At 39.6% G+C, this 142,413-nt stretch overlaps 6 protein-coding genes and 1 long non-coding RNA gene across 11 annotated transcripts; 5 read left to right on the forward strand and 2 right to left on the reverse strand.

Annotated features, from left to right (window-relative positions):
- Window positions 1-1,829: 1,829 nt before the first annotated feature.
- On the reverse strand, window positions 1,830-10,240 carry SLC7A13 (solute carrier family 7 member 13). Its single transcript, XM_032121966.1, has 4 exons — window positions 8,013-10,240; window positions 5,436-5,567; window positions 3,452-3,816; window positions 1,830-2,720 (listed from the first exon to the last, which is right to left on the reverse strand). Exons 1-4 carry the CDS (start codon window positions 8,731-8,733, stop codon window positions 2,475-2,477), a joined length of 1,464 nt encoding a protein of 487 aa, XP_031977857.1. The 5' UTR covers window positions 8,734-10,240; the 3' UTR covers window positions 1,830-2,474.
- A 1,032-nt stretch (window positions 10,241-11,272) lies between these two features.
- On the forward strand, window positions 11,273-30,519 carry LRRCC1 (leucine rich repeat and coiled-coil centrosomal protein 1). Of its 3 annotated transcripts, XM_032128537.1 has the most exons (19): window positions 11,273-11,537; window positions 11,622-11,827; window positions 12,190-12,255; window positions 13,012-13,179; window positions 15,021-15,190; window positions 15,291-15,500; window positions 16,317-16,519; window positions 17,213-17,372; window positions 17,706-17,854; window positions 19,001-19,205; window positions 21,587-21,726; window positions 23,017-23,218; window positions 24,316-24,501; window positions 25,686-25,860; window positions 26,581-26,744; window positions 27,582-27,790; window positions 27,982-28,119; window positions 29,481-29,616; window positions 30,231-30,519. In XM_032128537.1, the coding sequence occupies exons 1-19, from the start codon at window positions 11,461-11,463 to the stop codon at window positions 30,360-30,362; spliced, it is 3,096 nt and encodes a 1,031-aa protein (XP_031984428.1). In that variant the 5' UTR covers window positions 11,273-11,460; the 3' UTR covers window positions 30,363-30,519. The 3 variants fall into 3 exon arrangements, with proteins under 3 accessions (XP_031984428.1, XP_031984437.1, XP_031984444.1); XM_032128546.1 differs by lacking the exon at window positions 29,481-29,616; XM_032128553.1 differs by lacking the exons at window positions 11,273-11,537; window positions 11,622-11,827; window positions 12,190-12,255; ... (1 more) ...; window positions 15,021-15,190; window positions 15,291-15,500 and adding an exon at window positions 15,514-15,925.
- A 3,282-nt stretch (window positions 30,520-33,801) lies between these two features.
- Window positions 33,802-48,727, forward strand: E2F5 (E2F transcription factor 5). Of its 2 annotated transcripts, none has more exons than XM_032128562.1 (9): window positions 33,802-34,018; window positions 40,090-40,199; window positions 40,886-41,047; window positions 42,237-42,280; window positions 44,072-44,136; window positions 45,059-45,326; window positions 46,049-46,249; window positions 46,678-46,722; window positions 47,991-48,727. In XM_032128562.1, the coding sequence occupies exons 1-9, from the start codon at window positions 33,893-33,895 to the stop codon at window positions 48,098-48,100; spliced, it is 1,131 nt and encodes a 376-aa protein (XP_031984453.1). In that variant the 5' UTR covers window positions 33,802-33,892; the 3' UTR covers window positions 48,101-48,727. The 2 variants fall into 2 exon arrangements, with proteins under 2 accessions (XP_031984453.1, XP_031984457.1); XM_032128566.1 differs by lacking the exon at window positions 33,802-34,018 and adding an exon at window positions 34,157-34,531.
- RBIS (ribosomal biogenesis factor) lies at window positions 48,681-53,997 on the reverse strand. The gene is made up of 3 exons (XM_032128579.1): window positions 53,849-53,997; window positions 50,306-50,422; window positions 48,681-48,848 (listed from the first exon to the last, which is right to left on the reverse strand). The coding sequence occupies exons 1-3, from the start codon at window positions 53,966-53,968 to the stop codon at window positions 48,780-48,782; spliced, it is 306 nt and encodes a 101-aa protein (XP_031984470.1). The 5' UTR covers window positions 53,969-53,997; the 3' UTR covers window positions 48,681-48,779.
- An 803-nt stretch (window positions 53,998-54,800) lies between these two features.
- LOC116453309 (carbonic anhydrase 13-like) lies at window positions 54,801-76,191 on the forward strand. 2 transcript variants are annotated; one of them, XM_032128592.1, is made up of 8 exons: window positions 54,801-54,924; window positions 61,938-62,135; window positions 63,830-63,865; window positions 65,851-65,969; window positions 69,734-69,829; window positions 70,923-70,985; window positions 71,848-72,003; window positions 74,119-76,191. In XM_032128592.1, the coding sequence occupies exons 1-8, from the start codon at window positions 54,894-54,896 to the stop codon at window positions 74,230-74,232; spliced, it is 813 nt and encodes a 270-aa protein (XP_031984483.1). In that variant the 5' UTR covers window positions 54,801-54,893; the 3' UTR covers window positions 74,233-76,191. The 2 variants fall into 2 exon arrangements, with proteins under 2 accessions (XP_031984483.1, XP_031984491.1); XM_032128600.1 differs by lacking the exon at window positions 63,830-63,865 and having other exon boundaries at window positions 54,811-54,924.
- Window positions 76,192-89,539: 13,348 nt separating this feature from the next.
- LOC116453318 lies at window positions 89,540-94,196 on the forward strand. Its single transcript, XR_004243753.1, has 3 exons — window positions 89,540-89,881; window positions 92,698-92,792; window positions 94,073-94,196. It is a non-coding gene; the product is annotated as an uncharacterized LOC116453318 (long non-coding RNA).
- A 19,339-nt stretch (window positions 94,197-113,535) lies between these two features.
- Window positions 113,536-127,110, forward strand: LOC116453331 (carbonic anhydrase 3-like). Its single transcript, XM_032128627.1, has 7 exons — window positions 113,536-113,801; window positions 113,881-114,078; window positions 117,410-117,528; window positions 119,448-119,540; window positions 121,163-121,228; window positions 123,512-123,667; window positions 124,858-127,110. Exons 1-7 carry the CDS (start codon window positions 113,765-113,767, stop codon window positions 124,975-124,977), a joined length of 789 nt encoding a protein of 262 aa, XP_031984518.1. The 5' UTR covers window positions 113,536-113,764; the 3' UTR covers window positions 124,978-127,110.
- The last annotated feature ends 15,303 nt before the right edge of the window (window positions 127,111-142,413 follow it).

Below are 142,413 nucleotides of genomic sequence, written 5' to 3' on the forward strand. Positions count from 1 at the left end.
GAAAATTATAGTGAATTATTTGGCACCATCCATTCTATCCCATAAATGAGGTAAGGGTATATAGAAATAACACTCTGATCTGATAAAGCAAGGCCATTGAGAGGTGCCTTTGCAGAGGGGCTTAAGTTTGCACAGACATTTTTAATTCTGAGCTATTCTAAATCATCTCATCTTGTACATGCCAGCTTATGTGCCATTTCCTAGATTTTTGTTAAAATAAAAACTATCTACTTCACATTCCAGAAAAATATATAAATGCAGTTTATTTCATATTACATTTCACTGGGACTTTTGAGTTCCTTGACTTGTTGAAACTGCTACACCTCTATATTTGAAGTTTGTATCCTTAACGAATACATGCTCCAATTACCCAAACATACCCTGACATATATAATCAGTAGGTACCCAACTCATTATGGAATTAAACAGAGAATTGACACACTGACAAGAAATTACATGGAAATAACACACCCAATTGAGCAACTTCGCCCTGATGCTTGCTTTTCCTTATCATCTGGTCTACAACACAGTATTATTGTTATATACACTTTTTTTCCTTATGACTTCCACTTTTCTTTTACATATTTAAATAGGTTTAAATAAATTACTTGCTCAAGCTCAGTTGCAAATCTGTGGCACTGCCACGCCTGCATGTACAAATCACTGATGGATGCTTTGGTCACAGTAAAATCCTTTCTTCCTTTTACAATTCAGTTCTTAAAATACTACTCCTCTACAATGTTGATGAGTTTTGTGATTTTTCAATTTAAATAGCAAGAGAAATGTTTTTCCAATAGCACTATGAAGTGAAATTAAACATTGATTCCTTTCTTGCTTTCAGCTGGATCCAGTCTTCAGCTCAGCTGTATACACTGCACTCCTCCCTTGTATGAACTTTTTTTCATACAGCATTTTAAAAGGTACAAATTTTTCTTCAAATTTTCATTCTGTGTGCATTATCATCTTGAGAAAAGCCACTTTCTACATGTATTTGTTTTCATCTGGGGGCTCATTCCAGTGCAAAGTCAAATCCGTTTAAACCTTCAGTTGATTCCTGGCTTTACTGATGGGCACCCTAGACTTTGGGTAGCTATGAATAATTCTTCCTCTATCATTCTGATCTCTAAAATTTTTATATATCATTGAATCGAATATTGTAGAAAGATTTTTTTCATTCAACTGTGTTATAATATAATGCCCTGTAAGACAGTTTCACCAATATAACATCCATCAAACCAGAGATCACAGGGGAAGAGCCATGTTAGGCTGGGGCCATCTACTGGTTGTGTTGCTGAGCTTTCTTTGACAGATTTGGAAAATCACTTTATATTTGTAATTCCATTTAATTATAAAAAAAGAAGCATATCTTAATAGATTAATCACCTACATACATGATGTTTCTTATGTACTGGTAATTTGTTTTTAAGATTAAATATTCTGTGAATTTAATATGGCCCAAACATCAGAAGAAAAAAAATTAATTTATCTTGCTTTCATAAACAAAATAAAAATGGATGGAAGGAGGCCTGAAAAAGCTCTTACTTCTCAATAACACCGAAAAGAAATCAAGGAGTAAAGTAATATTAATGCTAAGATGTAAACAATTTAGTAAAGGAATCCACATCTCTTTAGTTTTTATTTCTGTAATGAAAGAGATAAATAATTCTTATTGCCTTACTTGATGCTTTGTAAGATTTCACCTTGAATTTGTATGTGTTGTTCTAAAATAGCTGAGATGTGCCATATACAGTTTTCTTAAGATATAAAAAGATCTCAGTCACTTTCATGATATTCTTCAAAGGTTTTTATTAAAAAGAAATTCATGCCAAAAAAGGTAGCATATGAAAAGAAATGTAAAGCCTTTAAAACCAGCAGATCTAATCAATGAGCTACTGCAAACTAAGAATAATCCAGACAATTTAGTTCAAAGTCCAAAAGTGCATTTCTATAATGATGCTATTTAGTGTGTATTTATTCACTTATTGTAGGATAATATTGATAACTATTTGTGCTGTGATTGAGTCTTATATCTATTATTACAAGACTATACACAACTTTTAACTGTGTTCTCAGGAGCAAGAAAGAACATTTTACAGATTTTGCAAGTTTAAGAGAGATCCTTTGCACCTATTAAATTAGTATATGTATACATTTATGTATTTATACAAACAGACACAAAAACACATACATATTAACTTTTATGCTAATGCCATGGTTTAGTTGATGAGGAGGTGTTAGGTCATAGGTTGGACTTGATGGTATCAAAGGTCTTTTCCAACCTAGTTCATTATGTGATTCTGTGCCTATACATACATGTATGTGCAAGTTTGCAATATATGTGTATACACCTATATATGTATATGCATGCATGCACACCTATGTATAACATCAACAGCTAAGTTGTACTGTTTACAGTCTCAGTTAAACAAAATCTGCTGTTGGCTCTTAGTTGTACTGGGATTAAATATCTGCCATTACTCACATTTGCCCTTAGCAGATTCATCAGCAGGACAGACTTCTAACAGGAGCTGTAAGTGGCAAGTAATTTTATCAAGAAATGCAAAATGCAATTTAAAATGTATAAAAGGCAGATAAACAATAACACTTCCCAGCATAAACAGGAAAGCGTAAACATATTGCAGGTTTGGAGACCAGACTATGGGAGCTAGAACTAGGAAGAAAGACATTGCCACCATCACAAATGGAACAGGTAAAAACACCTATAAGAGAAAGAAAAAAAGTGGTTTAGGAAATAAATGAACCAACTGTGATTTTATGCTTCATTCATAAGAGTAACAATGTGTTCTTTTCCCCAGTAGAATACCATTTTTCACGCTGCTATAAATTCACCCAGGACAAGAGTCATCTGACTCAAATTGCCTGTGAGGAATCTTTTTTAAAATATTTGTTTAGGCTCCTTCTATTGTCAAGGGGGAGAGATAGGCAGTACTGGAAATCCATTTGTTCACATATGATATTGTGGATTCCTATAGGACACTCAGGGCTGGGTGCCTAGAAGCCTTCACAACAAGCATATACTTCTAAGCCAGCTTTCTGACTGCTAGAGTAAGAGGAAATTCAACCTATCCTTAATGCCTCTGATTGTGTCAGGAAAAGTGAGAGCAGATCAAAGCTTAATTGTGAATGGCAATGGGTCCTATACTGTTCTTCTTCCTGCTCCACCCTGGTATGGTACCACCTTGTTTGAAAGTCTCCCCCATTCTGCAAAGAACCATCTCCTGTTTTCAACTGCAAGTTCTCTGGTGCAGAGACCATCTGTTTGTTTCTCTTCTTTTTATAGTGAAACAAAATTTTCAAATAAGGCTCTAAGCATTATTATTTGTATTTTTGTGACTATCCACTTTGAATCTGCACTTCTTCTGTAACTTTTGCATGCTACCCATGACTCAAAAAAATCTATAAAAATATTTTGTAACTTAGACCCATTTACTTTGTATGGTCGATGTAGATGAGGTTCCCGGTATCGAAGTACAATCAGGCTTGCACAAGTCAGTCCAATCATAAGCCAGGCAGAAAATCCAAAGTAATTTGTTAATGTAATAAGGTCAGAGGGGATGATAAAAATGGATGCAATGGTGGTTGAAAAAATCATGGCTGGTGCTGGAGTACAGGAGTGGACATTAAGCATGGATATTAAAACAGGTAAATGTCCTGACTGACTTCCAGCATAACTTAATCGACCGAGTGTGAACATGCTGCTGTTGAGGGCACCAAATATTGAGACAGCAACAGAGAGAGGAATGATCCAGGCAACAGAGGGGATCACTCGATCAGCCCAAGTGACTGCCACAGCAACTGCAAGAAAGCAAAGAATTAGTGTACTACAAGTACCATGTTCTGAATAACCGACAGACTCAACAGGAACAAAACTTAAAATACAAGAAACACCTATTATTTACCAGAAATGCCTGCTTTTTTGTTGCAGTAGCCAAACACAAATCCAATCCTAAGGGTATTTAATTCAGGAACTAAGCATGACAGCAAGAAGGAGTGCTGCCTGCCAGAGCAAGTCAGGGAAACCTGCTGGGGCCAATACCACAGTCATGGACTTCCCAGCAGGAGTGAGCTGCATCTCACATCCTGCATCACAAACACACACGTGGGCAAGGAAAGAAAATTAACTCCTTGGTCCCTGGCGTGACCACAGTGGTGACACGATCTGTTGTTACAGGAAACTGCCAACAGGAGCACATCTACGTTCAGAGATGGGTCGACAAATGTGCTATTAATGAGATTTTGCTTTGGGTGGAACTGGGAAATGTGAAAGATTGTTTCTGAACAAGAGATATTCAATACTGCTAGGATATTAGCTATAGCTGATATTGTTGCGAGGACAATATTTAGTGGGTCTATAACCAAATGCCATGAGGAACACACATCTTGCAGCACAGGAAGTTATTAGAGATGGGGAAAACAGTGCCCCCCTCCTCAAAAAAAAAAAAAAAGTGAAGGAACATGAACAAGCAATGTTTAAAAGAGTGCTATAATTTTAGGGCTATCTTCTCAGCTGGATAAACACAGTTCCCCTGGTATGCATGGAGCTGGTCATGCCAGCTGGCAGCTGCTATTCATGGATAGTCTGGTATTTGCTGCCTCCTTCATTGTAGCATGCAAATGATCCATCTCTCCCAGCAGATGGCCTGACACTGGCTAAGCTATAATATGAGGTTACTGAGTGACAGCTACACTGTTCCCATTTATATTAGTGAGCTTTTTCCATAGGAAAAAAAACAATTGATCCATCCAAATGAGGTATGGATTCTGTCACACCTGTAGGCAAGGTCTGACAGCTCAGTCTCATTACAGTGGAATTTAAAATGTGCTGCTTGGACAATCAAGGAGAAATACAGTTCCCCTTGGAGCTTTCATGGGCAGCTTATTGGTACAGGATCTGAGACAGAGTTTACATACACTGGCCTTTTGTATAGGCTCTTCTAAGGAATCACAATATTTATCATGAATAATACACACCCAAAATGGCTACATTTTTGTGTCCATAGTCTTTTCTATACTCCTGAACATGTTAGACTTGTCCACCTACTAAAGAGTAATGGCTTTAGCCTGAGACTCCATGAGGTAGGGAAAGAAGGAGGAGTGAAGATTTAAACTACAGGAAAACAAAGGTCATCTCTGTACTTGGGACCTGACATTCACCTTATTTTCCAGGTTTTTATACAGTTCTGATTTCTTTTACAGACAGTGTAGGGAAAAGCCAACAATTTCAACAATCTGCCAGCATTCAGTCCAACTTGTGTCATAGAGTAAAATTAAGGAAGAATTCTCTGTTAAAAAAAAAAATGAACCCAAATTTCTGGACTGTGAAGTTACGTGAGCAGAAGTAACCCAGGATACTGACATCAGATGGATATGCTAATGTCCACTCCTTTTTAATTAAAAAAATATTAAATACATACCTGAGGAGACAATTTCCTTAGGTGTGAGGACAGTCAAATATGAGATGTTCACCAGTAAATAAAAAACAATTACTGCAGGAACAGCAGTCATCACAGTTAAGGGGATATTTCTGCTGGGGCTTTTCATCTCCTCTGAAAAGTACAATTTAAAACAACAAATGAAGCAAACAATGTAGCTTCTGCAAAAGTTTTTCAGTGGTGAAGCTGTGCAGAGTTTGATAAGACTGATACCAAAGTCCTGTCCCAATCTCTAATCATGGCTGCTAAATTCTCTGCTTGTGAAGCCCTACACTGGTTCTCAAATAGGTTAATATCAGAAAACCTTAAAAAAATTATTTTTATTTATCTATTTTTTAACTGTTTGGAAGGAGGGCTGGATGAACAGCTGATTGATTAAAAAAGATTACAAGAGGAGTGATAATTTCCCTTTTATTTGATTAAGCACGTATCTGACTTACATTAGAAAACTGATTTGGTAGGAAATTTTCAAGTAGCCTTACTTGAAAATCATTAGCTTAAAAATGAAACTCCAAAGTCACATTATGTATTCTTACATCACTTCATGAGTCCTGATCTGTAACTTACTGAGCATATTTGCCTATTCCTACTCAAAACCTTTCTCTTTGCTATTATATCAAAAAATACAGAAAAAGTAACAGAAAAGACTGAAGGTATAGACATAAGAGCAATAATGCAGTGGCTTTAAAAGGGGGCAATTTCCAGATGGATTCTGATGATTATTGTCTTTTCCAGTGCAAAGACGGTGAAGGAAAATTGTTTAGTGCTAAGCCTGATAGCTTAGAATTACTCTTACCAAACAAGAAAAAAACCCCAAATTTTGCAAGTGAACAACTCAGGCACTGGCACACATTCCTGAGCCTGTCATAGTCCCAGCAAAAAATGGAGCTGGTTTCCAGAACCCTAATTTCAATCACCCTCATCTCAATCAAAAAGGTTCTTTTTCATCTCTTTCACTCCTTTGTCTTGTTCCCTCCCCATTTCCCACTTCCCTCAGCATTTACAGACAATTTCCTGAGTATTACCAGCAAATAACTAACAAGAGAGAAGTGAAAAGTCAAATGTACATCTTATTTAAACTCTTTTTAGGAGACAGAAATCCATTTTCTCCTTCACATTTGATTTCTGTCTTCTGCTCAGGACATCAGCCTTGAGCCATGATCCCTGTGCTGGCTGTAGTGCACAGAGACAGGACTGAAGGACCACAACACTGGAATTCAGATACTATCAGAGAATTTGGGATTTATTTCAAATGTAAGAAATATACTTAGTAATTTTGAGCTCAGAAGAGGATAATCACCAAATTTGCCAATTTAAATTTATCTTTCCATTCATTTTGTTCCTTGCTGCAGTCTTGCCATCCAGCTGGCACCTGATCTATCAGCTGAAGCTCACAGAAATGAAGTAATTGTTGAAGAATAGGAAACTCAGTTTTGTTCAGAACTGTTGCATAGGTTACATCTGTCTAAACAGCTGTGCTGCCCAGTGTATGGCATTTATTAGTACTGCTAACTGATCAGAAAATAAATCAGTATTTTACCATAAGTCTTGTACTTTCTCAGGCTTACAAAGCAAAGAGCTCACCTTTGAGGAAAACCATACTTTCTTGATTTATATTACTTTTTTTTAAATTACAGCCTATTTTTAAAGCTGGAGTACCTGGATTATAAAGATAATAGTCAGTTTTTTAAACATTAACCAAATTTTCACACTGTCTTCACCACTGAACTTTGTGTTATGCATTTAACACATTCAGTTTATTTAATATTTTACATGATCGAGGTCAATGGATGTGAATGGTTAAAAATATAACAGCAATATCCATTTGCTTACAATGTAATTCGATTAATCTGATGATACTATAAAACACCAATAATTTAACTAACATCATGAACACCATCTCTGTAGCTTTCATGAAAAAATGCTCATGTATTACTGCCACATCATCAGATACAGAATAGGGTGAGTGAATAGATATGCAAAAACCTTTTGAATGTCGGAGAACAAGTTCTATGAAAAATTTTATATGACCTTCCTTGGATCTCTCTTCACCTTTTGTTAGACTTCAAAAGTCTGTTTTCCCAAGAAAATACATCCCATAAAATTACTACATTCTAAGAAAATTCAAAATTAATCTGTCCATGTACAAACCAGCTGCATAACCTCAGATTAAGGCACAGATATTTAAATAGAAATTATCTATGCACACATAGTTTGGCATGGATAACTCAGTACTTTCCTAAAAATACAGTGAATGGACACTGAGAAAGACAAAATGCAAATTTTTAAGGTGTGAAAAATTCTTTTTATGCATATTTTAAATTAACTATTTTGATTCTTTTGAACGCCCCTGGAAATGTCAGCTTGATTCTGCACAAAAAGCAGGAATCTTCCCTAGAGAGGAACAACGCCTCTTGTACCAGCCCCAACAAACACAAGACCCATGTAAAACATGAAGGACCCTGTGGTCTTGAAGCAGAGACAAGTTCTCCCAAAACAAGCTGAGGAACACAAGAATGAGAGCAGCAGAACTAAACCTAAAGAAGAGCAGCAGAATACCTGCCATGTAATTGAGGGACCACCAGCCTCCATATGCGTACAGTCCCTGGAAGAAGGCTTCGGCAACCTGTGAGGTGTTGGGGATCTCTGAGCCGAACATGTCCTCAAACCTGGCCAGACTCTCCTTTTGCCTGGCAACAAGGAAAACTATGCCACTGACAGCAATCACAGACAAGGCCATCATCTTCAGCAGAGTGAAAATTGTCTGCACCCACGCAGCCATTTTGACACTGAGGCCATTCAAAATCCCCAGGGACCAGAGAACGGCCAAGGCCAAGCATTTCTTCAGCACATCTGGTGCAGGGCAAATGCCATAGAAGGGCTGGGTGGCGTATTCAGCAAACAGCAAGGCTCGAGCAGCATTTGATGCTGGCTTGGTAAACGTTGATGTCCAGATAAACACGAAGGCGGGTAGGGATCCAAGGCCTCTTTTAATATGGCTGTATTCTCCTCCGGAGAAGGGCAGAGCGGTCCCCAGCTCCGCATAGCAGAGGGCACCCATCAGAGAAACCAGCCCAGATGCAGTCCAGATCGTTAGTGCAATGCCAACATTGAGTAAGGAATGTTTTAACACCCCTGTGGGAGACACGAAGATCCCTGCTCCAACAATTGATCCTACAATAAAACTTACCCCGTCAAAATAACCTATATTTCTTTTGAGTTGCATCTTGGCTTTTTCTTTTCTTTGCACATCTTTAGGGTCGTTTTCTCCTTTTTCCATTTTTTCTGGGTTTTTTTTCACAGCAGATTTCACTTTGTTGTTAGCAGTCTGTCATGGCCCTACTTTCTAGTGAAATGTTATGGGAAGCTTGGCTTAATCATTCAGAAAAGAGAGCATACTTTGGGTTTTGATGTCTCCTGTGTGAAGATGATTAACCAAATACTTCAAGAAACACTGGCAAATCATGTACTTGTTGGTTTAATATGTACTTCAGAAATTATTAAGGTCTGCAGATATTTTTAAAGAAAACAGCATAAAAAATAATGCATAGCAAATGCTCATTTCTCAGATGATTTTCATCAAGAGATTTCAATTTGTTTTATGTACATCTTCAGAAACAACCACAAGAGGTGAGTAAACGTGACTTCTACATCATCCCTAGGGAAAGAGGAAGGCTATGGCAGCATGAGGAAAGAAATCAACCTTCCTTATATTATTGACAGTGACATGGACATTAGATGAACAGCGTGGCCACTATTTTTCCACTGCCCATAAATAAAATGGACAGTGAAAATCACTAATCACCAGTATGTTTTGCCAAAACCTCATCAGTCACTGGGTATACTGGACCTTGTTTATACTTCACTCATTAAACACAGCCCTAGAAAGAAAATTACCAGTTTTATTCCAAGTTTTTTCCTGAACACTCATTGTTAGAATAGTACTCAAGCACATCCTAAGATGGCATTAATCTTCAGAAATTGCTATGAGGGAAAGAAGCTGTATCATAATTTTCATTGTCTGCGCAGGGGCTTTGGAACAGAAAGATGAAGGATGGAAGCTCCCAACATTGTGGCATGTGTCTTTTAAGGTGTGGCCACTGATTTTTCTACATATTTATCAATCTGTGATATATTTGATACATCTCTTCAATCAGATGTGGAGACATCATAAACCCATGACTTTTGTACAAAATAAATGCATTTATTATTTCTAAAAGATGCAGAGAAAAATGGGCAGAAAGAAGAAAACTAACTGAAAAGAAGCTCAGCATGGACCCTAAGGGTTGTGTAGGTGCCCAAACCCATAACTGCAAAGTTCTTACTTTTTGTCAGTCAAGTTGCAGAACCAGTTTTGTCCTGCAGGTCAAAGCTCAGCAGTGCAGTGAACAAAATTCACGCTTTTACAGGGGCCAACTTGAAAGACACAGTGGTTCACACCAGTCCTGAACAGCAGGATTTTCACTCAAATACAAAATAAGTTCATCTGAAAAGTTAGTTTACATAATATGTCATCATGTAAAAAACCTTCGGCTAAAATAGGCATGCACAGACTGTTCTTTTGTTTCAATGACTTAGCTAAACTGGGTTTCCTTCACCACGCAAAAGCTTTGCAGCATGGTCAGCGACAGAATTTACAGCTCCAGAGCAGCTTATAACTATAGGAAAATTCTTCCATCTTCTCCAAATCTCTGCAGTACTCACTAACTACTTTCGCCTTACAGACTACAAAAATTGTAGTTCTACAAGTTCTACTAAAACTTGCATGCATTTTAAATTGCATTTATTCATTTCATAAACTATACTATGTATTTAAGTATGCATTTAACATGCATAGATAATAATTCATAATAATTCAAATATTAATTCTCTAGTATTCATGACTGGGAAATTAAGCATAACATATATTTTAAATGCTTAAAATGCTTAATTTCCTGTTTTATTTCAGTGTGTTTTCTGAGTATCCTTCTCTGTGAATGCGCACATATTTTTTGATACCCAGCAATCTTCCAACTCTTTGTGTGTTCTGCCATGTACAGCTGGATTTGGATCACTATTTTAAAACAAATCGATGTTACACTAAATGGCATCTTTGAGTACAGATGCAACTGACTTTTTTCACTGATCATCCTAAAGGACGATTTCTAGTACAACAAAGGCATTTACAGAATCTCCCAAGCAGCAGATTAATAAGGAATTTTTTTACTTCTGACAAAGCTGCCTGATCTCAGAAAACCTCACTGAGGTAACAAGCCCTTGGTGGCTGGGCACGGGAACGGGCTCCCCAGGGAGGCAGTCACAGTTCCAGCCTGACTGAGTTGCACATTGCTCTCAGGCACATGCTGTGACTCTTGGGGGTGGTCATCGATGATCCCTGTGTGTTCCTTCCAACTCAGGCTATTCTGTGATTCTGTGAAACTCTTAATACCGTCTGAGCTCTAAAAAACAACAAATCCCCCCAACACGCCCCCGACAAAAATTCAAAGCAGTCCGGTCTGTAGACCCAGCCCCTTCCTGGGCCGATGGGTAAGAAGCGGCAGGAAGCGGCAGGGAGCGGCAGGGAGCCCAGCGGAGGCAGGGGCCGTCCCCACGCTGGCCCGCGCTGCGCGGGGCTCCGGCAGCGCCGCCTCCCCGCGGCCGCGCCCGCCCGCGGCGGGAGCGGGAAGCGGCGGGAGCGGAGCGCGGCGGCGCGGCCGTGAGGCGTTTGTGTCCCGGCCGTGAGGCGTTTGTGTCCCCGCCGTGAGGCGTTTGTGTCCCGGCCGTGAGGTGTTTGTGTCCCGGCCGTGAGGCGTTTGTGTCCCGGCCGTGAGGTGTTTGTGTCCCCGCCGTGAGGCGTTTGTGTCCCGGCCGTGAGGCGTTTGTGTCCCGGCCGTGAGGCGTTTGTGTCCCGGCCGTGAGGTGTTTGTGTCCCCGCCGTGAGGCGTTTGTGTCCCGGCCGTGAGGCGTTTGTGTCCCGGCCGTGAGGCTGGGAGCGCTGCCGGGGGAGGCGAGGGAGGTTTGAAGCGAGATGCGGCCGGCGCGGGGTCCCGGCGGGATGGCGGGGATCCCCGGCGAGCTCAGCCTCATGGATAAGGGCGTTAAGAGGTGAGTGCCGACGGGCCGGGGCTGAGGGCAGGCCGCGGCGAGGGGCGGAGCTGCCCGGCTGACGGTGGGCTCCTCTCTCCGCAGCCTGCGGGACGTGTCCCTGAACTCGGACCTGCACACGCTCAACGCCCACTGCAACCTCATCGCCAGGATCCAAGGGCTCGACCACCTCCGGAATTTGCAGCACTTGGATCTGTCATCAAACCAGATCCGCCGCATCGAGGGGCTCAGTTCCCTGGCTAACCTGCGCACCCTGAGCTTGTCCTGTAACCTGCTAACCAAAGTGGAGGGTCTGCAATGTTGTTTATTTTTGTCCATTTAGCAAGTTACAAAGGTTTTCTAAGAGTCGTCCTAAAGTTTACTTCTGGAATGTTTGCATATAATTAAGGTTATACTAAGTTAGTATGGATTAGTATGCTAACTATTTTATAAAGTAGATTTTAAGATGCATATATAGAGTCTTTGTAAGCCTTATCATAGCAGAATGCCTTAACTTAGAAGGAAAACCTGATTTTTATATTATGATTATGGTTTAATGTCATAATTCGTAGTTATGATCTTTAAAGGTTCATTTTTCAAGCTTTGAATTTGATGAAAGCAGAGCATTCTTCTGCAAATCATACTGTTTCTGTTTTTTCCTCATTTTGTTTAGGACTGGAAAAACTCTTTAATTTAACTATGCTGAACTTGTCATACAATCACATACACGATCTCTCTGGTAAGTGACTTTGCCATGTGCTGTGCAATATAAAGCATTTGCCTCACTTTAATTTTGAAAAACTCGACCGAGTGTATTTTGAGAAGTTTCTAGCACTTCAAGTGCCAATTCACTGAATAATTCTAATAAAGATGGCAATTGCTGCTCCTCTCAGCTTTCAAGTTTCTAACACCAAAGATTGTTCTGAACTGGAATTTATTCTTTGTTTGGTGAGGCCAAGCTTGTTCCGAAAGGAGTACAACAAACATTTCAAACTTACTTCCAAAATATTCCTGTCTTTCAGTTTTATAGAACAAAAATGCAACTTTACGTATGATATGGAAGTTCTCTTCTATATCTCTTTGTTGAAATGGTCAGTTATTGCTTGTAAGATTTTATGCTACAAAATCAAGAGAACTTGTAATGGAAAATTAAAATAACATTTGTAACAATTTTGTTAATGAGCTGAGTTATAAAATGAAACTTAAAGGAAAATGTTTATTTTTATATGCTTTTTAGCAGTCAGAGATTAATCTGTTTCTTTAAAGTTAGTTCACATAGCTAGCTTAACTGTTGTACTTTGTGGTAGAGTAGCATAAGTAATTAACATATGTAGTCAAGGATATGGAGCAAGTGTTGTTCTCTCATTTCCAGTTATGATCTATTATTTACTGGATATTTTTCAACAAGATGCTATTTGTTCTAAACCCCATAGTCTAGGACTGTAGCAGAAAACATTACTTTGTGGTTGTTTGGGTTTTTCTCTGAAATTTACAGGATTTCGATCCCTTCATGGAACCAGGCATAAGATTAGCCACATTGACCTTCACAGCAACTGTGTAAGCAATATTAATCACTTACTTCAGTGTGCAAAGGGGCTGCGCTGTTTGACAATCCTCACACTGGAAAAAAATGGAAAAGCCAATCCAGTGTGTCATACAGCAGGTATGGATCTTATCTTACGTAGATATTTTGTGCTCATTAGGTCAGTAATTTCCCTTAAGCTGTGAGCCATTTTCTGAAGCTTGCAAATTCATTCATAAACTGGCCAGCCTGCAGAAATCTAAATTCTGTCAAAATTAATTCGTTTTCCATTTAAAAAAATCTTTTTTTTTCCCCATGGCATATTCTCAAAATTGTAACTTGTATGCTTTGATAAGGCTCAACATTTTCACTTGTGAGTCCAGAGGAGGGCCACCAAGATGTTTAGAGGGATGGACTTTTGTGAGAAAAGGCTGAGAGAATTGGGATTGTTCAGCCTGGAGAAGAGAAAGCTTCAGGGTGACCTAATTGTGTCTTCGCAGTACCTGAGAGGAGTCTACAAGAGTCCTGTCCTAGTGTCCTAGTGACAGGACAAGGAGGAATGGCTTCAAACTGGAATAGATTTAGATTAGATATTAGGAAAAAATTCTTTACTGTGAAGTGTGATGAGGTACTGGAACAGGTTGTCCAGAGCGGTTGTGGATGCCCCATCCCTGGAAGTTTTCAAAGCCAGGTTGGATGGAGCTCTGAGCCACATGGCCTGAAGGAAGGAGTATTAATATTATAAGCTGGATAGGTGGAGAATTCAAAGAATGTACGAAGAGTTATTGAACTGTATAGATAGAGGGCAGGCACAGGAAGTAGATAGTCTGCTACTGATAGAGAACACAAAAGAAAGATCAGTAGCACTGTTAGCTTTTCCTTCTTTTCCCCCTGCTTTGGTTAGCAGTGACAGACTCTAGGAACCTCTGCAGTAATTAGCATTTTCATCCCAATAGGTGGCAGGTGTTTCACTAGGCAGCATGGAGACAAGTTGGAGAACGCATGTGGATACATCACTTTCAGTTGCATTGTTTAGAGCTTCTGGTTTGGGGGTAGGTTTTTCAGGCCGCTAAAATGTTGCGCTCTAAGTTCAAACAAGTTAAATTGTAGCATCCTATATTGGTGTCGATTTGTGTGTAAGAAGGGAAAATCTCTTACAGGAAGGTAGAAATGGAGGATTGATACTTTTGGGAGAGCTCAAAGATAATTTCATTATGAAGAGTAGGACAGTAGGAATTACAACAATACAGAATAGCAACCGTATCGTGAGCATACAGCTGATGTAGGTGTAATATACGTACAGTTAGAAAAGAAACATCAGAGGTACCTGCGGAAAACCAAATAAGGTTCTAAATAATCTTGTCAGGCACACCCATCATGTTTTACAAATACATTCAGGCACAACAGAAACAGTAAGAGCACTATTGAAGTTATCTGATTAACTTAGAAAATGCCACTAGTTTTCTTCTGCAAGTATTTACATACCTCTTCAAATCTTTGTCTTTTGTGGCACTTTCAAAACCACAGTGTTCAGCAGCCCAAATTCCAGTAATTTAAAAATGTTAACTTCAGTGCTTTACAGTTTCATAATGCCTGACTTCATTCACTGAGAGAGGATGAAGTTGTCTAAGCCCTTTTGGAATTTGTTTTTCCGTTACATTCATTTGCCCTTCCATTTGGTACAACTGTTTGGGTGCAGTAGGCTGATGTTGAAAGGTTGTCTGTGCAATTGCAGTGTGCTGATGGGGGTTGGGAAATCCTTGTGTAGATCAGGACTAGGCAGGCAGCTTCCCAGTTGATTAAATTTGTAGTGGTGTCTGTTGAAAGCCTTGGGTGGGGAAAGGTGAGACAATTGTAGATAACTCACTCCTTTTTTTCTTACATTAAAAATGCAGTGAATCATTTAAGATGATGAGGTACCTAATATACTAGACATCTCCTTAGGAGCTTGATTTCAACTTAAATGTGGTCTTTTTCTCAAGGTTATAGGGAAGCTGTTCTTCAGTCATTGCCCCAGCTAACAGCTCTAGATGGAAGAAATATTTCTGGTGAACCAGTGGACCTGGCAGGAGAAAACTGTTCAGATTTGCAGTGTTTAGAAGATATTATGGATTCTTTGGTTTCATCTGGGTGCCCTTCATCCAGAGATCAGGTGCCATAGTTTGTGTGTACTGATTTTAAAAATGACACGTTCTATTTTCATATTGCATGCCCCATATTAATGCTACAAGGGTTGTCTTTTCTTCTGATAGAACCATGTCCCCTTACCACTGGCAACACCTCACATCGACCAGGCACTGGCTCAGTTTCGGCAGCGTACAAGGATACCAGTGCAAGGTGCCACCAGCTCCTCCACAGAGCTGGTCTCATCTTCTGAACCGGAGAAGACTGAGCTTGATAAAATACACAGTGAGATAAGGATTAAAAAAATAGAAGATCAGATTTTACAGATACTGCAAAAGGTGATTTTTTTTTTTTCTGTGATTGCACAGCAAGTTTTGTTTGTAAGATAAGGTGTGCCTTTCTGATAATGAAACATTTGCTGAACCAGAGTAGAGAATTTCTACTGGTATGTATGGACTGACTGTGCTAATGTGTTCTTAATAATTTTGAGAAGCTGGGAATAAAATAAAACAAGTCTTTAAAACTGAAGATTGTACTTTGAATCATGACAACTTTCATACAGTATAAAAACCATAGTGTATGGGACTAGCAGATCTATTTGATCATGATATATTAGAAAATTCTTTTTATGTTTTTTATTTTACCCTGAAGCTGTCAATATCGTAGCTGAACCAGAGTAAAACATGAAATGCACCAGAGTACCTGGACAGTTGGTGAAAATTAATTTCGCCAATAGGTCTACTTGGTCTGACATGTTTGTCAGGTAATATAGTTTGTTTTATTAACATAGGTAGCTTAAGTTTGTTGGGTTTGCTTTGTGGTAGGGTTTGCATGGCTTTTTTGGCTTTAAGTGCTGTATTTGTTTTACATTTTTCACCAACTTTTTATGCCCAAGGATTTTACCAAACTTCAGGTATTTCAAAAGGAAACAACTATATGTTCTCAAGCATCCTGGGTTTACTTTAGCTTTAAAACAGCAAAATATTTTAGCAGGGAGGGAAGGGATTGTAAAAGTAAAAAATTGGAAGCAATTATTTAGTTTTTATCAAAATTATTTTGTGTGAACTTTTTTAAAAATAGCTCCTGAATAAGTGTTAGAAATTAGCCAATCAGAAATTGTAACATTTCTATCTAGAACTTTGTTCTCTTCTTAGGTATCTGGTAGTTCAAGACAGGAAGCTGCTCCAAGTGCTCTCAAAGCTAAGAGAGACACAGATCCAACTTCTGAGAGTGAAAATGAGAGTGGAAAAGAGAACAACAGAAAGGTCATGAAAGGAAGCAAGATCCCCACTTACCGTAAAACTACCTTATCCATGAAATGTCATGCAAGTCATCTAAAGAAGAAAGTAGCTGACAGGTATCCCAATGTTTACCATATAAAGCCAAAATGAACTAAACTGAATATTGTCAGCATGAGCAAAGTTTTAGCTTGAAACATTTCGCTGAAAGTGGTAAGTTGAGTAAATCAGTTCAGTTAAAAATGCCCTGAAAATGAGTAGCTACTGAGGCTTCATTCAGTCATTTCTCCTTATGAGCACAGTTTCTGTCTTGATGTGAGAAGGAAATAAAACTGAAGATTCCAGAACAAATATTTCCAAATTACAACAGCTTGTATTTCCATCTTTATTTTAAATTGTGGTTACAAAAGAATTCTCCACAGATGGAACTGAGTAATTAAAAAATAAAAATAAAACATACATGGTGTCAGAACAATGGTCAAGAATATGTATCCTTCATGAAGCTGAGTATGCCATAGTGATTTGTTTGATTTATATAGTAAATACCAGAAGTGATGAGTAGAAGACAATACAAATTGGAATATATTAGTTCAGTAAGCCACTGCAGCTCTACAGCTACTCTACTCTTCTAAAATTATTTCATGTCTATGTGATCATGAATGTTTGAATTTAGCTGTTGCCGCTATGGTCTGATTGCAAATTATTTTCTAAATGATTTGAACTCTCTAGTATTCAGCTGCTGCACAGAACTGTAATTTTTTTTCATTTAAAAGCATCTGAATCCACTGTTACTGTTTAAACTCTGCATATAGGGAAGAGAAGAAGAGTTCCTCAAAGTGTCCATGCTCCAATAAGAAAGACTCTCATTTTAAAGTAGTGGGAAGAAAAGCTGAAATACTAACTGGAAGGCAGAGCAATATGGAAAAAGTAGAAGAATGTAATTCAAATCGCATAGAGGAATCAACATACCGAGTAAGTTTTGCATCATTTCAAGTTAAATAAAAGTATATCTTCACCTGAAGCCAAACATATGTCTCCTGGTCAAACTAAAACTGGAGGTGACAAAAATAATTGCATGTAGATAGTGTCAAAAGTAGTAGAGTTCTTGCAGCGTCAACTGGGAGAGGATGTATTTTTTTTCACTTTTATGGGAGTTTTTGGCCTGGTCTCTTGCACTTTCTTCTGTCATCCATGAATTCCAGAGAGACAAAAAATTCCTGTTCTACAATTATAAATATTGTTTGTTATTTTTGGATATGCTTGAATATTTCCTAGTAAGTTGATGCTTATCACATTTTTGCTAAGGCACTGATTCAAGAACTGGATCAGGAAAAAGAAAGGAGGTGGAAAGCAGAGCAAGCAGAGAAGAAATTATTAGAGCATGTCAGTGAGCTACAGAAGCATGCAAAAGAAGAAAAGAATATTCAGAGTATGGCTGTGTACAATACAGACAGGTAGGGAAACAATGCTGTAGTCTAAGAGTTTGTTATGGGTTTTTTTTTAGTTTCCAATAATTCATTTTGTAGGCTTAAAAAACAAGAACAGCTTTAAGCAATATACTTGGAAAATAAGGCATCAAGAAGTAGTGCTAGAATTTCTCTCAGTATTAACTAGTGACATTCCTTTCTGCAGCTTGCTTCTGGTTCTTGTAGAACAGGATCAGTGAGCCACTTTCCTACAGTTCTAGCTGTTACTTTCCAAACAATCTGTATCATAACTGTACCTTCAGTTCAAGCTCTAGTAGCTGTCCCATGTCATACTTCTGCCTTCTGTTTCCCAGTCTCCCTTTCCACATATACCTAGAGTGTTCTTTGTTTTTTTCTGCACAGCATATTAGAAAAAAAATGTTTCTAGCAGGCCAGAGTCAGCCCATAGGCTATGTGCTGTGCAGGGCAGGCCTAGTAAATCTTCAGAGAGATGGTTGTCCCCGTCCTTGTCTGTTCTGAGCAGCAGCCTTGTCTTCAAAAGATCTTCCTATTTTTGGAGATGTCTGCTCCATTTGTCTTTTTTTAACTGCATTGTATTTATCAAAACCACATTTTCTTTCTTTTAGGAAAAACCAAGCCACGTGCTTCCTGAGTTACCATCCGTGACTGACTGAATATTTCCCCTTTTCCCCTTCTTGTTTTAGGTTCACCTCCCACTTCTATTTTATACCCATCTACATTTATACCATCTTCTATAAGAGGCTTATTATGTTTCTCTTCTGTTGGGATAGATCTTATATAAAAATTGATAAAATATTTAGGATATTTTAGAGTTTCTGAAGATAATTATTAAATTACAAATGGATAGTGTATGTTCGAAATTGATGTAAAGCAAAGTCATAGTGGAATGTCATTTCCTAAAAGATGTATCTATGAGGTTGTCTCCACCTCAGGTTTTTTAAATTGAAGCTCCATAGAGTAATGCTACACATGACTTAAGTAATAGTTTACATCTTTTTAAACACTTTTACGTGACAGTGCTGTAAATAGTAAAATGCAGTAAAAACCAAGATATGTTGCTACAACAGTTACTAATGCCTTTTTCTCAATGTATTTGGCATCAAACTTACAGGTAAAATGTTTGTAATACAACTGCATTGCATTTATTCTCAGGTTAAAGGAATTGATATTGAAAGAGAGAGATGCCAAAGCAAGACTCGAAGCAGATGTCCAACAGTTGAAAGGTGAAACTGAAAGACTTACTAATGAACTAAATCAGGCAAGAAATAAAGAAGCAGAACATCAGAAGGCCATGCAAGCTTTAGAAGAAACACTGTCCAAGATGGAGACGCAGAGATTGCAGCAGCGAGCAATAGAGGTAAATATTTTTCATGAGTAAGTTATACAGTGGCAACAGGGTGGCTACCATAGTCCTGAATACAAAGAAACACTGCATTTTACCAGCATTGAGTCTTGAGTTTTGCACAATAAAACCTGGGGCTTTTTTTCTACATAGTAGTAATTAATAACAGGTATCCATTTTAATTGTCAGTTAATGTATTTTATAAATAGAAGTATGTCATGTGATGTGGTCTTAAGATACAGGAGAACAAATCCTAGGTACATAATACTGAGAGTTGATATTTTCTGAAAACAGAGTGTTACAAAGACAAGTTTTTTAAAATATTGCTAAAATCAGTAGAGATCTTACTGCTGGGATGGAAATCTGAGGGTTGTTTGTTCTGCTGATCTAAAGAATTAGATGCTTTTAATTGCAACCAGAACAAAACAGTGATTGCTGAGAACTTCAAAGATTCTGGTTAGTTTGTGTGATGTTTTGTTTTTGTTTGTTTGGGATTTTTTTGTTTTGTTTTTACAGCTAGAGAAGATAATGATGCTTTTGTAGTCAGGGCTCTTTGTTGAGGATACAAATATATAAGATCAAGATGCTGGACCAGATACTGCCACTATTTCTTTCTGAAAAATTAATTGCTGGATTTTCAGTGTCCTCCAATGTCTATTCCTTTTGTTTGTTTATATTCCTATGTTAGTCCATTCCTGTCTCACTGAACTTAAAAAAATTGACTCTTACCACATCCATGAAAAGTCAATAAACTGATAGTGTGGTGCTCTGGGAAGTGATGTTGTTCAGGTTCCCTGGAAGGAATGAGAATCAGGGAGTGTGCTGACAGACAAACTGCAAAGCACCATTCAAGACACTCTCTACTTTAGGCTCCTGTTCGGGCACTTGAGTGGCTCTTCCATTTCTTCCTTAGCAGCAGATACCCTGGAGCTGTTAGAGAATCTAGAAGTGACCTTCGGTTTAGATCAGGTATCTGCCTGTCAGTTTGAAATGTACTAAATTTAGTGATTTAGAGAACAGAAGAGTGGGATTTGTGTGTGTGTGTTTTTTTCTATCCTATAAGGATGGATACACCTTATTGATGTATGAGGTTTTTATTTTGCCTTTAATAAGTTTGTAGAAATAAGTCATCTCTTTTGGTGGTAGTAGCATTGTTTTTATCAACTGCAAAACTTTATTAAGGGAAAGTCTTTGTTCCTGTCTTTAAGATCCTGTAGCAAATACTCTGTAATAATTATGTTTCAAAGAATAATCATGATGCTCTAGAAACTAAATAGTATTTTTGAATGTTCAGATTTAATATACATTTGGCCTATTTTATCAATTCCAAGATTAAGAAATTCTAGAATATTTCATAGAGCTTTCTCACCTACATCCTGGCAATTACCTTCAGTGGTAAATTACTCCATGTAGCCACTGTTTAAGTCAGCTTCAGTCAGCATTACTAGATGACCTCTTGAAGGGGGATTCAAGATGAGTAAGTTTACTATGCATCTAAATGTGTACCCTGTTTTCAGGTAGTCTTTAAATTTGCATGCGTTCTTGCTTGGCATTTTTTAAGTGCTTCAATTTAGGAGAGAATTGCTTCTGTTCTTCCACAAAACAAAGGAATACAGTGGGGTGTGTCTAAAAGTTACTCATTAAACTATTCATGAAAAGGCTTACCATGTAGAACATGAGAACTTAGCCTTCTGAAGTGTCCTGATTCTGAACTACCATTTAATGAGTAATCAAAATCTTTTTCATAACTTTTTTCTCATCTTTTTTCTTCATGTTGAATCAGAAAAGAGTTTTGTATTTAAAAGGCTTAAGTCTATAAAATGGAATTACTCATAAAAGCTTGCATCGAATAGAAAAAGTGGAGTATGCCATCTGGTGTTTATACTGATTGTACATTTTTTGTAAAATCATTAGAAAGCAGCTCTGTTCAGCAACTCTAAACTGTACAAATCAGAAAGATGGAGATTTTTACAAAAGTGGAGTGTTAAAAAAAGAAATTTCTGTTGAAAACATCTAAAAATGTTTTGTTTGAAACTAATACAAGTATGACAATATGAGAGTTTCTAATTGAGGAAATCATTCTGTCAATGCACTTCTGCTTCTGCAGGACACCTTTAAGTTCTTTACAAATTAAGTAAATGCCCTTGGTTCTTTATTAAGGTCACTTTTTGTGTTGTAGTAAGTTAAGTTAAGACTTTTTTTTAAACATCTTGTCTTAAATTTCTTCAAGTGTTACAATATATATTAAGAAAAAACCAAAATAAAACCAAAACCAAACAAAAAAGCTCAAATAAACTCGTAGAAAGCACCTGTTCCTTTGCATTCTAGTATAAGACATGAAGACTGGATTACAGATTTAAGAAAATCTTGTTCTTGTCTTTATGAATTCCACACAGATGAAACAGGTGCAAGAAGCAGAGCTTAAAGCATCAGCAAATGAAAGAGAAGTACAGTTACTGCGAATATCCGTCCGACAACAGAAGGAGAAGGTAAAACAACTACATGAGCTTCTTGTATTAAGAGAGCAAGAGCGAAGGTATGGGGTCATTATTTTCTTTTCACAAGTTAATAGAGATGCTTGTGTTGCAAACATGTTTTGCTTAAATGTGTTCTAAAGTACTGGTGTGGTTTTGTTTGGGTTTGTTTTGTTTGGGGTTTTTTTGATTAGTGGGAGAGATGGTCTTTGTGAAAATGTAGATGTACTCCCACACATTTTCTTGCTCATTTAAAAATATCTTGTAGATTCCTGACTCATGAGTTCATGTAGGCAACTTCCAGCCTTTCACGTGAATGGTTCTTGTCTTATTATATGGGTGAATTCTTTATTTTAAGTACTCGATCTGTAATCCAGGAATTATCAGATAAAAATAAAATTGTATGTGAATTACTGTCTGAAGAGCTGCATATGCTACAGTAACACAGTGTTCCAAAAAACCAGTAAGCTTCTGCAGTATCTTGCTTGTGGGTGGAGGGTGAGTTACTTGCCTGGCTGTTCTCCTCTTTGAAAATTTCCCTTTTTTTGGCAAATACTTGAGGCTAAGTTCTGTGGTGTTCAGCTAATACAATCAAATATGTGTACAAACTAAAGCAAGAAGCACCGTGTGGTATAGTAATATATAACAAAGGTTATTAATAAAATAAGCTGGTTACATTTGCTGAATTTAACAAGGGAAAATGTATTCAGATACCAAGAAAATTGCAGGTTTAGATGGGAAGAATCTGATAGCTGTGTTTTGAGAACTTCCAATAATTACCTCATAAAGCTCCAAAAGATGTAATGTGAAGGACAGTGGATATTTTATTTTATATTGTTTTGATTTTAAGTAGATGAACAGAGTAGTGTTAAAGTACAGGGTAGATTTGCTTCATCATTGTCCTTTAGGTCCCTCTTGCTGCTGCTGCTTTTCAGGTTTTGGGTCTGAGTGAATAGCACCAGTTGTTGGGTGCGGGTGAAGGGAATGACTGACTGCAGAAGAGGGTGTCTGGCTGTACACGGCTTTTCTCTGATTCCAGTGTCACTTCCAGATGTTTGCTAACAGCAAAGCAAACAAGTGCTAACTAACAGGAAAAGCACAATTGAACAATTTCTACAAACGTTTGAATTAAAAAGTAAGGATATTCCTTTGGGTGTTTTAACAGTAGTCAACAGAATTTTCCTCATGCCAGGGCCATTGTCATAGAAGACTGAAAACTGTCTGTGCGATGAAGGAATTTATCCCATTTATTATGTAGTTCATTATCCTTGTTCAGTAAGGCCAAGGAAATGAATTAAAGCAGCTTTGTGAGATCCTGCAGTTCATGTCTCAAGTATGCTTGACAATTTCAGGAAAGAACTTGAAACCCGAGTTGCTTTAAACGGACCTGAATTTCAAGACGCTTTGTCAAAAGTAATGGCTAAAGAGGAGCAGAGGCATGAGCAGCATGTTAGAGAATTTCAGGAGAAAATTGACATGTCAAACCAGAAGTACAGAGAGTTAGAAGATGAATTTCGTTTAGCTTTAACAATCGAAGCAAAAAAGTTTGAAGAGGTAAGACTGAGGGAACATTTCATCTCCCACTAGGTGGGGTTGTAGTTCTCTTAAGTATGCTGGGTTTGGGAGGATATTTTGGGTGTGGTTTTTGGTGTTTTGCTGGGTTGGTTTTTTATCCCTATGGTCTTTGCTCTAAGGATTCATGCAAAAATACTGGTAGAAAGATTTGAAATACCAGTGATTAGAACAATGACAGCAAATGCCAAGTCAACACTCAAAAACCCCAGCATTTTTGTTTATATGTAGAACATAATCAAAAGAAATTTTAAAAACACCTTCTGTCTGATGTTATTAATTTCTTTTAAAATATGTTGACCTTCTATTAGAATATATTCAATTACAAGTTTTACTCTTTTTTGGTTTGTGTTTTGATAAGGTTATAGTTAAACACATATACAAGTGTATTTAATAATATAGTTCCATATTGTGTAAATTTTCCAAATTGAATTTTGGATATACATTTTGAAACTCAAATTCGACACTTGCTTGCTTACTAAATTCCTTAGAGAATTTATTTCTGTGGCTAGTATGTACATTTTTTTATATGTTAAATAAAATATTAAATGCTTCACCTTAAGCTTGGTTTTCTTCGTTTTAAATCAGTTTTAAATAGATGGGAAAAGAGGGGAAAGAAAAGACAGGGGGTTTACCCTTCAAGTCTTTCTGTTGCAAGAAAAAAAGGTTTGAATGAACTTTGTTCTTCTTTTGAGATTTTAATGTCAATTTTAACAATGAGATTAAATCAAGGTATTGTTTCCAGTTACCAAGTATGGTTTTTCTGCTCTGCTTCCTATCCACCCATGGATTTTTTTTCTCTGTGTGTGGGTTTTGTTTGTTTGGGGTTTTTTTGTTATGTTTTGTTGGGTTTGGGTTTTTTCTACAAATATGTAGCTGGGTAGAATATGTAGCTGTTTTTCAAGTAGAAGTTTCACCAACAAACCAGGAGAAAACCAGTTTCAAATACTCACTAATTTCATAGACCACTGATGAATTTCTGTGTCTTCACTTAAAATTCAAATGTCACTTGTGTTTATATATGCACACTTTTTTTTGAAATGTTAGCATTTTTTAAGTCATGTCTTATAAAATTTTAGGTAAAACACGGTTTTGAAAAAGTTTCTGCTGACCTAATTGAACACAAACAAGCCCTCTTTGAGTTGGAACAAAGGGAAAAAGACATGGCAAGTCTGATCCAAGACCTGACAAATATAGTGGAGGAACAGAAAGGAAAAATTGCAGACTTAACAAAATCAAATGAAGAAGCTACAGCAAACCTAAAGGTATTTGTTTCAAAACATTTCAACTACATGTTATTTTTTTGTAATGTTTCATCTATAAAAGTTAACGATTCCGTACAAGCTTGATAAACTAAACAACACAGGTTTCCTGTTGCACCAAAACCCAGTACTGCATGTCAGCCTTTATTCTTGCATCTTGCACTTCTATTTCTCACAAACACCGCTCCCCATATAGAAAAATCTAGATTCATTCTTGTCGTCAAAAGTGCACTCTTTGCCCTTCGAGCAGTAGCAGTTTATATATAATCAGCTGGTCAATCAAAACTACGTTAATATTCCTGACCCCTTGTAAATTCAAGGAAATAGAACATGCTTCTGCATTGGTCATTGTACATGAAGTAGAAATGTAATTGAACAAATAATGCAGTGTAATTGTTAGGAGCTTAGTATCTCCTACTTGTATAATACTAGCAGTATTATTCATTATCTACTAATTGTCAAATTTTAATCTTAAACACTGTGGGCACAGTTGCTTTGTGGTAACATATTCTAGTACTATCCTATTATCCTTAATTAATTCTTAAAAATCTTAAGAACATAACTTCTAAATGGTCGTGTGATCTAGTCCAGCTTTGTGCTAAAAGTTGGGTGCAGTACAACCTCTGCACAGCTGTTTCTAATCTCCCCTCTACATGTTGCTGTTAGGGTGTCCAAACATTATGTTGTTGTACAGAATAGGATTCTGCCAGTCAGTGGTGCTTCTAAGAACAAAATTGGAAAATACCTACATTAAATAGCTGTAATCAGTAAAACAAAAAGTAGCTTGGATAACTGAAAATAAATACTTATCATTGGAAGTGAAAGTTCATCCCAGCTTCTGTCTCCTTCTGATTCAGTTTTTAATATCTTTACTTTCTCTTTTGCTTTTCTTGACTTCTGCATTTGTAATTCTAAATGGGTTTTTATAATGACATTGAGAATTTATAGTGGCTATTTAGAAACCAGCTTTACTGGTTTTTGGAATTGTATGTCTATTTGAAGCAAACATATGTGTTTCACAACTGGAACAAGATGCAGATAGAACCATGAATGCAAGTAGAATATTTCTCAGTGAACTTAATCTGCTGTATATAAGTATTACTTTCCTAATCCATTAGTACTGATTTGAAATTTTGAATGTTGTTTTAAATGATCTTACTGTCTTTTCCCAATGTTTGTTCATATAGTGTCGAACTGAAGAACTTGAAACTCTGATTGAGGAGGACAAACAAAAGGCTGTTCAAGTTGAACTTCTAAAAAAGGAAAATGGAAAACTTATTTCCCAGCTGACAGCCCAGGAATCTGTGATTGATGGACTAAAAATGGAAAGAAAAATATGGGGGCAGGAGTTGGCAGAACAGGGTAAAATAGCAGGTTATTTTTCTTTTGCAGAAGAAATGGTGGTGTTCAATATCTTATGTTTCAAATAAACACTCCAATATAGTTGTAATCATGACAGGGCCCTTGGCTGCCTTCCTGATCTTATCCAGTTGTAAAGATGATGTGCAAAAATAGGTGTTCTGTGGCACACAGGCTGGTATAGGATCTGTAACAGCATTTGTGGGAGTCAGCTGCGAATACAATATATCTGTTTCCTGAAAATGTGAAAATACCATAATGTTGAACAAAGAACTTTTAAACATGAAACTAGAAAAACAAGGATTTGTAAATAATGTTATGTATTACTTCTCATCTAGCAGGGAAGTCTAATATGAAAATTTCAGTATATATCTTAAAAGAGTGTTAAATGCTGGGAGGAAAAAAAAAAGTTTGGGCATTTTTTAATTTCATGTGACTCAGCACCACCTTGTGGTCCTTTGGGGTCTGTAAGATTTGCTGTCAACTATTTTTCAGAGAAGTTTTCAAAAAGGATAAAACACAGACCTTCAGTTCTGCATTTCCTCTTAAGTGTTATCTACCTACAGATAAAATCCCTACAGTGTTTCCATTGGACAAAATAGTCAGTACTTTGGTTTGTAAGGTTCTTACCTTTTCCTCCCCCAGCCCCATCTCCCAACATTCTACATCTTGAAATCATCTATAACATGAGTTGCTGTAATGTGAAAATCCTGTTTTGTGTAGGAGCTCATCTTGCACAAGATCGGGGGAAACTGGAGGCAAAAATTGAAGTTTTAACAAATGAGATTGACACGTTAAAAAAGCAAAAGGAACAGGACAGTGATACCATAAAAATTAAAAACAAAATAATGGATGATCAGACAGAAACAATTAGGAGACTAAAAGAAGTAAGTGCCATATCTGACAATTTGTGTGCTTAATTTTCACTGCAAGTCTTAATTTTAGCTGTCACAAAGCCCGTGATGAAAGCTGGGTCTGCACTCGTAGTTTACCAACTCACAGATCACAATCAGGCTGTCAGTGGCAATTCATTTCACTGAGAGCAGAAGAGGGCTTTTTATTAAATTGATGCACAGTGATGGTACTTTGAATCTCCCACTGAACCATATTTATGTACAGACTTTCTTCTCTTTGCTTTGCTTCAATTTATTCTTGATAATGGTTTTGAGAGAGGTGAAAGTAGGATAGCATAATTCTTCCTGAGTGTTTAAAAGAAAAGGAAAAACATTTATTTTACAACATAAATATTTTTTCTTTATTTTGTTCTTGTAAAACAGTGTTTTGGCAGCAGAGGTACTATGTTTTGTCCCAGAATTCCATTTGTCTCATTTAGAGACTTAAGACTAGCTTATTAATCAAAATTTTGTAGCATGTTATGTCAAAGTTAGATGCATTACTCATTGTTACAGATTGTGAGCTCAGTGACTTACGTATAAGTTGTTTATTCAACTCTTATGTAGAATAAGAGTTCAAAATAACTTTTTTCTTCACTTGCTTTCAACTTCAGATTTGTGTTTTGATGACTTTGCTTTTTATTCTGACTTCTTTCAGATGAAGATTAAGTAACTGACTAAGTAACTGACTATCACTTTCTAAGTGTTCTTCATACATTCAGAAGAGTAAACTTTCACGTTCTTCTCTGCTTTATTCCATCGTAGACTAAACAAATACTCTTAAGGAGTAACAATAAAGTTTATGTGTTCTAAAATACTTGTCTTCTAAAGGGCTTACAAGAAAAAGAGAAACAAGTCAGAAAACAGCATGAAGAAAATCGGGAAGCTCAGAAATTGCTTCAAGTGCAGTTGGATGAAAAAGCTGCTGAATGTGAAAAGCTAATAGAAAAATTAGAAAGGCAAAATGAAAGAAAAGACGAATTAAAGCAACTGCTAGAAGAAAAAGAAATAGAACTTGATGACATTAAGAATGCACACAGGTAATACAAATCACAATAATTCTTTGGGATCATTGTGTGCAACACAGCTCTGAAGTTATTCTATGTTCAGAGAGTACTCGCTTGCTATTAAAACTCACAGAAATGAGGAAAGATGGAAGCATGAAAAACTTTTCTGCCCTCCTAAGAAGTGGTGTTTGCATTAATTGTAAATATGTGCATTTTATTTTCAGTGCACTGAAAAAGAGGTGGCAAGGTAAAGGAGAGCTGTTAAGCCAGCTGGAGGTACAGGTTAAACAAATGAAGGAGAACTTCGATTTCAAAGAGAAGAAGTTGATTGAAGAGAGAAATAAAAGCCTTCAAAGTCAAAGGTGAACACTTTATTAGTTTATTTTGTGACTACTCAGTTACTGTAGAGTTGCACTATTAATAACTGCAGAAATGCTCAATTATGTGGTGAAAGAATGCGTTAATGCCTTTTTAACTACTTGGTGAGCCCAGTTACAAACTGGGCCTAGAAGGAATTCCTGCTGTAGAGGTGACTTACTTCATGGAACTGGCATTCAGTTACAGCATTCGTTGTCTGAACTTCTTAATTTCCATTTTCTTTGAAAATAACCTCATACAATTGGCCTTGTCCCATCAATCCAATCAGTCCCAATCCTTTCTGTAGAGTCTTCCTGCCCTCCTGCAGATCAACACTCCTGCCCACCTTGGTGTCTGTTAATCACTGTTTGAGTCTGTGACAAACAGACTGTTTCTAAATTACCTGTCATTCTTTTCCCATAAAAATAGCAAGATTTTTAATATTTTCTTATTCCTCTTGTACTGTCAATTTCTTTGATCAGTTAATAGTTAAATATGAGATGATACAGAAACAAGTAGTCATAACCTGGAAAATTATTTCATATGCTTCTGGAATGATGGAGAAGTTTGTTAGACTGATGCCTGTGATAAGTTTAGATTCTTACTGTAATTTTTACTTTATTCTTTGGCCCACTTCTCATGGTTTTCTTCCTTCCTCCCAACTACTCTTGAGAAAATACCAGATAGTTAATAAGACTGCATAAAAAGAAAAAAAACAGAACTACAACAAATCGACAGCAAACAACACTAACAAAAAAGCCAAACAAAACCAACCACCTCAAATAGTCAATAGTACTGGGGTTTGGAAGTGTTAGAAGAACAACAGTGAAACTAAAATTTTTGATCTAAATAATTCTGGTTTGTTTCAGAATTTTGTTGTAAATTTATTGTATAAATTTGCATTGCTTTTTGTTCCTACATACTTAAGAATTATCTCTTAAAAGCAGAATGTGCTTGGAGTTAAAGAAAATGCTTCTTTATGGTGAAGGAGGCACTTTTCTATTTCTGTGAGACAGAGGCTCACAGGCCATTCACAGGATCACGCAGTTCATTCCCTTCTTGGGAACCAAAAGCATAAGGAAATGTTTGAAAACAGGTGGAGCTCTTATCCATGTTGACAGTAGCAAGCCCTAATCTTCATATCCTTTGCTAGCGATTAAATGCCTCTCCGAAGAGAATGCCCAGAGTCCTAAACACAGTGCATAAAGCTAGAACATGTACTTGAGAAAACAGGACACCTTCTGATGCCAATATGCAATTGTCTTCATGCTTATGTTATTAAAACCTTATCAAAGGCAGAGTTGGACAAAGCAAAACACTTCAGCTGTTTGCGGGAGTGTGATTTTTTTTTTAATCGTTTTTTTAGGATTGCTGTGGAAAAGCTTCATAAAATGGATAATGCTTTCAGAAAACAGCTTGAGTCAGTGTTGGCAGCACATCAGGAAGAACTCTTGCACCTGGCAAATGAAAAGGAAAAACAAATTGAAGCAGCAAATGAAAAAGTAATTTTAGTACTCAATTTTATATTTATTATATTTGCATTTTTATTCTACAGCTGCTACAAGAGTGGTGCTTGGAAGTCTCCTGTTTCAATCTATCAGGCTGACTCTGGATGGAAACAGTCCTGGTTTAGTACTCAATCTTTGCATAGCAAGAAAATCTCTAGACTTGTTGCCATCATGAAGTTTTGAATTCAAGCAAAGTAAAGCTCCATGCTATGTAGCCACTACGAATCACTAGCTAAACATTTCCTTATCTATACAGGCAAGGGTAATGATGACTGTGCCAGATAATCCATTTAACTCACTTATGCCAACCTTAACAGTTACTGTTTCTGTTGCCTACTGCATTCTTCCTTAACATGACAACTGGTGCACTTTTTTCCATAATAACTTTCTGGGTCGATACAGTACTTGCTATCTCCGAGCAGATCAATACATTCTTTTAAAGAAAGATGTTGCTACTGCATCCAGTAGCAAGAGTAGTGCATAGCATATTCAAACAGAAGCATGTAAGTCTTGCATTACTTATCAGTGTTAAAAATTGCCAAGATTATATGGGTTTAGGTGTATTAAGAAAAGCAAGAATTCTGTTTCTTCTCTGTGTGCTCTTTCAGGTTTACTCTGTTGAAGAAGAAATGCGGGAGCTTCTGCAAGAAATGGCAAACAATAAAAAAGCCATGGAAAATAAAATACGACGACTTACACATGCACTGAATGATATTCAACAAGACTTTGAAGATCATTAATATTTATACTAAAAATGGATATTACACAAGCAGTTTCATACACTGCAATGCACTTTGCCTTGTTTTCTAGACAACTAAGTCTGTTGTATATTTTGATAATTCAGGGAGTAGACATAAATGTTTTGACATTATTTTCATAATAAATAGTTACTTCTAATGTTTGGTTATTTTTAACTGCTGTCAAAACGGGTCACAACATGTATAGATGAAAAGCATCATATAAAATTAGGAATTGGCATGTTTAATAAGAGAAAAGGAAGTTGGAAAGTTCTAACCCAAGAGCTTGAAGCTTTGCTTCAGTGAGGTAAAGATTCTTAAAATGAGAAAACCAAGAATGTTGACTCACAGAAGGGCTTGGGTTGGAAGGGCCTTAAAGATCATCCAGTTCCAAACCCCCTGCCATGGGCAGGGACACCTTCCACTAGACCAGGTTGCTCAGAGCCCCATCCAACCTGACCTTGAGTACTTCCAGAGATGGGGCATCCACAACTTTCTGGGCAATCTATTCCAGTGCCTCACCACCTTCACAGTAAGGAATTTTTTCCTATTATCTAATTTAAACCTACTCTCAGTTTAAAACCATTCTCCCTTGTCCTGTCATAACATGCCCTTGTAAATAAACTCTCTCCATCTTTCTTGTACCTGAAAACATGTTTACTCTGCCACTGTTGGAGAATGTACAACTACTGCAACTTAGAGTGGCTTTTTTGGCAGCATAGTTTGGTTTTCTCCACAGCAATAGGCTTCCTACCAGGCTTTTGAAATGAAGGAGATAATAACCTAAGAGCTTCTTATGGAAGCAAAACATAAGCCTTATGTTAATATATTGTTACATTTATTTCTTGGTGGAGGCCTTACCATCTCCACTGTATTTGGGCATTTACTTCATGTGCTTGTTCTCCGAGGATCCTAAACTGTTACTGAACTACCCCCCATCCTCCGAAGCGTTTCATGCTGCACTAATAAAGGGAACCGTGAGTAGTAAAATCATGGAGGTACACGCTGCTACACCAGGTGGAGCTATTTCCTCCCTCCTTTCACCTCGCAGTAGCTGGAGCAGAGTCCTGTTGCTCCAGTGACGGTAGCAGCCCCTAAGCCAACTTTACCATCATTTGTTCGGAACCCAGGCTTTAGCACATTAGCACAGTGTAACTGATTGTGCATTTTTGTGCCCAGCAGCCCCATAACAGTACTTAGTGCTGGTAAAAAGCCCTGGCCTTTGGGTAACTGAGGTGCTGCATTTGTTAACAATTTGTTAATGAAAGCTTGTTATGTAAACCAGAGCTTGATACCAGCTGCCTCTTGTTATGAGGTGCAGCTAAAGCGTGGCCTGTAAAAGGCCTTGAAAACGTGGGCACGACTTGAAAGTATAGGCCATGGCAGCGAAAACAACTTCCTGATGATCAGTAACTTGTCTTTGACAAAGCACAACCTTGAGAGCTAGCAGCGCACCCTTTGTTTTAAGAATGGAAGTAGCAACAGCAAAGCAAAATAAAAAAAAGGCTGCCCAACAACTGAATGAGACGCCTGGAACAGCCTGGGGAGCAACCCCCACTGTGGGGAGGCGTGTAGGGCTGGGAATTGTCTAGAGATTGCATGGTCTTATAAAAGGGTAAAATTCCAAATTTGTGGAGGGGACAGAAAGCAGACACCTGCTTCAGCTCTGACTCCCTGCATCAAGAGTTCCTGCACCTGACTCATGAAAACACCAGGAATGAGCCATCAGCACTAACGGGGAGGCGTCTGCACTGTGGTACTCCCAGCTAAGGTAGGATAGAGCTGTTAAGGACTGTTTGCTTGGAATCTGTCCCATTTGTTTGTAATATGTAAAAATTAAGAAATAGTGGTAATGGTTAGCAAGGTGTAAGGACAAACTTTTAACTCAGTTCTCCAAAGGCAGAAGAAAATTATTTCTTGTGCTACAGTATGTGAGGAAATGCTCACCTGGAAAGCTGTTCTATAGTATTTTTACAGATATCATTGGTGCAGAAAGGTTGCACCACTTCAGAGTGCTTTTCTGTCATGTTGATCGAGTGTTTCCTGGGGCACTTCTTTTTTCTTTACTTACTCTTTGACCAAGCTGCGCTTTGGGTGAAGTAATTGAATACCTGGAATGCACCAGGAAGTTAAAAGAACTTATTCTTGCCCTGATTCAATTTTTTAATATCTCCTCTGAGTTTTAACTCCAGAATTTTTGTTCTGAAACTCATTGTCTGATTTCATCATAGGGAGTTGTTAACGTTTTTAACATAAATTCTTTCTGTTCCTTGCTCTTGGCTCAGGAATTTCATATTACAGTACTTGGGAACGTTCATGTGTTAGCAGTGCTAGGAACATTTGTTTTTCTTGCAGATAACTCTGTCTTTGGCATTGCTTCCCTCTTTATGCTTACATGGCTTCCTTAGAGCTTTTTAATAAGTGTTTAAACGATTTTTACCTTCAAAATGGTGAAATAATAAAGATGTGGTGCAGGTGAAAGCTGTACCAAATTTACGTATTCACAAGGATAAATTTCAACCCAGCATGACTGAAAGATAAAACTTAATAAAATAAATAAAATACACTTAATTAAATAAAAATATAAACAAAATGTGAATGCTGACCTTGTCAGATGCAACACATGCTCTCGTGCATCAATCATGACAATTTAAAATCAATTCCATTTTTAGTCTTTGTTTTCATTTCCTGACTAGAGAATTATCTGTTTCAATCAATACTGAGAACGGAATGAGGAAATTGCTGTGTTACTTGAGACCAGGAGGACTGTGATTCCAGGTCCAGAGAGAGCATGTTAGCATGCACATGTTGCCCTGAACATGGGATTGCACGTGCAGGTACAGCTCCTGTGTGCCACGGCACACCCAGGGTACAGCGCTCCACTGCCGTGTGTGATGGCTACCTGAGGGTCTGCTCTTCCTTAAGTGCATCCCCTGAATTCTTATCCAGTATGGACTTTAAAGCTTCTCTGCTTTTATCCGATGGTAACTAGGGAACGAGGTGTACCTGAATTAAGGCCAAGTATATTTGGACACAAGGGGAAGGGACTGGGTAAGCATTCAAAATTCCCTGTGCCCCTGGCCAGATCATCAACGTGTCCTGTGCCTGGCCTGGCAAGGTAGAACATCGTTTAAAATTAATCTGAGTGCTTTTATATCAAATGCAAACGGTGAAATGAGCGACAAGGAGCCATCGAGGCGGAGACAGCCAGGCTCGCGGGACGTATCTCGCCGACTCCAGGCCTGCGCTACCCGTCCTGGGGGCCCTGAGCGAAAGCCGGGAGCGGCCCGCGCCAGCCAAGCGCAGTCCGTCTCCCGCAGGCCGCGGGGCCGCCCGCCCTGCCCCGGTCGGAGGGGCCGGGCCCGTCCCCCGCCCGCGGCCGCAGCCCCGCGGCCGACCCGCGCCGGTGTCCCGGCAACGGCGGCGGCGTCACTTCCTGCGGGCCGCCCCTCCCGCCGCCGCGCGCCGGGGGCCGGGGCCGCGCTCCCGCTCGGGCCGTTGCGGCGGTCGCGACACGTGGCCCCGCCGGCGGCATGGCCGCGGCGGCCGAGGCGGCGGGCGGCGGCAGCAGCCGCCACGAGAAGAGCCTGGGGCTGCTGACCACCAAGTTCGTGTCGCTGCTGCAGGAGGCCAAGGACGGCGTGCTGGACCTCAAAGCGGTGCGAGGGCGGGGGGGCGGCCGGCGGCACCGCCGGGCCCGGCCGGGCGCAGGGCCCGCCGCGCTGCAGGGAGGCCGGCGCAGCCCGGGGGCCGGGCAGGGCCGCCCGTTCCCTCCCTCCCTCCCTCCTTCCTTCCGTCCGTCCTTCCCTACCGCCCGCCCGGCGTGGCGGGGCCTCCCCCGGTCGCTGACGGGCTGTGGGTACCCGGTGATGGCTGACAGCCGTCGCGGTCGGCTCAAATACGCGTTTCGGCTTTTATTAAGGGGCATAATTAATGGGTTCCGTGCGTTAAATTTAACTTATTGAGAGTGGTCTTGTTTATTATGCCCTGTTGTGGGCTTCTCAGTACAAGAAAAACAAGGAGCTACTGGAGAGGGTCCAGCAGAGGGCTACAGAGATGGTGAGGGGTCTGGAGCATCTCTTACGAGGAGAGACTGCGAGAGCTGGGCCTGTTTAGTCCAGAGAAGAAAAGACTGGGAGCAGGTCTCATCGGTGTTTATAAATATCTTATAGGTGCGTGCCAAGAGGATGGTGCCAGACTTTGGTGGTGCACAGTGACAGGACGAGGAGCAATGGCCATAAACTAAAGTACAAGAAGTTTCACCTCAAGATGAGGAAGAACTTCTCTACGTTAAGGGAGGCAGAGCACTGGAACAGGCTGCCCAGGGGGGTCGTGGAGTCTTCTTCTCTGGAGACATTCAAAACCCACCTGCATGAGTTCCTGTGCACCTGTTTTAGGTGACCCTGCCTTGGCAGGGGTTGGACTAAATGATCTCTAGAGGTCCATTCCAGCCCTGATAATTCCGTGTATTTTTTTTACTGCCCTATGTTTCTCCCTGCACTGACTCAGTGTGTGGACTGCTGTTTAAACCTTGCCCACCCCCCTCGATGTCCTTTTAGCAAGAGAAAACGATGTTGAAAAACAGACCATTGCCACCTTATACTTTCTGTTATGTGTGAATGAAAGAAGCTGAATTGGTGTATGAGTGACAAATCATTGTCACCCAGCTCTGCAGCCAGCCCACTGCCTCCAGGGTGTGAGGGCATTGGGCAGCAGCAGCTGGAGCATCTCCAGTGATGCCCTGGGACCAGCCTACCTTGGCGTGGCCCTCATGCCAGGGGGTCACTGTGTTGCAGGAGGGATCCTTGGCACTGTGTCCTGCCAGTTCCCTGGAGCATGCTGCTGCTCTGGCCCAGGTTGTCAGGTGTGCAATGCATTGAGGCAAAGGTATGTTAACCTGACTGGTTAAGGTTGTCAGTGAATGGCTGCGGTGTTCAGCAAAGTGCAGCAAGAGGCTGGCTTGGTGCTTTGGTTAAAGTACTTTCTGGAAAATTGACTTATTTTTTAATTACTCTTAGTAGGCCCCAGGAGGTGAATGGTGTTCTCGGAGCTTTTTTTGTGCATCCCTGTTCAGACTGGATGCACTTCAGTGATATTACTGTGGCTACTGAAACTTCAGGGTGAATAGGGAAGGACACTGATAGGTTTTATATTCCTCATTTGGTTATGCTGTGGTCTGGACAAGTTGATGAGCTCCTTATTATTAATTGCCTCTTTCTCTAGCAAAACAGAACGATGACGTTCAGATCTTTGGGATTGTTGTGCAGCTTCCTTTATTGTCTGTCATGTCCTGAGAGATGTTCCAGGTCAATCTGAGAAGCAAAACATACTCAGTTTGCAAGACATCAGGCCCAAAAGCTTGGCTTAATGTGCCAAAGAAGATTGACTTGAACAATAAAGTTGGGCTGCGTAGTGGGATGGAACAATGCTTCTTCTCTTTAGTGAGAAAGGTACCTACTCAGAAGGAATGAAAGGTTGATAGCCACGGAAAAATTAAGTAGGCACTGCAACCAATCACAGACGTTTGTGCTCGAGACCTATTGGAGACTGGTGTAAGAATTACAGGTTAGAGTTTGTTGAAAGTAAATACTAATTGCAGTGCCTAAATTGTTGGTACTTTCATAAACAGTGAGTCAGAACATACATTTCTGTGACTGGTTTTCTCATATATAAGCCATATATCTAAGGAAAAATGAAGACCAGTTTGTGTGTTTGTGTTCTGTCAGTGTGCTCAGCAAACTGAAGAACAGGACAGTCTTGAAATGGAACAGAGTATTCCAAGAAATGATTCATGCAGTGAACACCTTTAAGTGTCTCTCTGCTGGCTGGTATTGACCATCTGACGTTGTGCTGCTGATCAGTATTTCTTTAGCAAAACCAGCACTAGGAAGAAAATAAAATTTGGAAACAGGTGGACTTCCAGCTTTGCAATTTAGCAATTGAGAAGGAAAATCTGTTTTATGGGACATTTTCTGGTGATCTTTAATACATCTATAATTTCAGTTTAGTAGGCTGTAAAAGGAAGCTGTGAAAATGTTTTAGTGGTGGACACTTCACTGTAACATCTGAGAAATTGTGGAAGTGAGAATTTTCTTTACTTGAAATTTGAATTTTGCATTTACTTTAAAATCAAACAGCTATTCTAAAATAATGACATACTTATCACTGAATAAGCCTTTATAAAGAAATCTAGTCATGGAGTTAAGCTTAGAACACTAAAGGATGATATAAAACTAAGTTTCTATCTGCAGCAACCCATGAATTGCAGGGAAGAGCGAAAAAGACCAAGATGAGTGAATAAAGGATAAACCACCTGAAGGAATGCTCTTCATAGCATACAGTGCTTCTGCCTTAATTTCTTAAGTGGCCTTTGTTTCTAGCAGAATGCCATCCCTGCTCTAATGATGGTTAAGTAGTGTTTCTGATCATCAGTGCAAAACATGAGGTATTCTAAAATCTACTTGTTTTAGAAGTGTGTTGGTCAAGGTCAGATAACAGCTGCCTTACACTTGTGGCACTCCACAGAGGAAGAGCGAGCCTATCTATTAGATTTTACATTCCTTTAGTGTTTATGTTGCAATGACATTCAGCACTTTTCCATACAATTTGACAAGAGCGCCATTCAATTTAAAACTCTCACCAAACTGTTGACAACCCTCCTGGGGAGAAAATGTTGTCATGTGGTATGGGCAGAGTTCAGAAGATGCAGGACCTCTTTCCTTTGACACGTGGAGAGAGCAAGCAGGCAGTGCTGGCCCTTGTGCTTTAAGCTTCTCAGTAATGACTCTGTCACGGGTGCTCTATCGAGTTCCTCTGCTCTCTAGGGCTAACGCAGCACATCTGCAGCTGAGGATTTCTGCTGCCTTTTGTCAGCTCCCAGGGAGCAAAGAAGTTGGGGTGGGGGGCGGGGGGGCTACAAACTCTCAATTGCCCTTTTCCTGGCCTTTCTTTCTTATTTCTGGGTGGGTGGGTGTGCGTGTGTGTGCGTGCCTGCAGCTGAACCTGTGCTGAACAGTGTGTTTTCTGTATTCCAAGAGCTGCACGATCGGAATGCACAGAACCATAGCTCTGTGCTTAGATATTATATTCCAGCTCTGGACCTGTCTATGAGACACTTGTGAGTGCTTGGCTTGAATACATACTTAATCAAAGCATGAGGAGATATTAGGAGGAATAACTAGAGTTCAGCAGCTTTACATTTGAAAGATTTTATGAAAGAACTCTGAATGTGGAAGCTATGTCCACCTATGTTAGCAGAGTAATTGCTGTAGATAGGCTGAGAAATGATGAGTTTTATACAGTGTTTTTGACAACAAGAGATTTGTCTAAGAAAGCTCATTTAATTATTTAAATTATTAGTGAATGGTTTATGTGGAGGACTGAACTTAATTTCTGATCCATGTACCTGTCAGAAGGTATCACACTGATAACTGCTAGAATGTCAGGGAGGAACTTCTCAATTGCTTTTTAAATATCTGTGAAATTTTTAAAAGATAATTAGATTACAAGATCAGCACCAGAATGCTAGTGAATGTCTGGATTAAACATTTCAGTTTGGGAACTGGTCCCAGCTTGTGTAGGTACTCTTGTAAGTAGCTGAACTTCATAGCAGCGCTTGAACTGTATACAGGGTAGTCAAGCCAAATACATATGTAACTGTGTCCTTCATTTTCCTGTGAAATGAGCCCCTGTCCTGGGGATCTGGATCTGGTAGGGGTGAATCTGCTGCTGGTGTTCATGGGAGCTGTGCTTGGGGCATACAAAATGCAATAGCATTTAGAGTGCAACAATTACTTCAACTTTGAAACATTTGAAATTCGACACTCAGAAAAAGTGACTTTAAAAAAAAAAATCTTAAGCTTTGGTTTCACAGCTCCAAATTTATGTACATTGGTATCTTTTGCTACCAGTACAATTTGAAAATACATTAAGATTAGTAAAGCATTTACATTTTGTAGACAGGCCTTTGGGAAAATCTCAAGAGGTAATGAAATCTGTCTCCAGAGCAGTTTCTTCATCATTCAAGCCCTGAGTGGTAGGCTAAGTCCTAGGTCAATATGTAGAGCAATGGGAAAAAACCAGAAAGCTGAATAGCAGCTAAGTGTGTGCCGTCCATTCCTTGCACTGAATTATGTAAACAGCTTGTAGAATAACTGAAGACTGTGAGATGTATGGGGTGCTGATTAAGCATTGTGCAAGTGGCATCAACTTTGTTACTTGCTAGATTTTTGAGGTTCTCTTGCAGTCATTGGAAGCAGCGTGTATGTATGCAGCAAAAATAGCAGATTAAGATAGCAGGTGCATACCTGCTGACACAAGTGATCAAAGAGCCTGTTTTCTTGGAGAGAACTAAACTGTGCACTTTATTTGTACTTGCATGTATTTTGTTTGGTTAGATAAGAAAATATTTTAAAAGACTCATACAGAAGACCATACAAAAGATAAACGCTGCTAATGGTGTCAGTGGAAACAGTATTTAGTGGGTACATCACTGCCAAGGAGAAAGAGCAGTGCTTATACTTCATGGCTGTAAGAGTATTTTTTTAATCTCTGTTCTTTCTTTTTATCCTTTCAACTTTACTTGAGTAGCAAAAGGTAATTGTACTCTTAAGCAAAGAAATTTTGTTTGCCTTCCAGGTTATGGTTGTCTCGAGTTCTACCTTTCTTTCATATAGGCTGCATACAAAAAGCATACATTTAGTAGATTGTTGGAACAAACTGAAATAAATGATTGTGTTCCTGTAGCAGAAATTATTTGACTTTATGTATTAGTTCAAATTCAGAAGTCTTTGCCTACCCTTCTCTTTATTTTTCTTCTCTTTTATTTAATACATACAATCCCATGTAATCATTGTATTTAAGTGTTCCAAGTAATTACAGAGTCAGACTCCTTCCTCTCTGTTTTCCCTCCTTTTAGCAAATATTCTTTGAACTTGAGCTGCTTTTCAGGTGTGGAAGGCATGACTAGTTTGTTTGCTTATTTTATCTTATCCCTTGGCATCAGTTACACAAAAATCACCATGGAGAGAAAGAAGTAAGGCAGGAATTGGTTGTCTCTGCCTGACACTGCTTTGCTCAGAGTGGTGAGTTGTGACAGCCCTCAGATGTGCTGCACAGCTGGCTGTGTGTCAGCAGCAACACCCCTGGCAGCTGTACCAGGGTGCTGGTGCTCAGTGTGACAGATTGAGTATGCTGTTTGGGGCATTTGTGCGAGGACAATGGTGGCTTGAAATGCTGCAGCTCTCCTGCAGCCACTTTGTGAAATTACAGCCCTGTTGTTTCGTATCCTGGCACCACTGAATCCAAACAAAGGCTGTAATACCTCGAGTGTCAGTGGAAGGAGTGATAAACGTAGTATGTCCTTGGCTTCAGAGGCTTGCCCCACTGCAGGGTGTCACTGCCTGCCTTCCATACCTTTTCCTGCCCTCCAGAAAGAGCATGGGAAGCTCCTCCATGCAGTTAAATATGCTCCAGATACTGACCATGGTCTTTGCAACCCCTGTGAGCTCCCCTCTCTGTCAGGGGATGGCCTGCTGGCCTTCAGCCAGGGGACTGCTCCGTGTGCTTTGTAGCACTACCTGCAGGTGCTGGACTTCAGAATTCATGATGGTATCTGGCTCTTGAAGAACCTTCTCCCTTTGGAATGACATTAGATGGCATTTTTCCAAGGGAGTGGTTTAACTGTCTTTTCCCTCAGCATGCAAGCTGCTGATGGTTGTTCTCTCGACAGGCTGCTGATACTCTTGCTGTGAGGCAGAAGAGAAGGATCTATGATATCACCAACGTTCTAGAGGGGATTGATCTCATTGAGAAGAAGTCAAAAAACAGCATTCAGTGGAAGTAAGTTATGTCAATTCTGCAAATTTTTGCATGCCCAAGAGCAACAAAAATTGCCTCTTTCTACTTCTTCTGACTAGGTATGACACCATAAAATTAACGTAATGCGTTTCAGTGAGCAATATGACGTTGTAGAATTACAATAAATTAACTGTATTTGTTTTCCTTTTAACTTGTGTCTTTGATACATAAAATCAAGTTTAAAGCACACGGAAGAGAAACTTTTAGAAAACTTTTAGTGCTACTTTATAACTAGCACTTGCAATTGAAAAATTCCCTGTGAATGAATCTGGGAGGGGTATCAGGGCACATGATCTCCATCTACCTGCTCTACCACAGTCCATGCCTATTGTCTCTTAGGCCTCTGAAAGTAAAAGCTCAAGGTAAGAATTATGGGTGAAGGAGAAAGGGCCTGCAAAACAGTTCCAATGCAGAAAAAAACTACACTCCGAAAGAAGATAAATTTTTGTAGAGGGAAATCTTAATTTGATCAGAGGTTAAGCATTTTCATTTTCCTGTTAAAACACTACTGGGAGGGTAAATGCTCATTTCCTTCATATTGAATATTAGTAGATGATACTAATTTAAAAAAAAAATTCCAAATGTTGAAAATAGTCTTAAGAAATTATCAATGCATGTTTGCTTTAGATTTTCACTTGTGGTTTCATGAACCCTTTTACCTTTTTAAGAGGAGTAGGTGCTGGCTGCAATACAAAAGAAGTCATAGACAGGCTGAGATATCTGGAAGCTGAAATTGAAGATTTAGAGCTAAAAGAAAAAGAATTGGATCAGCAGAAACTGTGGCTTCAACAAAGTATCAAGAACGTCATGGATGATTCTACAAACCACCAATATCCTTTTAAATTAATTGTGTGCATTTTGGAACTAGAATTAAGGCAACACCTAAAGGTAATGGATAAAGCATAATGTAGCCCATTTTATCCTGAAGCAAGGTAAGGCAAGTATTTTTTCAGGTTTTGCTTCAACAAAAGAAGATATAAATCTTAGACACATGACTTTTTAACTTCTATGACTGTGGGTAACATGAAAATAATTTAGCATATAAATAGATGTACAGCAGTAACTTTTAAGTCAATAGTACAATCCTAGTGTCTTATTTGAAATTAGTTATATTGCTTCCAGAACTTGCACTGGTAACAAAGTATAAATTCTTTACATGAGTCTTTTTTTGTTGCTTCATTTTGAAAAGATCAAGCTATCACCCAAAGATAAATTGATTTGACAAAGTTCTGAAGCTTGTTGGGTTTCAAACTGGAAAAAAAGATCCTGTATATAAATATCAGAGAGTTCCAGCTGCATTGCTCATAAGCATGTGTTTAGCTGTCTTGCAAAATAGACACCTGAGATTGGGAGCAGGCAAGTGCCCTATAATACTATTGATAAGTACTTAAATTTTCTGGACAGAAACTGTTTTTGTAAAATGGATTTTGTAGCAAAGGAGATTGAAGTTAAATTTTAGGAGAAACTTTCCTTTTGGGAGAGCTAGCAATGAAATTGATCCCCCAGGGTGGAGGTGGTGGAATACCTGTCACTGGAGGTTTTGCAGAAGAGGAAAGAAAAACATCTGTCTGGAATGTCTGAACAGTGGATCAGTCCTACCTTGAGGCAGAGGAATGGGATGGCAGATGACTTCTGAAGTTCCCCCTAGCAGTATTTTTGTGTGATTCAGGGAAATGCTGGTACATACCTGAATTCTGTATTGTCAAGTTAGCAAAGTAAATGGTATTCTTCAAAACAAGATTTTACATGTTCTCCTTTTTTAGAAGAATCACTTCTCATTCAAGCTACACAACTATTTTTCTTTTTGTATTTTCTTTGCAGATACAAGTTTTTTCTTTAAAACACAGAACTCTTGTTATTTGTAAGGAGCCATTCTGAAAGTCAAAAATAATGCCTTGATGACACTTCTAAGTAACTATAATAACATTATAGTTTAGGCTCAGTTTGGACAAACTTCTAAAGGGCAACATATACCAGTTTTATATTGCTTTAAGAAAAACGTTCCTTGACATAAATTACATTTTCATATGTCACCCATGAAGATATCTGCAACTGCTTCAATGGTAAGTTGCTGTTAGGCTGTATTTCTACAGTGAGGGATTTCTTGAAAAATAACTTGCTAACTAACCTGCTTTTTCCTTGCAAGTATTTTGAATTTAGAAGTACTCAATAGTGATCAGTACTAGGTAGATGTTTCATAATGTTTGTGGCTACCAAGTTCTGGTATGTTCTAGTTGTAGTCACAGATGGTGTAGAATGGAAGCTCAGCTGGAGTCCTGGTTGTGGATGTCTTTTTTGGTATTCATACTTCTCAGCAGCTTGCCACGGGCCATTAATGGAACCAGAGACAGAGCATGTTGGTCCAACCCTCCAAAAGAACCAAGAAGATCCAAATTTCGTATCATTTTCTGGTGGCAGCTGTGGCCAGACAGAGCTTGTGATGCTGTACAAGTGAAGCCAGCTGAAGGTCAATGATGAGGCATTGCTACTAAATCTGAAGGATTCCTCTACAGGTGGTTTGAAGAAATTGACAAGAAATGCTGGCAGAGGTTACTTCCCTTGACATCATCTCCTGATTTTGGGCACCCAAGGGAAGATTGTTGTTCAGCCTCCAGCTAGGCTCAAACCCATCTTTCCTTTGCCACAAGGAAGATTTTTTTAAATAAAAACACAAGACTAGAAAACTACTGCAGTTTAACAAAAATGAGCTGTTACTGAAAAGAGTTAAGTCATTACAAAACATGGAGGCACGTGGCATGGCACTCACATAATATTTCACCTACGTGTTTCTTAGGAGATAGAGAAAGAAAAATGTTTTCCCAAATTAGTTATGGACAAAGAGGAAATAATGTGCAGGTAGGCAAGTGACTTGCAGTATTGTGCCAGTGCTGTGCATGTAACTGTGGTCCCCTGACTTTACCTAACATGTTTTAATGCGCATAGTAAGCCACAGATGAGTTTGACAGCCATCTGTTACATCCCAGTTGTGCTGCGGAAGCCATGAGCTTAGATACTTGGAAGTGCTGGCACTGAACATCAATACCTCTTCTTCCTTCTGTTAAACTTCTGTAGTACCACCACTCATCAAAGTCATAAAGTGAGCTAGACCAGAGAGCTGGTTTAGCTGAAATCATATGAGGAGTGGCTGAGGGAGCTGGGGTTGTTTAGCCTGGAGAAAAGGAAGCTCAAGGGAGGCCTTATCACTGTCTACAAGTACCTGAAAGGAGGGTGTAGCCAGGTGGGGGTCAGTCTCTTCTTCCAGGAAACAGCAACAGGACAAGAGGATATGGCCTCAAGCTGCACCCAGGGGAGGTTCAGGTTGGACATCAGGAAAAATTTCTTCAGAGAAAGGGCTTCTAAGCATTGGATCAGGCTGCCCAGGAAGGTGGTGGAGTCACTATCCATGGAGGTGTTCAAGAAACGACTGGACATGACACTTAGTGCTATGTCTAGTTGACAAGGTGGTGATCAGTCAAAGGCTGGACTCGATGGTCTTGGAGGTCTTTTCCAACCTAAATCATTCTTTGATTCTGTGAAAAAAGGAACTAAATATTTTCACCTTATGTTAGATATACAACTAGAAGACAAACGGGTAAAGAAAATTGTAACTCTTGCACTGTTGTGAGAAAATATTTTTGCAACTATGATCTAAGTATTGGAATTCTGTGATTTATACTATGCAATATACTTGGGTCTTATAGGGACTACATATGTCTTACCACAAGTTTATATATGCTAAATTGTGCAGTACTTTAGGTGGCCTTAGAGAATTTCCAGATCTCATTTGAGTGGATACTATACAAGACTTAAGAAAACTACACTTAACACTTTCTTAAAAATTGCTGTTTAACCAGGAGATACACTTCTAGCAATTCAAGCACCTTGTGGTACACAGTTGGAAGTACCTAGACCTGAAATGGTATGTACTGGTTTCTTGTTTACCTAAGTGTTCTAGAGCAATAGTGGAAAAGAAGAGCTATTTTAGAGCAGAGGATTTCTCTCTATCCATGTGCAAGAGGAGGGGGAGAAAGGATTAGGATTGTTTCAGCTGAGAAGAGAGAAGCTGGATAGAAAAAAGTGGGTTTTGTACACTTAGACTAATGGTAACCGTGCCTTCTATTAAAACCAAGATACACAAATGGATTTCTTCTTCTCTCTTGCTTTTAAATGTTGCAACTTGAAAAATAATGCATAGTTGTCATGAATTCTCTTAAGAACTCAGTGACTTTTATGTGTCAAGTTCCTCTGTTATATTGTTAAAATGGATCTCTTAAGAAAAAGCCTTTTAGATTTAGTTTTAATTTAGATTTAGTCTCATGGTACTAGACTGGATACAGAAACAGACTGCAGTCTTGCTATAGCCAAAAGGATTAAATTGGCAAGATTAAGATAGAAGGCTGAATTATTTACTTCTGTCCATCTTTAACTTTTGTTGTTGTTGTTGTTGTTGTTGCAGTGCTTGGTTTTAAATAGTTTACATAGTTGGGAGAGAGCCTTGTTTGTATGAAGCATGATAGCCACTGTGCTTAAAGAAGGCTGAAATTCACCTGAGAAGTTTCACAAGCTATTTTTAGTGAGGCTAAGCACAGTCTAATATCGTAAAAGCATCCAAGGCTAGAGCCATGAAGCTGATCAATGGTACTATCTTTGTCCGTCTCTGCTGAACTCAGTTCAGGCAATGGTAAGGTTCTCTGCAGGACCCAAGTTAGCAGCTGTGATGTTGGATTTTGTTGGGGGTTTTTTTTCATTGTGGACTAAAACAGCTGATCTTAGTCTTCATCACCTTGTACAGTTCCAATTTTTCAAGGAACAGTAACTTTCGTAATACACCACCTTTACAGGGACAGAACGGACAGAAGAAATACCAGATCAACCTTAAAAGTAGTTCAGGACCTATCCATGTGCTGCTTATAAACAAAGAGTCGAGCTCCTCCAAGCCCACGGTGTTTCCAGTTCCTCCACCTGATGACCTTGCACAGCCCCCATCTCAACCTGCAGCTCCAGCAACTCCACTTAAACCAGCCGCAGCTCCTCCAAATCCCCCAGAACAGCACGACCTGAACCAAGGACGGGAGTTACCGCAAACGGCAGTTGCGGACACACCATCAGGTGGATCCAGGGGTTTTCCTATCTCCGATGGGTGGGGGAGGAAGGCAGCTGGAGGGAAAGAAGAAACTGTTAAGATAGGTGGTAGACAAAGGAAAGATCAAGAATTTGCATAGGGTAGCAGCTGTCCATTAAAAGACTATTCCAGGGGCTTAGTAACGGCTCTCAGGAGGTTACAGAGACACCTCTTCCTCTTCTGTCTGGTGAAACAGATGCTTCCCTCAGAGCTTATCATCATACACTGAACAGGTTTTGGATGTAATCCTGTTAATTATTGAGGTGCTTCTCCAGAATGCAGTTTGGAGCAAAATTGCAAACCTCTTGACAGAGGATGTGATATGAATGTGTACCTTTTAATGAGACTGATAATACACCAGTTCCAGCTATTGTACAAGTCGCTTACCTTCTTCCACATAGCCACAGTGAGAGGCTCCTGAATATCAGGTGTTTTTTTCATAGTAAATTAATAGATAATAGGAAAAGATCTAAGAAAGTGCTGTGAATATTATAACTGCATTTCTGAGGGGTCCTGATTACCTTCATTTATTAATCTTTAGCTAATTGACAATTAATTAAATTGTGCCTGTGACTGTGGAAGGGGAAGACTCCTCTCACCCAATCCCAGACACTGGCCATGTTCTCCTCAAAAGACAAAGCTGGGGGCAGGTGCTTTGTGTTCTGTTTCACTGTAACAGAACTTGTGACATGCCTTCCTGTCCGTGTAGGTGGCAGCACCCAGCGGGACAGTGCAGCCCCCACAGCCCCTTACTCCAGCCTGCCAGAGCCGGAGCTGTATCCCAGCCTGTCCGGGGACAGTGCCCAAGCCTCAGCCAGTTCCAGTGACTACCAGAGCTTGCTGCCTCTGGATGTCAACTGTATTCTCAAGCCAAACTCATTTGACATTGCAAAGATGGAGGAGCCTGCAGGTAGGAAGCAGTAGTTCCTGTTGAAATGTTTTTACTGGTTCCCTGAGCCCTTCTTTGTGACCAAGTTACCAATGAGTTACACAGAGGAAAAAACAGGCCTCTGTTTATCTCCTAATGAAGCCAGGGAGCCAGCTCAGAGGAGCATACTCATTTTGAGCAAATGAGTTTCCTTGCCACCAAATAAGCTTCATGTTGTATATGGCTCTTAGGTTTTAAGGGCTAAGTGGGAAAAATGTATTGGGGGGGGAAAAGCTGAGGGATACAAAGATATTTCACATGTACATGGCATACTACCTCTGCAGCTCCTAACACTGCACAAGCCATAGTGTACTTGGCAATTCAGTGGTTTAATGCAAAGAATGTGTTGACTGCTATAAACACGTGTTAAAAAATCCTACATACTTAAAGCATGTGTTCCTGTCTCACAGGAAATATCAGTGGAGATATTATTGATGAACTCATGTCTTCTGACGGTAAGTATTTAGCATCTTTTGTAATAATCACAAGTAGCAGCATAGTTTTTGTGTGAGCAGCACTTAGGAAGCATCTGTTAAATCTGATGCCAAGAGTCAGTATAAAACTACTTCTGTCCCGTGTTGCTTCCTCTGTCACTCCTGTCTTTGCTCCCCTTTCTATTCCCTGCAAGTTTTATTTAACAGTCAAAATATGAAAACCTTAATCCAACAAGCGCTTACATGCATGAATAACTCACCAGTCCTTCATTTAGGGACAAAGAAAGAACAAGCTGATGACTAGTGTGCTGCCTTTAAAAAGAAAACCAAACTGGTTTAATTCTATTCTGCCTAAAGCTTTATGCAGGTGCTTTGAGTATTTCAGAACATAGTTCTGGATGCAGACTGATACATGTCCAGCTATGATACACTAAATGTCACCCATTTGTGCTCCTGCACCTCTGTGGCCATGAGTGCAGCACTGTACCACAGCTACTACAGAGCTCATGTGCTGCCTATCTCTGCCACTCTCACTGAGGTGCCAGGCAAAGAGGTGAACTCGGCTCGCTTTGTTCCTTTTGCCCTGTGATAATATATGCCCTTCAAGCAGACCGCCTCAGGGCTCATCCAGAAGATGTGGTTATATAAGAGCCAAGGAGCAAGATGGGATTCTGTGAACGTGCCAGTATGTGGTTAACATGGAAACAGCCTCCACTTCTAGAGCAGGGATGGCATGCCCAGCTCATGTACACTGTGTTAAAGTTCCTACAGTGCAGTGAGGGCTGAGGCTTCTCTTCTTGGTTCTATTCACCGCACAAAGACAGCTTCGAGTCCATGCTTGAAATGCAGTCAGTGCACAGACAAACTGCTAGCCTCCATTTCCCTTCTGTAAAAACAGAGATAATGCTAACTTCCTTACTTATTTGAAGGCTGGTAGTTGCGGTATTGTAACAAGACAAAGGAATATAAATACAAATTATGGGTTTCTGGTTAAAGTTTTCAAAAGCTGCTCAGGAGCTCCTTTGCTGCAGAAGAACTTAAACCCATATTCCACAGCTATCACTCCAGCAAACTGACTTAAAATAACAAGCAAAAAATGGTAGATACATCAGTTACTGCCTTAGTCTGAATGCAGTACAGGTATTCACGGTATGTATCTCAGTGAGCTTGTCAGATTATCAAGACTATTTTAATTATTAAGACTAACACTGATGACAAACATACTGAATATGATAGGGCTGATTTTCCAAAAGTGTTTTAATTTAAACTAAACTATTCCTGCTTTACAGTTTTTCCTCTCTTACGACTCTCTCCTACTCCCGGAGATGACTACAACTTTAACCTGGATGATAATGAAGGAGTCTGTGATCTCTTTGATGTGCAGATACTAAATTATTAGATATCGTGTCAACCAGACTACTTATCTACCTCTAACTATAACATTCTAGACTTCTTCATAACCTAAGTATTTGAATAATGAATGTATAACTTCTTAGTTCACTGACTCTGGGAGTATATTTCCTTTTGTTTCCTTTAACTACTTCACAAAACAAATTCAAGAACAAGAAAAAAAGGGCTCTTATCAAAAAAATCTGGCACTTTTTCACCTGAGTGTTTTTCTGTGTAATCCAATTGTTTGGAGCTTTCTTTAGTAAGAAAAGTGAAAATACCTAATAGCCTTTTGATCATTTTTTCAAAAAATGATTAGGCTTCTTGCTCACAGTTAACAGCATTTTTTTTTGAAGCTTTACTGCCAAGAAGCTATAGTCTTTAACTTTTCAAACAATTTTGAAGCTTTCACTGCCAAGTTGAAATGTGAAGGGTATCAACTTGCGTTATGCTAAATTGTTTCAGTGAACCAATTTTGTGAAGTGCCTTCTGTTTTAGCACTTTAAGTTTCTCACACTGACTTCTGACATTCCACTTTCCTACATGATAGGAAACGTCTGTTTGTAGTTTGTATTAAAGTGTGCCAATACTTGTATATTAACAAAATTTTTTTAATAAAATTGTGCAAACAAAGCCATCAGTCTTTGTGGTCTTTCATTTCTTGCAACCCCTTCATTGTCCATTTTATATTACAACTGAGATAACAGGCTTGTGGCAGCATCCACGTTTGCTGGTTCCTTTTCCAGATTTGTGGAAACCTGAAAAAAAAAAAGTTTCAGTTTAAAGTAGAAAGCAATTTCTTTTTGTTCTGCTTGAAAAAAACCCCAGACTAATAAATACCCATTGTCCAGAAGATTAGTTTGTCTTTTACGTATTTAATATAGGCTAATTTTGCAGTCATACTTCAATAATTTGGGGGGATTGCAGGATACACTGAAGTTGAGACACAAGCAGAATAGGCTTTGTGCTTCAGGAGCGTCGTACCAGTAACATAACACACATGGCCCAACTGAGACAGGCTCGGCTTTTAGTTCACAACTGCTCTCAACAACAGTTTTGCAACTTTGTAGGCAATACTGTTACAGCCTGAGTAATCAAATACAGCAGTCATGTAGAGCCCCACTAGCACAGGAGCAGTAGTACAGTCTGAAGTCTTGGAGGAATACGTAACAACCCAGCAGGGACAGGACCACTGGCTCCAACTGCCTTGAAATCCTTGCTGGCAGCACTGTCAGTTGTGTTTCATTTTTCTGTCAGCCTCTCCTTAAGTATTTGACACTTGTTCTGTTGCTCCCAGCTGTACAGAAACTTGATCACCTCAGGCACACTGAGAACTCATGTCCACTTCTCCAAACTCCACCTTCCCCCAACAGCCAGGATGGATTCATCTGCACCTCATCCTGAAGGACTGCTTTTTCTCCCTGAAACTGTGCCTAGAGCATCAGTCAGCATGAGAGTTTATATGCAGGAACTTGTCAGGAATTAAACTTTGTGAATTAATTCTTGTGCAAGACTGCAAGTAGGCCTGTATTAAAAAAACTAGACAAAGGCAAGTGAAACACTGTCTTGAACCCTAAATGCTGCAGGCAAAACCTGTACTACAGAAATTGCTATTTCAGGTGTTGGTGCTTCTGATAGGTAATATGAAGGCTTAGAATCGGGAACAGAGAGAGGTAGAACTGTTTGTTTCAAAGCACGGTCAGGTGCTTCAGGTAGGGAACAGCAAGGTTCATCCTCTCTGCGTCTATTCATGAGGAGATAAAAGTTTAAAATCAAGGGGGATTGAGCTGGAACTAACTTAAGAAACCAATTAGAAATCAGCTACAATGTACTTAAAAAATATGCTTTTGAAGCATGCTTGAGCATGGCTGCCCACCCACTTCTCTACTTTAGTAATTACATAGCATTTGAACATGCTAACCACGTTTCAGTGTTACCGCACACATGAAATTCATAAAACTGGGATGCTAGCTTTAAAGCAACTGCATGAATTCACAGATTCACAGACTATTGTGAGGTGGAAGGGACCACAAGGATCATCAAGTCCAACTCTTAAGTAAATGGCCCACACAAGGTTTGAACCCAGCACCTTGGTGTTACCAGCACCATGCTTTGACCAACTGAGCTAACTGCCTACAGTCTCAGAAACACATTATAATGCTTCAAACACACACATTCTTTTAATTCTCCTCAGATTTTTACAGAGGGAAGTTACCTGCTGAGTCTTCTGAGGTTCTGCTGTGGTACCTTTTGATAGCTGCTGTATTTCTTTCTGAACTTCAGCAAATGCTTTATTTATTGCGCTAACTTTTTCAGCATTTTTAATGTTTATCTGGGAGAGAAAAAAATACATACATTGTTATTTTTAACAAAAATTCCACTTGTGCAACTATTATGCAGACAGTGTTACATGATTTTCAGTATGTTTTATCTGTTACCTCATTAGGTCATCTAGTTGTGTACTAATATATTTAAAATCAAGAGTTAAACTTTCTCTATTGGAATAGGAGCCCATAGTGATCCAGAAAGAGAACAGAGAGAAAACAAAAGCCAGGCTTCCACAGGCGCTGCTACACCACCCTCAGCTCCTCTTAGCTGGAGTGGAGTCCCAGGAAGGGTTCCTTCCTTCATCTCTCTGGTGGACTGATCCTGGCTGGATGCCAGGTTCCCACAAAAGCCGCTCCATCACTGCCTTCTTTAGCTGGACAGGGGACAGGAAATATAATGGAAGGCTCATGGGTCAAGATAACAGCAGGGCGAGATCACTCAGTTGCCATCATGGGCAGAACAGACTCGACTTGGGGAAAATTAATTTCATTTGTTGTCAAACAAAGGCTACAGAGGAATCTCAGCTCCAGCACCTGGAGCACCTCCTCCCCCTCCTTCTTCACTGATCTTGCTGTCTGCAGGGCTGTTTCTCTTAAAAATTCTCACTCCTCTGTTCTGACTGCTGCTGGGGGTGTGCTTCTTAACTGCATCATCCCAGAGGCACTCCCTCATGGGCTCTGCCTTGGCCAGCAGCATATCCATCCTGGACCCAGCTGGCATTGGCCCTTTCGGACATGAGGAAGCTTCTGGCAACTTTTTAGAGAAGCCACCCCTGTAGCCCCTCAAACCCAATATAACTGGTAAATGATTTCACCATTTTGAATTTCATCCAATAGCTTACCTTTCATCATCACACCTTGCGACCTAATTGTTCGTACTGTAGGTCTGGCCAACAATGTCTACCAGGTTTTGCTGCAGTATTTAAAGAAACTCTGTGGCTGTAGCAGAGAGGGATGTGTATCTCTGTGCACCTCGGCCTCCCTTTTAGCCCAAGTCTGCCTTTGCAAGTTATTTTATCAAAAATGCTTTCAAAGAGGAAGAGCTAGAATATGGACACGTGTTGCACTCTGGGGACAACTATCTGTGGCAGAGGAGGAGGCCAGATGCAAGAGGGCATAAACTCTCACCACTGCAGCAAAGTAAGATTCAGCTGATCTCAGCCCTAGCACCTGCTGCTTCCAAAATCTGGAACAGGATCCTTGCCAGGTAATGACCTATTACATCACAAACATTCCAGAAGCACGCTCATAGGTCTTCAGGCAACCCCAAATTTCAGGATACCTACTGCTGTTCCAAAGGCTACCCCTGTAACTGACCTCTCAGCAATTTAAACAGGCAGAAGCAAACTGTGAATGGTTACACGTAGTCATTTTGCTTTCAAAGCCTCCATAAGTTCAGAGCATGTATACAGTAACAATAATTCCATTTATTCTGAGTGACCAAGAGAACTACCAGTATTAAGAAAGCAGTGGCAATGAGGCTGATAAAACAGGCCTACTCAGATCAACATTTTAACTGGGAGAGTGACTGGAGAAGTACAGCCCCATCTCCTGGCTCTGATCAGAGTGGATGGACTGTTGGTGACATGATGGACAAAGACTATGTGTTCCATCAGTGCTTGTCACCATCTTCCAGCTTCACAGGGGTGTTAGAAGGTTCCAGTTTTAATACGTGATACTGTCAGGTACTCAGGCAGGACTCCTCCACAGAAAGAGGCTCTATAGCTAGCACAGTATCTACATCAAAAGTTGTCTGAACAGTTACAATGGGCTTTTAGCTATTAATTTTAGCTATTAACAATTTTTTTTCTGAGCATCTTCCTATACTGCTTAATGATAAGTAAATCCCATTAAGCCCAGAGGCTTAATGCATTAAACAATACAGCTTCAAACACAGAGAATAAAATTTTACTCCTAACAGGTTACTGACTTTTCATGAATATGATTTTAAACCTGTTTCTCTCTTTATTATACAGGACAGTCTAGACTAAGAGGAGATGCGACGCCAGCAACATGAAATTATTTTTTCCAAAGTTTGTTACACTCCTGTCTGTCCACCAGATTAATTCACCAAGTGGCTTTGGCTTGCAGGAGGAAATCTGAAACAGCCTTTTTTTTTTTAGAGCTATTTGCTTGTGTTTGTCCAGCACACTGCAACTGCATCAAATGGAAAAAATAAGCCACTATCTGCTTTTATTACTTTTATTAACAGATGCTTTTCTAAAGGGACAGCTGAACTCTGGCAGAACACCCATCTCAGGCTGGAGGCAAGGTTTGAGAAGATACCATGTAATGACTCACTGCTACCAACAGGAAAACTTATGCTTAGATCACCCCCATTCCTCTTCCTCTGCACTGCTCCCAGCTCCATGACCTACTCTCCCCCTCCTCTGGGCTGTGCTCCTCTAGAAACACAAAAATAACATTATTTTTGCTTCTTTGTTTTTCTATTGCTTTAGTATGTTAAATTGTCTCACAGAAGCATCTGCAGAGCATCACAGCCCATGTAAGGTGCAAGAAAGGAACAGAGAGGAATTAAGAGCAAAACACCCATCAGTGTGCACTCCTGGGCCTGTTCACTGCATCTCAGTGACAGAGCTGTACTTGACAGCTAAGGCAAATAAACAACTACTGGATCAGAAAAGGCTCCATCCTTTCTGGTTCTTCCCCACTAAAATGCTTCTCTTTGCATTCATTCATTCATAATTAAGTTTGTTCAACTCACCAACCCAGCACATAAAAATGCAAAATGTATTTTTAATAGTTTTTGCTGCTGATTTAGCAAGTTGAGTCACCTAGTTGGTGAAGAGTTCCTGAGCCAGCATCAAGGAGAGCTGTGGGAACATAGCCCAGAGCCCGGCAAAGGGATCGCCTCCTGGGACCAGGAACGTGATGGAAACCACTTCCCCTTGTTAGTTGAACTAACTGTGCCCGGTGCTTCGGATCAAGGCATTTTGTTAACCTGTACCCTGAATTACACCCTCGGTGACGCTGTGAATGCAGGCCAGTGAACGCGAACTCGCTGAACTGCTGACGCGCCCTTTAGCATCGCATTCCCAAGGACAAGGCGAGATGCTATCAGGCACTTCCCAAACGATACCTCAAGCACAGCCCGATGTCCTCTATGGCATATGCCTGCAAATTAGTCAAATGAACTTCCTGTGCTTTTTGCAGATGATGACATCCGTATACAAACCTAATTTTCGGGTGAAAATCGTGCACTTTGTCGTTTTGTGCCCGGACACACACTGCCCCTAAAACAGCTCGATTTAATCAGTTCCCAGCGCTTCCTCCGCCGCGCAGCGAGGCCGAAGAGGAGGAAACCCCGCCAGGCCGAGGCCTCCCTCGGGCGCCGCAGCAGGGCCGGGGCCCTCCCCGTGGTGGGGCGCTGTCCCAGCCCGGCTAGCGCCTCCTCCCGCCGCAGCACTCACCTGCTTCAGCCCGGAGGTGACGGGCCGCGCCTTGCCCTTGGCCTTGGCCCTGAGGACGCCGCTGCGGGCGATGCGGAACACGCTGCCGGCCTTGGCGGCCCCGCCGCGGCTCTTGCCCATGGCGGCGGCTCCGGGCGCGGGCGAGTGACGTCACACGGGGCTGTGACGCGAGGAGCCGCCAATCGCCCGCAGCGCCGTCACGGGGCGGGCGCAGCGCGCGCGGAGCCGCCAGGGGGCGCGCGCCCCTCGGGTGGGCGCTGTGGAGCCGCAGCGGGGAACGGCACTGGCGGAACGGCGCTGTCCCTGTCCCTGTCCCTGTCCCTGTCCCTGATTCAGCCTCAGTCCCGGCTCTGCTTGCCTCTCCCGCAGCTTCGCAGCCAGCTTTTGCAGCACGGGAAAGCTGAGAGCTCCTTGGCGCGCGCCCGCAGCCCAAACGCCGAGTCCCAAGCTCCACAAGCACGTGCCCACGGCAGCCCCCGGCACACGGGGCGCTTGGATAAAAGAATAAATTCCCAGTGGGCTGTGGGACACTCTTCTGCCTCACGGCCCCGCCTGGGAAAACGCGGAATCTTCCTGCAGCCGATTCCAAAGGGAATTGGGTTTACACCCCTAGGAGAAAAACGGGAGGGGATGCAACGGTGCGCACTTGGCTTTACTTTCGGGAGTGGCGGTGGTGACCCCAGGAATGGACACTCCCGACTTTCCCTGCCGCACAACTCGCGCTCTGGCGGGACAGGGGCTGCACCTTTCCTCTGTTGGAGCGGGTCCTTGAGAGGTGGCACTGCCTATCCCGGGCCGCCCCGACGGTGCTGGGGGTAGGCTGGGGAGAAGCTGGGCGGCGAAGGGTTTGGGGCAAGAACAGGCACGGACGGCTCGGGAGGCCGGAGCGCTGCAGGTGCCCTTATCAGCGCCCGAGGATCAGGGCGTCGCCGCCCGTCCCCTTCAAATCGGGCGCAGCCGCCTCTCCCGCCCCAGCCTGTCCTGTCCCATCCCATCCCGTCCCGTCCCGTCCCGTCCCGTCCCGTCCCGGCAGGAGAGCAGAGCCATGCTGCACTGGGGATACGACGAGCACAACGGTAGGGAACGGCGGGCGCGGCTGGGGCCGCTGCGGCGCTTCCCGCGGGGCCGTCGGGGCGGCCAGCGGGGTCCCGCCGGGAGCACCCCCCGCGGCTGGCCTCGGCAGCTCCCTTGCCCTCGGGAGAGCTGGATGAGCTGAAATTCTTTGCAGCGTGAGAGCGAGCAGATTTTTGTCTCGGCATTCTGCAAGGCAGGTGGCTGAGAGAGGTGTCCGTGCGTGCGGCATCGCCTGCAGAGCCGGGCCGGGCTTGGCTCTGGGTCGGGTCTGTCGCATTCGCGGTTGGAATTTCGTTCGCTCGTTTAGCTGAACAGTTGCGTGCACGGATCGAGTAGACAGCCACACTGATCGGAACTGCTGTACCAGCAGTGCTTTTCTGATTCCAGCTGTGTTCTGCTTCTGTTACGTGGGAAATCCTAGTTACTTGACGGGGTTATTTAAATGTGTAATTATGTACCTAAGAGGAGATGCTTTTGGATTTTAGTTGTTCCGTGGTTTCCTTCATCTTGTCAGGCTTTGAAGTCCCAGGATGGGTTCATCAGCAGGCTTAAAGACTTTGCTCTGTTTTGCATTTTAAGTCATGCAAACGCTACTCCAGTGTGCAGACGGTCTCACAAGTCATGCAAGTAGAAATGAAAGTGTTTTTGTAAATTGTAGGCTCAACTCTGATAAAACACATGGAATAACTTATATTGTCTGTACACAGAGAAATGTAACACCGTGACCGTAAAGGGAGACAGCTATATATTTGCATATACTATTGCCTATAAGAACATGCTTTGTATATAGTATTACTTAGACTTTGGAACACAGTTTGCGCAAGTACTACCTTTCCTTCCTGGCCCTCTTGTTCCATCTTTTCTGGATGGATGTACTTTTCCTGAAAAACTGGGTGGTGGTGGATCACAGGGATGTTGCAATGATTGGGTGTGCTATCTGCTGTTGTGCAGTCTACCCTACCCCTCCCCTGAAGACGTAAATGGGTCTTGTTTTTCAAACTTTTTTCTCCATAGGTTTCCATGCTTTGACCTTCACCTGCACTGTCCAGATAAGAAGCCCACTTTCCCTCCCTTATCCTATCTCTTCATGTTTACTATTCTCAACTTCTAGAGAGGGGAGGCCACCAGAATTTCTATTGGGGTGGCCCTGGGCCTGTCTTGAGGCCCCGTCTCTCCTATAAAACTCTGTTTACTGCCTGCTTGTTAATGTATTTGAGGTGGAGTTTGCCTTTCACTCCTTTCTTGGAGCTCCACAGCAGCTGTGGGGTGGATAGTTCCTCATCAGTCCATCCCCTTCACCACACCTTTTACAGGAGACTAAAGGAGGGAGGCACGGATTTTGAGCACTTCAGTGCTTTTCCCTAGCATTAGTTTTATTTTTCAGCTTTTTCTCTTTTAATGCAATTATTTTACTGATTTAGCCTGTTTTTATTGTTTGAGTGAGTAGTAGATGGAGGAAATTGCTCTGATTCTTGAAAAATTTTGTTGTCCTTCATGGGCCTGAAAATAGTTTTCCTGAAACTAAGATTATCTTTTACAACTGAGACAGAAATAAAGTGAAATTAAATCTGGTGCAGTTATATACTGTGGTTGACTGCCTGAAGAGTTGAAAAGACATCTGTGCTCACTCTGAGGTCTGCATTTGTTACTTGCAACAGTCACAACAGAAATCATTATGTGCATAAACTGTCAAATATTAAAACATACATGTCTGCATATATGGAATATCTATGTTTAAGGGCATGGGCTCGCTGTTATATACAGTATTAAAAGTTTTAGGGACTGACCCTGGCTGAACAGGAGAGAAAATAGACTGAAAGGCTCATGGGTCAAGAAAAGTATAGGGAGAGATCATGCACGAGTTTCTTTCACAGGCAAAACAGACTCAGCTTGGGGAAATTAGTCTTATTTGTTGCTTATCAAATCAGAGTAGGGTAATGAGAAAATAAAGTAAAATATTTAAAACACCTTCCCTCCAACCCTCCCTTTATCCCAGGCCAAATTTCACTCCTGACTTTTCTCCATATGCTCTCCTACAGCAGCTGCAGTCTGTTCACCACATGTTGTTTCTGCCTCTCCCTTCTCCTCGGTGGGAGGACTCCTCACACTCTGCCCCTGCTCCAGCGTGGGGTCCCTCCCATGGGAGACAGGCCTCCATGAAGTTCTCCAATGTGAGTCCTTCCCACAGGCTGCAGTTCTTCACAAACTGCTCCAGCATGGATTCCCCATGGGGCCCCAAGTCCTGCCAGCAAACTTGCTCCAGCTTGGGCTTCCTATGGGGTCCTGCCAGGAGCCTGCTCCAGTGTAGGCTGTTCATGAGGTCACAGCTTCAAGACACATCCACCTTCTCCAGTTGTCACCCTCCATGGGCGGCAGCTGGATCTCTGCTTTACAGGGGACCTCCATGGGCTGCAGGGCACAACTGCTTCATTCTGGTCTTCACCATGGTGCAGGGAATCTCTGCTCTGGCTCTTGGAGCATGTCCTCCCCCTCCTCTTGGTGTCTGCGAGCTGCTTCTCTCACATATTCTCACTCCTCTCTTTTGGCTGCTGTTGCACAGTAATTTTTTCCCCCTTCTTAAATCTGTTATCCCAGAAGTGCTGCCACTGTTCCTGGTAGGCCCAGCCTTGTCCAGCAGTGGGTCCTGGAGCCTGCTGGCATTGGCCCCGATTGGACATGGGGGAAGCTTCAGCAGCTTCTCACAGAAGCCACACCTGCAGCCTCCCTGCTACCAGTATCTTGTCACACAAACCTAATGCAGAAGTTCTCGGTTACTTTGATGCGTTTCTGAAATGCATGGAGGCATTACTTTATTTCTATGAAAATATTTATTTTCATATTATTTAACTTTATTCATATAATAATATTTATTAACATAATAATATTATATATTATATTTATTAATATAATACTATATAATAATATTTATTAATATTTAACTTTATATAATAATATTTATTTTCATATTATTTAACTTTGTTTCCTATGAAAACCTTGGCCTTTGCTTTCTTGCTGCTTTTCTTACCTCACAGTTTTGATGTTCCTTATCTGTAGAGGCATAATACTGAAATCTTGAAAACTGGCTTCAGTGTGGCATCATGCATACTTTTCACTGCTGCTCAAGGTCCCTGTCAGGAGGGCAATGTTCTCACCCCTTCAGTCGTTTTTGGTTTACAGGGGAATCACTTCTGTTAATAGGCAAATCATAGAATGAATAAGGTTGGAAGGGACCACAGTGGAAAATCAATTGTCTTCAGTTTTCTATTTGTTTAATGAAATAGATGGAAATTATTTACATGAATTTTCTCTTACTGCAAAAATTTTCTCTTGATCTAGTTACTACTGTAATGCTGGGGCATTTTATAAATAAAAGGGATATTAATTTATAGAATCATAGAATCTTTTAGATTGCAAAAGACTTTTAAGATACTTCAGTCCAGCCATAATTTCTTATACATTTTTTCTTTCTGAGAATAATTACATCACTTCAATATCTGCATTAAAAAAAGTTGCTTAATTTTACCCATTATGAATTTTTAATTGCTTTTATTTGAGCTAATCTTACTGTAATCTAATATGCAACCAAATTACCTGCAAACATAACTTTATAAATTTAAGTACTCTGTGTTTGATAAACTGGGCAATGGATTCTCTTTAGAAATAAATGAGGATGTGATCCTGTCAAAGTCAGACTGTACTAAAATAATTAATTTTCCATATATAATTACAGGCTGTCAAAAAAAAAACCCAAACCCCTTTTCACCTGTACATGCTCCATTCATGCATGTATAGAGGCTCACTGGAACTCAGCTGTATCCTGTAGTGTCTTCACTGGGCACTGTCTTCACTAGTGTCAAATTATCCTGTTGATGAAATTCGTAATCTTTAGCTTCAGCTGGATAAAAATGCAACACTGTGAGGTGCTGTAGTGAGTTCTATTTCCTGGCAAATTCCTAACTGCCTTCATTGTGAGATCTGTTTCATGAACTGGATGTGTGCATGCTGGTGAGTGGTAATATGCAGTGATAGTCTGACCTAAAAGTGTCAGACAATTCATTGCCTTTGGTAATGCTGTGTCCAAAATAAAGGCATGAAATCTTCAGAGCAGATGGTTCAGGTTTTTGTCATAAATCTCAGTCACAATGGCTTTGATTGTTAAGAGCTACTAGAAGATTGCCTCTAGCAACAGAACATTTTCCCAACAACAGGAGAGGATTTCATAACTTCAAAAATTGGTGTATTAATCACTTTCATTCAGTAATGAAAAAAATGAAGGGAGGTGAATCAATGAGTTATATTCCCTGGGTAGGTCTTAAAGTGCATATTTATAAAACTGAAGTGTGCAGTATTTTAATATGGAGGCATCTAACTCAGATCTGAATTCAGAAGAAATTTTCACCCTGGAGATCCCACTGGCTTAAATCTGATTGTATGACATGCATTTGAGCATCTCTTTCAACAGTAATGACTTTTTTACAAGTCATACACAAAGTTTGTGTTGGGATAGGGTCATGAAATGAGCTGAAGTTTCTTGATATTTTCCTGTATATTTTGAAAAGTCAGGTGTCTGCTAGTTTGTTTTTCTGGTAGATGTTCAATCCCCATAGCAAAACAGTGTTTTGGTCATCTGAGCCAAGAACAAGTGCAAAACCAGCAATAATGTCTTTTTAGAACTGAATGTTATTGTTAAATATTAGCTAGTGACAGAATCACAGCCTTGGGTCCTCTTTTTGGCACCTTTGTATTGTTTCTGAGCGCAAGTCATCCATATTACTTAATTCAAATAACTATAGTTATTTCTGAGACAGAGCAATTGGACCAAGTAGTTAAGCACATAAATATATTTTTGCCTTTTCTCAGCTAAAGAATATTAGAGATACTAAAATTAAGTAGCAATAAGCTTTTTCTAAGCATTCCAAATCACAGTAGTAAGGTATAAATGATGGAGTGGTGTTTCTTACAAATAAAATTTTGCATTGCATCCCTAACTACAGGGTATTAGGATCTAAACACAATTAAAATTATATTCTAAACTGTATGTTATTAGAATATTGAATAGCTTTGATGACCATTTGTGAAGTGAGAAGAATTAAGTTTAAACAGTTTTATGTTTCAAACCAGTAAAATTTTTATCTTCTGCATTAGAATCTATTTCTTTATTGAGTTTATTTAGTGAAGTAATTAACAAAAGTACTTTTTACCAGATCAAGACTGAAGGCATTTGTTCTGAGGCTTAAGTCTTAGGCTGTTCTTTACAAGTTTTTCCCGCTTCTATTTTCCAGTGCTGCTCAGAGGAGAATAATTCTCTGCCCAGGCGCTGTGCAAGCTGTGGCCCCACGGCTCTGTGGGTGCTTCCATCCCTGATTTACTGCTGGGGTGCCTGGGTGCTTTTAGCACCCGTGAGTTTCTGAGCTATGTTCACTTCTATTGAAGTCGAGGAAAGAAAAATATCTAACAGCATTTGGTGTTTGGTTATTAACCACTGCATCATAAGTTTTTATCTTTTTTTGTCATCATGTTTATTTAAGTGCTAAGCCATCCAGAAAAACCCAAATCCAATTTTTACACTGAGGTCAGTTGTCTTCAGTATAAGGAGTTAGTTATGAGGATTTCCAGTGATGCAGATTTTACAAGACCAGGTTCTGATGCTCATATTAAGTTTTTCTTATATCCAGTCTCTCTAAATTGATTTTTTATGCTTCTTACCAATTATAAGCCTGAAGGAAAAACAAGTGCTGTGCTCTCCTTAATACTGAAAGATCATTTGCCCTGCAGACTTTCACCTTTCTCCCCTTCCTTTCTTCTTTCCCCTTGCTTTCTCTTCCTTTCTATCCTAAACCTTATTTTCTGTCTTTACTTTGTAGAATATATTCCCCAGGCAACTTACTCATATTTTTCTTTACCCTCTTAGCCAAATATGGCACATTAAGCAATAGCACATATATTCTTATTGTGAATCATTGGGAATGCTCTGATGTTTAGTAGGTAACAACAGATTACTCACACATCTTATCAATGAAGCTTTTCTTACTATTTTAGGATGTCATTTGCCATTTTCTCATGTCCATATTATTGATTTATTAGCTTTTCAGCGGACATTTGGCTTAGTCTGCTTGGAGAGAGAAAGGTTGAGATGACTAGTATTGATTAACAGCTTCCATAGCCCTATAATTTCTACCTAAGTCTGGTGAATGGGGCTGCAGCTGTGTCTGGAAGATCTACTCTTATCTGCTGAAGGCAGTAGAAATACAAACCTCATGCAGGCACCGCTGTCCTGAGTGTTCCTGTTCTTTGATTTGTCAGTGCTACACTAGTGTGTGTAAGTGTGCCTGTGTATATGGAGACTTCATGATTAGAGGGTGACAGTCTCTCTTTGTTGTGATAGCTGGTGGGCACAGTTGGTGGGCTGGGAGGACGTGATCGGAGGTGCAGCAGTGCTTAGGTTCCAGGCACTGCCATCAGGCTCCAGAAACCACTCAGCATTTCTTGATGTCACCAATCACCTTTTTTGACATCTCCCCATCTCATTCAGAGTGATCAGTAGAAGATGTGTTCTCAGGTCTTTTGCAGGAAATGACTAAGGCATAAAAAAATCCTTAATGCAGGGATTTGCACAGAAGAGAGGTAATTCTTAAAGGCATAATGAGACATATTAGGCAAAAATGGCATGTCAAAAATTTATTGGGACATAGTGCGTGTTGGATACAGGATGCCTGATTAAATGAGCATTTGTTGTATTTGTCTTGTGCATAGCTGAGTCTTAACTGGGAATAATTAAGTATCTACATACTGCATGTGGCTTTGTTTAAAGGTGCATGCAAGGTACAGGAACGGGTCCTGAGAGCTGCTGTTACAATATGATGCAGCAAAAGTAGCTGAATATTTTGATCTACGTTTTCTTGATACATCATTTTTGAATTTAAGAGATGCAGATGAGGACAATTCAAGCAGAGTTTTCTTTCATAAAAATGAGGGTGCTGTCAGCAATTTAGATTTCTCTTCCAATGCATTGCAGGGCCTGCCCACTGGAAGGAGGTTTTTCCTGTTGCTAATGGAGACCGTCAGTCACCCATCGACATCAAAACTGAGGAGACCAAGTATGATCCCTCCCTCCGTCCTCTAAATCCCAGTTATGATCCAGCTTCTGCTAAAATCATCCTTAACAACGGGCACTCCACCAGTGTGGAGTTTGATGACACCGTCAACAAATCAGGTTTGTTCCTTTACTGTTGCACTGTGACTTCCTCCACCGGCTCCTAAATAGAGTGCCTACCACCTGGGCACATCTCACTACTGGGTATGAACTCCTTATAAACAGTAAGGCTTTGCTTCTCTGGATGAGAGATTCCTTTTTCCCCTGTCTTTCAGCACGATACAGTGTCGGAACCTACTTGGACACAAGTTCAAGGTTGTGTTTCTCAGAAAGTGCTGGGATTCCCTCCTCATAGGAGTGGTTTGATCCAGCTGGATAGTGCCATCCCCCTGTTGGAACACTGTTGTGTACAATTTTTCAAATGCTGCTCTCTCTCACTGCAGATGAATCCTTTATGTCTCATTACAGGTTCATTCCAACTGAATCGCTCAAATCTCTTATCTGAATTTAGCTGCAGGTTTGGTTATATGTTTTTCCCCTTTTTACAACCTATACTCAGACTTCTTGTGTCAAGTAAGAGCCAATACAGAACAAATGAAATAGATCCCAATTAATCCCTTGTCTTCTTTGAAAAGTATTATTGCCCCAGTCTTTTCCAGGAGTATGTAGCTTCCGTTTTTGCAAACAATAATTCTTATTTAGAAGTTCTCTGGTGTATCATAGTCTTTGTGATATTAGTGCCTTCCTCTTTAAAACCTACTCTTGGATTTTGGGCAAGCCAGCATGCCTCCCCTTGAAGCTGTACGAGTGCAGAATCTTCAAGAAATAAAATCATTTTGTGGCTGTGTGAGGCTTAGCTGAGGATCCAAGACCATATGATGCTTTCACAAGGGTCAAAGCCAGAGAGGGACCAATTTTTGATGACCCCGTCCATTAGTCTTGAGGCCTTATTAGCTCATAGAGACATAGATGGAGACACCATCATGTTTTTGTTTCCTGAACAGTCTTAGTTTCAAATTTTCTATCAACATTGGATGTTGCCTGAAAGCCACCAGCTGACCATCAATGATCAGTCTGACCTTGTGTCAGATGCCACGGAACTTCCCAGAATTAATCTCTGCTTCGAGCCTAGTAGACGCTGGTGAACTAAAGCACATCTCTTAGAAAAATATACAGTCTTGATTTCAAATTTTCCAGCGATGATGAACCTACCACAGCCTTTGGTAAGTTGTTCTAACTGTTAATTACCCTCACAGTTTAAAAAAAAAAAAGGTAATGAATGTGAATACACCAAGAACCTCTTCCACTCTCTTAACTCCATCCATTAAGTGACAGGGCCTGACACACAGTGTTTCTCTAGGCTTCCCCTGGTACCAAACCTATGGTAATGTGATCCTCCTCTTACTGCTTTCCTCAGGCCGCATCTCCAAGGATTTAGTTCATATCATGGCAAAGCACTGACAGACACTGATCAGATAATTAAAAGATGGAATCCCCAGTCTCCTTCAGTAGACTCCATGTCTTCTATGTGTGGACCAGATTGTTCAGTCCACAACCATAAACTGAGTAATTCACTATTTTCCCTAATATTTGTCACTGACAAGCTTTATCAGTAATGTTTTTGTTTTCTTTCAGGTCATTGCTCAAAAAATACTGAATTTTCTAGGGCTTTTGGGGCACCCCTGTGAAGTAAGAACTCCTGCCATGTGTTGGTTTCATGAAAAAAAATCAAATTAATTGGTACTAAATACATTAGCATCTTCTAATGCATTATTAACTGACTTCCACATGAACTATTTCTTCACTTTGGTCAGCATTGGAACTGGGCTGTCAAGTCTATAACTGTTTGTGTAAGTCTGTTTATGCTCTTTGGTACCACATTAGCACCACTCTTTGAAACTGTTCTATTGATCTTCTTCCAGCATTTTTCAAAATTTGAGATACTGATACTTGCCTTAAAAACTTCTCACTACCCTCTTCCTTAAGTACTGCTGGAATGAAAGGGTTTTACCATCACTGTGTGCTGTGGCACAAATATACCAACAGTCCATTTTCCACACTTTTCAGCAGAAGTATTTCGTGCTGGTGCATTTCTACATAATAGTTTTTCCTCAGCCAGTTAGAACAGTGATCATTACATGTTTCTAGGATCATTTGTCTCCAAGTTCACAGTCCTTAAAACAACGAATTTAAAAGTGCCACTGCCCCATCTCCTCTGTTGGCTAAGTTTATAGGCTGTGTAAATGTATGGTTTTGAGTTGAAGCTTTAAGGAAAATAAATATTTTTCCCCACAGAATAAACAGTCCCAGTTCCTTTTCATTATCCAAGCTACTTGTGTTAGCAAGCAAATAGGCAACTTAAAAATTCTTCTTTCATCTTTATTTGGTGTATTTTGCTCCTAAGAAAGTTTAGGTTTTGGACTAAACCTAAAAGAGAGAAAAAATTGCTATTGTCCTCCCTACTGCTCTTAATTTAAAAAACATCTGGTTAAATCTCCCATCATTTTCCCTTGAAATTTCTATAATGAGCCAGTAAACTATTCCAGACTGATTCCCAAATGCTCAGAGGACATATGGAGCTGGGAGAGTGGAGTGATTGGTTTTGCCATGAATAAGGAATCTTTCTGAGTGTAATTCACATTCAAGTCTCTGTGAAGAGATATTTTGATTCTAAGTCTGACAAGAAAATTACAAGCACTTGCAAAAGCAAAATAATGAAAAGCCCACCCATATGCATGTTAATTTGAATAGAATTAGAACAGAATAGAAATAGAACAGAACAGACTAGAATAGAATAGAGTAGACTCTTTCAGTTGGAAGGGACCTGCAACGATCATCTTGTCCAACTTCCTGAGCAATTCAGGGCTAACAAAAAGTTAAAGCATGTTGTTAAGGGCATTGTCCAAATGCCTCTTAAACTCTGATAAGCCTGGGGCTTTGACAGCCTCTCTAGGAAACTGGCTCCAGTGTTTGACCACCATCATGGTAAAGAAATGCTTCCAAGCATCCACTTTAAATCTTCCCTGGTGCAGCTTTGAGCTTTGAGTTTGACACGAGTCCTGTCACTGGATACTTGGGAGAAGAGATCAGCAGCTCCCTCTCTGCTTCCCCTCCTCAGAAGTTGTATAGAGCAGTGAGGACACCCCTCAGCCTCCTTTTTTTTCCAAACTAGATAAACCCAAATACTTAGCTGCTCCTCATAGGACATGCCTTCCAGCCCTGGCTAATTGTCAGTAATATTGCAGTTGTACGTTGCATAGGTAGCATTGGCTTAATTTTATTTATGTTAGTATAAGCTGCTTTTCCTCAGACTTCAATCTGATATAACTGGATCCAGTTGCAAATGAAGGAAAGAGCCCTGAAAATTTGTTAAGGTCCACCTATTTTCCTCCAGATTTCAAAGAGGAAAAGAAATTCTGCTGACATTACATTTTTATGATCCTGCTCATTATTCATAAAACCTGTATTTTGAGCTTAATTTTTTAGTGATTCTTTTGAATATAATCAAGAGAGGAAACTCTTGAATATTGCAAAATAAAAGTATTTCCCCATTTTCTGAGAAATATCCAACCCATTGCAAGACAACCTTGACAAGAACAGCATACCCTTTAGTGGGCCATAACCCACTAATCTGCTCATAAATACAATTTTCATAGTCATATCCTTGACAGGTGAGGGTTTCTATAGTACTTCCAAGAAATGGGAAGCCTTCTGAGACAGCTTATGAGCAGGAGCAGAGGACTGTCCGAAGACTGAAGTCTGATGTGAGGTTAGAGGATGTGTGTAGAGACTCGGGTTCTCTCGGTGAAGCCTTTTCCTCTGCTTGGGTTTCCAGTGCTGACTGGGGGGCCACTCAGCGGGACCTACAGGCTGCGCCAGATTCACTTCCACTGGGGATCCAATGACGAAGCCGGCTCTGAGCACACGGTGGACGGGATGAAGTATGCAGCAGAGGTAAGGCTTTACATGGAGTCATCTGTACCTCTAAGCTTGTGACTAGTTTTCCATTGCAAAAATAATGTTGCCCCTCCTCTTCCTGCTTTTCATCTTCCCCTCATTTTATCAAAAAGACAAGCAGTCTTCCTGAAGTGTTGCATGTTTGGTCCTTTCTCAAAGGAGAACCTCTTTGAAAGCTTTGGAGAGGATTAGAAAAGGAGTACAGAAGACAAGAGCTTGATAAAAGACTTAATGTTCAAGAGTTATTTTAAACTTTGTCTTTCATTGTTTCTTCCTTGGAGAACATTTTCAAAGTCCTCTTCAGTGACAAACCACAGAATTACTGGATTTGGGGCCTGTGTAGTGTAAAGTTTATGCAAGACTTAGGAATGATGCATTTTGTGGTGCACTTAGCAATGTGGTGGTTATAACTTTGAGAACCATGCTTTAATATCTGTGAGATGCCTGCTGTCTGTGGGGTACTGTGTTTCAGTGGAGGTGGTGTGCCACAGGGAGAAGTACACCATCTGCTCTGGCATGGAGCATTCACTCCTGCTCTATCTCCTTTGGTACATTTGAGTAATCTGCAGGAAAAAGTACTCAGTACAAGATTCCTCTTTACAAATGGAAGTAACATGGAATATTTTGATGAGATTGAGATCTTTAAAAACAGATGATACAGACAGTGTCAGGATTTTCTGGGGTTAAAAAGAAGTAAAAAGTGTAAAAATAAGTGGACAAATAAAAGGCATAATACTACAGAAGAAAAAGATGTAATGTGTGCACTGTGATGTGATCAGATTTTACTGGAAATGCTATAAGAGATACTGGTCAGGAAAAAAAAGATCAGTTTTCTAACACTAATGGGGAAAAGTGACATTTGCAGTGTTTAAAGGCTTATGTTTTCCACAGGAACCAGGTGAGATGGAATATAAAGAATTAATAAAGGTGCTTTAAAACCATTAAGTACCAAACCCAAATTTCTAGCTGAGAAAATATGTATGTTTCCCATCTAAGAAACCAAATGGAAGGAGAAAATATCTCTGAATTTCTAGCCAGTCTAAAAGCCTTTCTGTTACCTGTTGGTTGGGTAACCCTCCACAAGAAGCTCTCTAGATGTCACTTTGGCTTTGGGATAAGAAACTCAGAATTAAAACCAAGGCTTCTGAATATTGTTCACAAAAAAGAAAATACCTGAGAAGGAGACATGAAGATGGTTTCAGTGCTCACCTTTTTAAGGAAGATGTGCAAGATTTCAAGGAAAAGCATTAACTGAATTGAAGAAAGAATTAATGCACAGGTAAAGAAGACTGCAAGGTTTGGCCCCTAAGCCCACCGGGAAGCAGAAGGGATCCATGGCTCCATTCTTTGTGACAACATACGATCTGGTCAAGGTCTCTTCACAAGCTGCAGTGACAGAGCGGTGGTAAGACGGGATATATTCCTTAAAGAGAAGTCTCAAGCCACTGAGAACGGGTCTGTACCCAAAAGTGTTTCACGCTCTGTTTGTTTGGGGGTTTTGTTTTTGGGAGGGTTACCTTGTTGGGGATTTTTGGCAAAGCTATGAGGGAGTGGGCTTTTAGTAGCTGTGGGAATTTTCCTTTTTGTTCTATGTTGGGTTGTTTTTTGGTGTTTTTTTTTTTCTTTCAAATCCACAATAAAAGTAATTTCTGACTGAGAGTATCTGTTTCCTTTTTGTGTATGTAAAAATGTAATTGTTTAAAAGTTGTTCAGTATAGGTTCTGTGAACTTATAATAGTGAGAGGTGCAGACACTATGAGCTCCAGGATATTAATGCACTTGAGGAAGGTTTAGTGGACTATGTTCTCTGAGGAGGTATACTTACAGCTTTTTACCAGCTAGGCTAGTAGTTCAATGCCTTAGAAAGCCTCGGGCAGCCTAGAGAGGTAGCATGGGCAATCCAGCATTTCAGTAGCTCTAAAAGTGGTAAAATGGTAGCTGCAAATCTAATACCACCAGCAGAAGCAAAGAGGGAGAAATATAGCTCCCAGGTTGCCTAATTTCCCACAATTAGAAGCTTTCAAAAAGAAACAGAAGCACACAGATGTTCGAAGAAAGAGTTGCAAAGCCAAAAGAGGGCGGGCCCCCCTTGGTCTTTTCTTTTATTCGGAGAAGGGGAAAGGGGAGGACTGGGGGCGGACCTGGGGTGACCGGCCAGTCAGACACTGCTAAAGAGTCTGAGTTACATTTGGTTTTGTCCGAGCTTGGAACAAAGGAGTTCAGAGCACATGACAGAGGCAAGTGTCTTGGGGAGGGGAAGCTCAGAACAGGCAGCAACAGTTCTCCTGGTTTAGTTTATAATATTCATAGCAACTTTCCTTCAAGGATTTCTAAAGCTGTGAGCCAGCATGTGTGTCATTGTCTGTATGTGTATTATTACTGACTACAGTGGGATTCCTTACTTGCTGGAAGTAATGTTTCAGCACTTTAGAGCCCAAATGCTTAACAAACATTGGTATCAAGTAAGACCAAGTAAGAGTTCCATTTTAGAGATATGGAAAATTGAAACTCATAGAGGTTAAGCAAGGATTGATACTTAGAACAAAAATCTTCGTACTCTTAGATGCCTATTTCAACCATGCAGCTATGTTGCTTCACATAGAAATCCTTTAAAACAAGTTTCAGCTTTCCTAAATTGTTCTTACTTTACTTGTCTTGTAGGTGCTGTATTCCAAAAGGAAGCCTTTTTTTAATGGGTTCATTCCAGTTTAAGTCATTCAATGGAGTTGCTTTTCAGCGTTCTTAAAGTTCAACATCTTAAAAGATGGTCACCAATTTTAGAAAAGCCAATCTCATGCCCTGCTCCTGAGCATCTTTATCTAAAAACTGTGTGTAATAAGATTTACTAATCCATTGAGGATTTGTGAAAGTAATTTATGTTTGTGAAGTACTTAGACTTAAGTGCTGTGTGAGTGTGCTCTCTCCAGTTTGGCAGTCAGACCACTGCTCAAGGCTGGGACATCCTGGCACTTCCTAGGAAGGACCTCCCATCATGAAGTGTGGTCAGGAATTAGGAAATCTGGTTTAGCAGGAGGGACTTAGGTGGCATGGAAGTAGGCATCACAGGCTTTTCCCACCTGTCTGGGTAGTGTCTTTAAGCTTCTTAAGTAAATATGACAGGACACTTCCAGAATAATGCATGTTGGAAATGCAAATGCTCAAACCTGAGATAATCAAGCTGCTTGTAAGGGCGTCACTACTGGTAGTCATAGAAAATAGCATTTGAAAAGTGTCAAAAATTAAATGCTGACGTTCCCTTGAGCTAAACAAGGGAAAAAGGGTCAGTGCGAGTTTAATGTGTATTTGCCTGTTTTCTAGCTATTTATGTAGATGATTAATGTTGCTGAAAGCTTGATTAAAGAAAAAGAAGAGTAAAATACTAATGACATCCTCATTAATTTCAATCACTTTTTAAAATCAGCTGTAGTAAAAATGGATTTAAAACCTCTAGTTATATAACCATTGGCTTTTTTTGTCTTAACATCTCAGTTCAAAATCTGGGAACCCAACAGCAATTTGACAGGCACTGTGGTGTGCCGATTGCTGCTGAATTTTTAATAATCCCAGCCACTGGAAATGCCCTTGCCATTTGTGTGAACTACGTATTTACTGATTTCATGAAATATCTGCATTTGGAATACTGAATGGTTCTGCATACAAAAGAGTGAAGTAGAGTATCAAACACAGTAAAGTTGTAATATTCATTTGCCACTGCTTGAGTTCAGCGAGAGTTGATGCTGTCTGTGTATCTTGATTTTCAGCTTCATGTGGTCCATTGGAATGCAGAGAAGTATTCCAGTTTTGTTGAGGCAGCTTCTCAGTCAGATGGATTAGCAGTCATGGCTGTATTTCTGAAGGTAAGATGAGAATGTTTTAGCCCTTGTAGTAAATCTGCCTTATAAGCCCAAAGAGATAATGGTGATAGTTGGTGTAATTATTGATACTTGTTTTATACTTATTTCCTTCATAGCGTTTAGCGGCCAATGTAGGAAGCTGTGCTTCCTTTGAGAATACAAATACCAGATTAATAGATTATTCAAGGCAGTCAAACTCTTCAGTTTGCCCAGTCTGCACACCCATACAACATTAGATGTGGAACTTAATTCAGCTGCCCCTATTTGGATCCCAGTAACTTGTTCTTGACTAGCAGGTTCCTTTAAAGGGACAACTTGATTTAAATGTTTCTTTAATGGCTTGTTTCTGAGCTGGTAGTTTCTTCTAGAAAATAATAATAATTTAAAAATGCAAAACCATAGACTGGAGAATTTCCTAATAGTTATTTTATACCTTTTTGCCTTTTCTACCTATTCTAAGATTAAATTCATGCAACAGCGTCACTGACTTCTGTTTGAAGAAGCAGATGGGGAATTCAGACAATCTATGGCAAAAGATAGGGCTTTGGTCAATTCTGTGTTTTCTGGTGGCTGACACAGCTTCCTGAGCCGTTCCATGCAGCAGTTGCAGAGAACTGCTTTGGCAGTTCAGTAATTCTGTCTTTCCAGTTTGCATTACAATGACTCAAGGGAAGTATCACTGGATTTCTTAGCACACAAATTCTGTTTGGAATGTTCTTATGTAAAAACAGTGTTTTCAGTGTTATAAGCAATTTAAATTTCTGTTGTTAGTATGTAACTTTCAATATCCCACATATTAAAACCTGAAAAATAAATGGTTTCTGTTCCCCTGTAGTGAAAAGTTTGTAATTCTTTTGTGGCTGAAATAATTACTATGAGTAGCCAGAATACTATCAGCAAGGGAGTGGATCTTTTTTATGACCAGTATTACTTCTAAGGACCAGCTAGTTGCAGGCTTGTACTCACAAGATGCGACAGACCTTACAGTCACTTCAGTACAGTTATATAAAGCAGTTTCATTATGCATTTGCTTTTTATTAATTTTTGTTGCTTTTCTCTGGAGCTCCAACGTTTCTTTGTTCTTTGGTGTTAATAGATTGGTGAATGCAACCCTCAACTGAAGAAGATTACTGACCGCTTGGACACCATCAGAGTCAAGGTGAACAAGTGCTTCTGAAAGAATACTAATAGTTGTGATTGCTTTTGTTGGGGTTTTTCATTTTAGATAGGGTTTTTTATTTCTTGAAATCTGGCTGCTACTCCCTGCACCTTCATGTTTCCTAATCCCTAGCAATTTATATCTGATTTGACACAATTTATGTGTATTCTGTTTAGGTTGAAAACTAAATAGACAAAACATTTTTACACAGTAAGAGATCAGAGGAAAAGGCTAATTCCTCACAGAACCCAGTCTCTGATAAATATGTTGCTATGAGGATAGTAACAGGGGAAAAACATACTTTATGGAAGGTTGTAAAAAAGATGAGGGAAAGACTTCCTCTCCTGTTTTGCTGAGGTACAGAGTGAGAAATAACCTATTGTTTGTGTGAGAGAAATCAGCCAGACTCTCAACATGATGTTTCAGTCAGACAGCTCTGGCCTGGTATAAGGTACAGGGAGAAGCAGTAGTAGCTCCTGGGAGGAGTGAGTGGGGAGGGAAGCAAGTGGCAGTAACCTGTGGGGTTACTCTGCCAGCCCCACAGAGACCACCTCAAAAGTCTAACACCTTCTCTCCTCTCCCCACAACTTCCATCTCATGGTCATGTGTAACTCTGGGGAGTCTGTGCTATCATGACACCTTTGATGGTGTCCTGCCGGCATCAAGGAAAGCCACAGCAAAGCTGTCACCGAGGTAAGACCTCATCAGAAGGGCACTGATGAGGACCTCCTGTCATCACCCAAGATGCTCCCAGCCCACCTGATAGTGGAACAAGCTCTACCTCCTTTGGCGTGATTTACCTTGGCCTCTTGCTTTTAAATAATATTGCCCTGGTATTTCTTTTTCTTTTATTTCTTTCCAGGGGAAAAAAGCACTATTCACAAACTTTGATCCCAGCTGTCTGCTTCCCAAGTCCCTGGACTACTGGACTTACTTTGGCTCTCTCACTGTTCCACCTCTTCTTGAGAGTGTCATCTGGATTGTTCTGAGAGAGCCCATAAGTGTTTGTTCTGAACAGGTATTTTTGGATTTTTGACTGCTATAGAAATTGCTTTTGTAAAACTTGAAATTGCAAATGCCACCCAAAATTACATTTTCTTTTGCGGGCCTTGGCACTGCAGACCTTATAAGATTTTCAAAAGGGAAAATTTGTATATCAAATTTATTCTGACTTCTTGTTGCCTTTCGTGCTGTAACAGCTATTTATTATTACTTTTTAAAAATAATCTGCATACTGTAAAAATTAATAATCAAAAATAACCCACGGGAAACTTAAAGAAAAAAAGAATTGTGTTGACACTTAGAAATTCTGGAATTCCAGTTGATTTAATTATTTGCATATCCTGCTCAAACCTCATCTTTGGCATTTTTATCTGGCAGACAAGTAGTAAATTTTTTCTTGCATTCCAAATACATAAAACTTGATGAATTTACTAGAATTGTGAAAAGTGAATACAATTGTAATAAGCTGGGGTTATGCTAGGCTGTTCTAGGAAAGCTGTGATACTACATAAAAGAGTCTATTTACATTCTTGTTAATGCTGCATGCTGTACCTTAACTTGGCAACAGTGACACCCAGCGGGCTAATCCTCTCAGGTGTAAGTAAAATTTTTCTGAGTAGAGACCACATACTCAGCAGAAATGGTGACTTCAGTCTTTGCTCAAAATGTTAAGACAGTTCCCTGAATGGGTTGCTTGTTAGGAAACCTCAAATTCTGTTTTTAACTGAAATTATTTATTTGCTTAATGAGTGTATTTTTCTCTTCTGTATCTCTTCACTCCCCTCAGTCTGGCTTTGTAAGGCTCGCTGCAATATGTATGGATGTAGGATTGAAAACTTGTGTTAAGGTATCCACTTTCCAAAGACAAGCCATTGTTCAGGTTAAAAGCTTACTATTTAGGCAAATCAATAATTAATACATTCTAAAATGTGAAATGCTGTATACAAACAGCCACGTGTAACAGGTTCAGAGGACATGGTGTGGGAAAGTGTCAAGTATAGTGATCCTTTATTAGTCATTTTTCATAGACTTTAGCTAATATTATGTATTAAAGTAGAAATATGCTATATTCTTCTCAATATAAACATGCATGCAGCCAAAGTGTTTGTTGCCAGTAATGTCTGCTGTTGTGATTGATCAGTCAGCACTGTGACTGATACTATTCTACCATTTAATTTTATTCATCGAGTTTGCGTTTCTGTAGGGCTTTAGAGTTTACTACAGACTTCTTGTTGCACTTTTCAGGTTGAAAGGAATTAAAAATAGCTTTTAAGTTTTTAGAAACTTACAAGGAGCCTGAATTACAAATGTTAGCTTTAGAATGGGGTGAAGCAAGATAGCATTGATGTTTTTTGCTCTTAATGTCATTATGGTGCAATGTGCCATACAATTAAATGCTCTATTGTAATGGAATGCTTTCTGTGCTGCGCTACCTATGGTAACCTAGGAGGGAAGTAAGGTGATATAGAGAAATAGTAACTATTGGAAATATTAGATATTAAACAAAATTCTATACTTAGGTCAGAAATCAGGCTCAGATTTCCCAAGGTTTAGATATGGAACTCTGATAGGTGTTTCTGATGAGATCAGCATATGCTGAGTTATGCTTGTCCTGTGTCTTCACGAGGGAAGAATTTGGGATCTCTCCTGGTTTAAGTAAGTGCTAGTTGCAGAAGCTTTCTTTAGTGCCACACCTGCAATTCCAGGTTAATTCTGAATATACTCTGTGGACAAGGAAACATACATAGAATGTTTGTATGGTAAGAAACATAATCTTAATTTTTTGGCAAAAAGCATTTCAGAATCTCCAAACTATGAAATCCAACTAAAAATTATAACACCCCCTAGTATAAATCAAGTTATGGAAGACAAAATGTGAATAAAGGAAACAGGTAATCCTTATGCACAGTTTTGTGTTGACATGTACTTTGGGATATTTCCTCAGTAGTCAACCTTTTTGATTTACAAGGATAGAAATGGTGAAATTGCCATTGCCCTCATGACTTAATGCAATACAGTTCTGTTCTTTCAGGTGGAAAAAAAGTGACAAGTGTCTTTAATATTTACAAGTTTTTTCATGAGTATGGACATGAGGGTTTTCTGCTGAACATTACGTCTCTTTTGGTTACAGCTGGCCAAATTCCGCAGCCTCCTGAGCACTGCTGAAGATGAGGTCGCCTGCTGCTTGCTGAGAAACTTCCGGCCTCCCCAGCCTCTAAGAGGACGAGAAGTCAGAAGAAATTAAAGGAGTAAAGCCAGTAGCCTCCCTCTGAAACCAAAGGCTGAATTAATTTTATTAGTTAGTATACTTTGTGATTTTTAATTTTTTTTTTTGTGAGATGTTTAAACGAATAGGTGGTATTTTATTAGTGGTTTCCATGCAGTTATTTCTCACAGACAAGTATGTCTGGAGTTGTCACAGGTTCATCAATGTTAACAGGTCTGACTGGGTTTGAGTGCATTGGCTTGGCAGCACTGAGCCATCATCATTGCATGCACAGAGGTCATTGCTCATCATAAGGGTCAAATGTGGTGAAGGAGTTTCCCAGATTTTGCCACCAAATTACTGAACAGGATCCCTGGTATTATTGACAGTATAGGATGTTCTGGGATTATTCTTCTAGTCTCTAACATAACTTTTAGCTTCTATATGAACCTCACACTGCAGTTCCCAAGGAAAAAATATGTCAAGGATGATGTAATGTCATTGCTGACTTCTGCAATACCGTGCTTACTTTCCTACAAAAAGCAGTAATGACTAACAGCATTTAAATAAAACAGATATTTATATGATCCTGTTATTCTGGCTGCTTCATAGCAGTAATCATGTACTGATGTTTTTTTTTTTTAAAGCAAATAGTAAGGATTTTGTATACTGCAAGATCATGTCAGGTGGATTAGGTATTCCTGAATTTCACAATGTGACAACATGAAATTGTCCTGAAACCTGAAACTGCAAGGTGGAAAGGCATAGAGGGAGCTGTTTGTGCCTTAATCCAGTTTGTTGTATTTGGTAAAAAAGAAGGGACTATTACAGTATATCTGTGTAACATCAGACTTTTGCCACTTAAAATCAAGAGGCAGGGGTAGCTGTTGTTCCAGACTGTTGCATGCTGCAGTGCAAACCACATGCTGCTTACCTCTCATCTTGCTGTGGAGGACAGCACTACTCAGGTATAGAATGTCTCAAGGTACTGGCTGATGTTCTGTTGTCATAGTTGAACTTCAGTGGTTGCACTTATATTCCAAGACCAAAGAGAATAGTCAGAGTGAGCCAAAGAAATCAGAATCAAGTAAACATCTAATAAAAAGCTCAGCCCTCAATAGCAGTGTGTTGAACCATCTGTCTATATGAGTTGACTTGAGCCTCTGTTTCTCTAGGAGCTTTTGTTATCTGAATGTAATTGGGGTTTTTTACACCAAATATTTTTATTAATGAACTTGCCATAGGATGTAGCTTAGGATAGAATTAGATTTACTCTCAAACTGTGAGAAGTACATAGTGAAATCCAGTGATACCTGAAAGAGGCAGCTAGAGGTTTTACTGGCAGCAGCTAACACCATTCTCTGTAGTGCTTCTGACAAATTCATCTTCCATGACTGCTCTCCTTGAATTCATTTTTTTTTTTATAAGTTTTATATGCTCTGTCTTTTACCTCAATGGGTCATTTGATTTTAGATGAACAAACATGAGGGAAATCACAATCAGGATTCACTTTTTATGCTGTTTTAGAAAAATAAATTAGACATAGAGATATAGGTGTTTTATCTTAGTTTAAGGTAGATGGACTTTTTTGTTTTCCCCTCCCCAGAATATAGCTATTATATCCTGCAAGGCTTCCCAATGCCTTTTGAATATTTTCTGAAGAAAAGAACACAAACAGACTATTGGATAAATAAAAAGTGTTTAGCAGCACTAAAAAGAAAAGAGGGAGTGTGTTGTATGTTTTCACAGCCGTTTTTTAGACCTAGGATTGGATCTTGTATGTTTCCCTGTTATGTGAGTAGCTACAGAATGTGAAAAAAATGTTTACAAATTGCAGGAAGGATACAAAGTTTGTTTGCCTCAGAAGAGAAAGGAATAAGGCTACTGCTTCATATTGTAAACAGAAGTGTTATGTACTTTTTACGTATTATAAACAGTGGAGTTGATCCAATGCTTTTATATTTATAAGGATTTTATCAAAATAAAAAATTGATTTTATGAATGTGTCTTGTATTTTCTATTGAAGAGCTTAAAGTTTTACAGAGAAGGCTTTATTTTTAAAATTAGCACCTGCAGCTTTAGGTTTGGAAAAAATTGTCACCTATTATTTGAAGTCTGTCTTTGGGCAGTATAGTATTAGGTATGTCTTTATGTTCCAAATAAAATGTTTTTGGCAGTGGTAAGACATGCAGTCAATTCTGCAAGTTCCTCATAGTGCATTTTTGAACTACTGACTATTTTTATAGTTATGCTAATAAGCTTTAGAAAAAGTCATCATTCAGAGTAATTCCCCTTAAGTGGAGATGCCATGTTCATGTTACATTGGCCTAGCTGAAAGTTAGTGGTGGCATCTGAAAAAGACTAGAAATGCTCGGTTGCCTGAAATCATTTGGGAGCAGCTTCTCAGGATATTCATCCCCTGCAATTGTAAAGTGAGAATATGGACACTGTCTCAGCTCTGAGCACTTGGTTGCACCCTCAGTCACCAATTTCCTCTATGCCCAAGATACACTGAATCTCTAACAAAAGTGCTCCCAGACAATCTTATCTCAAGTGTGAACTCCATGTTGTACCCTACAGCAAAAAAGGCTGAAATATGTCATCACTCCCCAGCCCCTCTGCAGCCACAAGTCCCTTTGATCAACTCTGAACCCTCTGACATACTTGGAGCCTTTATATTAAGAAGAATGAAATGCTCAGTGACCAAAACATAGAGTGTATTTGCTGAAAATAGTAGCTGTCAAGAACTGTGAACTGCTGGATGGTTGATCACCCATAAACTTATTCTCAGAATTAAATAAACCACAGTAGAGCCCTTGGGTCAGCTCTGCTGTTTTTGGCACAGGAGGGAAGTGGTGTGCTCTGCCATGCTTATAGCATTTGCCAGTCATCTCGTGATGTTTTTAATGTTGCATGTGTTCAACATTAGCTGGGAATTTTCTTTATGTCAAATAAAAAACCTGAGAAGTAGTGGTCTTCCCTTCTGGAGTACAGTGGGCTGAAGATACAGCACTCATCTTTTTGATGATATACACCCATTTGCTATGTACCTATGTTTTCTCTGCTGCTTTAGAGATTTTTCTCTTGGTTGCTTCCAGACATGAACCGGGATCTAAGGGAATTCTAAGAAGGAATTTGAAGAAAAAAACCCCCATCAATTAATAAATTTCAAAATACCTTCATGGAAAAAAAAAGGGGAATACAGCATATGAATAAAATAACATAAAACAAATATATATGTTATACAGCTTCTATAAACTTAATGGAAAGGAAATTTTGGATTTAGATTCTTGTAGCTTTAAATAGGCAAGGGGCAGATTACTAGAGATAACTCTTCAGATGTTAAAAGCTGCAAATAATTGAGAAACTTGGAGCACCTGCAGGTTGTAAACTCAGCATGAAGGTATGAATACCACAGGAATCTTGCTCAAGAGATGTGGCATCTTTCTTTTACTATCTATTAATTAGTCTAAAAAAGCATGGTGACAATCTCCCTTATCACTGTGCTGCTAGATACACTGCATCTAACTTCTGACCTAGCTGTTATATTTTGTTGTTCTCCCACCCAATCTGATCTTGCTTGCTAATTATAGATGTGAAATACAAAGATTTGGTCTGTGATTTAACCTCTTAGATACTTTTATTTCCATATCTTTTATTTGTGAAGTACTTGAGGGCCTTTCTGCGTGTCTACTGTTTTTGTGAGACAGGAGATAATACTGAAGTGCTGAAACGAAAATGTCTCTAAATTCATGTTTTGTTTCCTATTTCTGTCAACCTCTCCATCATTTATGCCAAGTACAAGTTTTCACTGTGGTGAAACATTTGCATGTGTGATTTGCATCTCTTCTCCCATGCAGCAGAATTTGAGGCCAGGGAATGTCTCTGACAGGAGAGTACTGGATTGTCATGTGAACACAAAGATTCTCTGCCTCTGCTTAACAGAACTGATGTGCTGCACTGTCAGTTCCTGTGTCTGTTTCTATTTTGTCAATTTCATCCACATACTTGGGTAGATAAATTTGAATAATTTGTAGATACTACTGACAGTTTCATTTTTCAGATGAAAATCATATAGGTTACATGCAACAGGTAGAAGAAATACATATTTTTGTGAAGATCTGATTTAATTATTTTTCTGTTTCTGGTTTGTAAATATTTTGAATGAAATATCAGCTGTTTAAATGTCAATACTTTTCTTCCAGTTCTTTTCCTTTCTACAGTTGTATGAACAACAGACAGAAATGTGGTCTCAATATTTCCTTTTTTTTTTAGCAGCACTTTGGCCATTTTAAGGAAAAAAAATTAGTCCAGTCATTCTTGGTGTTTTTCAGGGAGTTTTTTCTTTATTTCTGTTTTCCCTTTGTCCTGGTGAAGCTTCAACTTCTTTTATAGTTTATGTTTTCATTAATAAACTGGCAAATAGTGGTGATGATATAAAATCATCCCCCGTTGGAAACAGATGAATGATTGTTTGAGAAGAGGGATATTGGGTTTGAAAAGATGATAAAAGACTAAGCTATATTAAGTAATCTAAAATTCTGAACTGACCGGGAACAATTGAGTGGGGAGATGTGGAGAAGATAAAGAAAAATGCTAAAGATAGAAGAGGCACTCTAAAAGCCTTCTAATAGAAAATGAAGCCCTTTGCATATTGCTTTTGCCGATAGATGTCACTGTGAATAAGGCAATGGTCACCTGCCCAGTGACACGACATCCTGAGTAAGACCCACAGCATCCTGACGGCTCAGCCTGTGAAAGAAGAGTATGCAATATAACTCACCTATTAAGGATGTGCTCTTGACTGTAATTTACTCCCTTTCTTAAAAGTGAAACAAGATCGTGAAGAAAAAAAATTACTTTCTGATGCATAACAAAAGATACTCAGATTTAAAAGATCCTATTTAGGTGAATCTGCACGTTTAAATGCTCCCGTTTTCCATAAGCAATTGCTGTTATATAGTTTCACACACACCTAAAAGCCACGCCAGAAACAACCACTATAGGAGCAAGGTAAGTTTTTCTGTGTTTTCTTCTATCTGAAAGTTTGCCCAAGCATTAAAAAAAGAATATCGGAGTCATTTGGGTGCAGGGAGCCTGGATGGTGCATGGCCACATCAGCACTACCAAGAAGGCTCTGTAGTTCTGGCACATTCTGGCTTAGCTGGACATCCCTGAGCTTATGGAAAGCCACTGGGCAAAGCATGGGCAGCGCTGGCACTATGCCAGTGCTTTCAGTTTTGGCTGGGTAAGGGAAAATTCACAGCCACAGTAAATACAGCTGAGCATAGGTAATCATCATTAACCAGTTGTGGGTTTTTTAAAGGGTACAGTGAGGATTCATATGGAAAATCTGATCAGTTATTTAAACCAGTTTCTGCATCACTTTTCTGAGTCAGATGAATGGTGGTGCTCATTTCAGCCATGGCACCACTGTCACCTCACTCTCTGTGTGAGGTTCCAGAAAGGGCTTCTCTACCTGTCTTTCTCAGTTATGAGATACTTAAATATCACTGTAAGGACTCAAGGCAGGTTCCTTGGTTCACACAGGCACATTGTAAATATAAATGCCTGTTAAAAGGTCTTTGTGGTATTTCAAAAGTCATGTCAGTCAGGTGAAGTCCCTGGTGTCTGGAAAAAAGGAAATATTGCACCCATTTTTAAAAAGGGTAGAAAGGAGCGCCCCAGGAACTACTGACCTGTCAGCCTCACCTCTGTTCTGGGAAGATCATGGAAGAGATCCTCTTAGAAGCTATGCTAAGGCACATGGAGGACAGGGAGGAAATCTGAGATGGCCAGCATGGTTTCACCAAGGGCAAGTCCTGCCTCACTGAACTAGTGGTCTTCTAGGTTGAAGTGACTACATCAGTGGATGAGGGACAGCCATGGATGTCATCTATCTGGACTTCTGTAAGACCTTTGACACAGTCCCCCCAACATCCTTCACTCTGAATTGGAGAGAGATTGATGGGATGGGTGGACTGTTCAGTGGATGAAGAATAGGCCACATATCATGCAGAGGGTACTGTCAGTGGCTCAATGTCCTGATGGACATCGGTGACAAGTGGTGTCCCTCAGGTGTCCATACTGGGACCATTCCTGTTTGGTGTCTTCATCATTGACACAGACAGTGGCATCAAGTGTACCCTCAGTAAGTTTGTGAATGACACCAAGGTGAGTGGTGCAATTGACACACCTGTGGCATGGGGTGCCACCCAGAGGGACCTGAAGAAGCTGGAGAAGTGGGCCCATAGGAATCTCATGAGGCTCAATAAGATCGAGTGTGAGGTGCTGCACCTGGGTCAGGGCAGCCCTCAGTATCGACACAGGCTGGGGATGAACAGATCAAGAGCAGCCTGGCTGAAAAGGACTTAGGAGTGCTGATGGATGAGAGGCTGGACATGAGCCAGCAATGTGCACTCACAGCCCAGAAAGCCAGTTGTGTCCTGGGCTGCATCTCTTTGGTTTTTTTAAAAATTTATTTGCATATCTGTCATTTTTACTGCTCTGGATTTCCTCCTTCGTGTCAGCATACAGAGGGTATACGCATGGCCCCCACCTCTGGGTTATGGCGATCAGGATGTAATCTAGTAATCTACCCCTGCAGAGCAGCCATAGCTGAGTGGGAACACCCAGGATATCAGAGCTGAACAGCACTTGGGTAAACATCCTGCTTAGGTGTGATATTGCATAAATAATACAGAAGTCTCATGATTGTGCATCACTTTTCCCTAGTGACTGGCACATTGCATCACAACATTGTGTTCAGAGGTGCTTCTAGAGGCATTCACACTAAATTCCTGCTAAACTGGGTTGAGTAAAAAAAAAAGATTAAACTAGGGACTTTCTCTTGCATCTTGCATCCAGTAATTCATGCAGGAGGAAGACATATGACTGACCGAACTGCTTTTTATTGAAATAGAGAAAGCTTCATTTAGTTTTCTGGAGAGTGTGTATTCCTGTTTAGTTGTGCTTTACTTGCTGTTATTTATATGCCAATAGTAGACTTGTTTCCTATCATGGCTTAAGGCTCTTCAGAATCAGTAGCCATCCCAGCCTGGGCACTGGGGCAACTCTTCAGCCTGCACATTTTTGACTGCTAAGATGTGCTTCACTTCCAGTACCTAGCACTCTCACAGTGGTAGCCATTGAACAAATATGAGCTAATGCTTCTTACTGGCACTGTTGCCATTCTCATTTGGCAGAGAAAAAGCTACCCAAACAAAGAACAAAAGCACTAACCAAGAGAGGCTCGATGGCTAAAAATAATTTAATTGCATATTCTTGTTTGCTGCCACTTTGTTTTCAGAGTTTACAGAGAGGCATGATATCACACTCACCATGTGCGTGCTACCAAGTTAGATCAGTGAAGAGTTCCTGTTTAAAAACAGTGTAGCTGGTTCAAAGGCTGCCCAACAAGGCACTTGCAGAGGTGACAGGGATGCTTCAGGCTGAGCAGGGAAGAGCCACCTACTTCTTGAATTAATGTGCTAGCTACCAATACCCCCTGCTTTTCCAGAGGGGAATTAAGCATGTCTGCTGTGCCTTGAAGTGAACAACTTATCTGTGCCTCTTGGGGTAAATAAAACAAGCCAGGACTCACTTTCTGGTCCTGGAATAAGGGCCATAACATGTCCTGAGTCTGTATAGCTGAACTTCTTGCATCTTTTATTCCATACAGTCTACTGGAAGCCATCATTTCACTTGTTTTAGTGAATTTAGGCTCTCTTGCAGGGAGTTCTAGCTGATATTTGCCAAAACCACACTGGGGAGCCTCCACTTGACCATGGCCAAAACCTTCCTTATCCAGCTGTTAGTATGGGCACGACTAACACTTCTGGCGTGCGCTTAGAGTGCCATGTATGGCAGTGTGACCCAGGGCTTCGCCACCACCTCTCTTCTTTCTAAAACCCCCTGGAGTGGCTGTGTGACACTTTGTTCCCAGTCTGTCTGGACACTTAGGTCTCCATAAGCTGGCTGCTGTGTGGGCACCACTGCACATGGCATTCCTGCACAACAGTGGTATTTAGATGTCTCATAAATGAGAGAGGCAGCCTGGTGTCTGCTTTCTGGAGTTCTCTACTGAATTTAGCCACTGGCATTCATCCTAAGTTTCATTACAGGTGCCAAAATGCATCTTCTGGAACCTGTTTTAAGTTTTCTTGTGCCTCCCCTTATTTGCAAAATGGTGCATTACTGTTTGTTTCATTCACTGTTGTCTTATTTGTGGTCATTCATGTTGTCTTTCAGCAGAAATTCAAGATTTTTGTGACTTTTATGTCACAGAAGCCAACACTTAAGTGAATGCTGTTTAACCACTGTCTTTGTTAGGTATGCAGTCAAATTAGAACCAACTGGTCCTGTACTCTGAGCCAGGAGCATGAGGGTGGGATCAAGGATTAGAAATTGAGTCCCCTCTTCTTTCTCTTTGGGCAAAGGCTTGCAGCCTAGAAAACTGGATGTGTAGAAGGAGTTGACTCTATGCCAGGACAGGTCACACATCTGTTTAAGAGAGAGCAGTGGAAGGTGTTTTTAGAATGCTGTGCTTTAATGGTAGGTCTGCTCTAGGGAACTGAGACATGTCTAGGATGGGAGCATTGCACAGAAACTCATTTCTGTTCCTAACTTTGCACCCCTTTTCTTTGTGGCTTTGCAGGAGTCACATTACATCAGCATTTTCAAATGGTACTTAACTCCTTGTTCAGCCGTTTAAAACGAAGCTTTTAATTTCCTTGAAGTACTGACTGCCTAAAAGATCTCCTAGTTAACAGAAGCTCCAGCCCTGTGGCAAGTGGATCACTTCTGTTGTGGTGTTTAGAGATTTTAAAGCATAACCTTTAGGAACAAGAGCTCAGGAGTAGCTGCTGAGTGTTATTATTAGTCCAACCATCTCACTGGAATAACTATATTCCTGTGTGTTTGCAGATATACAGAAGAACATGAGTAAGAGCACAATGTATGTCGCAGCCTTGAACAAAATTAAGTTTTAATATGTGGTCCTTTATACTTACAATCTTGTTCTGTTGAATAATTCATTTGAATTCTATCCGTGTTCCTTTCACAACTGACACAACTTGCTGTAGTATCACAGAAACGAGTTCAGAAACAGATCTAGAGCTTGATCTCCAGTACATAAGTGTCTGGTCTTGCAACTACTTGAGCCAAATATCTGTTCTCCACCTCCCTCTCATCAATCAGATATTCTCAAATGAGTTAAAATGTCAGTTGAGGAAAGAAATATGTCTACAGCAAATTCTTGGAAGCAGAGCTGAAAGATCACAGGATAGGACAGCAACATTCATGCCAGGGGAACCTAGGAGGGGAGGCAAGGTACAATGAGTGTAATAGGAAACAATTCTGTAGGTCTTGGCAGAGCTTTCCTTTGCAATAATTATCTAAAGCTGTCTGGAGGCTTTCCCTGGAGCCTTTCTCTCTCTCGACCCAATAACAAAAGAATCTGTGTTACAAACTGTTAGCTCTTAGCTGACAGCCTTGGGAAATTCTGCCTTAACATTAATCCTATAGGACTTGTGCAAGGGCTGAAAGCACTCTGAATAGCTGGACTGTGGCTGTTTCAAGCATTTCTCTTAAATACATGCATTTTCACAGAAAGAAGACACAATGGATCCATGGGACCGTGACTCCAAAATATGTAGCAGAAACAACCTGTATGATTCCATGAAGATAATTAAGAATAAAGGGTCTAGAGAGGATATTAGACCACACTTCACAATGGTGCAGATCAATGCAAGAGCACACAGTTTGGTGAGGGACAGAGGGGGACATACAGATCTGGCATCCCCTGAGGAGTGCAGGGAAGCCCAATCACTTGCACCGAAGGGGCTGTGGATGTCCCCCTCCTTGCTCTTCCTCATGGGGAACCTCCTGATAAGACAGGGGTGGATCTATTGCATCAGTTGCTGACAGCTTTTTGCGCCACTGCTACCAAATCTGTCCTAACACATTTTTAAAGGGTAAATCTAAACATTTCCTGATGTCACATTGCTGGGGAGCCAAGGGTTAGTGTCTCCTTATCATGAGGAAGCAGTTTGGTTTCAAGGGACAGCCTGGATGACCAGATTGCCCCAGGCCTCAGCTGCCTCCTGGTTAACACCCTCCAGCTGTAGGATTGAGCTTACAGCAGGGCAGGAGAGGCTATGCTCTGAGATACCATTTCTAAAAATATTGGCAGTACATGTCTTGCTCTTTTATATTAGAATTACAGAATTTTTTGGGTTGGAAAAGTCCTCTAAGACCATCAAGTCCAACCATTAGCGATTCACATTATTGCATTGCTCTGGATACTGAATGTCCCAAACACATATGGGATTCAATTGCATTAGATTGTCATGCCAGACACTAACTTTTGCAGTCTTTTGGCCCCATTCACTACTTTATCCTGTTCAGCTGCAGTTAACAAGCATTTTGCTAAAGATTCCAGTGACATAGGAGCAGGCTGAATCACCACCACACATCAGATCTGTGGCCTCAGAAAAGTATGCCTTTGTGCTACCAGGTTTCCTGTGAAGAGCTGATGCTTTTGTGACCAAAGGGTCAAAAATGGTGCTAAGGAAACTGTCTTACCTGGTGCTGAGAAAGTCAGCAGGGTGGGCCCAGCAGGCTCAGCTGTGGCTGAATTCAGTGGTGTGGGCCTGGCCTGGGTCACCATGGCTGTGTGGCAGAGCTTTGGCAGACACATGCTACTCCCCTGCCCCGCTGTATCTGGTTTGGGGCTTTTCCCAGCTCAGTCTTAAATTCCCGCCCTGGTGTGTGTATGTATATATTTATGAGAAAATTAAGCAGAAGTTACACATCACCCAGTACAGTGAATATCAGGGACATAATGGATTTCCCTGGAATTGTTTAAGGCCAGGTTGAATGGGGCTCTGAGGAACCTGGTCTAATGGAAGGTGTCCCTGCTCATGGCAGGGGCATTGGAAGTAGATGACCTTTATGATCCCTTCCAACCCAGGCCATTCTACGATTCTATGATTCTACGATTCTAAGATATCCCAGCTTCTTGATTTCACAGATTTGTCAAATGTGAGAAGTAACTCCCCAAAGATAAAATGGGAAGTGAAGGTAATGGATATCTAAAAGGGGATCATCAGGTGGCAACAGATTGGTGGTGAGGGAAGTGCTCATTTCAGGCTGCAGTTTTTACAGTGTGATTTCTTGGTTATATCAGAGCATTGAAAACATGTAATGACTTAAAAAGTCAAAAAATAAATGCATTTTATTTGAGCTCTCTGATACTGCAGAAGAACTTGAATAAGGCCTGTAAGGAAGTTAGACTGCATTATCATAATATAGGCAGCAGTATACTGGGAATCCTGGTGGTTTCTTTTTTCTTTTTTTTCTTTTCCTTTTCTTTTCTTTTCTTTTCTTTTCTTTTCTTTTCTCTTTTCTTTTCTTTTCCTTTTCTTTTCTTTTCTTTTCTTTTCTTTTCTTTTCTTTTCTTTTCTTTTCTTTTCTTTTCTTTTCTTTTCTTTTCTCTTTTCTTTTTTCTTTTCTTTTCTTTTTTCTTTTTTCTTTTATTTTCTTTTCTCTTTTCTTTCCTTTTCCTTTTCCTTTTCCTTTTCCTTTTCCTTTTCCTTTTCCTTTTCCTTTTCCTTTTCCTTTTCTTGTTGAGAAATCACCCATTCAAATTACTACACAGTGATTTTTCTTTCCATCTCTTTTATATTGCTAGCAAGTCCTATTGAATGTCAATATAGTGATAGCTTTATATCCTAAACGGCAAGCCTGTTTGTATTTTATTATCTTTCTTTGCTATAAAGATAAGAGAACTCTCCTTCACTGGTAGTCAAAGTCTAGACATTCTGTGAAACAAGCTTGCCTTTCTTTGGTCAAGTTAAGGACATTTCCTTTTCCTTACCATTTCCTAGGCTATGAATAACTTATTCATTTTCTTGGTTGTCATAATCAGGTCTCTTTGATTTTCAAAGTTATTTCTACCTAATGTTTTTACTTGTACTTGATTAAAATTAATTTCTGAAGGAGTTACTCTAAAGGAAGAAGGGTGAAGTCTTTATGTTGGAAATGAACTTGAGACAAACCAGTAGATGTAGTTGCCCACTTTGTGTCATGCTTGTGCACACATGCAAATGTCTTCAACTGATTGAACCCCCAACTCTGCAGCTCAGGCCCACTCTAAATCTGCAAAATTACAGGACACAGCCGGTTAGAGAGATTTTTAAAGGGATTCTGAATGAAACAGTTCTGTATAGGAAGCTGTTGTTCCGCCTTAACAGATTTGTTCCCATTTCTCAATGCTGTTCCACTTGTAATCTCTTTGCAAAATTTAATTTTTTTGCCATCACAAGGAAGGTAATTCCTTTGAAACCAGTCAAAGTGATGTATCTGTGTCTCTGTTCTCTCTTTTCCCACAAGCACCATCAGCTTTTTTCTGAAGAACTGCGAGGAGTGAAAATGATTATTCTTCTGCTCATGGCAGTTAAAGGGATAATCACTAAGGCAGAGTGCTGTGGATTCAGGATTGCTCATTAAGAAGATATCAATTACCTGAGAGGATTATTGGCCTCTTCATAGCTGTTTTTGCATTCTTATGAACAGAAAGAAGTCTTTTACGAGCTTTGCTTAATAAGGTAATAGGATGAGGATTGGAGGAATATCTGACTGAATGTTATTTATCTGTCTTTTAATTAGCATAGAAGTGGAGAATGCTTATGAATATTGAGTTCCTCATTCCCATGTTCATGGATGAGCTCCCATTTCATTCATGGTTCTGCATCAGAGACTGACATTATTAGGAAAACACACTTTTTTTTTGAGAAAAGGGAAATTTTCCTTCATCAAGGTGGAGGTCTAAGACTAAGCTGAAGTATTGCATTTTAGCTGTTATGTGCTTATCTGCAGTTCGTGCTCTCTCTTCTGCACTTCTGTTAAAAATGAACAATTTTTTCCTTTAATTCCAAGTAAGGAGAATGAGACTAAATGATCTCTCCTTTTTTTTTTCACGTGTAAATTGCTTGTGATATCTCAAAACCTGTTTCGTATGAAAAATTATCCATAAATGTAGTGCCTGTTTTGGAATGGAATAAAGACAGGTCTTGGTATGATTTCATTGTGTTTCTTACAATTGCATTACATGGAATTAAGTTAGACTATTGACTTCTGTCATCATGCTTAACAGGCTAACGGCACAAGGCAGCAATGCTGCACAAGCCAACCACGTATAATGTCATTTCATTCATTTCACAGGTTCTGATATACTTTTTGGTACTACATTGTGGTGGCAAGACACTCACCAAGGCCTTGGTGATCCAGTTTCTGGATACACACACTGGTTAGCTGAGAAGGTGGTCCTAGGAGTATGTCCCACTGAATAAAGCTTATTGCAGCGGAGGTGGTATTTTGTATTTAAAACAATTCAGTTTTCAAGTATGTTCGGAACAGGAATTTGAAATTTCTCTGTATTTTATAGTGGAAGTGTGAAGACCTGTAAATGTTTACAGCACTGCTGTAAACACTGTACAGTCAGAGGCATGCAAGTGTAAAAGAAGCAGCTCTATCTGTAGCAACATGTGCTGCAAAACCTTAACAGATAATGTTAATGTTTGCTGACATAATTTAAGGCAGGTATTCATTTCAGACAAAAACCATGTAAGTTACAGAGTGGGGTCAACTGGAAACCTGATTTCCATTCTACTGCTTCATGTTGTTCCTTGTGGAGCCTGACTTTACCTTCTTCAGATCTTTGCCACTATTAAGTAATTCAGTTGTCCTGGCTGGAGCCATTTGTAAAGCTGAGAATTCCAGTGCTTGAGAAATAGTGAAATTGGTGCTGTAAGTGTGTGACTTAAATGTACAGCCCGACCAAGGTCCTTTATTTTTCCATGGACATCTGCCAAATAATTATGTATTAGATGTGCAAGTGAAATAAAACAGCAACTATCACACAATTCCTTTTAAAACACTGATAGCATAGCACTGTTAAAATACTGTTTCATTTCAGATTCTATCTCTGGTTATCTTGTGCCTTTATGAGGGAGTTAGTGTGACTAGTCACTGCTTCACAAGACAACATAAGAAAAGTGCATTTCTGGTGTTATTTCTCCCTGTTTTTTCCTTCCTTTAACTGAGTGTAATTTCAGTATTGTGAGACTGTGCTGGTGATGAACACTAGGGTTGATTTTAAATAGACAGACAGATGGAAACACAGGATTAGGTAGGAACCAGTAACAGTGAACTCTTACTTCTACACAAAAAGCCCATATCTATCTAGAGAACGGAGCTCTAACAATACAGAATTTCTTATGGGATCCCATAAACTCATAGCTAGGATCATGCTCTCAAATCTCAACAACCTCATTCAAATGAACTCCTGCATTACTTCCAAGTCTTCAAAAAGGCAGATGAGAGACAGCGTAGATTTTAATTTAACTGCTCTGTGTATTATCATAATCAGGCTGTGATTATGTTTACCCTAGTCTTTACTGAATTCAAGACTGTCAAGATACCATTCAGGTTTTCATTGCATAAGCCAACCTGTAAATAAAAACACACTTTAAAATCCTAAATACATAATGATAGCTTTATTCTTACAGAACAAAAATAAGAATATGCTTTATAAGTATTGATTAGTTGAACTTTGCAAACCCATTATCAACAAGACAAAATTTAGAACTTTTGAGAAAATAACAGGAATTTTTCCTTCTGCTTTGCAGAGTAGTACAAATAGTGGTGCAAAAATAATGTGTTCAGAAGTATATGATTGCATTGATCATATGTGCTTATCCTTGAAATTCTCTTTGAAAACATTTTGCTGGTATCTTTTTTTCAATGTGCACTATGAGTAGTTACATTTTAGGAGTATTTAATAATATATAATACTGTGTTATAATGGTTCCATAATATAAAAAGTTCTGTAGTAATAAGGAATTATTTTTCCTGCCCCAGTTGGGTTTGAAAGTCTATGTTATTCATGAATTCAAGGTTTCTTGGAGTTCTGATCTAGAATTTTCTTTTCTGATTGGTAAGACAGAAGTGCCACACATAACTCAAACAGTCTGTCTGAGAAAGTCCATGTTGTAAATGAAGTGGAAAACAAACACAAAAGCTGTGAACATTTCCTGTTACAAAAAGTGAATGAAACAACACAAGCTCACTAGCACACATTTTAAAACACAGCTCTTCTTGAAGGGTCTGCGGTTTAAATGGGTATTTGGGTAAAACATCCATCTAGAAGCATGTGCAAAGTTGGAAATATTTGCTGTATCAGGATAAGAGGAAATCATCTCCACCTACTTTACACAAGGCCTATTTTTTCTAGTCCTCATCATTGCAGTTTTGATAAGGAAAGGGAAGAGAGATATGTGTCAGTAACCGACCTGCAATTGTCAAACAGTGACAATTGCCAAGCTATCCCGCTTGTTGAAAGCCTCAGCTGCATTCAAAATCCTGTCTGCCTTCCAGTGAATGAGATAAAGCTAAAAACCAATGGACAGGATCAATTCTGCTGGTTCTATTACAAAGAAATGGCACAATTAGTGAGAAATAGTAAAGGCACTCTGCACTCTTAGGGTCTGACGATGAAACTGAGAACGTTCTTGTGAACGCTTGCACATTTATGGTGATCAGCTGAATTGCCCTGGCATTGTCAGGACTCGCTCAGGCTTTACCTTGGGTGGGCAGAACTGCACGGATTCCTGAAAGCCATTTAGGGGTAAGTACACAGACGTGCACAAGCACAGCTTGCAAAGGACATACATTTTTCTAACTCTGCTGCTAACAGTTTCCAGTGCATGCCTTTATTTCCATGTCTTTAGAAATGTAGTATATTAAATAGCATTTTGAGGAGTGTAACCACTTTGTTACACGTGGTGCAATATTTACCCACAATAGTCCCATTTACTGCAAAACTTTGATGGTATGGCCATGAATGTCATAGAGTTTTAAGGAATTTTTGTTTAGTCTAGTGTTGCATGTTTTATCTTGAGCTTTTTTTTTCCTGTGGAATATAAACTTCCAATTTGAAAATCATAAGAATTTCTTTAAATGCCATATCTCCTATGAATATGCTTAGCAATTCTGTAGGAGCTAAGTAACTCTACGGCAAAAGACTAGTCCTGGCTTACTTGTATGATGTTTCAGCAACATCACAAACAAAAATATAAAAGCATCTTAAAATACAAGGAGGAGATTCTAAAATATAGAAACAGAACATGGAAATGATAATGTAATAATGTAAAGTATTAATCTTAAAATTCTGATTTCAATCCCTTTTTTTTCTAATTCCTTTTAATTTTAAATCTGAATTGCTGTATTTTCAACTTAATATTCTTACTGGTTCAACATATTTTAAACTATTGATTCAAAGCAAACTATTAAACACTCAATCATGTGCTGCATAAACACAGCTGAAGTGCATTTTACAACTAAAAGCAATTCTAAGGGGACACCCCTTTCTCATCTTGGCTGTATCAAGTGAGATAACTACATCACTGACAGAGAAGAGGAAGATTGTTCTGGCTGTGTGTTCCTAATGCCTGGATTAAAAATGTATAATCCATCTCCATAGTTTTTCATGTTGGAATGTTCATGAAATCTAAAAAGGTGCCAAAGATAACATTACATGGATAGAAGATGAATAGTTTGTAGCATGCTGATGACTATTAGCAGGACTTTAAGGCACTGGAAAACAAATAAAATCTGTTATTTTAGAGATGGTTTTAAATTTTTGTAAATCAGACCATGCTTCATTATCTGGAGACCTTTAATGTACTGGACAGCTGCTGGGGCCCTTACTAGGTAACTTTTTTCCCTCTTTGCTTCCTTAATTTCTTTTGGGTTTCCTTCTTCTTTGCTGTCCTTGAAAAGCCAGGAGGAACAAAACCAACAAACCCAACCACCTTGCAGTGATCAGCATGCTTGTAGCTTTGAGGAGCTCCAGCTACAATTATAGTGGGGCATCGGGTGATCAGGCTCTCTAAAAAGCACATGATGTAGTATCAAGCTCAATGTACTTGTACAGCTGACCTTTTAAACATTTACCAGAGGTTATTTACTTTTATACCTGTACCTTACAGCCCTATTTCATTATTTAAATATGGATTTAGATTATCTAAATTTAGCTCAATAAGCACTGTCAACATAACCCAATTTGGTCTTGCAAATTCAACTTTACATATGCAGGGATGGTATTGTTTTTGTAAAATAAAATAACTCCCAAAGCTATCTACATATGCTTTTTTTTTAAATTTTCCTAGGGATGATACATGTGAACAGACCTTAAAAACTTGACTTTGGCTTTTCTTTCATTGACTCTGCCTCTGAGGCATATTTCGTTCCAGCCACTGTGTGCTCTGTGCCTTGCTCATTAGTTTGGCCTCAATGGAAATGAAACTGCTGCAACGTTTATGTTCCAGAGAGGGGTCCTCCAGTCAGCCCTGAAAATGCATGAAGTGTGGTAAAAACTTTATCAATCAGTAAAGTCTTTCTGACAGCCAAGTTAGAGATTTCAAAGATTTTTATACTGGGCAAGCAGTTTTCTCCATATTCACATCTTTTTATATGAGATTATTTTTAAGTATCTAGAGAAAAAACCTGACAGTTTAAGCAGTTAAGCCAAAGTCATTGAAGGTTTTAATTCTAGGTATGTATATGAGTGCATCAGTCATAGCAAACCTGCACGTCTCTCTTTGACACAGTTCCAAAATTCCAGTGAAATATATGTGAATACATCTTCTACTCCAGAGAGTATGACAGTATTTTAAAGGTCTATTTCTTCACAGAAGTAACAGTTACGGGTATTTGATGTTTTCTGAATTTAGAGTACGAGCTGCCCCAGGTGTACTCAGATGTTATTGACATTGCTTATTGGTCATTATCATTAATTTCTTGCTTACTATCACATAAAATTGTATTGACTTCCATTGTAGTGATAGGCACCTCTAATTGTGCATGATGCTTAGAAATATGTACCTGAAGTTCTTACAGCATTTACAACATTACACATCAGCAGAAAGAAATCTCCTTTGCTATCAAGGTAATAAGACTCTCCGAGGGAAAAAAACCCCAAGTCCAGAGTGTTTTCATTGGGAGTAATAGTGTAATTTTTGCATATGTATAAATCTCCCACTCAAGATTAAAAAAAAAAAAAAAAAGCACAATTGAGTAACTGTGTTTGGAAAGTCTCCTCCTACATTCTCCTCCTCAAATCAGTGAGTATCCTGGAGGTTTCCTACTGGGAAATTACCTTTTACCATTAACACAAGAATGCTTGCCAACAAGTCCTAACTTTAAAGAATGTAATTTGGATCTTCTCTGCCATTTAAAGGATGTTGCCAACTAGTATAACAGAATTAGCAAGCATATCATAATCTATATAAATACTCCTGAAAAGCAAGTAGTCTTTATATATAGTTTTTTTTAAAAGAGAATGAAAAAATAAATGTCTCACATCCCCTTCTTCAGGCCCCCTTTTTACTAACCTGATGGGTTTTATTTATCCTTATGCTTAAATTTCATGTGGAATGGAAGTCCAACATTGATGATCTGTTTGCGTCTGGAAGGTTTCCAATTCACTCAGAGAAGACCCAGAAACTGATCTGTTTTGTCCAGTGGTCAGGTCCCAGGTAAAATAAAAAATTGAAGTTTTCTGCTTCTAATTCTGTACCAGTAGTAAATTGATGTCACTTTCCCATGGAACTGTATACATAATAAAGACACTTGATATGTTAATAATACCTGTAGCTGATTATTTTTATAATTAAAAGAAATAAATATATTATTAAAAAATCTGTATTTCTGTTAAAGATTGCTTTTACCATTGTTGCCTTGATAACTGCAGCTCAAACTTTCCCTTTTTTTGTCCTTGCAAGGTGCTGTCTTCTTTAAAAAAAACCCTACCGATGAAAACTGTTAAGAAAAGATCTCTGATTTGAATTTCTTCCGAATTTCTAACTTACGTATCGGCTTTTATATGCCTGCTTGAACAGTAAAGACATTAACATTTTCTAACCAACCTTTATTGATTCCATGTGACTTCAGAATGGCATGAAAAACTGTGCTAAGAGAAAAGGTTGTAATAAGGAAACTATGGTTTGCACAATCAAAAAGTGTTTATTTTTTGATTCAGTACATATATTAAGACAGATGTGAGTTGGATGCCAAATTAAAATATAAATCATTCTAACTGCTCAAATGTTGTCCAAAGATACACTGAAGTTGTACTACACTAAAGATACTACAAGGTTGCACTAAATAACCCAGAGGATAATTATGGTATAAAAATGAAGACTACACAGAAAGCAATGGATGCTCAGCCTTTTTTAAAATCCTTGTCACTGATTTAAGAAATTTATATGTGGATTTTAGAACATTGATTTTGACAATCTCTAAGAAATACTCAATCTCAGGAGCTTTTAGTGGTGGAAAACCATATCACTGTTCATGAAAATGGTCAATATATTATTAAATACTACATTAATACAACTAGCAATGCTCTCAACAAGAAAGGACGTCCAAAACCTACTAAGTCCTACCAGCTTCAGATGTTTTGGGAATGATCTCAGGCCATTTTTGTAGTGCTAGGAATCTTCAAGGCAATCTTTTGGGGACTGATACCTGACTGTTTTGAAGCTAAATTCTGCTAAAACATATGGGATTTTGCTTCGCTTAAACTCTGTCTCATACATACTTATAAGCAGGGTTGCATTTTTAGGACCTTATGCTTGACAAGTACTGCAGCACAGTTAAATAGCTGTGGTGTTATCTATATCTGTAAACTTGAACTGCGTGTACAGAGTAATTAATTCTATATAAAATAAGGTTTAATATACATTATGTAAGTCTTGCCTTGTCATCCTGCGTTGCAAAACTGGAACCTGTTGACATTTTCCTGTTTTTCTTACAGGCTATCCTCAGTAATAGGAAACTACTGATATCTGCCTTTGCAGATGTCCACAGCTGACGTCAGGAATTTCAGACACCATTGTGCAAGTAGTGTTCTAACCTGTAAAACTCACTGCAGTGATGACGAGGGATATTATAGCTTTTAGGTACATCTCTAACATAGGTGGATTGCAATTTTTTGTTCATTTTTTTTGGTTGTTCAGAAATTATGTTTTATCAGAATAGAAAGCGTTCAAAGGAAAATTACCACCACAAACTTCTGGCTGAGAGACAGCTTCGCCTGCTTAGTCTCTGATCCCAGTCAGATTACTAAAATGATATCAGCCACTTTGTTTCAGAATGTGCTTCTTGCAGAACAGAAATTTTGACTTTTGAATAGATCTGATATCAATTATCATTGTTCCTTTGGAATAATGTAGGACATAAGTTCCTTCACTCCTATATGAGCCAGAGCACCAAATCATCTGCAGTTGTTCACACTCACAGCAAGGTGAAAGAGAGAGAGACCCGTCAGTTCCTTGTCTACCATCTACATCTGTAGTCTGTGTTGTTTACTGTGAATTACTTATATAGATAATATCAAAGACCTGTAGTCAAGAACTATCAGCTGAACCACTGGAAAAGAAAGTGACTAGTTAGATGGGACTAATGCAGAGAGATTTGAAAATGTGTTATGGTTTGTGTGAAACAGATGGTGTATTGCAGCATGATATAGGGACAATATCCTATAAAGAAATTCAGTGACAAAGAATACAGAAGAGTGGGGCGAGGTAATTTGGAATTTTCTAAGAAAAGAATGAATAGGAATAACACCAAAGGAAATATAAATCTTACCCTGTTATACAGATGCAATGGGAATGTAATTTGGAAATATTACCATAGTTTCTTTTGCTTGATCAGACAATCAATGTCAATTTTATGACTATGAAAAACGTTCTTTCTGCACAAGGTGAGCATGGCAGAGATTTGGTAAAATGATCTCTTGGAAGAGGAGCCAAGATTTCAGAACTGTGACCTTTTCACTGTCTCATCAGCCTGGCTATAAAGTAATTCTAGACTCTGGTTTAATGCAGCAGACTGTGTGTGACTGACACAACAACTGGTTTGCTTCTTGAAACCCAACACAAGTGGCTTATGATTCCGCCCATTACTGCTGTTTCTACATTCCAAAGTGTACTTCAGCTTTTAGCTGTGATCCTATCACTGTTGTTAAAATAATTAATTACTAGTATTTCTTAATTAAAGTCTAACCTGCTAGTTCTTACAACTTCAAATAAAAACCTGCCAAGCCCTTCCTTCTGCTTGAATGCAGGGAGTAAGGTTAATGTTATGAAGGAGCTCTTGACCTCACGCAAAGCCTGTGAGCCAGGATTCAAAGGAAAAGTCTAGTGGTTTTTTGAATAGATTTCCCATTTTTTTTAATTCTTGAAGTTATAGTGTGGCTGTGCAATCAGCCTTTCTCCAGATGGCAAAGAAATTAGGTTTAACTTTAAACAAAGTCCTAGGAAATGGAGACTTAGAAAGGGTGGCTGAAAGCTTACAGCTTGTTGCACAGCTCTTTCCATTTGGGCAACTTCTTGCAGATCCCTTATCTAGGTGACAAAACCCATTTCAAGGCTTTTTTTACAACATCTTCATGCTAGGAGGAAATACCTGGACTCAAAGAGCACTGAAATATTTTTTCCAAAATAAGAGCTTTTTGTAAATTGCAATAGGGATAGAAATAAATTATTTATAAATTTAAGTTAAAATAATACTATTTAAAGCAGTTTATAATTAATTTTGTGACTCTTGTGCATTCCTCCATTGTACTTGTGGTCCAGATGTTGTCATGTTTTTCCAATGCATTAAAACTATGGGACTAAATTGCTGAGACAGCAACCACAAAAAATGTCCCAGCATCTCAGGGCATAGGAAGGCTGAGGATAATGGATGGTAATACACGTCTTAAAACACAACCCTGTATTCCATCAACCACTGATTATTGTCTACACATTTTAGGCTACCCCACTCTGCAGGGAAAGTGTTAGCACCCTTCCAGGAAACTGGGATTAATGAAATGTGATATCCTTGGCAAAACCTTCATAGTATAAATAGAAGTGAATCCCTGGCTTTCTGGATGAATGCGTTCAAAGTTTTAATGTCTAAAGCTCTGAACCTACATTATTAATGTGTTTAAAATGTATATAAAACATTATAGAAGTGTTTAACTTTATGCATAGCAGGACACCTACTGACCTTATTTGAGATTATGAAGTGAAAAATGAACATAGCATAGGAATGCATGTAACATAGTCTTATTTTAAGGATGCTAGTCAGAAAAAAACCAGAAAGCTCTTCTGAAAAATATTATATTATAAAAACATTGAAATTATTTTTTCATTTTGTGAGTTCCAAATATGACATATCTCAATAATGAATTGATTTGTGAAAAAGACAAATGCAAATACTCTTACCAAATATTTCACTGGCTCTCATGGTGACCTTTTTATTTTCATGTTAACAAAGAATTGAGATACTGTTATTGTAATGGTCTGGTCAAAATGAAATAAGGAAATAATGTATTAGATAATCTTCCCATACAGGTATTATAAGTAAACCAGTGGGGGGAAGTTGCAAAGTCATAAAAGTTCTGGAGTGAAATAGGAGAGTGCTTCCAAACCAGCAGGCATTGCTTGATCTGAGGAAGCTCTGGCCATCCTTGTGCAAAGTATTGCACAGGGTGCAAGAGATAAGGATCACCTCAAAAATAAAATAAGTCATAGTAAACATTGGCCTATGGCATAAAGGTGTGAGATAGTAGGTCCCTGATGGTTATGCAAGAGCTGTTGTCTCGTATTACCTCACACCTGCTTCATGCACTGGGCTTTGCTAATGTCAGAGACACAGCTCAGTTTGTGTGTGCACAGCTGGGTATTGTGGATAGGATCAAACCTGGCTCCTCTGTGTGAGGGAAAAAGTGACTTCTTAACTGGGGAATTTTATCTGCTATGGCCTACAGTTTTAGGCTTTTAATTCTAACTGAGCATTTATTTTAAGTTGTGAAATATAGTACACCAATCTATATAAAAAGTATAGAACTGTCTGTCCTATAACTCTCTGTCCCAGTTAAAAGAACAGCCAAACCCTGAAGCAAGGGAAAAACTTGTGTCCAAATAATGAAGTAGTCATAATAATTTCTTGTAACTGGCTAGTAGGAATATGTAATCCATATTTTCTAGCAAATACCAACAAAACTTTATATTTGTCATTTTGTTCTTCATATTCAGGGAATGTATTTAATTGCACTAATATGTTTAGATACCAGAAGGGATTTGTAGGTAGACACTGAATGATAATAAAAACAAATTTTATGTTTTGCAGTTATACTGACACAACATTAAACGATCGGTAATAAAAATGATGGGGTAGTTCTGTTTTTGTCTTTTCCTTTTAACTCTGTATCTTATTATGAAAATAGCATATATAGTGGCAACAGACTCCCAGATTTATAGATACAATATACAAAAGACAAAGACATACTGCTATGTTGGTACGTTTTACTTTCTGTACATTATGGGTTTTCACCAAGCAGGCTTGCTCTTCTTGTTTGTCTTTCATGTTTAAAAGAATCCACAGACCCCAGAGTTTAGGACCAGAAGCTGAAAATCCTATTTGTGTGTCAGGAGATTGCTGAAAATTGTTACTTGAATGATACATTGTCAGGATTTGCACCCTTCAGCTGGAGCTGCTGATCAGTTTGAATGTAGCTTTGCCAGGTGTATATATATATATATATATATATATATATATATATATATATATATATATATGTTTGTGTGTGTGTGTGTGCGTGTGTGTATATGTATCACTGCTATTGCTTGAGAATCAGTATGAGCCATATCTGTGGAGCTGTATGTACGGAGCAGATGTTTGTCCAAGGTAACCAAATGTATTCAATTTTTGGAGTTCCAAAAATTTTAGCTCTTTTTTACAAGGGTGTGTGATGATAGGACAAAGGGGAATGGCTTTAAACTAAGAGAGGGTAGGTTTGTATTAGATATTAGGAGAAAATTTTTTACTGTGAGGGTGGTGAGGCACTGGAACAGGTTGTCCAAAAAGGCTGTGAATGCCCCATCTCTGGAAGTGTTCAAGGCCAGGCTGGATGTGGCCCTGAGCAACCTGGTCTAGTGAAAAGTTCCCTTCCCATGCCTATGGCAGGGAATTGGATGATCTTTAAAGTTCTTTACAAAGCATTCCATGATTCTTCAGTGATACGTGACAGCACCTTTATTCTGGAAGTTGAATTAAGCATAACTACATCTCATGATTTTTGTACAGAATTGACTGTTGAATAAATAGCATTTCAGAGGTGTCACTGTTGAATCTACGTCGTTCCTCATTGAAAACATTTTAATCGGAATGAGGCACAGTCGCACCGCCTCCTGCTTGGGACTTTCAGCAGGGAGCTGTGCCCTCTACTGTTGGTTTGAGCACAGTGAAGGCATAGCAATAAGCAGCAGCCTGAATACTTTTGACCTGAAACATGGGTAAAATGGGACAGTTCAAAGATAATTTCTAACATAACTAATTTTTATTTTTATTTTTATTTTTTATTTTTATTTTTTAAGATTCTTGTCCAAAACCTATTTGTGATATTAGGATTTTTGTCAAAATGCTACAGCATATTTCATTCAAGTTTAATTGTAGGTTGCCTCTGGTGGCTAAGAATATTTTTTGCTTGCTTCTAAGTTGCCTGAGAGACTCATTAGTGGAAAACAGGAGCAACAGAAGCTTTGACACAGACTTTTTTTTTCTTTTCTCAGAGATGAAGCATTAAAATTCATGATCCATGATTTCTTCTGAAACAATGAGTAAAAAAGTGCTAACTCTTCTATCAAAACAGAAGTAAAAAACCACAAAGTTGTGGTTACTGGAAAGGTTATTGTTCTTTTTATTATTGTGGTTGAACTTTTTTCATCGAATACTGCTTAAAACCCAATTCAAAGCTTATTTGTCTATATTAATGGCGGCTATTCTGCCTGTAATTTACCATACCTTTTAATTTTACTGTCCACATTGGTGATAGTCACAAAGAATAATTCCTATGAGCCAGTGAGGGATACAGTTCTCTCACAGTTTCTCAAACAGAGTTCTTAATAACAAAGGGACACGAAAAAAAAAAAAAAAGATTTCGATTTCAACTGTTTTGCTGTTATTCTAAACTATTTTTCTTTTTGATCTACTGAGCTGCTGGAAACGTGCCTACACAAGCAACACATTAAAGTTTTGTTACAAATGTAAAATGCAGATATGTACCTGTGCAAATAAGCATATTTATGCACCACAGCAGTAGTTTAGCTGATTTCCATTCTAAAGGCTTTATTAGACAGGCGGTGTTCTCTCTTGTTATGTTCCACATTAAGCTCCATATGCATAGTGCAAGTTGCAGAAGCATCCAAACTGCAAGATGGGGACTAGGGGAGAAAAATTCCTCTCATGGTAAGAGATCAGGTTTGTGACCGCTTGAGGAACCTGAACATACTGTAGTCTATGGGATGTTGAAATCAATCCCAAAGTCTGAGGGAACTGGCTGATGTAGTTGCCAAGCCACTCTCCATGACATTTGAAAAATCAAGACAGTCAGGTGAAGTCCTAGGTGACTGGAAAAATGGAAACATTGCACTCATTTTTCTAAAGGGTATAAAGGAAGATCTTGAGAACTACTGTCTTTTCAGCTCTACTACCTGGGAATATAATGGAACAGATCTTCATGGAAGCTATGCTAAGGCACATGAAGGACAGAGAGGTGAGTCAGAACAGTCAGCATGGCTTCACCAAGGGCAAGTCCTGCCTGACAAACACAGTGGCCTTCTGTGATGGCATTGACTACATCAGTGGACAAGGGAAGAGCCATGGATGTCATCTATCTGGACTTCCGTAAGACCTTTGACACAGTCCCCTATAACATCCTTCTCTCTTAATTGAAGAGAGATGGATTTGATGGGTGGACTGTTTGGTGAATGAGGAACTGGTTGGACCATGGTACCAACCAGAGGGCAATGGTCAAGGGTTCAATGTCCTGATGTACATCAGTGACAGGTGGTGTCCCCCAGGGGTCCGTACTGGGACAGTACAGTTTAATGTTTTTTATCAGTGACATAGATGGACAAGCTTGAGAAGCCAGCCCACAAGAGCCTCAAGAGGTTCAACAAGGCCAAGGGCAAGGTCCTGTACCTGAGTCAGGGCAAACCCTGGTACTATATAAACTCAGATATGAAGGGATTGAAAGCAGCCTTGCCAAGAAAGACTTAGGGCTGCTGGTGGGTGAGAAGCTGGAAATGTCCGGGCAATCCCAGAAAACCAACCATATCCTGTGCTGCATCAGAAGAGTGGCCACCGGGTCAAGGGAGGTGATTCTACCCCTCTGTTCTCGTGAGATCCCACCTGGAGTACTGTAGCAGCTCTAGGGTTCCCAGCACAGGGAGAACACAGAGCTGTGCAAGCGAGTCTTACACAGGAGAGCCACAAAAATGAGTAGAGGGCGGGAACACATCTCCTATGGGGAAAGGCTGAGAGAGTTGTGCTTTTTCAGCCAGAAGAAGAGATGGTCTCACCACAGCTATTCAGTACTTTAAGGAGGCCTATATGAAAGATGGGGATAAACTTTTTAGTATGGTATGTCGCAATAGGACAAGGGGCAATGGTTGTAACTAAAAGAGGGTAGATTCAGGTTAGATACAAGGAAGAAGTTCTTTACAGTGAAAGTGTTGAAACACTGGCACAGATTGCCCAGAGAGGTGGTAGATGCCCCATCCCTGGAAACATTCAACTTAAGTTTGGACAGAGCTCTGAGAAACATGATCTAGTTGAAAATATCCCTGCTCATTGCACAGGGGTTGGAACTAGATGAGTTTTAAGGTTCCTTTCCAACCCAAAAACCACTCTATGATTTTATGATTCTTTGATAAGTGTATTCACTTGCTTGGTGGTGCATGGACAGCCTGGCACAGTGTGACTTGTTGGTACCCTTCCTTTTTCACCAGGGCATGTTTGGCACCTCCTGCATATGCGACCTAAGAATCATATTTGTTAAGAACCAGAAACAATTTCAGGAATGCCACAAAAACTCACAAGTACCTCAGAGCCATTAGACCAACTCTGTCACCTACAGACACTTTATTTCTGTATTTGCACTAAAAAAAAAATGCACCTTGGCTCTGTGTAGACTTCTTATGGATGTGCAATTAAAAGGCATCCCAAGTGGGAAATTCTAGTGGGTTAACTGAAGTATGGGAATGTGAGGAATGATCAAGATTTAATGTGAATTGTAGAGAAATTGAGAAAGGTTTTTGCAAGAAATCATACTTATTCCATAACCATCTTCAATAGTGGGCATCCCACTGCGATACGAGCAGGCTTTGTGATGCTAAACAGGAGGGGGGAATTAGTTGTTTTTAGTAGATAAATATTGATATATTTTCTATTCTTAAATGAACATCTGCTTTTAAAAATTTCTGATGAAAATATTATGTGCCTCAAAATGTCAAAAATATGGCTTGCTCACTCTGTTAGTTCCTGTTGAAGTTTAGCACATTCCATGCTCCCTGCCACCATGAAATCCCACTTTGTCCTACCTAGTTATGCTACTCTTCTCACAGAGGATACAAAAAAATAAACTCTGGTGTACTGCCAAAGCATCAGAGAGAATTGTGTGAGTCCCAGGTCAACAGAGCAGGCTGTAGGTCTCCTTCCAGTTTAAAATAAGTTTTTTCATCCATTTTCTTCCCAGAGATGGCCTTGAAAACCTGAAAGAATGTAAACAGACTGGCAAGAAGCCAAGGAGTTGATCTCAGCTTGACAACAGGCAGAAAGCAAGAGAGCTACTGAGTGGAGACAAGTGCATGATGGCACACCCACGAATTCATGTTCCTACCTTTTCAGAAAAGAAGGCGGCCTGAAGAAATCTCCCTATCCCTTACCATCTCCCTGGCCATTGTCCATCCCATTTCAGGCTGACAGAGCAGGGATGTGGGAGACCATGAAGGACTCTCCCAGCTATTTCACTTCAGCTCTGAAGAACATCTTTACCTGTCAGGACAGATAGTTAAAAAATCGGAATTATTACTTTTGTGAGGAATTCACATTCTGTCTCTTTCTTTGCAGTTTACCCCAATTTCCTGCTTCCCAGTAACAGTGTCTTGAAAAATGCCTACTTCTATTTGAAAGGACTATACCCTTGTGTTTCTTTAGTGGAAGATTAAAACCACTCAGATGATCTCAATAACATCAGTCTTTGACAGCTTCTTGAAGTGACAAGAAAACAGTTCTAAATAAAGATATTTTGGCTTCTGTGTTTTAGAAACTGAACAAAAAAAGTGTGAAGAGGAGGCTGTAAGACACAAACAAGAAGTGGAGGACTCACAGAAAAATATCTAAGATGTGTAGAACAATATGGGACCAGACTGGATCGGAAGATGTGGGAAGATGGAAAGGAAGAGTATGTTAGGACAACCTGGTGTGATAAAGTTCTAGGTTGTGGCTGCCTTACTTACACACCTTGAGTACTTCTAATGCAGATACACAGAACAAGGCTATCTTAGCTTCACTTGATGGGAGAAATAAAGTGTTTCTGTCCTTTACAATAATCAATCTGTACTTTGATGGAGATAGTAATTTTCAGTGAAGGACAGTCCTTCTTTTCCTCATCTTTGTATTGCTCTCTGCCATATACAGCAATCACTGAATTTCAGTTCACTATTTTTCTTACAGACGTATTGCTGTGGATGTTTTTTTTAATTGGCCATATGATGCTATTGTTGCCTTTGCACTAAAACTTGCTGTCCTTGTAGGAAGGTAAATCTCATCTAATGCAAGACTTTGGACCTCAGATATATTGTTTTCCCTTATCATTTCACTCTTATCTTATTGAACATCATCATATGGTGTACATTAACGGTTCGTGTACATTAACCCTACACATTTCTTGTTACACGGCCAACCATTCTGAAAGTGCATTTATTTCTTCCAGAGTTTACTGAGAACACTGGTTCTTATACTTCATTCCCAAATTTATACCAGTAAGTGAAATTGAATTTTAGCAAGCATTTTAAGAATGAATTATGAAAACAGCTCTTATGCAAAGTAAAATTAATATATATTATTTTATTATGTTTTCTGAAATGTTTGTGTGATATTTTGAGGTTGTTATTTCTGCAGGAGGTTGGACTAGATGACTGTCTCAGGTCCCTTCCAGCCTGAGTCTTTTTATGTTTCTGTGACTGGAATGTTATAAAACATTTCTCTGTCACTATAAAAAATATTGGAACACTAGATAAGAATATTGAGTCCCTGGTTTATTCCATTTATTTTCTACGAACAGATACAGGAATCATAGATTGTGATGTCTAGAGAATATGTCCACAATTAAAGACAAGAAGAATGAGTCAGAGATGTGGGCATCGCCTTGGGAATTTTGAACCTGGATGTGCAATGATTTTTATAATTAATTACTTTTGGATTAGTACATACATAGATAATGGCTGTTCTCTTAATTTACATCTGTGGTGAAAATCATCTTGTGAATAAAGTAAAACAGCCAAGAGTTCAGAACTAATCACTTTTTTAAGATAAACTAATAAAATTGAGAGTTCAGATATGTGTATTTATAGGAAAAACAGAGTATCCAGTAAGTGACAGTGTGGGATGTTGCAAGATGGGGATGATCTCAGCTATTACAAACAGGAGACTAGATCTAAATGAAGGGGATTATAAAAGCTATAATTAGCTAATGCTTCCTAAAAGTCTAACCTAAACTGTTGAGTTTTTTCCATTCTAAAGTGCAATACCATACAGAGATCACATATCATGTAGTAAGTGCAGAAAGAAAAACAAATCTTCTACAAACAGCATTGTCTTCCATTATTTCAGGGCAATCTTTTAAACTTTCTGGAACAGATACTTTTCCTTTAACAATGCTGTGATTGCTGAAGGACTGTTTACTTATTATATTGGAATATAACAAATATAATTAAATGTCACCAAGTTATATTGATTTTATTTACATGTTTATAGGTGGTGCTTTAATCTCTAATTTGTGCTGTCAATTCTGAAGAAAGCAGATGGGTCGGTGAAAAAAACCAGAATCCCTTGTCTTGTAAAAGCAAGTTTACTATTCAGGAATGGTTTCAGTACTGTTTTATTTGTTTACAAGTATTCACATGTTAACATAAAAACCTGAGGAAGGATGGCTGTGTCTGTTCTGCATGAATCTTATTCACTGTCCCCAGAGAGTTTTCAAAGTGTGCAAATATGCAAGAGTACAAACCCTGACTGAGAATAAGTGAAGGGGAATTTGGAGATCTTCCTTTTCACAGAGGACCAGCAAATGTGTCTTACCCTTTGCTGTCGACACATGGATAACAGAGGGAAGCACCAGAGAAGAAGGAGGACTACAAGCAATGCCAAGGCTTTTCAGAAGTGTGGTTAATGCTGTCTCACAAAGGACAGGCAGTTTATACCATCTGCTAGAGATGCAAGAGAACAAAAAGTGCCTTGGTGAGACATACATTGGCTAAACAGGGAAGCTCAGTCTTGATTCTCCCAAGTCCCCCTCAGCACATCCAAAGAACATCTGGTAAGCTAATTCAGTAACAAGATCAAGTTACATTAATTTTTAAAATAAGTTCAGAGTTTTTTCAAATGCAAAATTTTATGTGACTTTAAAAACAGATGACTGCTATTTAAGATAAACCTCCAGTATCTAGAGTAACAAAAAATGTTATTTACCTGAATTGTGTCTATAAAGGGTACAAGTGCGAGCACTCCAGCTCAAAACAAAGGAACTGGTTATGAACTTTAAATTCTTCATGTGCTTAAATTCTCTGCTAGGTTGGGCTTGTGTGCTAGATAACTTAGCTGTCCAGCAGCAGTGCTTTTCTCTAATTTTGGAAGCAGAGGAAAGTCTTGCAACCATTTTGGCCTACACAGCACAAATCTGTCACTGTAACAGTGTATCAGTGGTGCATTGAACTCCTCTCTTCTCCCTCATTGCACTAAATAAATGAAAGCTTTAGTTATTATGCCATAGAAGCAAATGACTCACTGAATATTTGTCTGTCTAGTAACAGCAAGTCTTAGTCTTTCTGAGTCAGTGCTAAGAGCTATTTTCTGTTTGAGTGATCAATAAATACAGCTTATATCTGTGATCCATAAGGAGGTTTTCTCCACAGGTAACATGTCTTGCCTTCATTGAGGCACTAAAGCTGTAGTGGTGACTGTTGAAGGAAAGACATCAGTTTCTAATGCATCTTTTTTTGAAAGCCAGCAGAACTTTTGTAATACAAAATGACTCATATTTATCATCACTCTTGAAGGTGGGTTCTGTATATAAGCATGACTGACTATTAAAATATAAACTTTTTGTGGACAAACGCATCCAGAATGTCTGGTTTTCAGTATTACAGGATGCTTAGTAACCAGTGTTATAAGATGTTAGTCCATGTACTACCACCCAGAAAATTAAAGTTATAACATTGTCAAAAGCAAAAGACTGCTGCCAAAGCTGAAAAATCCAGAAGGGCTTAATGAAGATGTTGTCTGTCTATGATGAAACAACGAGATTTAAGATATATTTTTATTAAAAAAAACTTTTGGGGATCAGATTATTGCTAGTCTACATGAGATTGCTTAAACTCTCAGAAACTGTGTTGGGTAAGGATTACTTGACTATGCATTCAGTTGTTGAAGTAAAATTCTTTGTATTTGCATGCTGTTTGGGTAGATTATCTGTTATTTTACCATACTAAATAACTCTTGGGGGTTTTTTACAAGATTACAATTTATTATTTTATTACACTCAAGGATGTTGTCAAACACAGACCTTTAATAAACTCAGAGAAGTAGAAATACAATGCACTCATCATCTCTGAATTTATAGCTAAACAAATGGTATTGGTCTTGGAATACACAGATGAAAATTGTTGGCCTGTTGCCCAATTGTGTGTGTAAGACCTATAATTGAAACACTGGGTTCACTGCCTCTCTCAAAAAAGGTATTGTGATGCAAGGTTAGAAAAATATTTTCCGTGTCTAATGCCTTAAAATACTTTGCTATAATTTCTGTAGAGAACCTTTGCAAAAAGCACGTGGTTAAAGCTGGAATGCCCATCCAGAAGCACAAGGAAGAAGACTAAATATTGAAACTAACTTTACAAACACCAATGTTTAGGGACACAAACTGAGAAGTATTAACATGAATTTCAGGTTGTTGTGGGCACTTGATCTGCTGTTTGTTCTGTCCATCATGCTGCTTGCTGACTATAACTCTGCAAGAAAATAATGAAATAGATTGGTGATGTTCTGCAGTGGGGACACCCAGAACAGGCCAGATTTACCCCTTCAGTAAAGGTGTTCCAGTAACAAGTAGTTAGCTAACATTTAGCATTTGTGTGGCTGCTTTGATGAATAACAGAGTTTGCAAGAATCATATTATGCATCTTTAGCACAGTCCTGTGAGGTAGAGAATAGTGCTCTCTGCATGGCTACAGCAATGTGAGCACTGGCCAGGGAGTGACACCCACAGCTCCTCAGAGGACATCACTGTTTGAGATGGGCTTGATTTAACAGCTTCACATTTTTTGTCATATCCCTTTCATTACAGTTGTTCTGCCTGGAGAAATTTGGTTTTTGAATAGCTGGGAAACCTTTGCTCTGTCCATGTGGGATGTTTGAGAAATTGGCAGATGCTGATTGACTATACAAGCTGCCAGGATTGACGGGCTTGAGAATTCTTACAGGCATTTCCTGATCTGTGATTCTTCATTATCATGTATTTAATCCTTATTTCTCCATTTCAGCTCAGCATATTTCTTAAAATTAATCAGGAAGATCTACCAACTAATTAGATCTGTTTCATTTTGTGTCTGAGTTGTGCAGCAAACTAGTGCATTATTCATGTCCTCAGAGAATGCACCTGTGTGAACAGTGATCACAAAGGCTACATTGATCTCAATTCTGAGGAAACCAAAAACATTTCACAAGTCTAGAATGATTGGTTGGCTATATAGAGAGTTTCTCAGCATCACTAAAATTGAGGGAATGACATCAACCCAGCACCAGGCAAATGTGAAGAATCAAAGAGAATTATTTATATTCTCAACCGCTTTCCATAGTTAAAAACATGTTCTCCTCCAATGACAGTGACTAGGACCTGTGCCTGTGACAATCTGGGGAGGATGTACAACCACCACTGCTGGGAGGGCCAAAGTCTGTAGATCCAGCATGATCTGGGGTTAGGAGTTCCAAGCTAGGATAATAAAAAGCACTTCATTGTTCACTATTACTGAACTCTTTATGTGTTGGATTACAAGCCGTGACCATTACTGCAGTGGCAGAAATAGCAAATTTCAGAGGGCACCTCTCAGCGTCACTCCTTGGTATGATGCAGACAGTGCTTCCAAAAAAGCCTGAAGTGCAGCACAGTGCAACAGTAGTCAATGTCCTCCTCACAAGGATGAAACATAATTTCCTTATTTACCTCTAGCTTTTCACATCAAAGCCCTTTACTAATCTTCTTTGCAGACAAGTTAGGAAGATTGGAGAATTTGTGCTGGAAGATATTCCGTCCTTGCCTAGGAGGAGCAGTTCCACAATGACGTAAAACGCTTATTAATAAAAAACCCCCTCAATCAGAATATTCAAACTGGCCTATTACATTTGACTGCTTCTATAGATAGCCCTGAAGCATCCTTAAGGTCAAGAGTAAAGAGCTTAGTTCTGAAAAAGTCTGAGTACTTTGTCCCCATACTTCATATTTCTGTACCTCAGCACTACTGTGGGTATGTGAGTAAGTTCACTGAAATTACTGTGAGAATGGAAGAGTTTGATTGGATTACTTAAAATATGTCTGGCATCAATCTTAAACCAGCCATGAAATCTTGACATCTTTTCAGGTGAATAAAAAAAAGAGTAGGGTTGTGTTTTTCTTTTCAAAATACAGAATGTAAAGATGCATTAAGTAACCAACGCATTTGTAGAGAATGGGAGAGTAGCACCACAGAGAAATTTTAAAAAAGAGACTGAGGATCATGAAGACACAGAAAAGTAGGAATAGCAAAAATGAGCTAGCAAAACCTTTTTTTTGCACTGACAAACCACTGTGCTGAGTCATGCTAAACTGTGAGACCAACAGCATTTCTGTTAGCTGCACTGGCATCTTTAAAGCACAGATGCATTTTAGAATCCGTAGCCCAAGCCTGCATGTGGTTGTATTAGAGAAAGCTGAATATTGAATCGGAGCCCTTCAAGGTTCATCAGTATAAATTCAGATAAATGAGACTTTGAATGCAGAAGATGGAATCTGAGGATTTTGTCCATAAGACTGTAATGTACTACCAATTACAAAATGAGGTACTGCTCCATTACTGAATCCTCAGACAGATTTTTAAATATTAGATCTTAGGGTCACTGCACATAATTCTTTCAGTCTGTTTCTGTAGGATTTATTAAAAACACCCTCAACTTACAATAGACTGTTAATTTCTTAATTAGACTGTTAATTTGCTCTGAGAAGAACATTAACATTCCCAGCCAATACTGTATCTAAGTTATTAAAGGCTCTTTGTTACAGTTTTATTTCCCCTCTCTTCTGGTAATACCTGCTGTTCAGTATGCGTGACAAGCATGGGATCCCCAATACTGATTTCTTTTTATTACATACTACTTACACTTGCAATGCACATGTAAATGTTTACACTTACACATATCCAGTTACCTTTTCAATATCTACAGATGATTCTTCCAAAGTTGCTTTGTGGTGTCAGAGTGGAATTTTGAGTCCATTGAAGTGAGGCACAGATATTGATAGAAATGGGATGTTATGCTCTGACCTTTCAAAGTGTACAAATGGCATGGATTCCAAAGGAGTGGCTTTCTTAGAACTTTGGGAAACACACATCTCAAGGAATTTCTGGAAAATGTCTATGAGATAAAAACTTTTCTGCCTGCAGAGATCATATTTCAAGGGCTGGAAACACATTATTTTCTTACAAGATTCTCTTTCAGGAGGATGTATCTCGCTGGAAAATATGCATGAAGTATTTCTGATTTTCTGCATTATTAATTATATGATATATTTAATTGAGATGCCCCTTATAGAACTCTTATGAACTCCTCCAGCCATGTTTGCATTTCTGTGATATAGTCAGGACTGTTCCCAGGAAAAGGCTACTGCCAGAGTATCAAGCAAGATAAAGGTCATACATAAAACTCTACCTCAATATAGAAGAGTCGCCAATCTGCCAGAATTTCCAAACAAGCACATACAGACCTTATAAAAGCAAACAGTACAGGTCAAATTCTCGTACTTGGATTATTTCAAGTCAGACTGTGCCAATGCATATAAAAGTAGATAGCCCAGCTCAGATTTGGATTTCAGTGTGAGTACCATACAAGAAAAGCCCTATGGGAATAAAGAGAAGAGTCATATTCCTGCAGAGTTTGTCTGGTTAGTTTTTCAGATCTGGAAAAAGTGTCTGAAATAGGCAGTGTATTTTTGTTGTATCAGATTTGTATGTGATAAATAATAAATTTACTTTTTTTTTAATGCTAGCACTAGTTCTTCAATCTATGCTCATTTTACTAGACTGTTACAAGGAAAGCTTGTTCACCTTTTTGTTCCTTTTGCTAAATCTACAGTCTGGTTTATTGTTTCTATGTTTATTGTATCTCACTGACTAAATATTAAGTTTTGCAAATGGTAATGTAGCCTTAAGCCACAACAGAAGGATGATGGGATTTTGTAAGCAAGGTCCTAAAGTCTAAACTGCAGACTGCTGAGTTACACATCTTCTGAACTGGAAAGATGCATTAAAAGTCTGCCTAATATTTGGTTAGATGTGCTACACAAATAAAAGTGTTAACGCAGCTAAAAAACTCACTGTGTATAAAAACAGCAAAATCAACCCAATATGCTTCTCATTTTCCTTTGGCATATCTTCCAATAAGATCTGGCTGTCACTGGGGGTTTGCATTCATTCCTACAATATTTTCCACAGTATGGCATCTCAGTGAAAGCATATGACAATTTGGCTTTTTGGCTATGGCATGCCACCATGGCATCCCTCAATCCAAAGCACTGAGTGGCATGCTTTTCTTGCACTGCCTGGCATGCAGTGTGCAATACGTCAAAAAACACTGCTGCCCCTTCCATATTATCAGATTCCTTTCTGTTGTACTGTTTTCTTCCACAAGCTATTAAATATAGTAGAACATATTTTATATTTAGATTGCCCACAGGCAGTGAGTAAACGCCTTTGCTCATTTAACCGTGTATTCAATGTGGGCACACTCTGCGCTCCAGCAAAGCCCTTTGCATGAAATCACCCATGGGAAATATCTCTGAGCATGGTGAAACCTGTAAAACCTTAGCTTCAAGCAGAGGCATTCTTGAATTACATCCTGCTGGCATATTTGCCTCTGTGTGTCGCCACACAGCCATTCCTAGCTGTCATGCTGGCTCCTGGAGACAGCTGGAAATTGGCATGCTGAGGTGAAAGAGTATTTTGGTTGTTCTAGTTATTTCAAGGTATGCGCCAAGTCAGTCATGGCTGGCAGAGCTCAAAACTGCTGCCAGTCACTTTTCCATGCATCATTCTCCTGTACGTGTTTTGTGTGCTCTGGGTAAGGCCATGGCTCTGAGCCATTTTCCACACTCTGCTTATTCCTTCTTTCCATTCTCAAAAAAGAAAGTCTCTGTGACTTCAGGTAAGGTATTTTTGTAAGCAAGATGAGCAAGATGATGCTTCTTGGTTGTTTAGCAGAAGCAAATGCAGCATCTGAACTGCATGTCCAACAGATGGTGTTCCATAGCTATAGCATGTTGTTTGTACTGGAGCCTCTGTTTCAATCTTTCATTTGGGTGACAAATGGACAAACCCCTCTTTTGGATGAAGAGCACCTTATGTGATAGGTATCCAACAGGACCACCATGTTTTGTTTATTTTGATAATCTTTTGAATAAACTGTTGTCATCAGGTGCCCAACTGTAATTCTGTGACTGCATGCCAGTTTTGGGCATGAGCATGTCTGCAATTGCTGAAATCCTGAACTTTTTCATGAATGATATAAGTTGATCTTGTTATGCTCTTGCCTTGGTTGTTTCAGATGGCTGGTGGCTTTCAAAACACGTCCAAGGTTTACAAAATAGAAAGAAATCACAGTAATAAAGTTGTGAATATACTATGTAGCACCACTCCTCTTAAATGTTTGAAGCTGTGACCTTTTAATTATAATGGCATTTCTGTGATGGAAGTGTTTACTTCCCAGAAAAAGCAAGTTTTTGCAAGTTAGATGATGAATTTCTGAGACAATATCAAAAGAAAAGGATAAAGGTAGATCCTAAGGAATGCAAAAATAATGCTATTCTGATTATCTCTTAATGCAGGTGAAGCTACTGCATTTGCTTTTTGCTCTACCTTTGATGAGGAAAGCAACAGGAAAAGAAAACAGTCAGTGAGACACTGTGGAATGACTCAGCACCTGGGGCTGACTCCAGGAACCTACATTTGTCACTTGTGTGTAAGTTACTGCCTGGAAGGCACAATGTGCAGAAGCTGACAAAAAGAGGCTCCTCTGGATGCAACAGGACCAGCTCACTGGAAAGTATGAAGACTTTTGCCGTTGGATGGGGCTCTTTAAGAGAGAAGATTGTAAAAATTCTCACATAGAGCAATGAATTTAAATACATGGGGAAGAACTGACTTGCACCTTTTTCTGTGTTCCACAACACAAATCATGTTCCTTGCCTCCACAAAGGGCTACAATAAGCCTTCTTTGTGTGTTCGAAGTCGATTAAAAGTCTCTCTGAGACTTCCATGAACAAGGCCACTAAACCTGTCGGTTAATACAGACAGAAAACGAGCTGCTCCAATTAGAATTTCATGAGCTCACAAATTTTTCTCTCTAGACAGATAAGGTAGAAACCAATTCAAAAGGATTACTGCCTAAGCTTTCTGAATTAAAATTGCAACAGGTGTCAATTTTACGTCCCTGCCCTTTCAACAGATGTGACATTATCAATTTGATTGATGACAAAGAAATTTTTTTTTGTCTCAGAGTTCTCTTTTGAAAGCAAAAAGATGTAATTTTCCATACCATTGTACCTAAATCACCTCCTAGTATTTTCTTAATTGAATTCTGCCTAAAAAGATATGAGGAACTACATGTTTTGAAGGACACTTTGATGATGAACACATCTCTGTTCCTTTAAAGATAGTAAAAGGATGCCCCTTAAAATATTGTGTAAGTTCCTAAGGTTTACTGAGTTTCAATTTGGTGTATCTTCTCCATGTAAAAATACTATCTACATGACTACAGACATTTTCTCAAATGCAGATTCCTAAGTGAGAGATCTTGTCCTACCTTTGTCTCAAAGGATGCAGGATATCTACTTCTGATTAAACTCAGAGCAAGACAAATTTACTAAACAAGTTAAATAAAGTCATTTTAGTTACGCTAAACAAAGGCTATATTTAGATCTTCATTAGCCTAGCTACACTGGCCACCTAGAAGGGCAACCTTTATCTTCCAGCTGGTTTTGGGACATCAAATAGCACCAAATTAGTCCTAGGCTCTGTATATTGCAGCTTCTCAACCTTTTTCCTGTACCTCACCAACATGAAAAGTAGAACCTTTCAAAGCTGCAGGTTTATTTCCATGCTGCATTACAGTGCTGATAGGTACAAGTTCGCTGCAACTGTGTTTGAAATCTCCATGGTTTGTGATGCTTCTTGACTGACTCTCAAATATTTATCTTGGAGTAGTATTTAGTTTGAGTTATGCAGTTTGAGGTAGTATTTAGCTCAAGGTAGACAGAGTTGCAGCAGTGTTAGCATGGATGGACAAAGCTATGGGAGATCGCAGCAAAGCTGGCATTTGAGAGAAAAGCTCTGAGTATTCAAAATAGATGTGCAGACAAAGCCCACTAACACAACCATATGGTCACTAACTCCCCATCATCTGAAAACCAAATGCTTTCCTGACCAAAATACCCACTGCTAAGATGCCTAACACGAGAAAAATATTTCGTGTAAAGCTCCCTGCATGAAGGAGAACTGACTGGACATCAAACCCAGACTTGAGCTAATGGTCAGGAATGGCCTCCTTTGAGGCTGGCAGAGTCTCCCTTCGCACAATGGGATATTCGCAGGCTATGAGATATCATTTCAGGCAGACATAGGGCCTTTCTGAGCTGTTGCATGGGAGCATTTGTGAAAGCAGGGAAGCTGGAGTGGGGAAGCCTGCCCGCCCTGGGAGCTCGTCCAGAATCTCCGGGTGTGCTTCCCGCAGAGGGGAGAGTTGTGTTCCCGCCCTCCGCTCCCGGAGCTGGTGCAGCTGCTGAGCGCTCCAGGCAGCCGCTCCTCACCCGAGCCGGGACCCACGGCCCCGGGGGCTCCACCGCAACACCGGCCCGGCCGCGCCGTCGGACCCTCTGTCCGCGGGACGGGGATGAAGGGAGCCGCCGGGCCCCACCCGCATCCCTCTGCCTCCTCCGGGGGAGAACACGGCTCTGCCCGGCGGCCGCCCCCAGCCCAGCCCTGCCCAGCCCTGCGGGGAGGACGCGAAGCCGCGGCGGTCTATAAAAAGCCCCCCGGGCCGGGAGGGAGGGGACCACCCGGGAGCCGCAGCGCAGCGAGCGGGACGGGGCGCGGGCACCATGGCCCAGTCCGTGTGGGGCTACGACAGCGACAACGGTGAGCGGGCTCGGGGCCGCGGGGGGCCGGGACGAGCCCGGCTGAGCAGGGCCGACGTCTCTTTGTCTTTGTCCCTCAGGACCCGAGCGCTGGCACGAAAACTACCCCCTGGCCAAGGGCGACAAGCAGTCGCCCATTGAGATCAACAGCAAGGACGTGCAGCACGACTCCTCTCTCTCCTCCTGGCACGCCAGCTATGACCCCGGGGCAGCGAAAACCATCCTGAACAACGGGCGCACCTGCCGCGTCGTCTTCGACGACACTTTTGATCGATCAGGTCGGTTTCTGGTTTGGATTTTCTTGATGGTTGTTAGGAATCAAGGTTTTCAAAGCACCATGTATCAAAAAGTATCCTTTAGTGTCCAGTCTGTGCAGGCCAGCAGGGAAAAGTCACTTGGGAACGTAAAAAAAGTGCTCCTGGAGTTTATTCTGGTGGATCTGCAGTGGGACAGGAAGGCTGTAGCTGCAGGAGCACCCTGAAATACAAACTCAGCTGGATGGTGGACTTCTCCCTATCTCACCTCCTTCAACAGAGACACCACATTTTCAGGTTTTGTGTAAGGGAATAGAGTGGTGCCCAGAGGGTTTAGAGTGCTCTGAGGCACTTTGTAAACAAAAAACTTGTATATACATTGCTACTGACTGTGATCTTGGTTGCTTCTGCATGGTAGTTCTTCAGGTACTTCACAGCCTGAAAAAGCAATGAAAATAGCATTTATGTAAATAACATTTTATGGTTTCTGGAAAGCTACAAAATGGCTTTGTTATTCAACTGAGAGTGAGCAATCTCATATCGCTGAATTAAGTTGTTCAAAACTTGATTGCAGAGCTGCATCTTTGTAGCTCTGGATGCAGATAGGCAACAACTGTCAAAATGAATAATAAATTCCCAATATCATATAATGCAAAGACATCTCAAAAGCATGCAGTATTGATTGGTCCTTCATCAAGAAGGAAAGCTTATTAATGGAAAACAGTTACTTTTCTTCGTATTTTTCTGTATCTGCTTTGATGGCATTTGTATTGGGATTTTGTTCTTAGTAAGCTATATCACTAATTAAATATATTCATAGTACATTGAAATATCACTCTCCTGCTTGTTTATCTTGATGAGGCCCTTGTTTCCTTGGATTTCTTCATTTACCACTACAGCTATTTGTTATTTTTCCATGTCTCTCAGATGGAATCTCAGCTATTTAGGACGGGGACTGTCTCTAAGTTATGTATTTTTATGGTCCTTTAGTATTTATTACCGCAGTTTCTACACAGTGGCCTCATAAATTGCCCTTTTATCACCATAGAAACACAGAATGGTCTGGATTGGAAGCAACCTTAAAGATGACCTAGTTCCAACCACACCCTCATCACCACCTTCCACTCTACTAGGTTACTAAAGATGCATCCAACCTGGCCTTGAACATTTCCAGGGATGGGGCATCCACAGCCTCTCCAGGCAACCTGTTCCAGTGCCTCACCAACCTGACAGTAAAAAATTTCTTCCTAATATCCAATGTAACCGTACTCCCTTTCAGTTTGAAGACTTCTTCCTTGCCCTATCACTACCTGCCCTTGTAACAGGTCCCATTTATAGGCCAGAATGCTCTTCCAAAAGCACTGCATAAAATCAATGCCGTGACTGAAAGCATGGGAAGTAAATTGGTAATGAACATTTTCACATGGTTGTTCTGTCTTCTTCACAGCTTCCTAAAGGCTGAAATATTTTAGACAAGCTGCTCAAGAAGTTGTCTGCCCAGGGAAGAGAGTTGGAGAAAGACCCTGATTTGCCCAAGCAAAATGCAGCCCTGGGTGCAGCCCTTCCTTTAAATCATCTTCCCTCCATTCCCTCCCTGTCTCTCCCCTCCCCATCACCTCTGTTGTTCCTTTAGGCATCCAGAGTGTACATTCACTCCTGGCTGCCCTTACTTTCTGCAGGTTCCTGGACAGTAATTTAGGACACGAGTGTTTCATAGGCATGTGTCTGTTCAGAATCAAATACAATGTTTGACAGCTCTGAAAGACCACATGAGAAAGAATTTCATAGATATTTTATTTCCTTCATTTATTGGCTTCTGCAGTGCTAAGAGATGAGGATAAGTAGTAGCCACAGATTCCATTTTAACTGGAAAAATAAATATAGTTGAAGAAATTTTTTTTCCAATGACATGGAAAATGTTGAATATTAAAATGATTTTGTTTTATGCTAGAGAGATTTGTATACTGTTATGAAGTGCTGTTTTCAAGTGCTTCACAGTATTTGAGTTCTGTAAAGGACCACCTGTAAGAAACGAGTGATGAATGAGTCTCCAACTGACACTGACTTAGCTTCTAAATGTAGACAGGTCACATAAATTCAGCTCCTGCAAGTCCCTGCCTCCCATTGATTCCCGTGTGAAATGGCAAGCAAATACTTCAGAGGAGTTGAGCCTTAGAGTCTATGCCTTTTTTGTCCTATATTTGAAAGCGAAATAATATTAATAATAAATATTTTCCATTGAAGGCTTTTACAGAAGGTTTACTCAATATTACTCAATAGTATACTGAGTTATGATTATTTATGTATGAACAAAGTAAGAAAAGCAAGAGGAACTACATGCGTAAGTCTCAACAGTGCTGTTTTTCTGGCTCTCCCCTTGGTGGTTGTGACTCCTACCACCTAAAAAGAGAAACTGCAAAATTAAACCTCTTGCTCTGTGGAAGTATTCCAACATATATGATATCAGGAATTCATTTGAGACCATTGGGCAAAAGAGGATTTATTATTTCAATGTTAACTTTGAACTTTAAAGCTATTGGTAGAAGTTCAAAATTGAATGCTATTTAAACAAGGTCTTCTGGCACTGCAGTTGTGAACTACATTATCAGCTTTCTGTGTAAGGAAACACGACTCATTCCAACCTTAGGTAATGAATGAAAAATACATTTGAGAGCTTATCCTCTAAGCAGTCCCTGCTCCAAAGAATCTCCAGGCTGAAAGAGGAGGTGTGATGTTTTGAAAGTCAGAGTTGATGTCAAGCGCCAGACTGATGCATGGTCAGCATTAGTTGGCTAAGCACAGCAGAAGTAACAGCACCGTAATTTCTTTTGTTGGTGGCTCAAGAACAATTTTCTAACTCATTTTACCTAAACTTTATTGTCTTCCCTCACTTCCAAGAAATAGATCTTTTTTTAATTTTTTTTTTTTAGAAGCAGCTAACCATCTGTAACCATTGTTTAGTTGTCTGACCTGTAAAAAGTATGCCAGTCATGGACTAGAGTTAACTTAACAGCCCTAACTCCCATCTTGGCAAAACAGACCCTTTCTTGACAAGAATCACCTGTGAACACCTCTCTTCTCTCTCCATACCAGGAACTGTAGTGTGTCCACTTGCCAGGAGAAAAGAGGCTTGTTGGGCAACTGGGGTTTGATCCCGTGCTTGACTCACAGCAGCTTCCAGAGTTTTCACATCAAACAGAGCTCCTGACAACACAATTCAGCCCCAGCCATGTAAACTGGCAAGTGTTGTGGGCTCCTTGCGATGAGCTGGCTTTAGGAGAGGAGCTGTGGTGGGTCCCCACGGGGGGAAGGCGTGTGTGGGTGTCGTGGGGGTGCTGATGCAGTGTCCTTGTAGTGCTGAGAGGGGGGCCGCTCACCGGCGCCTACCGCCTGCGCCAGCTGCACCTCCACTGGGGCTCCTCCGACGACCACGGCTCCGAGCACGTCATAGACGGCGTGAAACACGCGGCAGAGGTAGGACGGATGTTTGATAGTGGCATTCAGTGCTAACTGGAGTTTGACTGATTTTCCATCTGAACAGATTAACCGTTCTCCCTCTTGCAAGTATTTAGCTATCAATTTTTGTCTGTCTGTGAAACTTGTGAGCATCGGTTAACATGCAGTGGGATAAGTTGCATCTGCCAACAAATGTATCCCTGCAAATATATTACTAACATGGATTTCTTTTCTTCATGCCAGAGCTTTTGCTGGTATCTTGGACTGTTTCAAAAATATTTGCGACAAAGCAATCTGTTATTTCCAAATAGGAACATCTACTGATGTTTTTTGGCTTTTAGTAATTTCTGGTGTGTCTTGAGTTACCAAATTAATTCAGGAAGAACAGAAAAACTCACTAAAAGCACATTTGATAAGCTGGCATTCAAAATTAGATCCATCTTAAAACTGATTGAGAGTATGTTTTAGTTTCTGAACATCTCTGCTTCAAAATAGCTGGGTTTGTTTTCAGGAACCATGGAAAATATGATGTTTGGGTTTTGTTTGGGTTTTTTAATGTAAACTACTGCAGGACTGTTATCCTAGTTTGCTAAAATTCATGAATGCTTTAGGCCTTGAAGACTTCTTCAAGTCCTAAATATAAGTGAATTAACTATTGATGCTAGAGAATTGCTAGGAGAGGTTACCTCCTTCCTCCATCTTATTTGAGAGTAAGTTCAAAATACATAACTATGCCCACAAAAATCCTTCAGTAGTATTTTCCTGCCTTCCACCTAAACTCTCAGGGCCCAGAGCTTGGAGGAGTTTGCCCAACTCTCCCAGGACAAAACCAAGGCAGACATTTTCAGGGTCAATGTGCACAAACATTGCAGAGATGACTGTGGGTGATGGCTTAGGAATTTTTTCCCCCATTCCTTAACCAAAGCCAATCTTTGCTAGTGTTCTGCTTTCTGTGGCCAACTCAACAGGAAAAATCTGCTTCCTCAAACTATTTCTTGGCTAGTTCAAGCACAGACTTTTTATGTTACTTTTGTTAGCAATACTTGTGTATTTATGGACAGGAGAAGAAAGCCTGGAATATATGTACTTTTGCTGCATTGCAACCAAAGATATATGGTTGCTCCAACTTTATCCTTAGCAATAAAACCCTTACCCTCAAGAGAAAAGAAACAGAACAATAGAGTAATTTATATTCAGGACAAATTTTTTTGTTGTTATTTTACGTAATCTTTAAAAAAGAAGACTTTTATTTCCCCCCTGTATGACTCTGTTCTAGATGCTACTTAACCTGAGACTGCACACGGCTGGTTGCAGCATTTGTAGAGATTTTGCATGAGCTAGAGATTTTCTGGATAGAGATACAAAAATTTGAAATGCATCCTGAAAATACAGCATTGCTGAAAGTAGATATGAGAAAGAAGTGTCAGATTATATCCCACAGTAGATATGAGAAGGAAATGTCAGATTATATCCCCACTCCCATCTGGTGCAATGTGCTGAGAGTAATAAGAGATACAAACCAATAATGTATGAACTACATACAACCCCGTGTAAATCCTTGAGCTGACATTTGCATAACCTGAAGATCTAAAAATGTGCTTGAGATGAAGTGCATGTCAGTAGGTGTTTTATGCACTGCATGAGTGAATGTCATGTGTTTGGATTAAACTATTTATAGTTGTATTGTCTGATATTGTGTGGTAAACATCATTTTCTTTGTCCTATGCTTCAGTTAAATGCAAAGCAATGCTTTTTGGAAAATGTGAGCATAGAAAAGCATGGGAACAGCAGTAGGAAATACTTACATACAGTTTTCTTTTTGATATCCATTCCTTTACTTACTGTGTAATGGAATCTTTACTCAATTTAATTTAAAGTGAAGATTGTGCTGTTGGCAATTTCTTGTATTTATAACTGAGGTTTAATTGATTTTTTAGTTACATATGGTGCACTGGAATCCAAAACACGGTAATTTTGCTGGAGCTTTAAAACAACCTGATGGTGTAGCTGTTGTGGGCATTTTTCTGAAAGTAAGTGGCATATATTCAGTCTTTATAATTTTCTGTATTTTTCATCTTTCTCTAGTGCCAGGGGAAAAGTTACCATTGTTTTTTCCTGCACTGCAGCCCTTTCCTGTGGTGTGCACTGGGTGAGGAGGAGGGTCTGCATAGGCTGTGTGTTTCCTCTTGTCTGTTGTCTGCTAGCAGGTGTTGTATCTGCCTGTCAGCAAGGTTATGTTGACTGATTGCCTTCTCTGGTCTCTTGTTGATTCCCACACGAGCTGGGAATCAAAATGAGTTCAACAAACCTACTCCAAAAAGAAAGAATTCATGGTAAAATATCACTCAACATTTTAACATTGGAATACAGAAACTTTTTAACAAAATAATACTGTACCAGTATTTTCAGATTGATTTTTTTGTAAACTTAACAGAAAGAAAGCAATCCTGGTATCAAACCTGTATGTGGTCTAGGACATTGAGAAATGGTAACAGGCACACAGCCTAATAGTGATAAATTACACAAACTTCAGTCCTTTTAGCTGCAGGTGGGCATTTCAGCTTGAACACACCATCAGGGAATAGATATCCTTTTATTGTTTTATCACTAGGAAGTGGCTTTTGTACAAGCAAGAGCAAGTGGATGTAATTAATTTTGCTAATGTCCCTGGACAGACTAGATCCAGTGTCATTTTAATTCTATTACACTGTGAGCCAACCTGACCTTTTCTCTTGTGGTTAGTTTAAACTGAAGGTCAGCACCTGTCCAGATTCTCCCCTATGACTATGTCCTTCAATTATTCTTCCTTTTTCATTCCTTTTGGTCTATTTTAGGCTAAAATTTATATAACTTACAAAGTACACTACTATGCTCCTATTAACCATGCCATGGTCAGCTAAAAGGTCTAGAAAAGTAAGTAGTATCATTATATCTTCTGGCCCTCTTTCCCTGCTTCCTTCTTGCTTTTTGATGAAGGAGCTATTGTTTATTCTCTGAATTTGTCATGTTCCATTACTGGGTTTTGGGATACTACTAAAACAGGATTGAATTATCTTCTGAGGAATTGAAGTTAATCTATTCTGGAACAAAACATGGCAATAACAGTACATCTTATCCATACTGCCTTTATTCTTCTGGGATGTCAAAGCTTTTGGAAGTGCTGAATGTCATGGACACAAGCAATAAAGTGACCCCATAGCTTGAGGACATCTAGACATGAATTCATCACATGTCTCACATCAAGTCTGACCTGACTGCATATGTGCTGCAGAATGAAGTGTCCGCAGAGCTACAGCCCTTCAGGCCATCAAGACTTTGCCAAGTGCCAAGTGCTCAGACAGCTCAGAGTGGCTGTGGGTTGCTTTTGAAGCAGGAGCCAAGGGTTAGGCCCTGGGTAGTGACACTGAGTGTGCAGTTCATTCCTCAGACAGGTGTGATGCCTTCTAGGGTCCTTCAACACGTTCAAATTGCAAAGCCAGTTACTGGAGTCTGCTATTTCAGATTTTTTTTAAACGCACATAATATTCTGTCAGTCTCTACTGGATTCTCTGAGACTGCTGTTGCCTGATGTGACAGATGGGATGTGCTGAGTTTCTTTAAAATACTGTGGAACATGATGAAAAAGATACAGTATTTGTGCTTTGCATTACAGGTTGGAAAAACTCCCAAACCAGAGATGAAGAGAATTCTTGAAGAAATTGAAAACATTAAGACCAAGGTATCGAAACAATTTTTGTGACCTAACATAGCTGGAAAGCTGCAGAAGCAGGAATCAGTAGTTCAGATTCATACTTTGGCATCATTTTGATGCCAAACAGTAGCACCAGAGATGATACATTGGACTGCGGAGCAGGATACTTTCTTTTGCTTAATTAAATACTTAACTCCTCACTTCTGCAAGTATTCTTGTTAAAGAGGATTTTTTAATTAATCCTTGCATACACAATTGATAGTCTTATTGATACTGCTCTGTAAAAAATACGCAAGTGGGCCAATACCAAGAAGAAATGAAAAGCTTTTTGAATTTGAGGACAACAGTGGCCAAAACAGATGCATATAGCAGAGTCAGAAATTTAGTTAGCCTAAAATGAGAAGAAATTAGTAGGACTGATGGAGCAGGCTCCCAGTCAGTGTAAGGGAGATTAAAAATGTTACTAGCTTTAAGAAGGAACTGTATTTATTTATAAAAGGAATTACATGGTGCAGTTTCTGCACCAGTCCTAAGTTATCTCTTCCTATGATACTAGCACAAATAGCATTGCAAATATATTCTAAACTGTTTTTCAGTTTAATTAATGATCTAAGGCACCGGTCCATACCTACTGCATAGATGCAGCTGCTGAAGGGAGCTATTTCCAGAGAACTGCAATATTGCATCTATTGTCATTTAGCATTAATATTTAACATAAACTTAATCTCTAGGTATACTTTAGGAATTCTACTTCATGATAAACTTTATGATTCTAATAATGCTAAAAGTCCTTTTCTTTATTTCACCTTGAACGTGCCACCAGATCACCAAATTTGTAGGCATTTTCTTGAAAATTTAGCAGAATTCCTTGCATTTAATGTTCGTATGTGTTAGTACTGCCATTGATGTGCAGGTCTGAGCCTGAAAGCTCCTCTCTCCTTTGTACCATTGTAAGAGTCATACTAATTTTATTTTTTCAACTCATTCTTCAAAGGCAGTTAAGTTCTTTCTGCTGAGGGAACTGAAGGTTATTTTTTTCACCCTATCCATGCCCCAGCCTGCTGTGTCAGTGGTATCTGTTTTGATGGCTTTCTCTCATAATGCCTATATCATTTTTTGGCCATTTACATACAGCAGTTCTGGAAAAAGCAACAGTTGAAGTAAAGCAGAGAAAGATAGGTGCATATGCAATAAACCACATATTGTATATTATCTCTTAACTTCTTTTCTGTCATCACATACATTTTCCCAAGATTACTTATTTTCCGGAAAGATTAGTGGGTGGCATCACTGGTGTATTTATCACACATGCAGTTTCAATTGCTCTGAGTTTCTTGGACACCATACTGTGTTTACTGAAAAAGCACAATTTTGTGAAGTTATTTCCAAGCCCATATTGAACTTACAGAACAGTATTTTCAGGAAGATATAACTGCAGTCTTGATGTTACTCTTTCTATTCTTAATCTGTGCAAGGATGCTTGGAAACGATTTCAGCTCCTGCCATTCACTTTGTTCTAATCTAGAGAAGATTCTCCATGATAGAAAAAGGAAATAGGAATAATATATCTTGCTTTCCAGAACTGCATCCAAAGTACCAATAGAGAAGTGAACTGAATTTCCTTGGTTAGTTTTTGTTGCCCAGAGGGAACAAGGAATACTCATCACAGTCCTGTGGAGATACTATCCTATTCAGTGGCAGACTAATCAGGAAATGTTGTCTGGTGTCTCCTTTCTCCCTTGTCTTGTGGTAATCACCTCTAATTCTAAGATACTTAGGACCTAGTACTCTTACAGGAAATATTTTAATTTTTTACACTAAGTGTAATAGACAAAAAGACTGAGAGTGCCACCATGAATATATAATTAGAGCACAATCTTGGTAGGAGAGAGGTGCAGATTTCAGTTCCTTCAGATAGAAGAGAAGAATGTAATGAATCTGGGATAAATGCTTGGCCACTATCCTATTGGATAAAAAGGGTAACAGTACCAGCAGTGCCACAGGCTTCAACTTTTATCCCAAGTGGCCCAAAATAAAAACCAATTTTGATAATTCCAGAATAGAAAAATGTAAAAATGAATTTGCTTTGATCCCACACAATTCAGTTTGTAATTTCTTTTAATTTATTAATGTAATCAAAATGTCAGGTATTATTAATTGCTGGGAATGTGCTTGACAGGAAGAAAAGGAGATTGATTTCTTGCATGAATCTTGGTATTTAATTAGTTCCTTTATAATAACATAGATACTGCTGTCTTTTAAGATGCATATCTCTAGAGTTACTGCAGAGAATTTTTTTGTTTCCCTAAGGGAAAAGAGGCTCCTTTTCAGCACTTTGATCCTTCAATTCTTTTCCCCAAATCTCGGGACTACTGGACCTACCACGGTTCGTTCACCACACCCCCCTGTGAGGAGTGCATCACTTGGATTCTCCTAAGGGAGCCTATTGAAGTCAGCTCAGACCAGGTAAACTCCAGCCAGTTCTGCTACTCCTTTACCAGTTGTCAGCAGTGTCTCAGTATGTCAGTGTGATGATTTGCAAGCCCTGTGTTACCTTGCACTTTTTGGTAGGGCAAGCTTTAGCTGTGGACAGTGAGAAATTGCCTGCAGAATGGACTGCTGGAATGGGCTGTAAAACTGACCCTGAGAATCAGGCCCTCTTGCATGACACCTCCTGGACCAGCCTCAGCAGGGGTGTTCTTGGGATCCTGAAAACCTGCTAAGGCAGAAGTGCCCCCGAGCCACAAAATTCAGCCATCACAGCAGCCTCTGTTCTTTCTGTGTGTTTGACCATTAAGTGGCAAGTGTGACTAATATTTTGATGGTTTCCTGGTTTAAGAAATTGCTGGTCCAGATCTTGACTTCTTAAAAGCTGTCAGTGAGAAAAATCAAACTACCTAGAACCCGCAAATCTAAATGTTCATACAAATTAACGTACCACTTGTATTCACATAGCTCAAATGTGCATTTACAGAGGGGAAAAAAAGAGCCAGTCTGGATAAGGTGACTTTTTTATTTCTTGTGTCAAAAATTTGGTCAGCAATACAAGTCAGGGTATATCCTTTTTACTGAAATGGCTGTTTTCAGAATAGATTTATTTTTCATTTGGATGAAAGGGAAACAATTAATAAAGCAACATTGAAATTAAGTTGATTTGAAGAACAGCAGCTGAGTGCTGAATTCATGATTCAGCTTAATAATCCAGTTGGCGGATCTCTGCCTTACAGCAAAAAAATACAAACTTCTGCACCAGCTTTTTCTATCAGACTGCCTTGCACCGACATAGGTGCATCCTCCTTCACAGATAGCTGTATTTTAACAAGAGCCTGTAGTCCAGCTCCAGCAGGGTCACAGTAAGGCCCTATTCTTTTTCCACACTGTGGATGTGAATCAGAGAAGAATCCAGAAGAAGCCCATGCAAGGGTCAGATGATGCACTGTTCTGTGGATGAAGAGTGTGGAGATCCATAGAAACAGTGCTAGCTGCTGGGCTGCAGTGATCTTTATCACCAATCTCTACCAGTATTGTTAGAGACTGTCATTGTCACTCTGTGCTTATCATTATATAAGAAAGTTCCTTTTTCATCTCAGAGTTTGTTCTAGGCAGTAAGGTCCACAGTGCTTCCACATGGACAATTTAATTTTTTTTCCTTGCAGATGGCAAAGCTCCGCAGCCTTTCCAAGAACAATGAGAATGAACCCATGAGCCCTCTTGTTGACAACTGGCGCCCACCTCAGCCTCTGAAGGGCAGGATAGTGAGAGCCTCATTCAAGTGAAATCTCAAGTCTCACTCTGCTGAGCCTGAGTGAGAAAATCTCTGCATCCCAAAGTGTAGTTAGTTTTTGCTGTCTACTGCTTTTCCTCTGGATCCAGGTCTGTGTTTCTCAGTTTGGAATTCTGAATGGTAAAAGTGAATCTGTTTTGAAAAGCAGAAAAATACTGTATGCAAATATTAAGCACAATAAGCAAATGTGAGATGCTACGATTCTTGACCACAAATGCCTTAGCATTTATGATCACTTCTCTGCCTTGTGGTCTTGTAAGAAAAATAGGCTCAGTTTCAACATTTAAAATTAATTTCAAAGGACATATAGTAAGGCAGAAAAATGAACCAGTAGTTCAGGAAAGCAGAAGTAACAGTAGATGAACAGGAGGGAAATGCCTGTCTCTACACTGTGATCTTGCTCAGACACCCCACCCTCAGAGGAGACATCCAAAGAATAAGTACCCCTTTAACATACCAGATTTTCCCTTCCCTGTCTTGTTCGTAGTTTTTTGTCCAAGATTACATTAGTGTTCTGAGGGTAAAATCAGGCATACTCAGTTTCTGTGTGAAGAAGAAAAGATACCTTGCTGTCATTTCAGCATTTGCTGTCTTTGCCATATCCTGCTGCTGCCATTGTTGATCTTTTCTTCTTTCACTGCTGCTGTTACTTCACCCATCCAGTGTAGAGTCCTGCTGGTATCATATTGCCCTGTATTTAGTATAGCAGCTTTAGTATCGCTGAGGGGGAAGTGCCTTTCTTCTGCTGCTCTATGTTATCTCCCAGAATGATGGATTTTTGATGCTCTCCCTGCTTTTTAGTTTTGACACCTTAATGGTTTCACCTATTAGGGATTTTTTTGCATATGGAAAGGATCTTTCTGGATGATTCATATGTGTCATTTGTCATTCCCACTACTGAAAAATCCAGGCTAAGTCACCTAAGTGTTTGTTTATTTGACTCTGTAGCTGGAGAATATACGTGGATTCTGTTTGGCTCTGTTCCTTTCTGGGGAGACACATCAGCTTGCAAATATGATCCAAGCAAGGAATCGCTGGCAGACAGAAACTTCTAAATCAACTTCCCCTGTCCTTCACCATGTAAACTTTGTCATTTCAGTGTAACACAAGTACCATCTAGGTTGAGCCCACATACAGATCATGTGAATAAAGATCTACATTATATTCAACACCCAGGTGATTATTCAGTATTGGACATAGAGGAGATTGGTCAAAGGTGGTGCATAAATCCTGCTGCACAGGAAGCTTCTGGGCTCTCTGTGTTCCTGTAACTCATCAGTGGGTAGCAGTGGGTGTTCTTCTGCAGATGTTGCCACAAACATGTTCACAGCAGCATTTATAAGGGATATGTCAACGTCTGAGAAAAGCAGGGTTACAAATAGGCATTTCCAAGTTCTCCTTAACTATTTCACTTTCCACCCTTACTAGAAAAATGGTGCTCCAACAGGGAAGTAATGAATGGGCGACACTGGGCAAATTCTGCTGTTATTACCAGCAAGATTCAGTGAGAATTCAGAAATGAAACTGAGGGCAGATTTTGATCCTTTTTATTAATTTAGAAATGTTCTAAGTATTGCTGAATTTCCATTGAAAGTTAGTGTTTTAGTCTATTAGGAATGTATTTTGCTCAGTATAAAGCAGTTTCTTTTTTAAAACTGAGTTCATGTGAGTAGAAGCTAAACTACTGATTGAATCCTGTTTACAGATGTTTCAGCACTGGCTTAATTTTATCAGAAGATCAGCTTTTGATACCATGAGTGCAGAACTTGCAAGGGTATTGATTTTAGGAGTCCCTTAGATCTTCTTTCAAATCCTGAGTCTGTATATCTTCTCAACACATAAAAATGTTACTACAGAAAGCTCATAAGCAACCATTTTTTTCTACTGTACTATGTCTTACGTGTAAAATTTCTTCTCATATGCATATGCAGTTGGTCTTGGTGAGGAGAAAATTTTAACACAAATAACTGAGACGAGGGTTTGAGTCTTTCTACCTAAAAGCCATTGACTGTGATGTTTTAATCTCTTGTTACTGGGGCAGTAAAACAAGATTAGTTGTCTGCACTTGAAATAACTGCTTTTATGTCTTCAGAGAGCCAATAAATTGACTTGCATAAAAAATAAATTGATTGCTCTTTTTATGCAAAGTGGTGATTGAAAGTACCAAGAACTTACTAGAAAACCTTGCTGCTCCTTTCTTTGATACATATGCTTGTAATACAAGGGGGACAAACACTTGAGTACTTTTTAGGCGTTGGAGTTTAGTTTAATAGCTCATCCAGGTTTCCGTTTGTCCAGTCAAATAGATCCTCAAAAATTTGAGGATCATACAGAATCACTCATTCTCTGTTTTCAGGTACAAAAAAAAGGTGTTTATTTCTTGCCTGCACACAAACATTCTATCTTCCCAAAGTTCATACATGCCTATCTGGTCTTGAGTATCTCTAATTTGGACAGGAATTTTTTTTTTTGCATGAAGCACATTGATCAGTTAGTTGAAATGCTACATAATTCTGAAAATTCATGATTAGTTTATACTTTTGAAGGAGACAAACTTGTTAAAGAATAATTGCCTGCAAATCAGACAATGAGTGCACTTTGCTTTGTTTGCATGTTTCCTCTACTGCTTTTGAAAGGTAGAATAGACAGAAGTTTATGAACTACTGAAATGGTTTGGTTCCAACACCAAACACATGATTTGTATGTTGCCAAAAGGAAAATAACAGTCTGAAATTTATATTGCTTCCTCATGCACCTCCTCTGATTCCATTCAGTTTTCGGACTATTATTACACAAAAGCATCAGCCTCAGGGCAAATATGCTTTAAAGTTTTGTTTTTCCCTTGAAGAATAAAGTGCACACAGTTTTGTTTCACTGCCTTTCTTCCTTTGATGAATAGTGTAGCTCAGCATTGATTACCTTGGTAACAAACTCCAAATATGTGGATTCTAATCCTGCTGCCTCATGTATCTTAGAGAAAAAAAAAACCAACCAGTAAAAATTACCCAAATCTTTCTGGGACCCTAAATCCTTATGAATTTAGTGCATATAATGTATATATTAATTACAGCAGGGCAGCCCTGTGATTCAAGTAATTACCGCCTATTAGGTTTTGACAAACACTTAAAGCTTCCCAGTTTCCCACACCTCACAAGAGAAATTACTAGAAAAATCAAAATCTTATTCCTATAGTTTGAAAGCTTTTGTTTATTAACTGAAACTGGTGTCACCACCTTTCAGTCGTGTAAATTCGTAGCAACTGTGAATTCCAGGTATGACCCTCAGTGTACAACCAGCTATGATTCTGCATTTCTACTGCAAAATGAAAAGAACAGGTATCCTTTTTTTCCCCCATATCTTAAAGAAAGATGCTCCTGGATGTCTTTGCAGATGTTTTTCTTTTCAGTAGTCGGCGTTGAAGAACGTTCATATTGTCAGAGAGTTGAACAAAATAGAACAGTATCTGTTTCTTCCTGAGGCATTTTGTCCCATGCCTCAGCAATGGGAGCAGCTGTACGGTGTGTGTTCCACCTCGTCTATCTACCTTTCATCTCAATGAATTCTGGCATTTATCTTTGTCAATACTGGAGCACAAAGCATGTATTCAGGAATTATCTTATTTCCAAGCCTAAGAATTTAATAGAGCTTTTATAACATTCCTCACTCCCCCAAAAGGTAATGTACAACCAATGATGAATTAGAGATCAAATCAAACTCACATTCTTTTTTAAGAATGTATTTTTTAAAGCATCTTCTTTTCAGTTTACAGCTGCTGTACATGTTGATTTTCAAAAAAGTGCAATAAAATTAAAATATTCAGAGCCATTTGTGAGGGAGAGACCGAAAAACTAGAGTTTTGTGTTCATTAAAACACACAAACAGATTTGAATACAGATGGAGAACTTGTGATATTACTGGGAAAATAAACACCAACGGAGTACTGCTATTACAGAAAATTTTAACTTTGTATATTTGGACTGGATAGCACAATACTTGCAAGAATGTTCGTGCACTTAAATAAGCAAAACACTTGTAGAATCATAGGCCTGAGTTGGAAGGGACCTTAAAGATCATCTAGTTCCAACCCCCATACCATGGGCAGGGACACACACCTTCCACTACACCATTGTTTGGGAAAAAAAAATATGTAGTAGATGGAAAATTTCTGTAAAACAGGAGGATGGAGAAGAAAGAAATGCTGTTCATACTGCAAACTGATGAAGATAAAAGTCCACAGTCTAAATTAATACCTTGCTTTCAATAAGGATGACTGTGAAGAGTGTGTGCAAGTGAAGAAGGATTAATAGGAATCTATAAATATATATATATGAGAGAATAAAAACTATCATTAAGTGAGATGGTAAATTGAGTAGGACAGTAGAGCAAACTTCATACAGATGGAGTTGTCTCTGTTTCAGAAAACAAAAAGATTGGCATAATAAATTGCAACACTTCTGTTGAGAACTCTCTTTAACAATCTCCCTGGAGACAGCACCCTGCCTCTCTATGGGAAAATCCAACAGGAAGGTTGGAAGCAATGATGCCATCAGGTATGCAGAAGAAAGGTTTCAGTCACTACTGAACCACACCTGTACTTAGCACAAGCAGGAGCATTGACACAGAATGTTATCTGCGTGGGAATTCTCAAAGTAAGTCTCATTGATTCTGCCACTAATTCTTTAAGTCAGAGGCTGACATTAACTCATGCTTTTGCAGTTATGTCATGCCATCAGTAAGTAGAATATGCAGTAGGTGTTAGGATAAAAACATGCCTTTGGTAAATTTGAATAGCACACTGTCACTCTTTTACTATCTTGCAAAAGATCTGTCAGAAAAGTGTTGAAGAACTTGAGACTCCTTCCTGGAGTTAGAGCAGCTTCCTCACTGCACTAGACCAGCAAGACCATGGGCCAGTTGTCTCAGACCTTGATAACAAATAACAGACCTTTACTAGACTAAGATTTTTAATTTTTCCAATTCCCATTAATTTTTTTTTTAACTGATGTTCCCACTGTTCATCCTGCCTTCATCCCACAGACAACACAAACATCCTTGCTGAAAACTGAAGTGAAGGATGCTGCTTCTTGCTTGGCTTGTAATGGTCATTTTCCGGAGCCCACACGGTGGAGCCAGTTCTTCAACAGTCACCTTCCTGACACGACTTTCAGCTAACAGGAGGCCTGAGCAGTGCAGATGCCTCTAGTCCAGCACAAGTAACTAAGCATTGAAACAAATGCAGTTTATGCAAGTTATCCTTAAGCAATAAGATATGATGTTTAAATAAATATTGATAGTAATGGACTGGTATTCATTTCTATCTAAAAAACTTCTGTATTTTGTCTGCATGTTTATTCATGCAAAGTCTAAGTATGTAAGTGCTTTTGTTTCTATAGGTTGAGAATAGTCTAGATAATTCCATTTCTAAAGCTCCAAAGAACCCCACCGCAAGGCAGAAGGAGTTACACGTGAAAATCTCCCACTGGTATGTTCTGAGCTGGTTGCTGATTTGAGTACTTACGAGACCAGGACTGCAGGACACGTTACCCTGCAAACTAGCAATGCCCTGGCTGAATAGCAATTTCAGTCTACATAGCCCTTTTCTCTCTGCACATGTCTCAGTCATCCTTCGAGGTTATGATAATTTCTACGCTGAATTAAAAAACAAAGACATTTCCATTAATGTTTGCTTATTTCAGAGAACAGTGACTTTTTTTTCTTAACACTGCAGGCTGCCAGCCATTAAGCCCTAATTTAAGAGCTCCCACAATGTTGTGAATTGTCTGTGTAATAAATCTCTGCTGGAGAAAGAGTATAATCATGAAATATTTTTTCTTGTCAGACATCATTGAGAAACAAATGGCAACAGTGTCAGCAGCCTATCTAAATTTACAGCTAAACAAATGCTACTGACTCTTGAATAAACAGATGAAAGTTGATTTGTTGCCCAGTAGTGTGTAAGACCTATAATTGAAACACTGATTTCATTGTCTCTTTTGGGAAAGGTAGGGAATATAAGTTTAGAAACAATACTTTCCATGCCTAATGTCTTAGAGCATTTTGCTGTAACTTCCACCACTGAAAAATTATGCAAAAGGCATAGAGTCAGTGTAATCTAAATAAAGCTGAGGCTATGGAGTATTTCTTCTGCCTTTAAGGTAATAATTGTGCCAGGACTTACATTAAATTGCATGCAATAAATATGGTATAGTATTAATTAACAGCGAAAATAATTATGTTCTTGTGCTGATTAACATCATCAGACTATTTTAATGCCACTTTAAGAAGTCCCATAAAATATTTTGAACATTTCCAATGAGATTTCCCATACGTTCTTTCCATAGCCTCAAAACCCCAAATTCATAATATCTGCTGTGTTGCAGGTATCTTCTCCTCGTCTTAAAGGTGATGGGGAGTAAAAGTCCACTGCAAACAATCTTGATTGGCAGTTCTCTGTAAAAGCATCTCCTTGCTGGACTCTGATTGTGATCTTTTACCCTGGATATGATCTGGGTTATAGTGAGGTTTGCTTTCTGGTTTATGTTTCAATCAATTTGATCTTTTAATGGTTAATATTTAATAGTATACAACAATTAAAATTGTATTAGTTAAATTTAATAAAAGTAAGCATTGACATTTCACAGTCATTTTTGGAATCCTGACAAAATCTGTTGCTTATGCTACCGTGCTGAGCTTGGCTGTCCTATTTAGTCTCTGTCATCCTTGCTGGAAGCACAGTGTTCCCTTTTCACAGGATCTGACTGAAGGGTTTGCCATTCTTACCCTAAGTTTTTGGTGTTCACTTGCTCCAAATGCTGAACCAAAAGCAACACTAGATTAGAGATCTTTTTTTTTTTTTTTCTTACTGTATTGAAATGTCTTTAATCAGGAAATAAAGTCCCATGATTTGGAAAAGATCTGCCCAGAACTTCACAGTACCATCTAGGCAACACTATGCATAGAACCATAAAACTTCAAGTTAAACAGTGAATCCATTGCTTGTATTTGTATCTTCACATCACAGGATGTAAGGTCCAGTTCCTGATGCACCTGTTCAAGTGAGTGATCTCCTCACTTGCCAATATTTACTGTGACTGAGCTGTTGAATAAAAGACATGCACGCACTAAAATTTGTTGCCTGGACAGACTTCATGAATGTGGGTGCACATATTTCCATGTCAGCGAGGGAACTCAAGGAGTAGATGAATTTCCTTTATGCAAGTATGGAGAAATATTTATGACCAGTAAATAAGCATCATAGCAGTGCCTGGTTATAACCAGACAGAAGAAGACAAGCTGTTGAACACCTCTTTGCCCCAGCTTCTGATTCACTGTGTGGTCTATCTCATGCACAAAAATGTCAAGCTTCCCCAGTTGGAACTGGTGAAAGAAATGTGTGAGAACATTCACATAATCTTAAAGTAGGATGTGGAGTTTTGCCAAACAGCCCAGATGGAGAGGGCACAAGGCAGAATTACCTGCAGAAGCTTTCCCGTCTGTGCCTTGTCACAGGGAATCTCTGTATAATCCATCTACCCTGTTAGCAGTTGCTGCAATTTGTGATCTGGTTGTAATTTTCCCATCACTGCATGGACACTTAATTAAAGCATGCAAATTATTTATTTACACTTATTTCACTTGGAAAACACCCCTGGTTGCAGCTGGGGAAGGAAATGGCATAGTCTTCACCATAAAGCTAAACCCATCTCCATATACACATACACCCAGGGCTGTCTCCAGCAGCAGGGTCTCTTCTAGAGTTCACCTCATGGATGCAGGAGTCTGGGGGGACCCTTCTATGTTTCTCCTGGTGATGCTTTCTTGCTTATCCATGTCCGGTCTCCAGAACAGACTGCTTCTCTTTGCGTGGGAGATGGTACTGCAGGCTGCAAACTGAACTGGAATAGCCAATGTGGACTTCCAGGATTTTTTGTCCTAGCAGGCAGACAGAGTTGCAAAAGTTCCTGGAGTTCTTTAGGAGTGTGGTGGTTTGGACAAATTTGGAGGAAAATATCCTCTGATAGAAGGCAGGTTACAACCATCCCTCCCCCACCAGTTTCGGGAAAAAAGAAATTTTCCTCAGAGGAAAGTGAAAGAGATAAAAAAACTATTTATTACGAACACACAGGAAAAGGATAATAATGCTAAATAATAAAACCTCTCGCTGTGGAGAGAAACCTGGGAAGATTTCAGAGTCCTTCTGTAGGTGTGGTCTCTCTCCTCCTCCTCCTCAGAGCTGGGTCGTGGGCCCACCTCCGGGGCCTTGGTGGAAAATTCTCCCGATGTGTTCTGATGTTGAAACAGTCCAGAGGAGAAGAAGGGAAAAACCGAAGTCCCGGGAAAACAAAGTTCAACTCTCCGTCTCCCTCCCGAGAAAAGGAGCCGAAAGCTGGCTGGAAAGCACGAAGGGTGTTTCCTCCGCTCTTGCTACCGCAGCAGAAGGACGCAGAGGAGTCTGTGTCTGTGTCCTTAAACAACTGCTTTGAAAAGTTCGCTCGGTTTTTCTCTCTCCCCCCTCTCAGGCTCAGCTTAAAGGCACAGAAAGGCAAAAAATTAATTTCTGGGCATAGAGCAGCAATAGGGGATACACATCATCATAAAGAACAAGGAGTTCCCTGCACTAGGCATTTCTCTGGTTGACCCATCTCATCAGCACCTGATAGACTTTTGCAGGTGCAATCTTCCTACAGAAGTGCATGTTTCTGGTTTATCCTGCATTGCTATCTCCACTGTACCAATGGTGCAAGCTGTTACTCCTAAGATGGTTACCCACCCATCTAGTAACACGCTTCTTGAGCATGTTGCAGTTGTTCCACCTAAACTGCTGTAGAGTCAGTGCAGTAAACCTGTTGGCTCCACAATTAAACATGGGTGATGTGTGTGTGTGTGCATGAAGAAGCAAGCATTTTCCAGGGCTTTGAAAGGAATTGAAAGGTAGCAGGCAAAACAATGCAGTTGACAGAAATGCCTGGATGGCATTCAGAAAGTATCCAAATGAGCTCACAATTATGTGTCGTAGCTGCACTGCATTGCAAAGTGGGTAGATGGGAACACATGCTGAAATAGGCCAAGTATTTTACCCACATTCCAGCCAAGAGTGCCAACACATTTTTAACATTCACCTGGATAGGTTTACTTGGGCTTTTATTTCTAGCTTATCCCTGTATAAAAATTTTTACCTAAAAATGTGGCAAAATTACCGATACTAACAAAATATGCTCTTTTTTTTTCTTGTTTCAGTATAGATTTTTGTCCATGTGGACTTTTAAATAATGTAAGGGGGGGAGCAGAGCATGCCATAGCAGCTCTTTGATTTTGTAGATGAATAGCAATGAAACCATAATAAATCCTGGCAGAAAGATATTTTATAGATGTATCAACTCCTTGTCTGTAAGTATCAGTTCCTTGACAACAGAAACTGTGCGGAAAAATTGGGGATTGTGACATAATAGCAAAATAATTCAACTCAGTATGTTGTTTTTCTTATTTTGGCAGACAAAGATCTCACTGTTGATAAGTTTCCATTCATGCCGACCATGTTTTCCATAGCCTGGCACAAATTTCAGTGAGGTGGAAGGCATATGACAAACTGGCTTCTTGGCTGTAACATGCCACACCAACTACGGCATGCCCAATGAAAAGCACTGTGTGAATGTCTTTTGCACAGTGCCAGGCACGCTATGCACAACCCGCTGCAAAACAATATGGTGCTTTCTGCAGCTTCTTCTTTTGGTTTATTATTTTCCACAAATTCCTTATTAAAATAGAAGGTAGATTATATTAATATTTGCATTGAATAGGCACAAAACAATAATTCCAAAACAGTTCTGTAATTTGGTGCAACTGCTCTGCAGTCTGGCACTGCCCTGAAACAGAGTTAAAGCAGGCATATGGAGTGCTCTACTGATGGAGTGAATCTAGCAAGCTCTGCTTCTCCTTGCCTGTGGTGCTCCAGCCCACTGTCTTTCTGGCCCTCCACTGCACCTGCAATGCTTATTCAACGTCTTTCTTGCAATAGCAGGCTCAAAATTGGATTCTAGAACCACTTGTACAAGTGTTGAAGATAGAAATTATTATTCCTGCCAACCTGCTGGCTACGCTCTTGTTAGTGCAGCTCAGTGTGCACCACAGCAAGGGCACACTGCTGACTCAACTCATTTGTTGTCCACCAGGATCTCCACGTCTTTTTCGGCAAAGGTGCCTGCTGGCCAGACAGCCCCAGCCTATCCTCCCCAGGTGCAGGACTTTGCACTGCCTTTGTTGAACTGCTTCAGGCTCCTGTCAGCCAATTTCTTCAGCCTGTCTGGGCTCCTCTGGATAGCAATTTGTGATTTCATCCTTGAACTTGCTGAGGGTATATTTTGTGCCATTGTTCAGGTCATTAAAGTTCGGCCAGTAATGAGACAAATGAGTCATGATAATAATAATGGATACTCCGGTGGACCAAATCTTGTTCATCATATCTGAATAAAGTTAATCTAAATTGTCATTACCTCTTTGACTTGTCTCTTTTTGATCATAGGTGTACAAAACTTCAAGGATGGGGACTCAGTTTATAGTGGAACATTTTACCAATGCATCACTGCTTTTACAGGATGTATTTATTGACGTTGCCATCTGGTCTCGTCACTTCTCCACTCACAGACATCGTAATCTGCCTTCATTTTCTCCTCTCTGTTTTATTGACTCCTGGCAACCAGCCTATCTTCTGTCATGCAAACAATTCTTGTACCACAAACCTTTTTCCATTTTTTTAATTCACTGCTGTTCCTTACCACTTGGCCCCCTTTCTCTTTTCTGCCTGCCCCAAGGATTTATACCAGTCTCAGTAATCCCCTTACCATGCTTAGTTCCCATTTTCCTTACACGAAGAGCTCCATATGTCCCTTGTCCAGGCTATTCTCCTTATGACACAATAGAGGCTTCATGTCCCTCTTCCTCCCTTTATTTACTTCTTCTGTCTTACCGCTTGGCCAAGAAATCACTCAGTGACTTATCAGTAAATATGCCTAACTGGGAAGATGAATAGGGAAGACACTCAGCTTGTAGCTGGGCAGAACAATAATAACTGGTGTGACCAGCTGGCTGTTTATTTGATCTGCAGAAAACTGCAGAGTTATTTAGGCTACTGGAGTGCTATGGTGCTGCCCATTCCACTGTTATCACATTACTTCCAAGCAGAGAGAAATGTCATCAACATGATGTCATAGCACTCAGCCAACTGGCTTACGTGATGCTGATCCTAACACATTTTTGAAATATGCTACAGTTCTGAGGTTGGATCTTTCTAGGTCAGTTTTAGGCAAGCTTATTGCAAGTGCATTGCATGTACTAAAATGCCTCCCGTTTGTCAGCACAACATTTACCTCATATTTTTATTCTATTGCATATGCATATTTCTCAGATTGAATAGCACACCTACTGTAGCACTGCAACTGACCACCAGTTCAGTAAGAACTAACAATAATGGGATTTTATTCTGACTGGTTGCCTTTCACATATAGATGCAAGACTAAAACGTCACTTTCTGAGTACATCCTTTTCAAAAGTGGTGTTTCATTTACCTCCTTGAAAGATCATGTAATTGTCAGCAGCGATATTCCAATGTGTTGACTCATAATAATGAAATGACAAATGTCTGCTTAGTATTTTTTAAGCCAATTGCTCTTCTGTCTGTGACCAGCTAATTTTCAAGTTTTTGCATGTTTATATTCAACAATGGCCAAACAATTGAAGAATTTCTGCACCTTCCTTTCTTTGAGTAAAACTATAGATAACTTTGCCAGCTTCCTTTAGAAGCAGCTGATATCCAATCTTGTGAAGTGGAACTTCATTCCTTTCTCCTGGTGATATATAATTATGACTTTATTGCTATCTCCTGGTGATCCACAAAATATTCAGAGGACTTTTGGCTCCTAAATTCCCTCTACTTAAGCTGTTATATGTATTAATCCCCAAACTTAACATTGAAGGGCTCTGGATGCAATCTCTGAAATCCTTGCTGTAGCCTCATTATTTGCAATTTGGGAACCACAGTTCTCTTCTCTGTTCCTTCTACTCGGTGTTCCATTTTGTAAATACTATATTAAGAGCTTATTTTGAGGCTGAAACAGATGTAAAAGGGTGAGCTGGCATTCTCCATTTCTTGCAGAAATAAGTCTAAAGAAGCAAGCATGGCCTTAGTAAGCAGAGCCTTTTGGCAAAGGCTCATCCTCTGAGATCAATGCTTTTCCACTGCTTTGTTCTCCCTTGTACAAACAACGTAGGATGAGGAGGAAGAGGCAAAGAAAAAAAAAATACTGTTTGGGAGAGAATGCTTGAATTAATGAAACAGTTTGGATGAGTGTTTTTATGAATAAGCCAAAACTGGGGTTGGGTGTGCTACATAAATGGCAGCATGTGATGAGAAATAGGTCTGATTTTACTTGCAATTGCTGTTGATCTGCCTTGTAATGGAACAAGGAATTTTTCTGTTTTAATAGTGGACTTTTTCAATCTTCACTTAGTTCTAAATAAAAAACATGCAAGAACAAGATTCTTTGGATGAGAATCGTGTAATAACTTAATGCAGCAGGAGCTGATTCTTCCTAGACCTCGTAACAGAAATTACAAAAGTACCACAGATCTTTCCTAAACTTTACTCTTTGTTATGCAAGAAGGTGGCTGGCATTTGCATTAACCTCTATGGTTACACACTAAAAGTCTTTTCACTGACTCTATAACTTGACCCCTGTGTAGCTAGCTTGTGTCAGAGCTTGTCTCTTTTTTTCTCATTTTCTCAGCAAAATGACAGTATGTGGAATTTTTGTAGATAGAGATGAAAGTATCGTAGTTGCTGAGATCTCTGGGAAATACAGAGATAACTTGAAAGAATAAATTTACCTTTATATGTATGATAAAAGCAAAATTTACACATTCTGATCCAATGAGTTTTGGAATTGCCCATGTCTAAATCCAGGAATGATGACACAATTGCACTACAGAGAAATACAGTTGTTCTTAGATTGATGAATGCATCAATCTGATTTGAATGAATAGCCTGTTATTAAAGCATATTTGTCTATGCCCTGTACCTAAATTCAGAATAAGCTTCAAAACATTTCTCCATCCCCACTGACAAATCTCTAGTTTTAAAGGTGATTAGTATTATGTGGAAAAATATCTATCTGAACTGTAAAGTCCAAGCATATGTCTGAGAAGTAAATATAACTGCCCAACCTAAACCTCCTGGCCAACTATGTGCCTTTGCCTCTTTGAACAGGAATTATCCTTATACTTATTCAAAATGAGACTATAGGCTCTTGGGTTCATGATCTTTTGTTTTATGCCTCTGAAACGAGAAGTGAATAATCATAAGGGATGGAAACAATATATAGAGGTGATAGTCTGCTAATCAGTCAAGGATCTTGCATTAATTCATGGTCCCTTGAGCAAAGCCTAAATAAAGTCACTTGGGAGGAATCGCTATGTCAGGATTGCTAGAAATAGCAACCTCCTCCACTCTCTGGAAGTGAGTTATGAAACACGAGCAAACACAACCTCTTCATCTATTTCTGGAAGTAATTTTTGTATCTTTGTCCCCGCACCATCAGTAGTATCAAGGCTTTGGCTGATGGATCCCCACAATTGCAAATCTACCCTCCCACCATGTTCCTCAGAGTTTTTAGCTTACTGACACAGAAGAAGCTTTTGTGAGCACTTCTCCATGACATGTAAGGAAAGGGGACTCACGGTGCACTTTCAGTCCTAGGACTTTGTCTCTCACTAGCTACACTGTAGAACTATTTAAGTTCTGATCTATTTCAGCCCTTCTAATAAAGGTAGGTAACATGCAGGATCTGGACCATAATCTTAAAGTGCTGGGGTTCATCTTACATCAAAACCATTTCATGGAATATTTAATGGCATTTGAACCATAAACATCTTCTGATAAAGACATGCTACAGTGAATATGGTCAGAGGAAGAGCAAGAGCTGGGGCATTTTAGACTGGGAAGTGGGACTGCTGTTTAAGTTTATAAAGATTGTGGGTTTCTCTTCCAGACCTTCCTTTTGTGTGTTTGGATCTTAAAATTAAGAATTTTATCACATCAGTTACTACCAAAGATTGAGAGCTGAGGTTTATATAAGCTTTAGAAAATTATCTTGATGAACTTAATCACCTGTTTAACACTGGACTAGTCCTTTTCACTTCCAACTCACAGTTTAAATTCAATGCAAATTAATATAAACTATACCTAAGTGAACAGGAGTGACCAAATTGTGGGATTTTCATAGCAGACATGCAGATTTTGCTTTTATGAAGCGATGACATCATTCTTACTGTTGTAAGCCTCAGTGCCAAGAGCACACATGAGCAGATTGATCCACTCTTAAACAGAGATTTGCATTTCAGCATATATGCCATGTGGGTAATGCTCACAGCAATACCACAATGGCTAACTAGAAATGTCCTAGGATTCTGTGTATTGAATTTTTGTGTTTATTTTTTCATGGATAGATGCTGTCTGGTGAATTTTAATCTCACTTCCTGAATGCTTTTAATTTCTGAACTCAATGATTATCCTTTAAATCAATTTAAAAATAGATGCCAAGCATGTCTTAATTTTTTTTGATAAATCTGATTTTAACATTATCTAAACCAGCAGTAGATTTATTAGTTACAACACAGAGAGGGGATCCACCAAATTGTGACCTGTGGTCTGCCCTGAAATAACTTTCTGTATCTCATCAAGGTACAAGAACAACAAAACTTGTTGGAAGTCACGGTTCTAGGGATTTTTGTGCATGGGGTGGACCATAAGAATGCTGGAATCCTATTTCTAACTCTCTCATTATTCTGCTTTGTAAACATGACCTACTCCCAGTGTTCCTGACTACCTATCTGCTTCCCTTCTCTTTTTAGACCACCTCTGCTTGAGACCAAATTCAATCTTGGCCGTTGTCTTCTACACCATCTGCACACCTTCTTAGAATGCTTCTCTTGTCCAGACCATGTTCAACAATGAAGATCCCAGAAAAGAACTTTTAAAGGCCTTCTTTTACTGGCAGAGAAGAACAATGTTTTTAACAGATTCTACACAGGCCTTTCGTAGAATGAAGTGAGTGACTCTTTCATCTGGAGACAGGTGTTGATGGACACAGCATCCTCAGGCTTAGGGAAAGGAGTGAAATCCAGAGGGAAGGGGTAAGAACACTGTCGTGGGTAAGGAAGAAGATCAAAGTGGAAATAGCCAGAAGAAAGCCTTCAGTCTCACTCTGTCCTCTTGATGACCCTCAAGTCTTAGAGAAAAAGAGCTCAGTGAAAGCAGATACACAAAAGACTTTTTTTTCCCCTCAGAAATACCTTATTTATTTGATTTAAAGGTCTAAATTGAAGTGTCTAATGTTAAAATGTTTTCTTAGATTGCTTCTTCCTTCTTTCCACAGTCATTTTCAGGTTATCTAAATGCCAAGGAGTTCAGAACAAACACTGACTCTGAAAAATTGCTATGTGCCTGAGAGCTCAGGACAGAAATTTCAGTATCTACTGAGTCTTCCTACTGAGGCAGTAAAGTACAACCTCAAATCTGTCCATTAAAGTAGGTTTAAAAGACACAGTGCTTTTATCTCACATGTTCACGATCTGGAAATTTGTCTGTGGGTCATGGCAGTGAGAAGATGCTCAGAAATGGAAGTGAAAATTCAGGAAGGGGTGGGAAATAGTATGAGCTCTGTCAGGCATAAATACAAAGCTCCTGTGTACCTTGTTCATGTCTCCACTTTTAATATTGCAAAGTCACTGGAATACTTTGGGTGGTTCCAAACCTTGATCTGTTATCTTGACTCAAATTGTTCATGGCAAAGTTATACATAACTGTTCATTGGCTAACAGTGCTCTATAGCTTCAATAACTCTTATAATTTGTTGGTGTTTACCTCTCTGATGAAGCATATATAAAGACAGCTGTCACTTATCCTCTTGCCATTTGTTTGCTATGCAAAGCACACTAAGCTTTTATAGTCCCATCTTATAAAAGAGGCTCTTTAATGGGCTTGTCTCCCCTGCACCTGCTGCAATTCGTCGTAATTCAGCTTCGTGAGGCCAACAGACCTGTCTCAGAGGAGGTCATCTCCAGCTCCAGTGACATGTCCTTGGTTCATTCCTGGGTTTTTCTGTGAGCATTTCCTGCCTGGTGATGCTTACTGACGTGTTATCACCAGCAGACCCACTCTTCTCTTTCACTTCCTCTTCACATCAGAAAAAATCTATCAGCCAGGACTATGATTCAAGACCACCATGTTGCACTTTCTGCTACTAAATTCACCCACTGTAGTTTACATGACATTTGGGAATCTGAATTTTTCTGAATGATGACTCCACACTTCCATCCTGTGTCACTTGCTTTTTCCTTCAACCAACTTGTACTTTTTCCCCCCCACTTCATTACTAGCAAGTAAAATAAGATCACTCCTTCTTATACAGAAAGTCTTCTAAAATTTAAATCAGAAATCCACCTTTCAGTCCAGTGTTTTGTCTTCTACTTAGTCAGTCCCTCACTTTTACTCCATCGGTGCTAACCTCTGTCTGCTCTATCTTATCTGGCAAGTCCGTGTGTGTCAGAATAACAAATATTTTTAGAAGTAATTTGATTTCTGTGTGTCACATAAGGAACACATGCCTGCTAGCAAACATGCTTACAATTTTAAGTGCAATCTGATGCATGACATCCTGCTAAATGAAGGAGAATTAGAGCTGAAGCAAAACAAACAAATCCTGTGCTTAATTTGATAATAACGATTTTATCTGGAGCTGGCAGGAGCTGGATCTTCAGCTAGTGTAACGATTTCCATTTTCCAAGAAGCCTTGGGGTAGAGGAAGCAACACCTTTTTAAAGGCTGCAGCAATTAATGCCACCGAAGTTTTGCAGGGAAGCTGTTTATGAAGGCGACGGGAAACCGCACAGCAGGGAGCAGCGCTGGAACCCAAGCGAATACACGGGAATTTCATAGGGAAGGGTGCGAACCTGTGATAGCCATTTGAACGGAGAAGCTGTTGGACTCGTCCTCTCACCCCCTGCTGGCCCCTGGATCAGGGCTATGTCACACACCCAGGAGGGAAACACGTCTCCAACACGGTGTCCTGGGGAGGGACTCAGCCTCTCCGAACCGGACAGGCCTTACGCCAAAGAGGCTTTCTGCAAACAGCCATAAAAAGCCCCGCCAGCCTGCCTGTGACCTGCACATTTCATTTCAGCAGCCAGCCAGGCTAAGGCTTCCTGGTTGATCCGGCTGTGTGTCCGCGCATGCATGCGTACACATCTCACTTGAATTTGAAAACTATTCCTACACTGCCTGTGCCTAGTGCTGGACATCCGTGCTTTTCTACATTCCCATCTCCTCGGCGCCGGGGCAGGCGGTGGCAGCCCTTTACCCTCTCTGGGCATTCCCGGC

This window comes from Corvus moneduloides, chromosome 1 (genome assembly GCF_009650955.1).
Source record: "Corvus moneduloides isolate bCorMon1 chromosome 1, bCorMon1.pri, whole genome shotgun sequence".
Taxonomy (NCBI): domain Eukaryota; kingdom Metazoa; phylum Chordata; class Aves; order Passeriformes; family Corvidae; genus Corvus; species Corvus moneduloides.

Bases quoted from the DNA above. Each gene is read 5' to 3' on its own strand.
- SLC7A13 (XM_032121966.1), bottom strand. From the start codon at position 8,733: ATGGAAAAAGGAGAAAACGACCCTAAAGATGTGCAAAGAAAAGAAAAA. The intron at 5,568-8,012 runs GTATTCTGCTGC...TGTACTTTTCAG, and splicing joins GTCCCTCAATTACATGGCAG to AGGAGATGAAAAGCCCCAGC. The intron at 2,721-3,451 runs GTAAATGGGTCT...TTTCTCTTATAG, and splicing joins ATCTACATCGACCATACAAA to GTGTTTTTACCTGTTCCATT.
- LRRCC1 (XM_032128537.1), top strand. From the start codon at position 11,461: ATGCGGCCGGCGCGGGGTCCCGGCGGGATGGCGGGGATCCCCGGCGAG. The intron at 17,855-19,000 runs GTAGGGAAACAA...ATTTATTCTCAG, and splicing joins GCTGTGTACAATACAGACAG to GTTAAAGGAATTGATATTGA. The intron at 29,617-30,230 runs GTAATTTTAGTA...GTGCTCTTTCAG, and splicing joins TTGAAGCAGCAAATGAAAAA to GTTTACTCTGTTGAAGAAGA.
- E2F5 (XM_032128562.1), top strand. From the start codon at position 33,893: ATGGCCGCGGCGGCCGAGGCGGCGGGCGGCGGCAGCAGCCGCCACGAG. The intron at 40,200-40,885 runs GTAAGTTATGTC...TACCTTTTTAAG, and splicing joins AAAAACAGCATTCAGTGGAA to AGGAGTAGGTGCTGGCTGCA. The intron at 46,723-47,990 runs GTAAGTATTTAG...CCTGCTTTACAG, and splicing joins TGAACTCATGTCTTCTGACG to TTTTTCCTCTCTTACGACTC.
- RBIS (XM_032128579.1), bottom strand. From the start codon at position 53,968: ATGGGCAAGAGCCGCGGCGGGGCCGCCAAGGCCGGCAGCGTGTTCCGC. The intron at 50,423-53,848 runs GTGAGTGCTGCG...TTTCTCTCCCAG, and splicing joins TCACCTCCGGGCTGAAGCAG to ATAAACATTAAAAATGCTGA. The intron at 48,849-50,305 runs GTAACTTCCCTC...TTTTTTTTTCAG, and splicing joins AACCTCAGAAGACTCAGCAG to GTTTCCACAAATCTGGAAAA.
- LOC116453309 (XM_032128592.1), top strand. From the start codon at position 54,894: ATGCTGCACTGGGGATACGACGAGCACAACG. The intron at 62,136-63,829 runs GTTTGTTCCTTT...CACTTTGGTCAG, and splicing joins TGACACCGTCAACAAATCAG to CATTGGAACTGGGCTGTCAA. The intron at 63,866-65,850 runs GTAAGTCTGTTT...TTGGGTTTCCAG, and splicing joins TCAAGTCTATAACTGTTTGT to TGCTGACTGGGGGGCCACTC.
- LOC116453331 (XM_032128627.1), top strand. From the start codon at position 113,765: ATGGCCCAGTCCGTGTGGGGCTACGACAGCGACAACG. The intron at 113,802-113,880 runs GTGAGCGGGCTC...TTTGTCCCTCAG, and splicing joins GGGCTACGACAGCGACAACG to GACCCGAGCGCTGGCACGAA. The intron at 114,079-117,409 runs GTCGGTTTCTGG...GTGTCCTTGTAG, and splicing joins CGACACTTTTGATCGATCAG to TGCTGAGAGGGGGGCCGCTC.